Source organism: Malaya genurostris, chromosome 2 (genome assembly GCF_030247185.1).
Source record: "Malaya genurostris strain Urasoe2022 chromosome 2, Malgen_1.1, whole genome shotgun sequence".
Classification (NCBI taxonomy): domain Eukaryota; kingdom Metazoa; phylum Arthropoda; class Insecta; order Diptera; family Culicidae; genus Malaya; species Malaya genurostris.
In genome coordinates, this window is record NC_080571.1 from 201,220,357 (window position 1) to 201,322,945 (window position 102,589).

The 102,589-nt window shown below is 36.9% G+C and overlaps 1 protein-coding gene across 7 annotated transcripts; it reads left to right on the forward strand.

The window, feature by feature from the left end:
• Positions 1–830: 830 nt before the first annotated feature.
• LOC131427047 (dual oxidase maturation factor 1) lies at positions 831–96,235 on the forward strand. 7 transcript variants are annotated; one of them, XM_058589932.1, is made up of 11 exons: positions 831–941; positions 2,263–2,543; positions 72,049–72,079; positions 83,544–83,743; positions 84,451–84,508; positions 84,758–85,112; positions 85,189–85,400; positions 94,967–95,046; positions 95,106–95,227; positions 95,283–95,513; positions 95,577–96,235. In XM_058589932.1, exons 4-11 carry the CDS (start codon positions 83,579–83,581, stop codon positions 95,617–95,619), a joined length of 1,266 nt encoding a protein of 421 aa, XP_058445915.1. In that variant the 5' UTR covers positions 831–941; positions 2,263–2,543; positions 72,049–72,079; positions 83,544–83,578; the 3' UTR covers positions 95,620–96,235. The 7 variants fall into 7 exon arrangements, with proteins under 7 accessions (XP_058445915.1, XP_058445914.1, XP_058445917.1 ...); XM_058589931.1 differs by having other exon boundaries at positions 833–1,022; XM_058589934.1 differs by having other exon boundaries at positions 833–1,022; positions 2,389–2,543.
• Positions 96,236–102,589: the final 6,354 nt, after the last annotated feature.

Sequence of the window (102,589 nt, forward strand, 5' to 3'; positions counted from 1 at the left end):
GCGCACAAAACAAATTCATGAATGGTTCAGCCGCTGATGTGTGATATCGAAAAACTATTCAAATTGGTAGAACTGTAAATACTCAGAACCTGATCACTGTGTCTAAGGTTATATTTTCTGTATTTTAAATTCGCACACGTAAAAAAATCTACGATACTGATAAGTTTTGTCCAAAAGTTGAATATTTATGTTTTCAATTTAAAATACAGTTCTTATTGGACCATCATTATCCTCCAATTGTCAGTATCCAACTTTCGATTTATTCGAAATTTAATCGATTAAACGATAACCTTGATTAGCATTCGTGCCACTAATCGATTACAGGTGCTCGAATATTTTTATCAATCAATCAATTATTCCGACATCAGCATCATAGAATTGATGATCACGTTTGTTTTTTTTACAATTATGTTTAACCACGACGAACCACCCTCGAATCACTGTGGACCATCAAGACGATCATCGTGCAATGGGAATCCGCGTGCTTCGAGTTCATCTTAGGCTCAGTCTACTAGCAATATTTGCTCATACCGAACATCGTATCTTATAGTAGTAGTAAAATTGGTGGCTTACTCTCTGTTTCCGCAAACAGCACTCACTACACTCAGCGCTACTCTGACGTCGTTGTTGTTCATCGCGGTTGTGGTTTCGTCTCGCAACTTCCCCCTTGCCTATCTTGGTGCCAATCTTGGTCGCAGCACGCTACGCCTTGGATTGGAAGCAGCGCGAGTGAGTGCGGTGAGGAGGATTACACGATATGCGGCCTGTGCCTGTGCTTTGAGACGGTCTTCGAGGAACTCACGGGGCCGCACAAAACAGCTTTTGTATGACCGATCAGTTTACAAAGAACATTCGTACGTGTCGGTAGCGATTTTTTGTGCTTTTCCGCATTCAAATTTGTCCGTAGCTGTCGTATTGGATCGAATCAGGGATCGTCTAAGGTATTGTGTTTGAAGATAATAGGATGTTTTGTGATCATTATTCGTGTCAAAGCTGTGTGCATTGTGTTTATTGCTAAGAATGTAAGTCTGTTCGTCGTGTACATTAATTGTCTAGAAACCGTAGATTTAGCCTACTCAAGAATCTCTATATGGGTTAGCGCGATGTCCATGCATTTGTGGAAATTAATCAGCGTGGTCATTTAGTATAAAAAGGAAATCAGCGACCGTTGCAAAATATGTTCACCGTATGAAACCATCAAGGTGTTATAATTGGACGTTGTGTGGTAGAAATACCATTAAGTATCTCGCCTAGGCCCCAAAAACCCTAAATCTACTGCCCCAGTGACGAACCGCACGCGATGTAATATTGTGAAGTAATAAACTTCATCGCTATTACCTAACTCTTATTTATTTTTCTTTCCTGCGCCTTACACTCTCTTCTTCCAAACAAAAAAAAAAAACACGAGCTGCAAAAACAAGCACTAAGTTAAGCGATGGGAAAAAGCGTATGATCGAAGCTCGCGCGTTGCGATAGAAAGTGAAAACAAAACCCCTGCACCGCGGGAGCCATTTTCCTCCGCCACAAACCGCATCTATTTGTCATTTGTACGGCTGTTAAAGTTAAAGCACCTTAGCATGGCGGCCGTGTAGTGAAGTGATCTAGCTGCAGCGAAGCAAAATAGCAAGAAATGCCGGTTTGTAGCGCGGGTAGAGTGAAAGAGCAACTGAATCTCGCGTGGAGTGTGGGAAAAGTGGGCGCAACGACTGAAAGAAAGTGAAAAGAGATGTGATATTTAGTGAAGAGCGGGAGTGAGCGAAGTAGGCTGGCTGTAAATGCAATCGTTTGCTGTACTTATGCAAAATATTTGTGTTGCACATTAGAGTGTGACCGGAGAATTGGTGCATGAAGAGTATTGCGTAAAAGTGTACTATCAGAAAAAAACGATTTCGGCGATTATGAACTCAAGGATGAGACGCGACCGAGTAGTGCGTAGAAGAGTTGTAGAAATGCATGCCCCCTTGTACTAACGATCAATCGTCATAGTGACTAACACTTGTCATTAATTATTTCGAGTTTCCTTTCTGAGTCAAGGCAAATAACTGATCATGCGTTTGTAAGCTTTTAAATACGAAAATCAAAATTATTATTTGATTGCTAATCAACTAACTCACGTTGTATCTCATTGAAATAAATTGCCTAGATTTTTCAATTACACAAATTGAGTTATGCAAAACTGCACTAAGATTGTGCATAGCAAATTAACACTACATCACTAACATATACCTACTGACTGGACGACTGTCGGTGATGATCTTGCAGATTCCAACCAACTGAGCTCCACGGATACGCCGAACGCGACATTTGTAAAACCACCAATAACAATAACAACAACAACCTAAGCTAAGAAGTTGATTAAATAATAAGCTTACTTTTGTGGTGTGACAGTGAAGTAACCAATCGAGCCGGCTTGCGTTGTGTGGGGGAGAGACAGAGAGCCAGAGCGGATCTCAGAGCTGTTGGAAAAATACTTCAGAGTAGCATAAATCGGTCGAAGTGAGATCAGGAAGAAGCATCGGTTGTGGAAAACTCCACCCAACCTGGTAAGTGTGCGGTTTGTTCTTTCATTTATTTCGTTGCATAGAGTTTACATTCAATAAACTAGTCATACGTAGAGAGGCAAATGTAATCCCGATCCGAATTATGGATTCGGGTTTTAGAAAAATATTGCCAAATAACATCAGTTTATCAGAATTGTTTAAACGTTTATATAGTGATTCCAAACCTTCATTTTAAATGGCTTTGCTGAAAAGGTAAAACCCTTTTAAACATCGGAATTTCAAATCACCCTATAATACCGGAACCAGATGGATAAAATTAGAACCATTAAGACTGCAGGAACTTTCATTTGATATCAAGTTTATAAAATGCTCTATTCAGAGCTAATAAAAGCGATTCTCATTGACTCAAATTAGACGAAAATGACGAGAAATCAATGTCACTCTCAGCTTCACTTGCAAACTATGAGAACGAAATCCCTGTCCAGTCAATGACATAAATAATTCACAATTCAGTCATTTGCGGTTTTCAGTTAAAACCCCATAGTGTGCAGTGTCGGTATTCAACTGAAACTTTGAGAATCGAAAATGACAGAAAAAGGTTTCACAATAACTTTTACCTGTTGGTGCTCGAATTTGTAGTAGTTTTGGTTTCCAAAGAGGTTTTGGGAGACAATTACTTCGATTTGTCATATCTTAGTCACTCTTTATAGCCAAGCGTCACAGATTTTCAATACATCGATGAAAGAATGAGAATTTGAAATTCTGCTGATGCTCCCTGCAGACGTTAGTTTGGTTTTCATCTTGAGGAAAGAGTGACGTTAGCAATCATAATCTCTCTTTTTTCAATGAGAAACGAAAATGCTTCGTCTCTCTTCATTTGTTCTGGTGTCGGTCGTTTACGAATGTGACAGTAAAATATTGAAAATGACGCTGTTGAATTGGATTCTTTCACTGAGAATGCGTGACAATTTTAAGCTCTGGCTCTATTCATACCGGAAAAATCGAATTTAGTTTCGTTTTGAAATTTTTGATCACTAATTCTTCTACTTTCGCAACTGGAAACTGGGTATAGAAACTGGGTCCGGTATAGTATGGCTAAAGCTGGTTCTTTTGGTCACCAACTGTTTGAACAACTTTTGAAGAGCTTTTACGATATTTGCATAGTCACATAAAATAATATCTGCATAATAATCGAAAGATTCTCTTTGTTCATTTTCTTTATCGATTATTGCGAAATATTCCTGCATTTTTCGTTAATTTCTTCAGTGCAGATTAAAAGATGATAGCTTTGGTTATTATTATCGGTAAATAATCGGAGAAAAGGATTGTTAAGAATAACGACTGCGAAGTCTGTTGAAACAGAAATGTTTGTTTATCTGTTCGATTTTGAACACTATTCTCGCTACTTCCGGAAGCGAAATTCGAGATCGGTATAGACGAAGTATGTTCGTTTTATCACCTCCTAGCATTAGTTACATATTGGAACAGATTTAAGCCTAATCCTTCGTAAACGGAGGAGTTCTATTTTGCACACAAATATCATTTCTTTCTGAACGAAAAACATACTTTCCAGAACATCGAAATATTTTTCGGAGAGAAGCCAATCGCAAACATATTTTTTTGCCTTTCTCATAAAGAACGGCAATGCAATCACTGTGAAAACCGACTTTTTATGTTTTATTTTTTATTATCTATGCGCGTTTTCTTGAATATATTTGTGTAAAATGATATTACAATATTGGTTGTAGTTGAAGACAGTTACAATGGATTCAGTTATGAAAACATATGGATTATCACCACAATTTCAAAGTTTTTTTCCAGCATTTCTAAAATATATTTATCATGCCTAGTCGTGTTTTGGAGCTGTGTCTATCACAAGGCTTAGGGTGGCGAAATGGTAGCGCGTATGCACGGAATGCATAAAAACGCAGGTTCGAGTCCTGTCTCTGAGCGTATCTTTTTCCAAAAAATCATCTTTTCTGGAAGTTTTTTTTTTTCATTTGGCTTCGACAATACATGTTTCCACTCAGTCATTGCAAAAACTGAACTTAGTTATGGCGACTTTATAATAAAAAAAAAACTAAAAATAATAAATCATCTAAAATATAGTTTTGAAACACGTCGCAGTCGAATAATTATGTTGCCAAAAAAAATGCGTGCTGAAAACGAATCTAGCGAAAATACTATGCTGAAGAGTACTGTATTCAATCTTTCAATTAATCAGATACGCTTGTATTGAAAATTATGTCTGATTTTGATGCCAAGCGATAGTTCAACGTGCTTTATTCAAAATCCCTACTACATATTGGGATATGGTGGAAAAATCGCCTATACAAAAATATCGATATCTCCGTTAACACTTGACAGATTCTTACAATCTATGGTTTGCTTGAATGGTATTACGATAAAGTATCCAAATTTGGAAACATATTCAATTTACAAGGTCGATTGCGACAGATATTGTCAATAAGTCGTGTGACTAACTCTATCTTATTCATGAATGTAATCTCCTTCAAGAGCAATATAAGCAATATAAGGATTTGTTCTTTGCCTCAAAATATAATTGACTATCAGAAATTGCTTCTTCATTTGAGTTGAATTCCTTACCCGCGAGCATTTTTTTGAGATCAACGAATAGCCAGTAGTCACTTGGGGTCAAAACTAGACTGTACGGAGGGTGAGGAAGCAATTTGAAGTGTAATTCGTACAATTTAACCATCGTTTCCATCGACTTGTGAATCGGTATATTGTCTTGCCGAAACAGTGTTTTATCTTCGACATATGAAGTCGTTTTTCCTATGTAGTATTCGCTATTGATAATCTTACAAGTTAATCAACAACGATTATACCATATGCAACCCATAATACTGAAGCCATAATCTCCCCAACTGACTGTTTTGCCTTTGGACACTGCGGACGTAGTTCTTCGGCTGCAGTCCACTCAGATGATGATCGTTGTGATTACGAAGTGAAGTGATAGATCCATGTTTCATTCATTGTCACATATCGACTCAAAAAATTTAATTTATTACTCATAAAAATGGCAAACCCTGCTCTGAAACATCAACACGTTATTGTTTGTGACCGACTGTTAGTAAACGCGGCACCCACTTTGAATAGAGCAATTTCAATTTACGATTAGATATAATAAATTTGTGAACCTTTTTGATTTTTATAAACGACCAGAACGTTCACCATCATCGGTATCTGAAGGACCGCGTTTGAAATAAACAAACTATTAACAAAAGGTTCTTTTCGATGGAGCAGGGTCCGTAGAACACTTTTGAAGCCACTTTGCTAAGCTTGTACAGTATTTTTTTTAATCAAGAAGCAATGATAAAACGAAATCGTTTTGAATCGATTGTTTTGAAAATGACAAAAGTGGCTGCATTTAAATGACTGTTAGTTTTTCCTGCCGAAATCGAAATCGAAATGACATGAAATTTCACGCATAGTCTTTTGAAAGTTGACGCTTCCTAAACGTCATTTAGATTTGATAATAATAGCGACATCTGCGTGTCAGTCATACGACTTAATGAGTGATGTGCTATTTAAGTTTTACGTTCCTGATAAACAGAACAAATTAATGTGGAACCAACTACGTTGGACTAGTCAAGATTTTTGTGCTTTGAACAAACAAATTTGATTATTGAAATAAAAGTATTTGCTAGACAAACATTTATTTCAATTTATCATTTTATTTTATTTCAGTGTAGTACTTTTTTTATCAAAGCAATTTTTTGTTAAAAAAAATAAAATAGATTTCTGTTCAATCAATTTCAACGGTTATTTTAAATGATTAACTAAATCGATAATTTAAATAGTCGACAGTTCATTTTCAAAGTTCACAAAATTTCAAAAAATCCAGTCGTAGCCGTCAGCAGAAACGATAAACCGCGGATTAACGACACTTGAACTATTCAAAACCCATACACATTCAAATTGCTTTGATTCGTTGGGTAAAATTAGTTAAAATGATGCGCAGACTTAATTTAATGTGTATTGTTTACACTCGGTAAGTTGATTTCATCATGTGACTGCCAAGGATAAGTGTGATGGTCCCGAGAACCTCCGGACGCAGAAGACGTTGAAGTTCGCCTAGAAGTTTCTAAATTTGGCAAGCGATTTGTACTTGCGGATGTGGATTACACCTTTCGTTACCGTAAGCATCCTAAATGGAAATGCAGTAAGTTTAAGAGGCAGAAGGTTTTCACCACCTAATTAATGCTAGATGCACATAACCATTTTTACTCAAATTTACGTTTTGTATTAGCCTCATTATGTTGAACCGTCAAGTCGGAAGTAGCAATTCCACAAAAACTGCTATGTTATGGACAAGTGTTTTTGAAAGAATGCCTCCAAAACCGGCTTCTTCCTCTCCTGAAGGCTCCGACGATATTCTGGCTGGATTTGGCATCTTGCCACTGCACGAAGGACAAGCTAGAGTGGTGCAAGGCGAATGATCTCGATTTCGTGCTGAAAGAGCTAAAACCTCCAAACACTCCGGATCTATGTCAATTATAAAAATACTGGGTCATTATGAAGGAGCTCTTTCTCAAACAACCAAAAAGAAGTGAATAAAGCAGAATAAATGAAGATTGCACGGGTTGATATGCAGAAAACTGTCGATTCAGTGGTCGTGCAAAAATGAAATAAATTAAATGATGCCAAGACTAATTTTAAATTAAAATCTCTGAAACTTTGTGTCATAATCGGATGAAAATTCGAATTTTGAAAATGAATTTTGTGTGTACGGAATTTAGACGGTGCAGCCTTTAACTGTTTTTAGCATCTATTGGTTCGGTGCTTTACCAGTCTAGTCGCGATAGAAATATTCATTATATGTACTCCAATCTCGATGATCTTATTTAGGAATAAATAATTTAAAGATCTCTTTTTTAGGTCTCAGTATGGCAAAAATTCTTTTCACACGAAAGGAAGTACCTTCTTATGTGATTTATGGTCAACACATAGATTATCCAGTTAACCCTCTAACTGACAAGGGCTGCTTCAGTCATTCTAATCATAAACGGAAACATTCGAGCTATCCCAACTCATTTGTATACCATCTAATACTAATACAATAATTTTGCTGCATTACCTAACGCAAACTGTCGTTTCGTTCTTTTCTGTGAGAAACTGTGAGGATTAATTCGTTGGTCACAATTAAGATGACATCTTGAATGTTTTCATTAGAACAATATATCAATAATATTACTTTTCTCTCTTAAAATTACATTAAATTGAAGTTTCGTATTTATTGGTCTCCGAACGTCTGTATTCGTTTAAACATACCAAATTATAACGATTCACATGTTTATAACGATTGTTTATTGTCTCTCTTGATGTGACATTTATAAATGAGTGCGTTTAATGACATCAGCAGTGTTGCTTACTGCGACTTTTGACAATTCGCAAAGGTATTGTTCATGATATCCCGGATATCTTTCCGAAAGAGTGATATCCGCTGACATCAAATTGTATGGATTGTATTGTATCACTTGATATCAGCGCTAACGTTAACATACTATAAAGGTAAGCCATGTGAGAAACTGAGCAAAACGAAGTCTACACCCAAGAACACCCAAGCTTCTAGATTGATATAATCATCGATCAAGGTTAATCCTTTAATAAAAGTTTTATTGTCTTAGACTAGCTTCATATTTTTGCGTATAGCTCGAATCAAACGCGAATCATCTAATGTGAATCAGTTGAATTTTTGAAACAATTCTACTTCGGATTCTAGTTTAAAACAACAAAAATGTAGTTTGATAAGCAAATAATCGTCTGTTATTTTAAATATTTTGGATTTTCTCGTGTGTGAAAAACAATTGAATTAAACAAATTAGTTGAAAAATTTCAATTCTGTACAAGTTATATAACATTCCACCAGTGTTTTATTTTCGCAAGCTAACGTGCAGACAAGTTCGAACGACGTGGCCAAAAACCAAAACCTACTTCTTCGAAATGTTTGCGCCTCCCAGTTCGCTATTTTTTCCGCATCCGGGTTCAAAACGTTGGTGACTGTCATGTTTTTCGTCTGGCCGGAGTCGTTGTACTGATTCTCTTGAGTTCGCTTTCAAGTGTTGCCTCGTTGAACCGATCCACACTGTTGTGGGGTGTTTCGATGATGTATAAAAATAGAACCTGATTATGATTCAACTCTGCCCTTGCGAAAAAAAATTAGTTATAAAGCGAGGAGGCTTACACGTGTAACTGAAATCCACTCCTATCTGATATTGAAACATTTGCAAATCACGATACTAAATTTGACTCAGCCATTTCCGTGATTAGATCCGTAACTCGAAAACCTTAGGCACTCGTGCGTGAAAATGATTTTTAATACAACATGGAATGATGGATGAGTAATATGTGTAGACTTTTGCGTTTATTCATGTAGACATTGCGATATGCTCGAGCTCATCTCGACGAATAAGGAATAATATCAGCAAGGCATCGAAAAATGTCGAAGAGTTTCCATACACCAAACAGAGAGATTGTATGTTTAGATCTCCTCACACATAAAACGATGCAGTGAATGTAACAAATGTGTATCTCCCAAAATAAGACGAATTTGTTAGAGAAGGAGAGAATGATGATGATGATGATGATGATTCCGATGTCGAAAATTGCAGCCCAATGTGAAAGATGCGCGGGATGTTGTTGCATAATTCGAATAAAACTATCGATCAGGGGAATGAATTTATGTTTCTTGAAGCCACGCAAGATTGGTTTAATATTATTTTTCTTCGTCGTACCTGTACTTGGTAATTCATTTCATAATTTGCTTGGTAGAATTATAAGCTCACTTTTTGTAACGTCTGATCGCTTTTTATCAGTTATATTGAATATGCTCATGAAGTAGTGTCTTTTATCGCTTCGTTTTCTTTTCGATTTATTTTATATTCTTTTTTATTTTATAATTTATTTCTGTTTTATGTCATTTACTTAACCCCGGCTTTAACCTAAAGGATCATTGACACAGTCTCATTAAAATATTTTTTTCCTTTTGTACTACGACAACTCCTCACACAAATTTGGTATCATTTTTGGTACAAATTCATTGATTCAGATTGATTCGAGTAGTTCACAAAAGCATGCTTCAGTGCTTACGTTACAAATTCGGCAACATTCCTCAAAGCATATGCATTAGTTATAATGGATTTATTTAGATGATTAGTCACTTTCTGAAATAATTGTGCGAAAGGAAAAAAAAACAATTTCTCAGTTAATTTTTTTTATTTAAAAGATATTTTTGTTCAGGCCTATATGCGTACAAGCTTTACGTGGCCGATTGAGCCGATTTTGTAAATTTTTTTTTGAGTTGGATCTCGTTGTCGCCCTTTTTCTAGGGGGAGAGGAGCCTCCATTTCCCTCTTGCGAGGATTTAGGGGCACTTCGTTCGTGGTTCGTCTCGTCATCCATTGCCGTGGTATTGTTGTTGATTTCGTTGCTAGTTGCCGTAGATGCGCCTTGTTGTACATTGTTTGCAGTTGCTGGTTGGTTGGATGGTATGTTGTTAACTGCAGCTGGTGTACTTTGTTCTATAGGGGATACGTTGGATGGTTTCGTTGAAGGGGATGCTTCACTGTTGTTGGTGACTGTCACAGGCGTACTGGGGTTGCTTAGGGTTTGTGTGAAGGAAGCACCGTTGTCCTTTGGTGTAGTTGTCTCCTTGTTCAGTTTATCACATGGCTTACCATAGTGAACAGCTTTTTGTCAATATTGACATGTGGCCATCTGATTGTCATAGGTAACAAGTGATTTGCACGGAATTCTTGTATCTTGACCGAAAATCACATAAAAAGGTATAGGCCTCTTCAAGCGCATACGTAATAAACGTACGCCATTTAGAATACAGGGGAAAAAATTCTTCCACTTTTCTTTTTCGATAGAGAGAATCGCTCCATATTGGAACATAGTTTTGCGAATATATGAATCGGTGACGCATGAGGGAAGATCATGCACACGCACTTCTGTAGCACTATCTTTCATATATACTGGAATGTTGTACTTGATATTTTCATGCTCCACATAGTGCACATTATTATTGTCTTTAGCGAATTGAATTGCATCCAACTCTTTATAAAACTTTATGTAAACAACATTATTTGTCTTATTGCATTGAAGTAAATGCACACGTTTAATGTCAAGATGCATTTGCTCCTTAAGCAAACCTTCAAGTTCTCGTATCGAAGGTCGAATTTTGCACTGCCTGAAGTCAACAACAATTGTATTCTTTCGTGTCGGCGGTAGCTTTTGTTCGTTTGGTTCACTCATTTTGAGGTCGTTCTATTGTTCACTACACAATACTGTACTTGGTTTCTTCTGTCCCGAACGTAAGCGGTTTTGTTTTATCGACTGACTTGGATGAGATGTGAAAGCGAACTGTTTTTCTCAGTTATGTCACTTGTACTATTAAATCTCCGAAATTTAAGGTGTCAGCCATATGAACTTCAAACATGATTCACAACCCAATATTAATCTCGAACAAGTCTAAAATGATCGAAAACGGCTCGTCGCTATCCGAGAAAATGAAGCGGTAATGCGGTTTTGTCGTTTACGTTATTTATACCGCTAAATTATCGGAACCATTAGTGGCAGCCATTCTAATTTCAAACCTGTTCAGTGAATCAATAGTAGCTTACAAACGAGCCTGAGCTTGTGGGAATCGACTAAGCCATCTCTGAGAAAATTGAACGGTAAGAAATATACGAGGTCTGTTCAAAAAGTTCCCGGAATTGTTTAATTGCGCGCGTCTGGAGAGTCCGGTGGTCAAATTTTTTTTTATTGTGTTGGTACATATGTCCCTAATGTATGGTGAAATTTTCAGCTGTATTCATTGTTTACATTCTGTCTTGTAGCCGCTGGTGTAGACGTGTTTTTTTGAGCTCGGCGATTTTTGTCTTGGTGACGTTGGGTGCTTCCACGTGGACGATTGTGCTTTTGTTTCGACATCATAACCGTACACCGATGTTTCATCACCTGTTATGACCCTTTCAAGTAAATTTGAATCGTCGTTGATGTCGTTTAACAGCTCCTGAGCGATAGTAATGCGTTTGTTTTTTTGATCAAAATTCAGCAGTTTTGGAACGAATTTTGCTGCCACTCGTTTCATGCCCAAAACATTAAAAAAAATATGATGGCATGAGCTAACTAATATTCCAACTTCATCAGCAACTTCTCTAATAGTCATTCGGCGATCATCCATATTCATTTTTTCCACTTTTCCCACATTTTCATCGATTATTGACGTGCTGGGTCGACCGGAGCGTTCGTCGTCTTCAACGTCTTCGCGGCCATCTTGGAAACGCTTATACCACTCGTAAACACTTGTTTTTTTTCATAGCAGACTCACCGTAGGCCCTCTGTAACATTTCGCACACTTAGTTACACTTTATTTCATTTTTCACGCAAAATTTAATACAAATTCTTCAATTATTCCATTGTTTAAACTAACAAAAATCGCCGAGCTCAAAAAACACGTCTACACCAGCCGCTACAAGACAGAATGTAAACAATGAATACAGCTGAAAATTTCACCATACATTAGGGACATATGTACCAACACAATAAAAAAAAATGTTGACCACCGGACTCCCAGACGCGCGCAATTAAAAAATTCCGGGAACTTTTTGAACAGACCTCGTACATACATACATACATATATACATAAATACACTCAGACAGAGACATTTTCCAATCTCGTCGAGCTGAGACGAATAGTGTATAACGCTAGAGATCTCCAAAGCTGCGATCGAAAATCGATTTTTTCATTAATTCTGTTACAGATTTCTGATCACAAAATTTCTATGTGTGTATTAGAGATGGTCGGGTCTCGGGTATTTTACCCTAAACCCGACCCGTACCCGTACTCGGCGGGTTTTTGGTCGGGTACGGGTAATTTTTTAAATTTTTAATCGGGTACGGGTAAAAATTTTACTGCTCACTCGGGTACGAGTAAAATTTGTACTGCTCATTCGGGTTCGGGTCGGGTACGGGTAATTATTTTTTATTTTTTTATCGGGTAATTTATTTAAAATTTTAATCGGGTACGGGTAAAAAATGTTACTGCTCACTCGGGTACGGGTCGGGTTCGGGTATAAGAATCTCTATACCCGACCATCTCTAGTGTGTATGTTTGTATGTATGTTTGCATGTATGTTTGTATGTGTGTATGTGACAAATAATGTCACTTGATTTTCTCAGAAATGGCTGAACCGATTTTCACAAACTCAGATTCAAATGAAAGGTCTTAAGGTCCCATAGACTGCTGTTAAATTTTATCCCGATCCGGCTTCCGGTTCCGGAATTACAGGGTGAAATGCACCAAAACAATGAAAAAAAATTGCACTCACTTTTCTCAAAGATGACGTGACCGATTTTCATAAACTTTCTAGATCCGTACGATTATCGATGTCTCGGACTGGTTTGAAACTTGCCCTTCTCGCACCGTATAATATTGTGATCCCGGCAAGGATTTGTAATCGAGTTTCACGTAGGTTTCGTCGTCCAACAAGAATCGTATTGTACAGCTTTCGAACTCTCGGCCTGATCGATGCTTCTTGTTTCGGACTACGTTTTGGTTGTTTCTGCTTCCTATAGGTTCGAAGATTCAAACGTTCGTTAGCACGAAGAACATTTCACTTCAAAGTGCCCACTTTTTTGGCCACATCCCGAACTGAAACCTCCTTCTTTTGCTCGAACGCCTTCAGTATACGTTTATCCAACTGAGGGTTAGCAGGACATTCTTTTCGACCCGTTTTCGGTTTATCCTCAAAGGTGTTATCCTCACCGAATTTCCTGATTGCATTTCGCACGGTTTTTTCACTTACTTCTTCCATTTTTGCTATCTTTCTCAGTGACAGTCCGCGTTCTGTGCACCATGTGTACACAATTTTTCGACGTTGTTCTGCTGAAAGTCCACGCATTTCGGAACAAACAAATGAAAACGAATAAACAACTGCACAAGTGGTTAGAGAAGAGTGTAAACAGCAGGACGCAGCCATAAAAATTGACAGATTGCGAAATAGCAGCGGTTTTTGGTTGCGTCCATACTTTCTGGGACAGTCTTTAAATGTGCTGATTCGGACAAAAAACCTAACAAAATCAGTAAAAAAATAAACGTTAAGTGAGTGTATTGCGTCAAGTGTAGAAACCAATTTCGCTTGAAATAATTATTTTGTTCGTTTTTACTTGGGAACGTGCCATTTGAGCCAATTTGTTCTGTTCTGAAGGTGGTATACTAAAATGCTAAAGTGTGGAATTTTTAGATACCTTTCATTTCAGTTATAAAAAAAATGTCAAGTGAAACATGGCCCAAGGCTTCCGACTCTTCCCTATCCATCTCTGGCCATCTTCGTTATGCTAATAATGCTCCTTCTCTAATGAACTTTTGGTACTGAAATGTGTAGTAATACTTTAAATAGTATAAACAATAAGGAACAGTTTACCTTCGTTGGGCATGGTCTTTCGTAGACACTTCACAGCACTACAGGCTCTATTGACTGCTGACGATGAGGAAGTGGGAGTTTCTATAAATGCCGAAAACCGTGAAGTGTCCCAAAGATGCTTTTAAATGCAGCAGAAATGTGATGCCAAACACGTATTTACGGCAACAAAAGGTTACGTGCCACAGTCGGTTTGTGTCAGGTTTCCTGTTTCTCTGTGCCTTGTCGTTGTTTGTTAGCAGCAGTCGTTTGACTCTCGATTCGCACCCGACTGTTCAAGCGACGAACTCGAGTCGCTCAGAGATGCCAGCGTCGAAGTTTGGCAAGTGAGGCAACGGCGACGCCAAAAGGAGGTAGCAATAAAATGTATTATGCATACACCGTGAGCTGTATGTTGTTTTACGGGGCAACATAAGACCTCTTGAAGTTATCCGCAAAGTTATGCAGAGTTTAAGTGGATTTCAGTGTTGCAATTGGAGTTCGCTCGCACTCCGCTCTACAGTTTTGACGGCAATCAATCGATGAAAATGTTCGACGTTTCAAATTTTAGTTTTAGCCAAATATTAGTGATTGCGGTTAAAATTCAAGTTATTTTCATGACTCCTTGAATATCCACACCTGTGAATCAAACGGAATAGGGTAATAAATGAATGTTTACGAAAAGAACACCATTGTAAAGACTCTCGTTTTTCTGCTGTAATAAACCGTCAAGGTTTACAAAGATTTAACAGAGCATTTCAATGTTCAACCGGAAAAACAGACAGCCTATGGCTAACTTATGGTGCCGACTACTGGCAATAACGTAATGAACATAAAATGGTCAACGACCCAGTGACGAACCTGTTCGAATCGACAGAGCTTAATTGGGCAGATCTACTCGCACCGGTCCCATCAATTAGCCACACTACCTTATAAGTCGAGGAAGTAGGCAGAACCGGTGGACCAGGCAAACATGATTAAAAACGTGCACGCCAGTGAATACAATAGGTACAGACCCGCAGTACACGAGCGACACGATCCGGTTCGACTATTCATTCCGATGCCTACCGGCGGATGCGCGTTAATTCAAAAATTTATGACTAATATAATGCAAACAAAGGAAACATCTTTACCGACGGCACCTTCCGATGACAATGGTAGATATGAAGAACATTTGCGACGCGAGAAAAATCATCACCCATACTAACTGACCCTTAATTTTGATTGCCCTCGTGAAGTGGCGGGTGGTGGGTGAGGGGAGATACCATGTAGTGTTTTACTTATCACGAAACATTGAGGTTATGTGTAGATGCGATATAGTTCTATTCATTTTGCGATAAAACCGTTGATGATGTCAAGTGGTAAGATACATGTGTATGCAGAAATGGTTACGATGACACCTTTGGAAGATTCTCAGGGGATGGTGTTTTAAGACATAATCATATATTAAAATAATGCTATTCTAGCTTCGCTTGAGTTTTTATATTTATGCCAAACTTGTAACGATGCGATCAGATTTTGTTTTTGATCCAATTTCACCACAATTCCAGTTCGTCCGGGAACGGAAACTGGGTATCGGTATGACGTAAGTCGGTTCTTTGGGCTACCTGCTAATAAGACTTACTAATCGGAACAATTTTTTTTCACACTAACGTTCATAGCATCGTCAATTTAAATGCAATTTTATATAAGTAATACCAGAACCAGAAGTCGGATCCATATAAAACTTAAAATTTACTTATAGTAATCCGTTTAAATGAATTTTAGTTTATGGAGATCGGATGACCCATACTCGAAAAATCGAAAAAATTTCTCTTTTAGAGATATTAATCATCACTTCCGGGACTATCGAAACCAGAAACTGGAAACCGGTTTGACTATATTCAATAAGAATTTTGAGGAACTAGTTCAATGTGTGATGTTTACATTGTGTACGTCACAGTAGTAGTTTCGCAACCGTTGTGAAGATGAAGTCGGAAGCGAAGGCGTGAAATAATTTTGCGCGTGCATCCTAAAAATCCGGTTCTCTCTCATCGTGTCATCGGTAGAAAGCAGGGAATTACAGAATCTACGGTCTCTCGTGTTTTGAATCTTTACGACGAACGATCAACTGTTGATAGGAAGGAATAGAGTGGCCGTAAAAAATTTCTGTATAGTGAAAAGGATCACAAGTGGATTGTTCAAAGTTTCCAAACAGTTCCTTGAAAGATGTGGCGAAGAAACTGCATTTGAGAGAGAGTTTCAAGTAAGGAGCGAAAAACGTGAAAGACACACGTACAAAGTTAAAAGAAAAGTTAAGTTAAGAAAAGAAGCTCTTGGTTTATGAAGAAAGATAATTAATTGCGTTTTTGCTGCATTTGGTTTAATTTTCCATTTTGACAGATATTCACTGAAAATATTTAAACTTCTTTGTAGGCGACTGCAGATCACTCTTAGATTTCTACCTGTGGCTAACAGACTTGTGTCGTCACAGAATAGCGATTTCTGACAACCAACGGGTAGATTTGGAAGATCAGAAGTGAAAATATTATACAATATTGGAGCTACGCTCGAACCCTGCGGAACACCGGCTCGTACGGGTAGCAATTCAGATTAATTCTGATTCTGATAACTAACCTGAAGACTACGATCAGTTGAATAATTTTGAATCATTTTGATCAAATAAATAGGAAACTGGAAATCAGACATTTTTGCTATTAATCCTTTGTGCCAAACACTGTCGAATGCTTTTTCTATGTCTAGAAGAGCAACTCCAGTGGATAACCCAGAAGATTTATTTACAGGGTCCGGCACTCGAAGTGTAACCAATTAAAAAGGCCATAAATTCAGTTTGGAAAATTACTTTTACTTAATTCAAAGTACAAAATGTTTAAAAATAATACAAAATTCAGAATCAATTCATTTTTGCTCGATATGACCACCTTTTGCCTTGACTTGATGACTTGAGAGAGCGAAGGAGTTGCTTCGTTTGGCCGAAAGCGGTCAATTTCCGAACATTGTATTTTCTGACGAGAAAATTTTTCCAATTGAGCAATTCGTAAACTCTCAAAACGATAGGGTTTACTTGACCGACCGTTCATACGAGAATTTGAGTCATCGATTGGCCACCAGGAGGCAGCACCCGCAACAGATAATGGTTTGGGCCGCTGTAACCGCAGATGGGCGCTCTCCAATCGTTTTCATCGAGCCTGGCGTCAAGGTAAATGCGACATATTATCGGGAAAGTATTCTGGAGGTTGCTTTGAAGCCGTGGGCAGACAAACATTTCGGTGGCAGACCATGGACGTTTCAGCAGGACTCGGCACCGTCTCACAAAGCTCGAGTGAACCAAGAATGGCTGAAAAACAACGTTCCGAACTTCATCACGTCCACACAATGGCTCTCGAATTCACCAGATGCAAATCCAATGGATTATTCTCCTTGGGCCATTTTTGAGAGCAAAGTCCGAACTAAAAGACACACCAGTCTCGAGGCGCTGAAAAAAGTTATTGTCTGCGAGTGGACCAAAATACCTGCAAGTCACATTCGGCCAAACGAAGCAACTCCTTCGCTCTCTCAAGTCATCAAGTCAAGGCAAAAGGTGGTCATATCGAGCAAAAGTGAATTGATTCTGAATTTTGTATTATTTTTACAAATTTTGTACTTTGAATTAAGTAAAAGTAATTTTCCAAACTGAATTTATGGCCTTTTTAATTGGTTACACTTCGAGTGCCGGACCCTGTACTTTTATCATGTTCGTTACTCTGACAAGTTGATAAGTAGTTTAATGTTCATGACGAAATCCAAACTGCTCTGGTAGAAAAATTGAATTCTCATTTATATGAGACATCATTCTCAACAAGATAATTTTTTCAAAAAGTTTACTGATAGAAGAAAGTAAGCTAATTGGTCGATAACTTGATGTTTCTGCTGGATTTTTATCAGGTTTCAGGATAGGAATTACTTTAGCGTTTTTCCATCTTTTTGGGAAGTAAGCTAATGAAAAACACTTGTTGAAAATTTTAACCAGGAGTATCAAGGCAACATCGGGAAGATTTTTAAAAAGAATATTAAAAATTTCATCATTACCAGAAGCCTTCCTTGTTTTTAAGTTTCCTAATAATTGATTTAATTTCATCAAAATTCGTCTCAATAATGTCATCTTGTGATAACACTTGGGTTGAAATATGATGATATTTCAGTGAGACTTCATTTTCAATAGGACTCACAAATCTATGTTTAATTTCTTTTTGTAAATCCTTAACTGTGTTTTTCATAGCAGGATCGCGAGAACGTTGATATTGTCGTCGACGAACATTCTTCAATCGAATGAGCAGTTGAAGATTGTCATCGATGATAGGAGAATTTAATTTAGTTTGAGCTTTGGGAACTGAAAGATTTCTAGCTTCAATAATATAATGATTCAAATTATCAATTGCTGCGTCGATGTCCGCAGAATTTTCTAAAATAGTTTCATGATCCACATGATTTTCAATGTGAGATCTGTAATCCAACCAATTAGCTCTATGATAGTTGAATATAGAACTAATTGGATTAATTAAAGCTTCGTTGGAAAGTCTGAATGTTACAGGAAGATGATCCGACTCAAAGTAAAGCATGTGTAACTGGTTCACTACAAATGTGACTTTGATCTGTTAGAACCAGATTAATTGTAGAGGAGTTTCTCACGGAAGAGAAACAAGTCGGATTACTGGGATGAAGAACTGTGAAGTAACCAGCTGAGAGTTGATTATGAAGTATTTTACCATTACTGTTATTTTGTCTGCGGTGCGAACGACTGTTCAACACCGACTGAGAACGGAAACAGACATTTCTCGCATCTCAGCGGTGGTGATTTTAAAAGTTTGCTTAGAGAAGAGGATGCCGAACGTGTCCCTAACGAGAAAATGACCAACACTGTGTGATAAACTAAGACGGAGAACAAAATTTCATTATATATATGAGCTCCATTTTAAAGTTTCGACGATAACTACCGGTACTTTTAAAACCAAAAGTTAAACAATTACATTTAAAATTTGATGAAAACACCCCACATAATAACACATGGAGACGGAGACATCCCACATAATAACACATGATCCCGAGACTAAAGCAGAGATGGCGCTCGTAGTAAACCAGTAACCACGTCTTTCTAGAGTACTAACCTTTCCTTCAAACGGGTCAAAATTTTAAGTCGATCCGACCAGAAACAGCTGAGTTATAGAGGTTGGAGTAAAGTCGTTTTGTAGTTCGTTAAAAAAATGGAAAAAACCGAGTTTCGTGTTTTGATAAAACATTGTTTTTTAATGGGTAAAAACACCGTGCAAGGCGAAACAATGAACAGTGGTCCGAAACGGGAAATTAGCGTGACAAAAATATGTTCACTATTAAATATTAGTTTTTTGTAGTTGGTGTCTTCACAAAAGTTGTTTGTAATCAAATTGCGCTCCTTTTTATGAAAAATGTTACTAGAGTGGTCCTCATTTAGATTGAAATCTGAAATCTAACTTTCTTAATTGAACTCAAAAATGATTTTGTTGTACAATAAAGTTGCAGGAAATTTTTATTTTGAGTAACTTTGTTGAAAAAACACCTCTCTAGCTTTTCATTTGATCGAGTTGCATCAATTTTCCCGAATAAGAGTAGGATGGCTCCTGAAAATTCACTTTTTTGTTCTAACTTTTTTGTGAAACGTTCTACGGAAAAATTGTCTTCAGAAGAGTTGTTGTACTAATCATTGCGCACAATTTTGATCAACCAAGCTTTCTCATATGAGCTATTAGTAAAAAGTAATGATTAGTTTTTCATCGAAAACTAGTCAAGCTTCAAATATCAATATTCATTAGATGCCAGATCGATAAAAATGTATCCTATGCGGTTCTTGAAAGGTCATAATATAAGTAAAAATTTGAGAGAAAATTGAGAGGGTGTTATTTTTCTAACTTATTTAAATTAGTTTTAAAAATACCTTAATAAAAATTCAAAAACATTGCATAACTCTTAAACGCCTTAACGTATTAACATACTTTCTTCAGCAGAATAATATTATCAAATTAGTTCTACAAGTGTTCCATACATTGTCCTTCCGAGAAATGAGACACACAAAAACTACAGCCGAAAATAGATTGCAGAACAATTTTAATTATTTATTACCAAAATAACTACTTCAATTGAGTTTGAGCAACTGAGGATTAGAGATACTGTGTAATATGATTATTTCGATTATGATTCGGCCATGATAAATCTATGAACAGAAATTTTCATAATCTTTCCAACAAGTTGGTGCAAGTTAGTAAAATGCAAATATTTTTATCCACATCGTGCCGAGACGCCTATGACACTGGCCCTTCTTTTTCATTCATTTGTGTACCGAATAGCCTGTAAAAGCCGGAAAACGACTCATTTCACAAAAAAGTTAGAACAAAAAAAGTGAATTTTCAGAAGCCACCCTACTTTTATTCGGAAAAATTGATGTAACTCGATCGAATGAAAAGCTAGAGAGGTGCATTTTTCAGCAAAGTTGCTCAAAATAAAATCTCCTACAACTTTATTGTACAACAAAATCATTTTTGAGTTCAATTAAGAAAGTTAGATTTCAGATTTCAATCTAAATGAGGACCACTCTAGTAGCATTTTTCATAAAAAGGAGCGCCATTTGATTACAAACAACTTTTGTGAAGACACCAACTACAAAAAACTAATATTTAATAGTGAACATATTTTTGTCACGCTAATTTCCCGTTTCGGACCATAGTGCAATTGATTGAAAAATGTTATCCGGACTCTTGTCCATCGAAAGTAACGATTTGTCGGTGGTTCGCCGAGTTTAAACGTGGTCGTACCGACACAAATGACGCGGAACGCTCGGGTAAACCTGTGGAAGCCGTTACACCGGAAAATGTGAGTGAAGTGACAAAAATTATACTGAAAGATCGTAAAGTGAAGATCCGTGAGATTGCTGAGATGACACAGATACCATATGGAAGTGTATTTACTATCCTTCATGAAAAATTGAGCATGAAAAAGGTTTTTTTCAAGTGGGTGCCTCGATTACTTTCGATGGAAAAAAATGCATCCTGCCACAAGTCGATGAAAACAATGGCGAAATTGAACGAATTGGGCTTTGATCTGCTTCCCCACCCCCCATACTCGCCAGATTTAGCCTCCAGTGACTACTGGCTCTTTGTTGATCTTAAAAAATGCTCCAGGGAAAAAGATTTGGCTCAAATGATGAGGTCATCGCTGAAACTGAAGCTTATTTTGAAGCGAAAGATAAATTTTTTTATAAACATGGTATTGAAAAATTGGAAAAACGTTGGAACCATTGTATCACCCTAAAAAGTGATTATGTTGATGAATAAAAAAAATTTGGCAAAAAAAATGTTGTTTCTATTGTTAGTCTCGGGACTTATTGATCCATGTGTTAAACACGTTTAAGTTTATCGATTATTCACATTTTTTTGCAGAAGTGGCACTAAAATTTTGGAAAAGTAGAGGAAAAATGCTCTAAAATTAAAAACTAGTGAACAGTCAAAGCCGTTTCCTACCTATTTGAAACCCTAGTCGCAAAACATCGGTTTTGTGCCATACATTTTCTATGGAAGGAATAAAATGTATCTCAAAGCACCCTATCTTTAAATAATTTTCAAGAGTTTAACTGATTTTCAAAATTTTCAAAATTCGGCAAACGAGAACCAGTATAACTGAATTGAGTTCCAAACTCTTTAAAAAGTGTATTTTTGCCGTTGTTAGTTTTTATTAACGCTATATATATATAGGTTGAGCTATTGTATATTACTTATGCAAAAAATAGGAAGGAGGACTGCAGAATAGGAGAAATCATAAGTTGCATGGTATAAGACAATGGAGTGATGAGGGTTAGTGAAGTACGTACGCTAGAAGGGAGGATTTTTTGAATGAGCTTTTTCTATCCACGAAACCAAAATTATCGGCATCGCTTCATTCGTATATGCCTCTACTTGAATATGTGATAACTTCACTTCAAAGAGTATCAAATTGCTAGTTCTACACGCAAGATAAATAATTGTATTGTTCAGTAACATTAAAATATCATTTGAATTTTTCTCGCTTACTATGTTTAAATATTTTACTCACACAAAAAGTTTTAATTACATTTCCGTATTTTTCACTCCCACGAAAACACTAACGTAAACGCTCTCGTGCGGTATAGTTCTACCCCAGGCCAACTTCAAACGGTCATAGATCAACTGGTTAAGTGAATAAACATAATGCACCAAAGTAAACAACAGACTAAATATCTGATTGAATTATCCTAAAGGATGAAGGTAACGTTTGAAGTATCGCTGGGGTAGATATCTACTCCGCGAGATCGTTCTAGGTTGAAGATCATTCATTTGAATTTACGTTTGAGAAAATAGAAAAAAATTAAATGCCTATGTTTTCGTTTATTTTGCCCAGTTACCCAGTGATTCGGGAGCCTGAAGTCAGAAGGAAGTGTTCTTTTTGGATCCCATAGGTACTATGCAAATTTTTAGCTCGATCTGTGGAACCGTGTTTTTGCGCCCGAGGTTTGAATATTGTATGGGAAACTATAGACTCTAAAAATCAGGATATGTGTTACTTTCGAAGACCACAAAACAATTCGACGATTGCAGAAAAGTTATTAAAGAAAAACCGACATAACGTCCAATTGACTTATTCTTTAATAAATCTAGCACCACCGTTGCTAGGCCCGAGTTGGTGGTTCAATGCAATGCTGGTCTTACAAGCCAGTTGTCGTACCCGTTCGAGCCCTGACCTGGAAGGATTCTTAGTGTCAGTAGGATTATAGTACTAGCTATGCAATGATCTCGTACGCTATGAATCGGCTGCGAAGTCTGTTGAAACAGAAAGCTCAAATTCCAGAAAAAAAATGTAATGCTCTTGCTTTTTGCCTTTCTCTATAGAAAGGTATTAGAATTGCTGAAAAACCCGACTTTCGAACGGAGCCTCGGAGACCCATAGTGTTATATACCATTCTACTCAGTTCGACGAGATCGGAAAATGACTGTGTGTGTATGTGTGTGCACTTTTCGAAGCTATTTTAAACACTCAATTCTCTCAGAGATGGCTAAACCGATTTTAACAAACTTAGGCTCGTTTGAAAGCTACTGTCGGGCCATTGATCAAGTTCAAAGATCAAATAGCTGGGACTTTTGGTTCCGGAGATATGAAGGTATAAGTGACGTAACTGACAAAACGCGTTGTGTTTTTACCGCGCAAGATTCTCGGAGATGGCTCAACCGATTTTAACAAACTTAGGCTCGTTTGAAAGCTACTATCGGAGTATTGATCAAGTTCGAAGACCAAATGGCTGTGACTTTTGGTTCCGAAGATATGATTGTATAAGTGACGTAACCGACAAAACACGTTGATTTTTGCCGCTCTTATATATATAAGGGTGCCAATATTTTGGGATCACCTCTAATTTCGTAAAGCGCTAGTGCTCAAAAGTTTAAGCACCTCGAAAAATGTTCTCTTGTAAAATTTGAGCTAAATCAGACAGCACCCCTTAGCTGCCCGACGGTTAAGGTTTAAAAATTTTCGATCTTGAAAAAGCACCATACTCCCCGTACATGAAATTTCCAAAATAGAATTTTTTTTTGATGCCGAAACTCTTAAAACTGCATGGAACATCGGAATTTAGTGTCATCTCAAAAAAAATTTTTTTTTTCTAAATATCAACTTTCTGGGACTTGAAGTCCCAAAAAGTCGATTTAAAAAAAAAATTTTTTTTGAAATAACACTAAATCTCGATGTTTCATGCAATTCTAAGCCTTTTGGCATCAAAATTTTTTTTTCGATTTCGAAAATTTCATGTACTCCCCCCTATGGTGGTATAGATATATGAAAATTCCACTAAGTGGACTGAGAAGGCTTTTTTAGATTAGCATCACTGTTCTCATAGAAATAGGAAACGCAAATGTCAAGCACTAGTTCGAAAAAATGATGCTGACTGTGTGACATAAACACTGAAGCATGCTTTTGTGAACTACTCGAATCAATCTGAATCAATTGGTGTCAAAATTAGTATCCGAAATTATTTATTAAAAGTAATATAATATTGTGATATAGTAATAGTAATAAAATATAATAAAGGTTATAAAAATAGTAATAAAAATTGATAAAAGAAATATATTTTCATGAGACTGTTATGAATGAAGAGAAAGGCATTATCACACCACTAGGTGGATGAGGAAGGGTTTTTTACCACTGCTACTAGTTGGTTGTAATATAATTTGACTTTTTTTTCTTGTGCTAAAACGGTTGATCTGAGTTGTTCGATGTCCTTACGATAGTTACTCTGCATAGTATATATAGATTACTTTTGAGTTAAAAGTAAATTGACAAAATAGGTTTTTGGTCTTTCACGATGTTTTAGATAAGTTCAAACCCGATAGCTTTGTAAAATGCATAACATTTCTATTTGATATAGTTCAGAAGGACAGCCTATTCTATGCTACTAAAAACAATTCACAGTAGTATTTTATTATAGAAGAAAATAAACCAAAAGAAGTATATAAAACAAAAATTTAAAATACGGTAAATAAAAAAAATCGAGCCTCCGGATCTATTGGAATAATTAAATCCAAATAGACGTAAGGTAGACGTTGATAATTAAACAATTCTCTTGCTAAAAAATCCTTCAGCACAAATCCTTCTATAAGACGCAGAAGTCGTTTCATGCTTAGCAAGTCATTCAATATTGAGAAGTAAGAAGTTAAATTTATTCAATAAATTCTTTGTCTGCGGCCGTACCCCACCTCTTAATTTATGCCGAAGTTTAGATAGGTATCATTTGCTCAACATAAATATTATTGAATAGAGGGGTTTCGCTGATAACTTTGATTTCGATCGCTATACATAATTAAAATTGATGGTATTTACAGACAAATATTCCTATAACTAGTAACTGGCAATCGGCAGGGGTCTGCTAAAAATTCCATGCCTTGAGGGTAATTTATGACCAAATGATAAATGGTCTAACCGTCAGTAGTAACCATGCAGTAAACACAAGCGCACGCGATCGAAAGGCTCCTCTTACTGGCACGGAACGCACGATCGATCCGGTAGAGTTTAAATTTGGTTGAACGGCGCCAATCAATTAGCATGCATACCTTCAAAATCCAGTGTTCAATATACCCCGACTGTAAATGGCCTATTTTATTCAGGTGTTTCAATTTTGAAGATGTTTTTTTTTTCTATTTTAACTATATCTAGCAAATAAATTCTTGTTAGTGTTTTGTATATCTAAGCTTTCAACGGACAAATTTTGTGAGGTACTGTAATATCTGAAATGTAAAAGAAAAAAAAATTATTTCAAAAACTGTCTTGATATTTTATTAGTTTTGAGGAATTCTATCATTTATTTTCAACAGATTACGCAGCCGACTTTTGAAATACAGAATTATTGCAAGACTAGTGCTAGTGATCATATTGACACTAAGAATCATTCCAAGTCAGAGTTAAAATATACGATAGCTGAGTTGCAAGATGGTAACGGTCACCATGTAAATTATGCTTCTCAATCGTCACGAATAGATGATATGTCTCACGAGAACTTTGGCAGCTTTACGTGTTTGGAAATCTCTGCCTCGTGTTTACTTCCAGTTTCCGTACAATATTTCTGTCTAAGATGCTGCCAAAAAGCTTGCCACGACGAAAGTTTCATCATCCTGTACCACGTAATCAAACTTTGTCAACATCCTTATGTACCGCTGACATCCCTGTCCGACTTGTTTTGATCATCGTCACGGGTTGCAACTCTTTCACCTTATTGTGAGGCAAAAGTAAGGGCTAAATTTTAAGCATCGCCGTAGATGACACTCTAAGTTTCCTTGCAACATCTGTGGCGGAGAGGCATTTTTTTAAACAATGCATTTACTTACAGAGTATGGGACTCTCCATAGCACTACCACTGTATAATTGGAATCGCCCACTAAAACACCTTGGATCTCCAACCCTACCTTCCCGGAACTACCGTTAGGTATTACTTCGGGGTGGAAGGCTATCGGTGCTCACACCACCCTTCCCGGACTTATGTATCATCATGGACGTCTGCGTCGTTCACTCCTAAATTTGGGGCATTTATCTCGATTTTGAGCCACTCATTTCGCTACAGGGGTTCGACCAGGAGGATGTCGAGGTCGATTCCGGTTGGAGCTCAGCTTCCGGTTCGCTGGCGCCTCGACGACCAGGGCTGGTCTACGTCACGAATTACTCGGTTAATCCCCGACGATGGATCTAGCCTACACCGACGGAAAAGTTTCCCGACGATGGAAGTTTCCGAAGGACCGACACTCCCGAAATTCGTAAACGGTTCGATACCGGAGTTACGTCGCCATCTACTCATCTAATCCTCGTTGAAGGATCTAGACTACGCCGACGGAGAGCTCCCCGACGAAAGAGTTTCTCCCGACACCGAATCTCGTGTTTTGCCACACGGGATACTCGAATGAGTGCCGAGGTTGATCCTGTGATTCCGGTTGGAGCGTGGCTTCCGGTTCACTGGCGCCCTAACGACTCAACTTCGATGCTGTGGCTTCTACTCGGCTAGTCCCCGTCGAAGGATCTAGCCTACACCGACAGAGAGTTCCCCGGCGAAGAAAGTTTCCTCGACACCGGGGAAACTTTCTTCGCCGCATTTTATGCAACCGGGACAATCGAAGGAGTGTCGAGGTCGATCCGGTGATTCCGGTTGGAGCATAGCTTCCGGTTCACTGGCGCCCCAACGACTCGACTTCGGTGCTGTGGCTTCTACTCGGTTAGTCCCCGACGAAGGATCTAGCCTATACCGGCGAAGAATTCCTCGGCGATGGAAGTTCTCCCGTAACCGTCGCTTCCGATACCCGTGAACGGATCGATCGGTAGGATGCCTGGATCGCTCCAATGATTCCGGTTGGAGGATGGCTTCCAATTCACTGGCGCCCAGACGATCCATGGCGGAGGTACGTTGCAATCTACTCATATAATCCCCAGCGAACGATTTAGACTACACCGACGGAGAGTACCCCGACAACGGAAAAAATCCCCAACCGACGCTTGTTCGCTGATCCCTCTTTAGCGGCCGGTGGTCGCGGCTGCCTGTTGTTCTGCGCTCCAATTCCTCTGCAAGATGCCCGCGATCTGGGAGGTCGCGGTCGAAACTGCGTTCCATTTCTCCTCACTGTTTCACATCCTCTGGACTAGGTCCTCTGGTGTAGTTTCTCTGCCATATACATCCAGTAGACCATTCCTTTTGTATTGCGAACCGGGGACAGGCAAACAGGACATGTTCTGCCGTCTCAAGCTCATTTGGGCAGCCAGGGCAAGCTGGAGATGATGCGTGGCCGAACCTGTGGAGGTACCACCTAAAACAACCGTGACCTGTGAGGAACTACGTCAGGCCAAAGTTTACTTCACCGTGGGGTCTGTGGATCCATCCGGAGACTCTTGGAATGAGCCGATGTGTCCGCCTGCCCTTGGTTGAGCTGTCCCGTTTCCTTTGCCACTCGCGTAGGGAGGCTGCGTTGGCAGTCCTGCGCTCGTTCCTGTCCCTTCGCAGAGGGACGGAAACGTTCTTCGAATACTGTTATCACGTTGCTTTCAGTTGTTTAGACTACATTCAGCAATTCTGTCAACTAACTCACCCGGTCAAAAAAATCGTTTAACAGAAGTCCTCCGTTGGTCCAATACGTTTCACAGTTGGTCCCCTGTGGATAAGTTTGTGTTTGTGTTTGGTTAAGGCATCTCTGAGGAAAATGAGTAATTCGGTATTGAAATTTTAACATTAATCACCCTGTAATTTCTGAACCGAAAGTCGGATCAATATGAAATTCGGAATTGTTTTCTGGATTTTTAAGATCTTTAATTTGAAACTAAGTTTGCCACCTTTCAGCCATCTCCGAGAAAAGTTAATGTTTTCTTTTTAATCTTACTTTATAAAAACCACCTCCGAGAAAAGTGAGCACCCAAAAATGTTTCTTATCCGCATACACCCATACACGCTGCGTACTCGACGAACTGATTCAAATGGTATATGACACTCGACCTTCTGGACCTCAGTTCAAAAGGCTGTTTTCACTGTTTTATAAGATCCACCCTGATACCAACTATATTCAAAGATCCTGAAGACATCACAGTTCTGAACAATAAGGCTAAAAGAAGACAATTGTGTCCCCTTAAAGTATGGATCCGGACCACTGTGCTTTGGTAATCATTATTTTTTCGATACGCATCAGTATAACCTATAATCTCACGTTGTTTGAACTCTGCTATTACATCACAGTAATGTTTATCCCAAAACATTTTTCAAACCTAACACAAAATCACTGTTGTTTCGCTCCACTCGTTGATTATTACCGGAATTGCAGATAGCACGAGCACGCGAGCAGGTGGAAATTACACTTTGCTGTGTTTTTATGTTTAGCTGTATGGTAATCGTAGCTTATTCATCACAACATATAATTTTTTCTTCGAAATCTATTCAAAAAAATTGACAATATAAATACGTCTAGTTCGAGTTTTCACTTCGCTTCGACTTGAATGAGTTTTCACCACTTTTTAGATAGCTTGACGAACTAAGTCTATCCTTACTACGCGTTCTGGAATTGCAATAATAATTGTGGGTTTGTTCAGTAAAATGAAGGAAAAATATCAACTCTTTTCTGTTTAGCATATGACTCCTATATATGAGACTTTACAACAGTAGCAAGATTTTGTATTTAGTACCACAGAAAAATGCAAATAATTTTTTTTCTCAGGATTTTCTGTATGAGACTAATATGCAAGTAGTAGGTATACAATCTGTTGATAAATTACAAAAGAATTTACCATTTAAATTATTCTGTTGTTCTCCAAGCAACCAGAAGTTCCACAATTATTTAAAATATCCATTTTCTTGCTGCTCAAAAGTACACGCGGAACTTTTGAGAACTTGATAGTACAGAACAAGTTCCGCGTGAGCTTTTTAGCTGCTTAAGGAAACACCTGGCAATTTTTGACAGTTCGAAGTACAAAACAAGAACTTTTGGTTAGTTAGGTCTACTTCATATCTTTTCAGGTTTATTTTTATATACATGCCAAATAATTTATTAGAGTATTTATTTGTTAGTCGCATAACGTGAATATTCCGGAATTGACTTTTATTTAAAGTACTATCCATTCACACAATTCAATATGTTTTGTGCTCGGTTGACTTTCGAATTGGTTGTAATAACCAAACTGCCGATCGATAGGTTAGAAAAATAGAAAGGTCGTACCATCGTGAAGCAACCCATTCTGTCATCTCGAGATCTAGTATACTAGTTAGCAGCTAGCGAGCATAAGGCGCATGAGAACCGAATCAATATTGTCTTTTTGCTCACCGGTTGACGGCTTGATAGGATCGACAGATGTGTGATAGAACTCAGAAAAAAATTTACTTTAGAAGGGGTGTCCGTCGCAAAGTCACTCAACCATCGTTCCGTGATGTTCCTTTGTCCAATTAGTTTCGGTGAATTGGCTTCTTTCGGTTCGGTACGGTTAATGAATTATGCACCGAACGTGGATACCATATCCCACATGGATAAAAAAAGTGACGGGTTGTCTGTTCAACGGTCCATTGAAGTTACTTCTTGGTGTCGAACATCCGACACATCGGAACGGTTGATTGAATTGTTTACTGTGCACATCACCTTTGATGAACTGAATTCTATTTTCAATTGTATCGCTTTTTTCAGTGATGTCAGGCTCGGAAATCATCTGAACATAATTTAACATTTAATTTAAAAGGAAAATAACAGACTCATCGCAACGCATCATTACTGAGTTTTGAGAGGCTAAAATTAGAAAATCTTCATTCTATGAAAAACCAAATATTTAATTGTAGTGAAGATATTGCGGTTGAAAAAGTAAATTTAGAGTACACTACACATTCGGATGAGGAACTTGACCTTCTCTTCAACAGACTTCGCAGATCACTCATGAGTGTGCAGGACTGTTGCATGACCAGTGTTACGATTCGACGGATACTAAAATCTGTCCAAATCAGGACTCGAACATACTACATATAGCTTGTCAAACCAGCACCTGATACTCTGAACCGCCGACCCGGGCTATTGGGGTTACTTCACGCAATATTTATTTATCATCATATCATATTAATTGTAAAGGGATGCATCAAATGGGGTGTGCTCTCGGGTTTAATGGGTAAAAATGATTCAATTTAGGATTTAGGATTCTCGACTGTAAAACTATGCAATCTCGCAAAACTCTGTTCATTATTTCTTTGTATCGTCGTGAATGATTCAATTCTGTGATTCGTTTCAATTTTTGCTTAATGTTAAATGAACCAATTTGGCTCTCATTTCTTATCTGAAGTTTATAGATTCCAGCCTCATTTGTTAATTATACAATTTCCAGAGTAGAATTTGTAATTGTGTTGGTGATTTTAGCAGGAAGGATGTTAAAATCTGTAGCAAAAATTACAGTTCTAAAGATTTTAACACCCGATAAATCCATACTTAAACCATAATAATATGTACAACTATTAAAACCTAACTTTATGCAGAGAAAAGCATTGTAAAAATAGTAGGCGGCTAGAATTTAGACCATGTTCGATGTAGGGAAAAGTAATATAAAGCGCCCCTGCTAACCAAAACACCTTCCTTTTTCCTTTTTTTTAAGTATTCAAGACTTTTTTAAACAAAAGTTTTATCACTAACACTATCTTTTCGTAAGATCTTTCTCCTATGCAAGTTTGACAGTTATCGTTTGCTGGAAAATATGAAAAAACTGAAAATATCCTTGGGCTGCTTTTCGGTGTAAAGTTTTGCTTCGACTAAACAAGCACTTTAACCGTACAAAACGGCTAATGGTCGGTTGTTACATAGTAAATAACTTTTAGCTGCGCTAATGTCTCTATTTAAAGATTAAAAATCCAGAGAAACAAAGTCATTTCTTTGATATACGAATTTCCTCATAACAGTCACTCTACGAACATTATGTCCCACCTTCGTTTAACGGTATGCTTTGAGTTAAAATATTATTTCAAAGATTTATAACGATCATTAAAACAAAATGTAGCATTGGGAGGGTTGAAAATGTTGGTTTCCAATTGTAATTAATTGATTATGCAATTTGATTTCTGATGCGAAGAATATCTTCTTTATCTGATTCTCTTCTATATCGACATTTCAAGGGGCATATTGCATCATTGTTGTGGGACATACCACTGATTTGTTGTGAGGCATATTATAAGATTGCTGGGGAATTATGCCTACGGCAAGCGAAAAAAACTAGAATGTGGTCGTTTGGAAAATGTGTTTGTATCAATCAGTTCTTATCAATTATACCGAAATCATTGAAAATTATGTTCCTCATGCGTATTGCAAAAAAATATCTACATTCTCGAAGAAAATAAATCAGTACATTTAGAAAAATCTCAATATTTTTTAAAGGGGGGCATATTATAACATTTTACCCTACGCTAACCAGACCCAGTCGTGTGCTAGAGCCGTGTCTATTACAGCTTAGGGTTGCGAAATGGTAACGCGTATGCACGGATTGCATAAGAACACTGGTTCGAGTCCTGTCTCTGAGTGTATCTTTTTCCATAAATTCATATTTTCTGTGTGTTTCTCATTCATTTGGCTTCTCTAATATATGTTTCCCCTCAGTCATTACAAAAACTGAAATTCGTTATGGCGACTTTACGCCAAACCAACTAAAATAATAAATCATTGTAAAAATAACTTAATTTGGATTTCATGCAAGGGATTTTTGTATTGAAATAGTGACAAAAGAAAGCAAATATTGCTGCTTGAAACTACAAAATATGATAATTAATTTTTCTCAGTGGATTAGTTTGTTTTAATCAATGTTTTGAGAAAAATAAAAAATGTTTTACTGGTGTGTTCCTGTCAATTTCTTGACAAACAATTTTACAGTAAATTTAATTTGAAAATTGTGTTTTAAATTAACTAACTATGGATCAAGTTAACAATAATAGTGCTTTCAATTTACAAACATTTTAGTTGAAATAACTGAACTGAACTGAAAATGAACTGAAACCAATTTAGTTATTTTATCTAACGCTTTTGCTTGTTTGTTTGCAGAATGTGTTTTGTAATGTTTTTAAAAAATTATCATTTTAATGATATGATTAAGTATCAATACATACACTTGAATTGTTGAAATTTCTATGAGGAGTGTATCGAAAATAAGCTATTCACATACATTTGTGTTATACGCATGTATTTGTGATGGATTTTTAGGCTCAGATCACAGCATGCTGTGAGTTTGGTTAACAGCTTTCGTTTGTTCACTTGTTTGCTCAGTTGAAATTTTGCGTTTTCAAAATGTCGCGTATTGAAAAGGAAGTGAAAATCAAGGTTCTGGACACATGGCTAAGTGAGAAGGGTATTACTATGCGAAAATTGGCGAAGCGGTTTGGAATTCATCATGCCAGTGTTAAAGCGATCATTAATAGGTTTGGGAAACACTATTCTTTGGATGAGCTACCAGGAAGAGACAGAAAACCCGGTTCTTCCAACACAAAACTGTACCAGAAAGTGGTATCTCTAATCATGAAAAACAAATCAATGTCAATACGAGATTTGGCCAAAAAAGCAGAGACGAGTGTCGGAATGATCCAGCGTATCAAGAGGGGAAATCATCTGAAGACCTAAAAAAAAGCAGAAAATCTCGAAAGAAAATGTAGAACAGAAGAAGAGTGCAGCAACAAGGACCCGCAAATTGTATTCGCGTCTTTTGCAGTGTCCGGATGCATGCGTTTTGATGGACTTATGTAAAGGAGGACTCAAAAATCATTCCAGGTCCACAATACTTTACTGTCGTCGTTGGGGAGGATGTGATCGATTTTTCACACTACCGGAACTATGAATGCAAAAATCTATCGATCTGAGTGTCTCCAGAAGAGATTGCTGCCTTTATATAAGAAGCATAGTACACCTTCACTGTTTTGGTGGGATTTAGCGTCGGCTCACTATGCCAAAACAACTCTCAATTGGCTTGCGGAAAAGGGTATAAATTTCTTTGAGAAAAATATCAATCCACCAAATTGACCTCAGCTTCGATCCATCGAACGTCACTGGGTAATCGTGAAGAGGGTCTTCAAGATGACTGGTAAGGCAGCTGGTAACATGCAGGAGTTCAAACAAATTTGGACTCAAGCGTCCAAAAAATGCGATGCAACACTTGTCCGGAACTTGATGAAGAGCGTTCGATCAAAAGTACGAAAATTCGTGAAGGAATAACTTAAATTCCATCCGGTTATTATTATGCTTAAGTTTAACCTCGTACAATAAAGGATCAATTTTTAATTTGAATAAAGTATCGTTTTTTATCATAATTTGAAAGAAAAAAATGTGGATAGCTTTTTTTCGATACACTCCTTGGGAAATGTAAGAACTTATACTAAGAAAACGCGCACAAAGTTTATCCGAGGGAGAAAAAAATGCTCTAGATTATTCGCGCGTGAAAAAATTGCTCTGGTTCATATGAAATAAAATTAATATTATTTATTTAAGCAGTAAACTTAGTTGTATCATTACACTATACCCTCAATTTACGCGAACTTAATTAACGCAAATTTAAGTTACGTCTTTTTTACGCGTTTTATTTGAAATAACGCGATTTTTTATTTAATTTACGCGATGGTCGCGTTATTGCATGATGAAGGAAATTTTTATTTATACGTATATATACAACAATTCAACATGCTTCAATAAATTGAATTGAATAAAATGTACACTAGGGAATTGTTTTGGTTTCATAGAATCTATTGAAGATCGGGGGCATCCAAGAATTCTCTGGAAAAAAAAAATCACTATATGAACTCGGGACTGGTGGCTTTTGCATAATTTTTGAGTACGGTTTGATCGTGTAGTATTATATTCAGCAAAGTGACATACTGTGGTAATGTCAGTGGAAGCTCTTGTCCATCCAAAATCTCTTTGGAATATAGGTATTGAGGTCTATCAACGAAACCGATGATATTAGTGAGTTTATTTTTTGTTCTCCATATTCGTTGCATCACATTCAATTAGTAAGATCATTGTGATGAGTTATGAGGTAGTGCTTTTTCGTCCAAAAACTACTTGGAGTATAGGCCTTAAGATCTGCCAGCACAACGAAATGCGTAAATGAACTTTTTGTCCTCGGTTCATACTCGTGATACCACATGTCATTAATAAGCCTATTGTGAATGAATTACACCATCCAAAACCTATCTGCAGTTAAGATCGTAAGATCAACCAAAATATCAAAGTGCCTTGAAAAACTTAATCTTCACACTCCATACTCGCGATTTAAATCCTAGATCCAGTTAACGTTTTCATATTCCTCTCATGTCCCATTGAAATTATTCAAAATTTGAGCTCGATTTGTGAAAATAAGTTTTGCGATACCGTTACCGTTATGCGGTGTTAGCAGTTTAATATAAACTGCTTAGCACTGACACGACGAAGATAATATGTAAAAATTAGAAAATAGTCATGCTGTACTAAAATCCCTAAGTGACAAAAATATAGCTTCACAGATCGAGCCTAAATTTTGCAGAGTTCATATAGAACCTAAATAGAACACGAAAAGTTAACTGGAGTTTGAAAATAAACCTTTTTCTTTTTGCCTAGACACCATCCTTGTCCAATTGTTTGATATGCTATATTTGAAATCAGTTTTCTCCAGAGTGGTTAAAATAACAAGGCATGATGGTAGTACTACCAAGACCCGAGTGTCCATCAGCCATGACAGAACCTGGTCTAGCCGAATCGACTGCAACATCACACTGACACGGCAGTTACCTCATCTGTGGCAGAGAGCAAAGCGCAGACCATGATGTCTCAATTGCAGCAGCCAAGATGACAAGTTTTCGCAAACATCTCGTACGGTGCGTCAGTTTTTGCTCGACTGATTCATGCGCTTAGTCAAAAGACGGTTGTAAGACCGACTAATTTTGCTACCAGCAACTGACTACAAGAACGATACATTAACGTATTTTAAACTGCATAAAGTTTAATGACTTAATAACATTGCGTAAAACAAAATAAATAATGACCCTTGATGGCAAGTTAATTTTTCTTATAAGTAAGTAAAGTAGATAACATTATTTTATTTCCTTATTTTGACAATTTACACGAAGCGTTAGCTCTGAACTCTGCAATTTTTATTCTAATGTTACTGAAAATTGCTTTAATTACTTATGTTTTATCACTATAACAAGAGTTTATAATCGCAATAAACGTAATTATGATTGTATACTAATATTCACTGAGAGCTGGAAGCACTTCACAAATAAATTTAAACCAATTAAGTTTACAGCATTTTTACATATCGGTCAGTTAGAAATTTAAATATCACATATAAAAAAGTCAAAACAATTAGCAAGCAATTTCAACAAGACTCTCCTGTTTTGTTTTTTGTGTGTTGGTTTGACACTTCTCGTAAGTTTTTAACTTTTTCAGCCTAATTAGACTTGCTAATCTTTGTGCTGTTGATTTTTACCACAAAATTAGTTACCAACTAGAATTTCGTGTGTGATTGACATTTTGCTGGTTTGTGTCCAGGATTTTATAGAAAGGTTATGCAATCACTGTGAAAACCGACTTTGGAACCGAGGCCCGAAGAGTCGAGCGTCATATACTATTCGACTCAGTTCGTCGAGTACGGAATATGTTTGTGTGTGTATGAAACTTTTTTATTCATTAATTTTTCTCGCAGATGGCTGAATCGATTTTCTCAAACTAGGATTCAAAAGAAAAGTCTTGTGGTCTCATACAAAAATCGTGAATATTGTTTGGATGTGACTTCCAGTTCCGGACTTATGGTTACCCCAAACACAAAAAATATGAAAGTAAGATCACCATTTTTTCTCGAAGATGATTGAACCGATTTTCACAGAATTTTATTCAAATGAAAGAATTAATGGTTCCATTAAAAATTCTTCAATTTCATCTTGATTCGACAATCTCATCCGGTTCCGAAATTACAGGGTGATTAGTGTAAAAATTGCAATTTCTAATTACTTACTCACTTTTCTCAGAGATGGTGTGACCAATAATTACTAATTTAGATTCACATGAATGTTCTTATGGCCCCATACAAAAATTCAGAATTTTATCTGGGTCCGACTTCCGGTTTCGGAATTACAGGATTGAGATTGTTGAACATTTCAAGCAGTTATACAGAGCAGTGATGAAAAACACGGAAAAATGGGTATCCATTCCGGCTGCACCAGTCTCCAGTTTCCGGTTCCGGAAACATCGGACATAGTGCTCACAAACTCTTAATGGAGCTAACTCACTTTTCTTAGCGGTGGCTTGACCGATTTTTACAAACTTATGTTCAACTGAAAGGTTGAACCAAACAAAATAAATATATGAATATTTATTTCCATGAGAATACGGTTGCAGTAGGTAAATGCCAAGGTGAAAGAAACGAATAGTATTAATGATAAAATATTGAACACTCTTAATCTGCTGAAAAAGTTTTTGAATTTTTCATTGTTTGTAAGATTTTGATTTTTTGTTCAATAGATTTCTAAGTCATTTTTGAGTTTGGTTACAAGTAACCGGTTTGTACTAAGCACAACGCATATTGAACTGCTACGCCACATAAACCGCTAAACAAACGTGAAGAGAAACATAAAAAATAGTTATGCGTAAGCTTAGCATAAACCAATAACTGGAAACCAAAAACCCTAGACGATTACTAGCTAAAAACGACAAGTAAACGTGTTTACGATCGGGACACCATCCGAAAGGACACTGTACTTTGGTACAACTTGAAGAGTAGAGAGATCTGATAAGCGAATTATGTAGAAATACTAAGTGCCGTATGGTTTCTTAACAACTTTAATATATTATCCTCAACACAGTTCTTCAAACGAATGAGAAGTTGAAGATTCAAATGTTTTGAGTTTAAGCGGTTAGTAGAATGAAACTAAACCGTTTTCGAAACAAGAAAGTCTGTTTTCGAAAAAGTAAAGTCTGTTTTCTAAACTGAAACACTGAAGATGAATGTATTCTAACGAAATAGTTAAAATGATGAGCTGTCTGGAAGGTAAAGAATAGTAATGATCAGAAAGTTGATTTTGACGTAAACAATCATTCCAAATATACATTCCGATTTTACCTTGCTTAGCTTACAGAGATGGCATTTCACCAGAGTGATACACGCTGGCGTCAGATTCTTGTCCACACCGAGGATGCAAAAAACGAAGCATCGCACAAAGAGGAAAGCGCACTTCTTCTCAGTGTCGAATAGACAGCATTTGAGTGTGTGCTTGTGGTTAAAGCAGCTGGCGCGAGTGAAACACATTCTCTTCGCATGAATCGCTCACACCCGCTCTCGTCTAAATACACCCAAGTGATCACTGGCGCGTGATGGTGAGCGAACACTTCTGTGAACTTTAATTAATAGAGAGTAGATCTGGCCTTGCTATGAAAAATTTGCAAGGAAAACCGAAAATTTTACGATAAATTGTTTTATTTTGCTGATTTTGCGTGTCCACGCTTCTTCTACGCAAACCATACAGCAGAGTGCTCACCGGCGTGTACACCTCTGTGAAAGTATCTGCATCCACCTCAGGGAATTTATTAGCTAATGCTCTAGCCAGTGCGGTAAAATTTCATTTTCAATCGAATAATATAAGATGAAAATTAAATTTATGGCCGCTGACAGTCAGCATATCCCTACTAATTCATTTGACTTTTGCTGCCATTTTCAAGTGAAGCTCCCGAAATTCATCGTCAGTTGATTAATCGTACCTAGTCATTTGAAGTTTTGTTTGCTCAGCTTCGAGTGCCAAGTAGTCTACCTGCTTCAATGCCTTCGCTCTTGGTAGTAAGCAAATTCGAACGAATAGAATTATAAATGGATTAAAGTACTAAAAATGAAAACTGAAGGAGGAAACAATTCATTTATGTGTATTCTGTGATTGATATTTCAGCTATCTGGTTTGTCTTTCATCTATTATCTTGAACCAATTCGAATGTTTACATGAACCTCATTTGAAGGCCGCTCCCACACTATTGAAAAAGATATTTTGACATTTCAAGAGATCAACTGATGGTGGTTAAACTGAGCCTCGATTGAAGAGAAACGAGTGATGAATTGAATGCTGCCGTTCGGGCCGTCAGCTAACATTGTGTGTGTCAGAGAGTGAAATTTACTGCATTAGAGAGATCGTCAATGTGTTCCACATTCAGTTTCAATTGAATTGAATGAAGTTTTACAGCACTGGCTCTAGCACTTTGGTGCGATTCAGTGGAAGAGGTTAAAGGAAATAAACAAACGCACTCATGATGCGTGCACACTTTATACAACAGTGGTGTATATATGTGAAAGAGAAGAGCTCTCGTTGAAGTTGTCAGTGTGAGGGGAGAAATTTTGCTTGCTCTTCGTCACACAGAGGAGATGGACATGACTGCTTAGCTACTTCGATAACGATAAAAGATCGATTGTTAAATACGTTGAATAAAAACTACAACCCAACATATTCCAGAAAAAGTGTGAAATCAATGAACCACATGAGTTGGGTTGCTTTCGAAGAAGAAATTGTTCTGTTAAAACCGGGGGTAAATAAACGATAAAAAAATAATAAAGGAAATTGTCCATTTTTAGTACGAGCGAAACGTTTTATTCGTAGTCGGTTGGTTTGGCCAGTACATGACATTAACTACAAATTGTAATAGTTCTGAACAAAATTTAGAAATTTAATTACATATTTGACTCGCTTTGAAATTTTAAAAACGTGTCACTCTGTGATTCTGTCATCGGTAGTTGGATGCGGATAAAATTCTACATCAACTTATGAGATTATAATACCTTTTATTTTAACTTTGTGATAATTAGTCTTTCATTTCTGAGAAAATAGAAGGATTTTTGTTTTGGATTATGCTACAGATGGTTTCCCGGGTTGGCGGTTCAATGCATAGAGCGCTGGTCTTACAAACCAGTTGTCGTATGTTCGAGCCTCGACCTGGAAGGATTCGTAGTGTCAGTAGAATCGTAGCACTAGCCATGCAATGGTTCTGTACACTCTGAATTGGCTACGAAGTCTGTTGAAACAGAAGGTCAAATTCCACCACAGGAATGTAATGTCAAGGCTTTGCTTTTACAGATGGTTTCTTGTACTTCCCGAACCGGCGGCTGAGATTCGGTACAGCCAAAATTAATGTATTTCATCATAAAATCACGAGACCTGCCCATCGGAATTATATGGCTAGTTGTAAGTGTTTTGCTTGATTTTCTGTGTCAGTTTATCCCGTTACTCTTGAACCGGAAGTTCGATCCGTATAAAAATCAGACAATGGGACCACGAAACCTTTCGTTTGAGTCTATGTTAGTGGAGATCAGTCCAGATTCATCCGAGAAAATCACACGTGCAAATCCTCAAAGGCATTTTCTGATTCCGACAAACTGGGTCGAGTGGTATATGACAGTTGGCCCTCCGGTGCTCGCTTTCTTTAAGAGAAAGGCGAAAAGGGCTATTGTACCACGGGGGGATGTTCCAACCAAATTTAAATTTGTTTTTGCCGACAAATTTGCAAGAAAGTTTATGATTTGGCAGGGCATTTGCAGTTGTGGCAAAAAAAACGAAAGTTTTCGTTACAAATAAGACAATGACATCCGAACTATACCAAAAAAAGTGTCTCCAAAAATCATCCCATAATGTTTTGGCCTGCTGTCATTACAGCGAAGTCGTTCGGTGAAATTTTGTTATTTTCCACCAAGTTTGTAATCTGAAAAAGTTAAAGCATCCATATCATTACAGTACAATTAAATGTCATACTATTCGAGGAGATCTATAAAATAATACAGTACAGCTTACAAGATTTGCAAGAATTGCTGCCCCCATTGTTAATTTAGTAAGTGAAAAATAGTTGAACTCCATCGATAGGGCGAAAAAAAACAGGTTCCAAGGATTGATTAACATTAAACACAGTAGCCACTGATAATTTACTGCATTATTTTACAAAACTTCGTTTAATAGGTATTTTATGTACGTCATTAATTGATGTGATATTATTTACTCAGGTAAACTATAAAAATTAAACCAACACTAAGAATCCTTTCTAGTTATACCTCAAACATACCGCTAGCTTGTAAACCAATTGCCTTATCTCCTAAACTGGAAAACGATGAAAATTTTCCAATCTTCATATTATTGATATCATTGCCCAATATTATGTTTCACACCCTTTCGATTGACTCATTCCAAATATAAATTATCAGTTATTTGCCCATTACAAATCAGGACCATGTTAATGAAATCCTCAAATCGATTATTCAAAGTATTCGAAGCGCAGCGAGACGAAATTGTGCCGACTCGATTTTTCATAATAGAATGAGAAAAGAAAATGCGAATGATTCAATTGATGCGGATTCGAATTGGTCGACGATGCTCAATTTAAACTGACACCTATTGCGAGAGAAAAAAAAGTAAAAGTTTGTTGCCACATGCCAAGATTCCAGCGCCATGCTAATAACCTGCGTAAATGGCCGAAAATGAACAGTAATGATGAATAATGATGCTGGCTATAGAAGCTGCCGCGTGGTTTCATTTGATGCACAGTGTAAACAAAATTACTGTTTTGAAACGAGCTTGAAGTTACACAATTGCTTGTTGAATAGTGAAACATTGCTTCCGTCACTTATCTGCTGTTTGTTGATCTTTTTTCGTCAAACAGAATTTTGCTGTGCCGTCATTGCTGAACATAAATCAAAAATAATGTTGATATTATTATCCGATTTGCCGGAATCAAAAGACGAGCTGATGCTTGCTGTTGTACCACCATTCAATGCAAATACCCAAAGTGCTACTTTTATTGTACGACGGACCAGCCTCTATGGGCGCGATTGCCACCAGTTTGTTGGCGTAATGTCGAAACCAGCGCGCTGGACCTAAGATTAATTAACGCAATCATTTAAATGCACACAGTTGGGACGACGTACACACACAAAAAAATGACTTAACGTTGCTAAACATTGCGTTCTGTTAGGAAACAAGATGTTTCACGCCAAGAAGTCAACAGACTGTTCGGAGGCATTCAATTTAGAAGTTGTTGGCCAGTGGGCTTTCATTTGCGAATTAGTCACACGCCACACGGTCGGTTATAGTGTGAAACTCACTGCTTGCTTACAGCTAGCTTGAAATATGTCCGAATAACCTTGAGAAAGATGAGTTTCTACTCAGTAGTTTGATGACTTTTGCAGCTTTGGTGCCTTGATAAACCGTCAGCTAGTAAACAGAAGCACCTGTTTCCATTGCATAAATTGTGTACAGGCGTAATTTTCACTTCAACCGGTTATCTTAATTCAAATTCTGTGTTGTCCGAATTTACGTTTCGTTTGCATTTGAAATTGCTGACAGTTTGATGCATTTTACATGCATAGGTTTCATTTGGCATTAAGTGAGTAAAAAATCCTGAGCTGCAGTCAGACCCGGGCGCAATGTTTTTAAGAAGGAGGCAAACTAATCCTTGGGCCCTATTTTTTGCTCACTAAACCAACGAGGGGGCGCAAATCTCTGATTTTGGCCTGGGCGCCAAATTTCCTCGGTACTCTATTGCCTCTAACGGACCAAACTCCAGAAGAACCTACGTCCAAAAGGTAACCTTATCGAAGAAAATAACTCTATTACAACCGCGATCTTTGTTATCTCCAGTGAACGACCTAAAAATTTAATTCCGGGGCAAAATCATTGCATGTAATTGACTTATTTCTCCAGCCCAGGCCTTGATTTTTTAGACGTAACTTTCAGACAGCAGCGGTTGCGGTCCGATATTCCACTTCCTTTTCCTGTACCCTGTTGTTTTGCGGTTACTCGTGTTGAGCCCCGCAACACCAGCACTTATGAGACAAAATGGACAACAATCAAATAGGGATGGTACTCGGAAGGCAAAGTATCGATATCTAGGGTATCGGGATACCGAAATTTTGGGAATCGATACAAGGTATCAAAAGGCAATAAAGTATCGATACCAGTAAGTATCAATTGATACTTGCACAGTAATCATTTCAAAATTAAATAAATGAATGAATTCGCGACTTTTGGTCTACGTCAAAGATTATCCGCACGTCACTTTGTGTTGGAGCCATGATGATTTCACATTTCACATATTTTCTCAAAAATTTTCATGTCATAACATTTATGTCGGTACATGAATACTACACAAAAAGCCCTTACGACGGTACCGAGTACGGACTGAACGGAAGCACCAGGCTCGTGCATGTACTGGTATGACGTGGACTAGCCGTCGTTGAAATTAGTTCTTGACAATCTCGCGTCATCCCACAGGCGCACTTAAAGAGAGTGCAAGTATGGCCTTTAGGTGCGTGTTTTCTCTCATTGCACTCTCTTTCAGTGCACCTGTGGGACAACGCGAGATTGTCGAGAACGAATTTCAACGACGGCTAGTCCACGTCATACCAATACATGCGCGAGCCTGGCGCTTCATCGAAGTCGAAGAAAAAAAAGAGAGGTGGGTTATGTTAGAAACATAACCGGATGGCATGAATATGAATAAAATAAATTCTGGACCTAAACTCTGAAACTCAATTTTGATGCTAGACTTTGGGACTGAATTCTGAAACTAAGTTCAAGAATTGAATTATGAATCTAGATTGTCGAACTGGTCACTGAAGCTGAGATTTGTAACTGAATTCGAGACAATTTTCAAAATCGGATCCAGAATTTAGCTTCAAAACTGAGTTGTATAATCCAGATCCGGAATATAGTTAAGAAATCTTCAGAATATAGTCTCTGAATTCAGTTACACTTCTAGAATTGTAATAGTGAGTTTTGGATCCTAATTCTAGACCAGCATTCTCTAACTGAAACCTGGTTCTGGAAATAAAGCTGAGTTTTAAATCTGAATTTGATCCATATTTTCGGGCTGCAGTTCCGGAATTTAAGGTTCAGAACTCAATTTCCGAATTCGGAACTTGAATTATAAGTCTGAATTCTGGATAGGAGTTTTGCAATTGTATTCTGGTCTGAGCCTCAATTCCAAGATCCTGATCTATGTTCCAGATTTTGGGTCCATAAACCAGGCTTAGAATAAAATTCTTAAATTTGGTCCAAGTTACAGAATTCTGGATTTCAATTCTGGCCCTGGATTCCGAACGAGGAACTGAATATTAGATCTGGATTATGAAAATGAAAAATAAAATCTGGTCTTGGGTTTTGAAACCAAATTTCAGAACTGAACTCTAGAATTGGATTCTTGACCTGGATTTCGATCTGAACTGAATGAAAGAACTACGCAGGCTAGCATAAAAGAAGCATCAAATTTTTACCATTTTCACTTACCAAATATGAAATTTTAATTTCGAGTTATTTATGGTTATATTACTGAAAATTTGATCACAAATTGCTAATCATATCTCCGATGACGTGTAAAAAAATTATGATGATACGTTGAATAAAACACGGAAATATTCACGATAAAAACCACTCTTCCAGAGGGTAAATTTTGAAAAGGCGCCCCATAGTAAAGTAAGACGTATTCACGTCAAAAAATGTTCCATCGGTAACGGGTATAGCTTGATGGGTTAGTCGATGCCTTTTACTCAGCCCACCTGGGTTCGATTCTCAACCCAGAACATAGGGTTAGAAAGTTTTTCTGACCCGAAGTGGCGAATGACCTTAAGGTTAAAGCCTTTATAATTGAAACAAAAAAATATTCCGTAGTCATGGAAATTAATTTCAATCTGTTGCGAAACTGTAAGTATCGAGACCTGAAGTATCGATACTAACAGTATCGCTCTGATGTAAAATCGATACTAAAAATACCCGATTCTCGAATGAAAGTATCGATACTTCAAAGTATCGACTCGGTATCGGACATCCCTACAATCAAATATTGCAATAAGGCACGTTTGTTACGGCTTTTAACGACACCTACAATCTGAAATATAATCCGGACTTATAATTTTGCATCCAACATCAACCATAATGCCAATAATAACGAAAGCAGCAACATCGACGACCAATGGACGAAGGCGTGGTTAGTAAATCAATGCACATCCACTCCCATTCTGCACAATCTTTCATGAACCACGCAGACTCACCTTTTGATGGGAGGGGATTGGTTCACAAAACTGTACGTTTTTCTAATGGCGTTTTCGTTTTTAATTTGCACTACACCGGTGCAGTGCTACACTGAGGCATGAATAAACGAACAAAAATGACGAAAACATAAACAGTAACCATTGACTACAATACACGATTCCATTGCACAGAGCTACACCAAACTTTTGATGAGTGCTACACCAGTGGTATCGGTGCAGAAAAAGTGTAGCACTGGTGTAGTGCAATTGGTAAAAACGAACGGTTTCAGTGCAGCTTTCGCTACACCAGTGTAGTGCAATTTAAAAACGAAAACGACATAAGGATGTAGGTGTTTTATCTAAAGTCTACGTAGTTTTATTATTATTGTCTGAATATTTGCTGAAATTTGGCTTAACTTAGCTAATCTCCATTGATAACAAAAAGTTGAAATTACATATTGAACCAAATTCACGATGCTTGCGAGTAATACATGCTTATCGTATCCCCTAAACTGACTGGAAACATGAAAAGATCAATAACGTAGATGGCTACGCCTATGCAGGTTCGATAAACTCACATACGATTATAAATGATCATGATTCAGATATCGGAAGTCATCTTGTAATCAAATTGATTGTGCTATTTTTAGAGGTAAAATATGCAATATAAGTTTAGCAAAACCTGTTCTAATACACCTAATTGTGTAATGAAGCCTTTCTCATATTATTTCATTTTATCCTATATATTACAGCAGATAATCCCCGTAGTGAACTGAGCTCCATTTTATCACATTTCATTACATTACTACGGTACTTCCGGAACCGAAAGCTAGATATCGGCATAGTGACAATCGGATCATTCAACCATGCACTAATATGACTGAATTTTTTTTTTCGATTTTGTATGACGATTTGAATTTTGGAAAAAAATGTGCTTGTAATCGGACTTCAGGACTAAAATTCAGCAAATCATTTATGGGACTATTAATGTTTTTTTTTGGTGATAGACTTTCATGGTTTGCAAACTAGAGCAATCCACCAGCCAATATAAATAAGTAGCTGATGAAAAAATATTCGAGAAAAGTGAGTGACAATATTTGCCACACACATATTTTTTCGACTAACACGCTATACCCGTCCCATTATGAATATTGATTTCAGCAGGTAAATTTAGTCTCAGGCACTATTTCGACTAAAACCAATAAAATACTATTTAGCATGAATTTGTTTCATACAAGCAACAGGAGCGCAGGATTTTCCTTGTCTCGATCAAAGGGAAGAAGTAGTGTTTGAATGGCGCGTTTGAATTGGCACAGCGAAATCCTGCACTCCTGTCTCTTCTGTGTATGATATTCAAGCTATGGGGTAACATTTTTCAATCAGATGCATGAACCATGCTTTGTGATTGAATTTTTACTATTGCTTTTATTGTCTGTATAATTGTTATTAGTCGCAGTATGTAAGGAAATATTACTTGCTATTTTTATTGACGCTATTTCAGCACCAAAAATCGCTGCATGGCTGATAATCGTGAAAATGATTTTGAATGATGTGAGTTTATGGAACATCACTATAATCGATGCTGAAAATCGGACATGATTTTTTTCAGCGGTGATATTTGATTGTTCGATATTTTCCCAGCACTGCACTAAACAAGACATCAACATTGCTCCAAAAGAGCTTTTTAGAGCGGTTAGTGGAATCGCAAAAAATATTTGCATGATTATAAACTTCACGCGCGCGTCTTAAATTTAGCGTTTAACCTGAAGAAAATTGATCAAGCGTTTAATCTGAAGAAAATTGATTTTTGCAAGGAGAAATATAATAAGACATTAAAAGATAAGGAAACTCTGAAATATCTCTAAGGAACGATCTCACCAGAATTCTGCTTTTCCTATTCGCATCGCTGTAAAAATCGCGTGATGACGCACCAGTACCAGATCGGTTAAAATAGTTTAATATTGGGCGGTTACAGTATCCGTCGCTTGAACGATATTTAGTTTCGCGAATCAGCAATATTCAATAAATAACACTTTTCACCAGGCATATACCCAAAGGGCCCTGGCCCCTCCCGAAACCGGACACCTTTATAGATTGTAAAAAACATACTATTTATTTATTTATTTATTTATTTCTTATGCACAATACAAACTTAAAACAATAAAAAAAGCGAAGAAAGCCAAACAAAAGATATAATACGAGAGTTTATGAGTCTAGTGCTCCTTTGGATTGCTCCGTGAAATTGTGATTTCGAGAGTTTTGTGGTGATCGAGCCCGCAGCGGTAGGGGCTCCGATGCGCTTACAAGGGACAGTGTCAACATTACATGAAAATGGTGCTGGATGACTGGCAAGAAAAGGTGCGCAATCTAACAGATGCATACTCTAGACTAAAAAGACGAACGCGAACGCACTTCGGAAGCATGTTTGGCTATGCTGATGCAGATTCGGTTAGATTTTTGGTGTAGGTTGGTAATTGTTGACGAAACCTTGTTCTCAATCGGACAGGTTGGACGTCAGTTTTCTTGGATTGTCATGGCAAACTTTTCATGAACTATCTTAAATAATGAATATACTATCATAGTATTAGTGTGAATTATTGGAGCGGTTGAATACCGAGTATCGCTACCACGGCTACATAAGAGCAACGCTACCATCTACGATTTACTGTTCCAATTACTTCACTATTCACCTTATTCAGCCAATTTGGCATCCCTGAACTATCACGATCTGCGCTTGTTTGTTCCAAAATATTAAAAAATCGATGTGAGTTTTATTTGGAAGGTTTCCGGAACCTGGAGCCGCTACTTCAGGAACCTGAAATCGGGAACCACCGAAGTAAGTTTGTATGGCTATCAACTAATATGACTTATAAATTGGAGTAAATAGTTCAGAAGACTTTCTGTTCCTCACGAGTCCAAACCTTGGACCACTGATTTTCATGCTATTCACGAATCAATTTTGCAGTGAATTCTGAAACTATATCGCATCATTGCAAATCTTTATGGATTGTGGTGGTCTTCAAACGGAGAGGGTACCAGACCCTCCGTCTGTCTACCATCTCTATAGAATCTAACAAGATCTATTTGCTGTCACTAACCTTCTCGCTTCTCCTTTCCTCGTCTCTTCAGCATCTCGGTGTCAACTAACTAGATCTTTTGTCTTCTTAGTCATTTCGTTCCCATACTCCGTTTTCCACAAAATTTACTTCTTTATGCTTCTTCCACTCTCTTCGGCAATATCACCATCATCGTCTACGAAAAGCCGCCTCAGTCGATGACCAACATGCGGGCCACACGCCGGGTCTTCGTAGCCAGGGGGTGTTTTCCGCAGACCCATAAATACGTATCAACGTTGCCTGGAGAACTCTCGTGTTATATTCAATCCAACGGCCACTGCCGATCGCCATCTGCAGACTGAATCTGCCATAATCGACCATTGCGACCGGAATACGACATTACCTAATGATACTATCCTAGTTTTAAGTTAGTCGTTAATTAAAATTAGAAAATGCCCTTGGCATCTTAGAGCTCAAGCAGTGCGCCTTTAAAAAAAAATATAATCTATAATAAAAATGGAGAGGGTTTTATACAAGTGTAACCGAAACGGCATACAGACTGTTTTTGTTGCTGCGAAAGCTTAAACAGTTTTGATACTCATCAAGACTTCAATGATGTGTATTTTCTCTGAAATTTTTATATTGCACTAGTACGCAGTATTCTGCACAGAAAGAAAAGATGAAACTTACACGACATGTAAACCGATAGTACTATTAAATAGACATCAGTTGAAACGAAAATCTGATTGAAAACCATGATTGATGTAAAATTACATTAAAATTCATTTAGTTTTTCATTGAACAAGACTGTATATTTACAAACCGCTTCGTTTTGTAATGTAAATTTCCATTCAATTTCCTGCTCCAAATATGTGCATGAAAATAAATGTAAATTCACAAAATATTTTTATCTGTGTGGTTGAATCACTACGTTACGAGAATCGTTGCACTGTAAAACAGATAAATATTTTTTCAATGATTCTTCATTTTCGATTCACTCGAAATGTCGCATCCCTACAAATATATTATAATTTACTTTAAGTGGTAATAATTTTCTATCTAATTTCTTTTTAGTTCATTAATTACTTTTCAATCTGCATTTATGCTTTTAAGAAACAAAAGGTACCAAATACACACCAATAATTAGTTACATAAAAAAGTTAGATGTTTTATGTTCGATCAGGGCCCTAAACAACACACACTTGCCACAGCTGCACTATCACTCGAAACAACTGCTTCAACCAATTACTTTGCCATAAGTTGTATGATACACATTAAAATTAGACTTTTTTGAGAGCAACACTTAGACAGCGCATCGTACGCTCGGTGATGCCAACTATCCTTCCCAAAAACTGACAAAATCAAAAGTCTTACAAACAGTCCAAAATTATAATGTTGTTTAAAGTGACGATGCAGAAAACAGAATCAGTCTTCTACAATTAGCTAAAAACTATTTCAATTCATAAATCATGTTAGTAATAATTCACTTTGGCTTTATCGGTTCCCAGATTCTTGTTACGGAAATGCCGGAAATAGAGAGTTCATACTCCAGAATGAAACTGATTCATTTTTCTGGTTTTATTTATTTTTTGTATTTGTCGATTATAGCAATAAAAAGATATATTTGCATAGAGTGCATTAATTAATACAGGAAATTATAGCCGAAAGCCGTTCATACCCACACTGATAGTTTACTCATGGGTCGTATTTTCAAATATTTCCAGATATTGAATTATTGAAGACTGGGATGAAAAACTTGTTGGATCACTTCCTTCTATGTATATCCAACTTGAACCCGGATAGTCTGGATAAAGACCAACATTAAAACGAGCTATTTAAAGGAATTTTGATTATTTTGGCAATATCTGATTTAGTGATTTAGTTATATCAATTTGCATCCTCCTAGTCGTAGCCGTTCTATTAATCAAATGTCATCTGAGACACACGGGCAGAAATGAGATGGGAACTTTTGTGCACTTGATTATCTCATCGCAAGCTGGATTAGTTTTAGTGTAATAAATTCGTTCGAATGTTGTCTAGAAATATAAAATTGTCTGCAAACTTTCACGACGAAGGTTCAAAGTGGGCACTAGAAACTCTGATTTATTGTAGAAACTTTTATTTCTCGACTAATCATCAATAGTCCAATGACGCAGAATGAAACAATGATCTCCTAACTAGCTGAAAACAAGATCAGCTGAAACAGCAGTAGATGAGGTCGTCTTCGATAATGAACGTTTTTTTCGTTTCCACTAATATTTCAATTAGCAATCATTATCATTAGAAGCATTAAACTTAAAGTATTGGTTAGAATTTTTACTCGCAAATTCATTCAATTGATTTCTGCCACCACCCACGCCTAATGAAAATAAATATGTACAACGCTTTAAAAAAACTTGTAGTACCAGCCTTTCCCATAATCAACAGCATCGCGTGTGGATAAATCAACAATAGAATTCAAATCTCGTTCCGCACCGGCCGTCGTCACTGGTTGGTAAATTTTCATTCCACCTACAATCGACTGTGGTTCACAACATAAGGGCAGTAGCATGAGCATGAACTTAGCGAGGCACCTCTCACCGATGATAACGCAAATAGGTGAATAATTTGTTGCTAATTTGTTGCTAATTAGTTACGGTAATTTTGAATTTGTTGCTCAATTTTTTTTAAATTTTTTTGAGTACTTCGCTAAGTTCATATAAAGTTAGCGAAGCCCCCCTTCAATATATGCATCAAAACAAATCCAAGCCCAGTGAATAATTTGTTGCTAATTTGTTGCTAATTAGTTACGGTAATTTTGAATTTGTTGCTCAATTTTTTTTAAATTTTTTCGAGTACTTCGCTAAGTTCATATGAAGTTAACGAAGCCCCCCTCCCATATATGCTTCAAAACAAATCGAAGCCCAGTGAATAATTTGTTGCTAATTTGTTGCTAATTAGTTACGGTAATTTTGAATTTGTTGCTCAATTTTTTTTAAATTTTTTCGAGTACTTCGCTAAGTTCATATGAAGTTAACGAAGCCCCCCTCCCATATATGCTTCAAAACAAATCGAAGCCCAGTGAATAATTTGTTGCTAATTTGTTGCTAATTAGTTACGATAATTTTGAATTTATTGCTCAATTTTTTTTAAATTTTTTTGAGTACTTCGCTAAGTTTATATGAAGTTAGCGAAGCCCCCCTTCAATATATGCATCAAAACAAATCCAAGCCCAGTGAATAATTTGTTGCTAATTTGTTGCTAATTAGTTACGGTGATTTTGAATTTGTTGCTCAATTTTTTTTTAAATTTTTTTAGTACTTCGCTAAGTTCATATGAAGTTAGCGAAGCCTCCCTCCAATATATGCTTCAAAACAAATCGAAGCCTAGTGAATAATTTGTTGCTAATTAGTTACGGTAATTTTGAATTTGTTGCTCAATTTTTTTTAATTTTTTTTTTAGTACTTCGCTAAGTTCATATGAAGTTAACGAAGCCCCCCTCCCATATATGCTTCAAAACAAATCGAAGCCCAGTGAATAATTTGTTGCTAATTTGTTGCTAATTAGTTACGGTAATTTTGAATTTGTTGCTTAATTTTTTTTAAATTTTTTCGAGTACTTCGCTAAGTTCATATGAAGTTAACGAAGCCCCCCTCCCATATATGCTTCAAAACAAATCGAAGCCCAGTGAATAATTTGTTGCTAATTAGTTACGATAATTTTGAATTTATTGCTCAATTTTTTTTAAATTTTTTTGAGTACTTCGCTAAGTTTATATGAAGTTAGCGAAGCCCCCCTTCAATATATGCATCAAAACAAATCCAAGCCCAGTGAATAATTTGTTGCTAATTTGTTGCTAATTAGTTACGGTGATTTTGAATTTGTTGCTCAATTTTTTTTTTAAATTTTTTTAGTACTTCGCTAAGTTCATATGAAGTTAGCGAAGCCTCCCTCCAATATATGCTTCAAAACAAATCGAAGCCTAGTGAATAATTTGTTGCTAATTAGTTACGGTAATTTTGAATTTGTTGCTCAATTTTTTTTAATTTTTTTTTTAGTACTTCGCTAAGTTCATATGAAGTTAACGAAGCCCCCCTCTCATATATGCATCAAAACAAATCGAAGCCCAGTGACCTTGGACGGAATGAAAAACTGAACGATTAACTGAACTGAGCGTGTATGGTGACTATTCAGTGTTGCGGTTTGTTTCATGTCAGTTTCATCCGTTTTTTTTCATGGAGGCCCATTATTCTGATCAAAAGAAAACTGACGAACTGAACGACAAAAGTGACAAAAGAAAATCTGCTTTTATCTAGCAAATATTGCGCTTGAAGAATCTACAAAACATGACAAAAAATATTTCTCAGTGGATTAGTTAATTTCAATCAATATTTTGATAAAAAGAACAAATATTTTACTTGTGCGTTTCTGACAATTTCTTGGCAAACGATTTCACAGTACATTCAATTTGAAAAACCTGTTTTAATCCACCCAGTGGTATAATGATGCCTTTCTAATATTACTAATATTTTCAACAATATCACCAGAAGATTTTGTGAAGATATTTTTTTTCCAATCTTGAATAAAATTAGAAACTTTCTTTGGGTATAAACTAACATAACCTTTTCAAATTGTAAACAGTTATGTCAAGTTGATAAGAATTTTTCTTTATTTTGCATCGTCGCACTAAATGATTAAACACACTTTATCCTATAGATCTGGAACCAGAAATCGGACCCGGATGAAATTAAACAGCAACCTATAAGGCTGTAGGAACTTTTATTGGAGCCTGTTTGTGGAAATCGATCAAATTATCTCTGTGAAAATTGAGTGAGTCTCGTTTTAAACTTTTTGACTGCTACTTCTGGTACTTCTGGAACCAGGAACTTGGAACCAGTATAACCAAAGTCGGTTCGTTTAGTAAGTAACTAATATAGCCTACAAATTGAATCAGTTTAAAGCCAAATCTAGAAGAATTTTACCCTTCGACGCTCTAAATGACGGTGTGAAATTTAATAGCAACCTACAGGGCTACGAGATTTTTTTATGAGTGACATTATTTGACACATACCCACACACCCACATACATTGCTCAGCTCGATGAGCTGTGTCGAATTGTATAGAACACTTAGCCTTTCGGGTCAATTTCCACTGGTTCAAGTGATTGTATAAACTTTCTTTATGAGAAAGGCAATAAGTGCACTTTTATTGAAAAGCATCTTTATCATGATCTTGTAATAATACTAAGAAGTAGGTACAAATTGAATAAAAGGATAAAAAATTTACATATTTTTCACCTGTAAAATATAAATTTTTATGTGGCAACCCTGCACGCTATACGAAATTGAACAAAGCACGCTGTGAATGGAGCAAAGCCGCACGTACCGTCGCGTACCAGTTTTGGATCGTCATTTTTTTCAATTATAGAGGTTTTAACATTGCTGTCGTTCACCTCTTCGGACCAGAAAAGTTTTCTGGCCCTATGTGCGGGGTTGGGAATCGAACCCAGGTGAACAGCGTGGAAAGTATCGACTCATCACGCTATACCCGTTCCCCTGCATCATCATTTTGAATTTGAATGTTTTGACACTTATCGCCCTATAATTTCGGAACCGGAAGTCGGATCAGGATGAAATGGCACAGTATATTTAAAGACAATGAGAGCTTTAGTTTGAATCATGAATCGTGAAAAACGGCTTAACCTTTGCTGAGAAATCGACGGGAGTTTCGTTTTTAGAGATTTTCTTCACTATTACCGGTGCTTTCGGAATCGGAAACCGGGGACTAGTAGTCCCAAAGTAGTTTTATATAATCACTAACTAATAAGATCCGTCAACTAGATGAATTTAGCAGTAAGTTTTATAAAAATGTGCACCTCGTTTCGCCATCGCTTGTGAAAAAATACCCATGAAATTGAAAATTTTCACCAATTGCACTGTAATACCGGAACCGGAAGTCGGATCTGGATCAACTTTCAATTTCAAGGCCTTTTATTTCCTTCTTAGTTTGTGAAAATTGGTCAAGAAATTTCCGAGAAAATTGATTGCATATTTTTTCATAAATATTCACATATTTCCTTGTAATTCCGGAACCGGAATTCAGCCATCTCTGAATCACACAAACACACACACACACACACACACACACAGACATTTTGTGATCACGACGAACTGAATCGAATGGTATATGACACTCGACCCTCCGGGCCTCGGTTCAAAAGTCGGTTTTCACAGTGATTGCATAACCTTTCTATAAGAGAAAGGCAAACATAGTTTCAAATGAACGAGGTATAGATAAAATTGACTAACTTTTTAGATAAACTAAATTAACCTAAATTTAGTTGTTTCAACTAAGGCTTTTGTTTAATATATTCATTAATTTGCTTGTATTTAGGAATAAAACGATTTCTTTCACACTAATTTGCAAGATAAACGAAGGTTTTGATTAATTAATTTGCCAAATTTGAAGATTTTTTTGTCCCGAGGCCATCTAATTACATACACACCACAACCAAGCCCTGGTATTTTAATTAGTATTCAAGGATTTAGTACTTCATCAGTCCGGTCAATCTCTACATCAAACAATCTTTAAAAAAAATCTGTTTTAATCCACCTAGTGGTGTAATGATGCCTTTCTCATGTACATATAATATTGTGGTATTCAATTCAAAAATTGTCTCTTCGATTTTTGAAAGAAACCAAGAGATTGTTTGTGTATAACATACAGAATAAAACAGTGCTTTGATTGCCTAAGTCATCCTCAAGAAAACGAGGTCGGTTCACTATTATATGCACTTCCGGCACCGGAACCCGAGAACCGGTATAATCAAAGTCGGTTCGTACGGCCACCAACTAACATGACACACAAACTCTACTAGTATGCACTCTAAATTACGATTTAAATGTTTGTTGCATCCGAAAATATTTTAAGTTACGGTGTACATTATTGAACACACTTTACCCTATAACTCCGGAAACGGAAGTCGGATCTGGATGAAATTCAGGAATTCCGTATGGGACCACGAGATCTTTCATTTGAATCTAAATTTGTCAAAATCGGTTCAGCCATCTCCGAGAAAACTTCGCGAGATTATTTCACACACACACACACACACACACACACACACACACACACACACACACACACACACACACACACACACACACACACACACACACACACACACACACACACACACACACACACACACACACACACACACACACACACACACACATAGACATTGCTCAGCTCGATGAACTGAATCGAATGTTATGACCCTTGGCGGGCCAATTTTCACTAGTCGGTTTTTCAAGTCATTGCCTAACCTTTCTATATGAGAAAGGCAAAAATATTATTAGTTAACAATACATATACTTGAATTGTTGAAAACCCTCTGGAAAATGAAAGAAGCAGAGAAAATTGTACTTCAAAAACACGCACAAACTTTATTCGCGGAAGAAGAATAGTTCATATGAACTTAGAGAAGTACTCAAAAAAATCATAAAAACTTAGCAACGAATTCAAAATTACCGCAACAAATTGGCAACAAATTATTCACTGGGCTTCGATTTGTTTTGAAGCATATATGGGAGGGAGGCTTCGTTAACTTCATATGAACTTAGCGAAGTACTTAAAAAAATTTAAAAAAAATGAGCAATAAATTCAAAATCACCGTAACTAGTTAGCAACAAATTATTCACTAGGTTTCGATTTGTTTTGAAGCATATATTGGAGGGAGGCTTCGCTAACTTCATATGAACTTAGCGAAGTACTAAAAAAAATTTAAAAAAGATTGAGCAACAAATTCAAAATTACCGTAACTAATTAGCAACAAATTAGCAACAAATTATTCACTGGGCTTCGATTTGTTTTGAAGCATATATGGGAGGAGGGCTTCGTTAACTTCATATGAACTTAGCGAAGTACTTGAAAAAATTTAAAAAAAATTGAGCAACAAATTCAAAATTACCGTAACTAATTAGCAACAAATTAGCAACAAATTATTCACTGGGCTTCGATTTGTTTTGAAGCATATATTGGAGGGGGGCTTCGCTAACTTTATATTAACTTAGCGAAGTACTCGAAAAAATTTAAAAAAAATTGAGCAACAAATTCAAAATTACCGTAACTAATTAGCAACAAATTAGCAACAAATTATTCACTGGGCTTCGATTTGTTTTGAAGCATATATGGGAGGGTGGCTTCGTTAACTTCATATGAACTTAGCGAAGTACTCAAAAAAAATTTAAAAAAATTGAGCAACAAATTCAAAATTACCGTAACTAATTAGCAACAAATTAGCAACAAATTATTCACTGGGCTTCGATTTGTTTTGAAGCATATATGGGAGGAGGGCTTCGTTAACTTCATATGAACTTAGCGAAGTACTTGAAAAAATTTAAAAAAAATTGAGCAACAAATTCAAAATTACCGTAACTAATTAGCAACAAATTAGCAACAAATTATTCACTGGGCTTCGATTTGTTTTGAAGCATATATTGGAGGGGGGCTTCGCTAACTTTATATTAACTTAGCGAAGTACTCGAAAAAATTTAAAAAAAATTGAGCAACAAATTCAAAATTACCGTAACTAATTAGCAACAAATTATTCACTGGGTTTCGATTCGTTTTGAAGCATATATGGGAGGGTGGCATCGCTAACTTCATATGAACTTAGCGAAGTACTCGAAAAAATTTAAAAAAAATTGAGCAACAAATTCAAAATTACCGTAATTAATTAGCAACAAATTAGCAACAAATTATTCACTGGGCTTCGATTTGTTTTGAAGCATATATGGGAGGGTGGCTTCGTTAACTTCATATGAACTTAGCGAAGTACTCAAAAAAAATTTAAAAAAATTGAGCAACAAATTCAAAATTACCGTAACTAATTAGCAACAAATTAGCAACAAATTATTCACTGGGCTTCGATTTGTTTTGAAGCATATATGGGAGGAGGGCTTCGTTAACTTCATATGAACTTAGCGAAGTACTTGAAAAAATTTAAAAAAAATTGAGCAACAAATTCAAAATTACCGTAACTAATTAGCAACAAATTAGCAACAAATTATTCACTGGGCTTCGATTTGTTTTGAAGCATATATGGGAGGGTGGCTTCGTTAACTTCATATGAACTTAGCGAAGTACTCAAAAAAAATTTAAAAAAATTGAGCAACAAATTCAAAATTACCGTAACTAATTAGCAACAAATTAGCAACAAATTATTCACTGGGCTTCGATTTGTTTTGAAGCATATATGGGAGGAGGGCTTCGTTAACTTCATATGAACTTAGCGAAGTACTTGAAAAAATTTAAAAAAAATTGAGCAACAAATTCAAAATTACCGTAACTAATTAGCAACAAATTAGCAACAAATTATTCACTGGGCTTCGATTTGTTTTGAAGCATATATTGGAGGGGGGCTTCGCTAACTTTATATGAACTTAGCGAAGTACTCAAAAAAATTTAAAAAAAATTGAGCAACAAATTCAAAATTACCGTAACTAATTAGCAACAAATTAGCAACAAATTATTCACCTATTTGCGTTATCATCGGTGAGGGGTGCCTCGCTAAGTTCATGCTCATGGCAGTAGCGGTACACGTCACTAGTCTCGTATATCAAACATCCACTCCATTTGCTTCCTCGTTCGGTTAGTTCTTATAGTAAATATAGTAAACAGTATGTACGCGATCACCGCGGTGCCCGTACGGTCCGGCAGCAACAACAATAACAACACCGGGTGAACGGTGGAACAACCAACCAGCATTGTAGGGCATTATTGAGATCTCCGTTTCTCGACCGTCGGCGTCGGGCCATTGTGAAAGAGGTTCGTGCTTCATTGAACGCGCCTCGCATTGAAGTCTACCGTTTTGCTCACAGCTTAATAATCGGGGTGTTTCCGCATTTTTCGAGGGTGATTTATGTTGTATTGCGGTCTCACTTTTAGACATTTTTTATGTTCTATAAATCTTTGTTTCTGCGGCCGGCTAGACGAAATGAGAGGCATGAAACTTGATGATATTGGTTTTCCACTACTAATTAACTGTTAGTGTTACCATTTTCCAGTTATGTATTGGGGACCTTTATTGATACGCAGGACGATTCCGCTTACCACGTAATTCACGCTAATCGCATTACGTATCTTGTCAAAATGTCATATCGCTGATAGATGACTCCGAGATCTTCTACATCGAACGCTATGTAACCCCAACTGTTTTGTAATGCTTCTTTCCTTCATTTCACGATCGTGTTCAGCTTTTTTTTCCCTTGTAATAAAGCTAAACGCGCAGTTACTCTACATGCCGGCTACCGCAAACATAAGAGGTTCGTTGATTAACATGCGTTTCAATCGCTCGACAAACGGCTTAACCATGAAATAATAACTAATAGTCAACCGACTACACGAACGTAACGAACCACTGCCATTGGCCGCCATATCCGCATATTCGAACGACAGCCGGCATCGCTGTCTCACCTACGTACTACCGTGTTGCTCTAGTATAGTTCAAGTCGTTAGGAAAAGTGGCTGCCTCAGCTAATGACATTTGTCTACGTCGTTCTCATAATCGCAAAAATGTCTCAGCTGTCGAAAGGCAACACGCTTCAATGTAATTTGGGTGAGTCTATTTTACGGTTTTCTATTAACAATTTTTTTGTATAAACTGCGTCTAATTCATTTAGACTAATTTCTGAATATTATATAAAACATGATTTATTGCAATAGTTACCACTTTTCAATATATTTATAGGTAAATATAAATGTACAAAATTCGAAAACTTTATTTGTATAATACGTATAAAACGTATAAGAATCCGAACCATGAAATTACAGTACTCGGTTGATCATTGGCCGACAGTTTAATAACGTGGTAGCAGAAGTTGTAATTTGTAACTAATTCAAACTTCGTCTCCACGTTTTGTCGTGCATCTGAACTCCACCGTAGCTGATTCTCAATACTTTCCTATTTAAGTTATTAAGCTCTTGATGATATCACACCTCTACGGCTCTAGAACCGGTCTCGATGACTTCATAACCACAGAAAACAATCGGTCTAATTAGTGTTTGTGACAATGCGCGGAATCTTCTGACTAATCTTTCACGGATCGATATCGATTAAAGTTTCTTAAAAAGAAACGACCAACAAATGATTCCACCTGGGACTAGCGAATCATCTTTCAATCGTTAAGCTGATGCTGGTGAGAACTTAAGTGTATGTTGCTAGAGTAAGCTAAACTAAACTGTATAGCCTAATAGGTACACATTCGGACGCTAGTATTGAAGCAGTACCTGGTTTCTTAGTTTGCTGTCAGAGTGAAAGCGTAACGCGGACCGAAGCGAAGCGATTCAATGCGATGAAATTCAACTGAAAATCTAGTCTGTTTCGAAGCGGGTTTGCTCACTGCCCCCTTGCGAACTAAACACAGTTTCTTGAAAAGTGTTTGTTTAATGAAACAACACCCCAATTTTCGTTTACGAACACTTTTTTTAACGTTACCTCGTTTTACGAACCAAATTCCAAATAACGTAATCTTTGTTTCGAACCAAATCCCAAATAACGTAATCTTTTTTACGAATTAAATCCCATATAACGTAAACTTTTTTTACGAGCCTACTTCGTAAAAAGAGGTTTTAGCCTACAATGAAAATTTTGCTTACAATGAAAATGATTTTTCTTTTATATTCCATGGAAACTACTACAATATGCATATTTTTGGAACGGGTTCAAAGAGTAGATTCTGGAAGATGATGTTTGAGGTATTTTGGAAATCCAAGATACATTATTGGTATTATCAGAACGGGTTTGATGAGTAGATGTTGGAAAACGATGTTTGAGGTGGTTCTAAAATCCAAAATGACGACTTCCGTTTTATTTGCAATCCTTGAATACCTTTGCAATATGGGTGTTTTCGGATCGGATTTGATAATTAGATACCGGAAAATGATGCTTAAGCGCGTTTCAAAAGGTGGGCTTAGGTGCACAGAAAAAAATATGAATTTTACTGGTGACATATTTCTACAAACGATACAATTCACTACTATTTAGTTTTTCAAATGACGCAATATTCCGCTCGCACAGAATTTTAGACATTCCGAGCGTAATTTGCACTTGGATACCAAGTGCAGGTGTATGGATTTATATGTACCTTATGATAAAAAAGAACTGTAATTTTCATTTTAAAACTCCCGCGCTTGTCCAATCGGTAAACTTTTATTCTCTCAACGTTGGTAACACTTTTATACACATTCTGTCAAATTTTGACGCATATCGTACGATTAGTTTTTGTTTGGCGTCTATACAAAGAAGTCGAAAATTTTTCGTGTGGCGATTTTTGTAACGGATGAAAATTTAGAACAACGGCTCGCCTTCGAAGCGCCATTCGGGCGATTTTTGTGCGGTTTCGACGTCATATTCATAGATCCACACCTCATCACCAGTAGTTATGATGCATTCGATGAATGTGGGGTCACTATCTGCGTTGGAAGTCATTTCTTTGGCCACATCAACACGACGCTATTTTTGAATGAAATTCAGCTTTTTTGGAACCAGCCGAGAAGCGACGCGTTTCAAACCCAAAACATCAGTTAAAATGTGTTCGGCTGATCCATAAGAGATGCCCAATAACACAGCAACCTCTCTAATCGGTACAAAACGATTTTGCAACACGATTTGCTTCGCCGATTCAATGTTTTCTTCAGTAACAGATGTTGTTGGGCGACCAGGGATCTCATCATGATCCAAGCTTGTACGACCACCGATTCACCAAAGGCCTTTTCTAACATTTTCAACGTTTCGGAACACTTAAATCCATTTGCAACACAAAATTTGATGCACGCACGTTGTTCTAAATTTTCATCCATTATAAAAATCGCCACACGAAAATTTTTCAACTTCTTTATATAGAAAACCAAACAAAAACTAATCGTACGATATGCGTCAAAATTTGACAAAATGTGTATAGAAGTGTTGCCAACATTGGGAGAATAAAAAATTACCGATTAGACAAGCGCGGGAATTTTAAAATGAAAATCCCGGTTCTTTTTTGATCATAAGGTATCAGTTATTCAACGAACAGATGTGCTTGTGATCTAATGTTTCTCGGTTCAAGTCGCGCTGTTGTTGTCGATCTTTTGTTTTTATTTCATTCGAATTCAAGCCATGTAATTTTCATATCACACAATTTTAGTTGTTCTTGTATATAAATTTGTGAGAAATACGACGCTCTATTTATGTGCATCTTATAAGCTGTAAAATCACAAGGTTTTTTCGAACTGTGTGTATCGATATACCATTAAGACCATTACGATTTGATTGAAGCTAATTGAAAAGTAGATGTTTTTCAGAAAACGGTTTTTGCAATATGTTTTTACTCTAGATCTTTACTCCAGTTCATCGTTTTTTTTAAATATTGTGCTATATGAATTATTTCGAAACAACCAAAACAAGCAGACGTCTAAAAAGCTTGTTCGAGCGCCTTGCATTATGGTTTTATATTGTTATAGTTGTATTGAATGATTTCAATATTAAACAATTGAACAATTGAAAGTCTTAATCTAATATAAAGAAGCAACCTCAAACATAAATCTTTTGCTTCAAGTCAATGACCGTGTTCTTAAGATATTTTTATTTTCAGAATTACACAAATAATATCAGTCTTTTTAGTGTACGTGATAAAATCTAGAAAAGTACTGTTACTTTCATAACGACATATTTGTTATCGCCTTCAGATTTTCAGCAACTATTCAAATCCGTTCCGAAAATACCCCAATTGTAAAGGTTTTTAAGGAATACCATTAAACCGGAAGTCGCCATCTTGGAATTCAGAGACCTCGTTTTCCGACATCTACTCATCGAACCCATTCCAAAAATATCCTTATTGCAAGGGTTTTTGAGGAACCGGTAGGAACCGGTCGTTTTTCCGAAATGTGAAATAGTGGGAAAAAGCGAAGAAAAATGAGATTTTTTTATTTAATTTAGACTATTTTCAGTCTTATCTGAATTACTTATAATGTGTTGTGATTTTCTGCGCTATGTTTGGTTTATATTAATCAATTAATCAATAATCTTAAAATGAAATATGAATTTCGGAGAATTGAAATTGGGTATTATTTACACATCTGAAAACTCTTAGTTTTAATGGTTGGATTTAAAGATTAATTGATAAATTTTGATCGAAATTGATCACATTTATCAGCTTGCACAGGTAGTCTCATTCAAATAAAATTTGTATGTGTACAAACAATATAAAATTTGATCCGAAATTTTCAAATATATTAGGCTTACGAAACGTGAATAATGTTTTTTATTTGTTAAGTTTCATAGCTAGTAATCGTTTAAACTCAAGGAAACTAATTTTTTCAGACACCTTCAAAGTATATGGAATATGTCAAAAGTTGCAATCTCATGACAAGCACGTAAATTCGACTCTTCAATAAATGTTAATTAATTCAGAATCACTGTTTCTGTTGGACACTTCGCTGTTGGTTTTGTTTGGCATTGTTTTCGTCTTTATCAATGTAAAGGATTAGAAGCGTAGATAGTAGTAGTACACATGCCATATTGTGTGGAATGTTTCATCATTTTTAGAGTGTTTTATTGTAGAAACTTTTTCAATTCCGGTCAGATGTGGAGACGGTTCAGAAGAATTTCTTTTTTCCAAACAAATCAAATAAAAAATACTACATTCCGAAGCGGAGATTGACGTTCTGTTTCAGTAGACTTTAAAGTCGATTTATCAGTGTGCAAGGCAATTGCATGGTTAGTACCATTGTCAACATTCCATTGTACCAGTTCGCTTTCACATCTCATCCAAGTCAGTCGATAAAACAAAACCGCTTACGTTCGGGACAGAAGAAACCAAGTGCAGTATTGTGTAGTGAACAATAGAACGACTTCGAAATGAGTGAACCAAACGAACAAAAGCTACCGCCGACACGAAAAATACAATTATTGTTGACTTCAAGCAGTGCAAAATTCGACCTTCGATACGAGAACTTGAAGGTATGCTTAAGGAGCAAATGCATCTTGGCATTAAACGTGTGCATTTACTTCAATGCAATAAGACCAATAATGTTGTTTATATCCAGTTCTATAAAGAGTTGGATGCAATTCAATTCGCTAAAGACAATAATAATGTGCACTATGTGGAGCATGAAAATATCAAGTACAACATTCCAGTATATATGGAAGATAGTGCTATAGAAGTGCGTGTGCATGATCATCCCTCAAGCGTCATCGGTTCTTATATTCGCCATACCATGTCCCAATACGGAGAGATTTTCTCTATCGAAAAAGAAAAGTGGAAGAATTTTTTCAGTATTGTGAGCTTTCCTACAAGTCTAAGTCTAAGTGCGGTTACGTAACCTCTACCATTGTATCTCCGGAACCAGAAATGACAGCTAATTTATTTTCAAACTTGATTCACAATTCAATAGTAGCTTTCAAATGAACCAAGGCGTGATAATATCGGCTCATCCGTCTCTGAGAAAATTGAGCGGTAAATAAACAACGCGTTTTGTCGGTTACGTCACTCAGTCCATTATATCTCAGCAACCAGAAGTTTTAAGAGGTTAGACATCTGTCATAAATATTCAGTTTATATTGATTCAAGTTTATTTTTTTTAACTTGTTTCTCACTGTGTTAATTATGAGCAACTTTGTGTTACCTAAGTTGAAAGTGATTCAACAAACAGTTTCTGCACGATTAAAATCTATGGAAATGATGTGAAACGAAGGCAATTGAGTGCCTTATGAACTGAAACCGAGAAACAATAAAATGTGGCTTGCGAGCAGCTCATTCACTTGCTATGAGCTGAGTACTATGAGCTGCTACAACTTGGGGATACGATCGGTGTAGGCTGCAATTGATGCGTTTGAGCCATGAATCATGAGAAGAAAGGTCGGAATACAAGAAAAGACATGATAATGTTGTTTCCTTACATAGCAAAGCTCGGCCTTATGTCGCAAAAGTCATGAAAAAATATTTGGAAACGCGGCAACGGGTCATTTTGCCGTACCCGCCGAATTCTTCTGACATTGCTCCTTCTGATTACTGGTTGTTCCACCGGATGCAGCTCGATCTGGCTTCTTTCACAGAAATCGAAAACTAGCTTCAATCTTGGATCACCTCGAAAGACGAAACATTTTTTTCGAGATGGAATTCGAAAATTGTTTAACATGTGGGAAAAGATAATATTTAGCGATGGACGATAGTTTGAATAATCTTTGAATTCTAATATTTAAAAATTAAATGTTTTTTTGTTACCCCTAGTAATTCACAAAATAACAAAACGACTCTACCAATGAAATGACTGTTGGTGCAATAACAACCGTTATGACATATATTTAGTGTGTCTTCATCGAAATGTACTGTAATAAATGTACTTTTCATTACGTTTCGTGTTAGACTCGTCAGTGCAGAGCAGCTCTAATTGAACAGCTTAGTGCAAACTTAAACAGTTCAACTTGAATCGCTAAGCAAACGTAAAGTTAATGCTTTTTGCAAATTTTTTTTTTCACCGAAATGCCATGTCTTTACTAACGTGTTGAACGAAAATGCTGCTTTCGGCGAGTCTAAGACGCACTGTTTCTAAGTTGCAATGACGAGCCTAAGACGAAATGTAAAGAAAAGTATAAACGGTTATGTGCCCTAATCATAAACATAGGATAACCCATAGATGGTAATAAATGTCATTTTATTTTACTTCATCTGACGTTCTTTTATGACATATTTAAATGATACATGTTTGATTCATTCATATGAAAACTTTTTTTGTTATGGGTACAATTGACTCTTCTCAAATATTTTTATCTGTTCTCGTACAATTATAGAAAACAAAACCAACATCACAAAATATTTTAGATGATCAGAAAGCTCTACCCAATAACCTTAAGATTTAGTATATTTATTGATATTATTTCCATAAATTGCATATGGGACATTCATGAACTTAACTGTTCGAATATGCAATATTTCCGCGTGACCGCAGGTTGCAAAACGTTTCTAACTGACATTTACTGCAATGGGATGTGTTTTACTAGTTGACCTTCTGAATCATACAAGTAGAATAATAGTCATTAACTGTGGTGACATCAACAACAAAATCGAATAATTCACATCTTCGTGCGATGCTTTCGATCAGAAATCAGTTTTACATTAATAATAGCCAAGGTCCAAATTTTCAACATACAAAAGGCGAATCGTATATGTCATTAAGTTAGACGATTGCCAAAGTGTGCCATTTTCGAGTGTAACACATCTAAAATCCAATCAAGATCCTTGATAGTAACTTTTCACCAATTCATCAAGACAAAATACCGACCTATAACATCCTATCCATGAACCAACGCCGACTGATCATGTGCGGACCATAAAAACTAACGGAAACCACATTTCAAGTGACGCAATTATTCATGTCCACCGTCCGCGACAGGGGCGCAGGGAATTGAACTACCGCAGACTGGGTTCGAAGCAGTACCGAAACGCATATTTAAAACCATTACAATCGATAATCGAAAGTGATTCCGGTGCGAATAAACGATGCAAAAGGCGACTTAAAAATCAAGACTTCACGTGGTAGAACTGTGGACTGTGCGGTGCGAGCAATCAACAGTGACTTGAAACGTAGATCCGCAAAACGGCAAAAAGACGTCATCGAGCAGCCAGTCGATCCGGTCCGTGTAGCGGCAGCGTGAACTACCTACGTAGAAAACAACAGGAAACCTTGACAAATGTCGCTGCCACCGAAAGGCACTTGAACGCGGTTATTCTACAGCAAGCTAGTTTTACACCTTCGTTAGGCCAGCTGATTGAACGCGCCGGAATGCACACACTCGCGCTTCAATTCGGAAGTGCGTATTGGAATGTGAGCAAAAAAATGAATGTCGGTATTAGGACTGTCGCCGGTGTTTTTTATAGATTGAGCAGAGTTGCAAGATATCGGTACATTAAAATGAACAAAAGTTCAGTATTTTCATTGTTTCGTGAAGGGAAAAATGTTTAACCACATATTTTGAAAAGAGAAGATGATTTGTTTTACAAATATCACTATTCATCACGATTCATTTAGGTTTATTTTATCTAAGTGTGTTTTTTTTTTTCATTTTGTAGACTATCTTTGCTTTCATTTAAGGAAAACATGGTACTGCTTGCTTTTCTCAAAAGTTGCTGAAATTTAACAAAGAAATACCGATGAAACTAAAGTTTGCTCCTTATACATACACTCGACAGTAATTATACTTAAAAAGAAAAGAACCAGTTATTGATTAGAGCTGCTTTTTCAGCTTTTCAGCTTATCATATCATTAAATAACTGTGATGTAACAACTGATGCTGGAGACGTACTACCCAAGTAGCACTTGTAACTTGTTGAATTTTCACATGTTGTACAATTGTTACAGAATTGTTACTTATGTCAGATATGTTGAGAAAGAATATATCATTATTGATTGTGTAACTATTCACTGTTCACTTTCACAATAGTATCGAAATCTAGTTGCCGTATGTTCGATCCCGACCTGGAAGGATTCTTAGTGTCAGTAGAATCGTAACAACACTCATTCAATGGTTCTATACACTATGAGTCGGTTGCGAAATCTTTTGAAATAGAAGGTCAAATTTCACAAAAGGAATATAATATCAAAACTTTGCTTTTTGCAAAATTTAGTTGAAAAGACACAAAACTGGCAGAAATAAGAATATCACCACAAAACATGCAAAAACTCTACAGTAAATATGCGTCGAAAACGGAACTCAAACAGGAGTTCTTATTGAAAAATGCCTCTTGCTAAAATACAGTGGGTTCTCTTACAACGCGGATTCGCTTTCGAGGGCGACCCAGAGCATATGAGATTAGGTCTGATTGGGGCTGTAAATGCTTATCTCGCTTCTGTCAAAATGATGGCACCATAGAGGTTTCGGCAAACTTGTTGTAGTTACTTAGACCCACAATTTAGAGTAATTTGGCAGACAATTAGTTAAGAACTGCTCCTCCAAGAGCGCTTCGAAAAATGCATGAATAGTTAATTTGCTTACAAAAGACAAAACGAGTTGAGCTTCAAGTATCTTGCAAATTATGATATTTTGAAGAATGTGGGAATTCAAGGTTTGTCAAACGGCAAATGTTTTACCTCGGAATTACTCCATTAATTATACTTAAAAAGTATAATGAATACAAATTTGAAAAACAAATTGTGTGTTTGAATACAAATTTTAATTATCAAAATTAAGCTCTTACAAAAAAAAGATGTAGAACGGTTCTATTTGTTGGAAACTTGTTATTAATTTCAGTGTATACATTGTGAAAACCTTGTTAGCTAAGGACTTGCCCACCAAATGGCGCTAGTGGGTTCCCAATTTAGACGATAGTGAATTTATCATGTGACGCTTTTTGTTAAACCCTTTTTATACTGAATTTCAGTGTTTTCGGACAGAATGTTTTGGAGTTCAAAACAGATTAAATAGTGTAAACAGTAATAAAAATGTATTTCACTTGGCGGCGCTAGTGTGTAATTATATGTTGAATATTTCTGTTAATCAAGATCGTGTTGATGTTGATGTTGATCGTTTCTTCGAGAAAGGGTTTAAAACTTGTTAGATGATTGAAAAACCCGCTGCCACTTTTTCACTTCGTTCCTAAAATATAATATCCCAGAGAATATAAAACGAAAAATACGCGATACTTCAGCTATAGTGACGCGAATGTTTGAAGCGATCGCATCTATTTCTATCTTCTTATTCGAGTCAATGCATTGAATGGAGATGACAGATCTCTCTCTCTCTCTCTCTCTCTTTCTCTATCTAACTGGTGTTTTTGTCTTTCTCACTGTGAAAACCGACTTTTGAACCGAGGCCCGGAGGGCCGAGTGTCATATACCATTCGACTCAGTTCGTGGAGTACGCAAAATGTCTGTATGTGTGTATGTATGTATGTAACATTTTTCTGCACTCGGAGATGATTGAACCGATTTTCAAGAACTTAGATGAAAATGGAAGGTCTTATAACCCCACACAAAGTTCCTGAATTTTATTCGAATCCGACATCCGGTTCCGGAATTACAGGATGATATGCACAAAAAAATAAAAATAAGTGCACTTACTTTTTTCAGAGACGGCTGACTCGATTTTTACAAACTTAGATTCAAATGAAAGATACAATTGTTCTTCACAAAGTTCCTGAGTTTTATTTTGATCCGACTTCCGGTTCCGTAGTTACAGTGTGATTAGCGAAAAAATTCTTATTTCTTATTACTTCCTCACTTTTCTTAGTGATGACGTGTCCGATTTCAGCAAACTTCTTAGAGATGGCGTGTCCGATTTCAGCAAACTTAGACTCAAATGAAAGGTCTCATAAGAAACTTTCCAATTTTATCCGGATCCAACTTTCGGTTCCGGAATTATAGGGTGAAGTGGAATAAAAATATCGTCACTTGAAGCGGCGAAACAAAACAAGTGAAAAATTTCTAAACTGGCCTCGAAACCCGGTTCCGGCTATGCTGGTTCTCGGTTTCTGATTCCGGAAGCACCGGAAAAAACCTGTTTTAATCCACCTAGTGGATGCCTTTCTTATATCAATCATACTATCATATATAATACTGTGGTATTCTTCAAAATAATTTTCTTCGATTCTTAAAAGAATAACCGAAATCGGTTATCGGTCTACTGATAAAAACTATCAATTTGAAAAGATTTGAGGTCGATTTAGAGAACTTTTTAAGGTTTTTCCCCATTTTCAGTGATGGTATACAATTTTTAACCCACTTTTCCCTATGTTGCGGATCCGGAAGTCGGATCCGCATGAAATTCAGGAATTACGTATGGGACCGCAGGACCTTTCATTTGAATCTAAGTTTGTGAAAATCGGTTCAGCCATCTCTGTGAAAAGTTAGTGCACTTATTTTCACAATTTTTTGCACATTTTACCCCATAGTTCCGGAACCGAAAGTCGGATCCGAATAATATTCACGAATATTGTATGGGGCCACAAAACCTATCATTTGAATCTAAGTTTGTGAAGATCGGTTAAGCCATCTCCAAGAAAAGTTAGTGCAAAAAAACGTTACATACACACATACGCACATACACATACTGACATTTTGCGTACTCGACGAACTGAGTCGAATGGTCGGTTTTCACAGTGATTGCATAACTTTTCTATATGAGAAAGGCAAAAAAAGTAAAATAATTTCTAAACTAGTCTCAAAACTATTCCAATCAGTAGTTATGGTCAGTAGACGGCCAAACATTAATTTGGCTTTCCTTGTTCCTAGGTTTTTGATGAATGACCGAAGATCGTAGCCATAAATTCAAAAATGGATCTCAGACACTTTTCTCGAACCAACTTCGATTATACCGGTTCCCGGATACCGGTTTCGGAAGTACCTCTTTTCGTTTCCTCAGAGATGACCTAACCGACCTGAGTTCTTTTTCACTTTTGTTTTTCAAGAATCAAAGAAAATTATTTTGAAGAATACGTGAGATATTAGAAAGGCATCATTACACCACTAGGTGGATTAAAACAATTTTTGTATATGGGATGAGTCTGAGATGATTAAGGTTGCAGTCACCCTAAATAGTTGGATATTATATTGTATTTGTTTTCTGAACGGGTTTGACAAATAGATTATGTTTGCAATCGATCCAAAAAGTTAGATAGCGTCGCAGAGTACAGACATCTAAGTAGATATTTCAATGTGTGTAAGAAATTTAACGGTGGTTTAAAAATTCACCAAGTAGCAATTCTCTTGTAAAGACGCCTCGAGCATCCCAGTAATGCCTTATGGGTTCTTGCATTCGATCTTTCATACAATGGTAATCAATGCGTGCAAAGCCGTGCGCAACGGTGATTTTTCATCAGATTTTTACTTGTATGCTTTACACAGCTTTTTGAAAAAAAATGTACTAGCTTGGATGTCTGTTCTCTGTGATAGCGTCTTACGATTTATCAATATTTCTTGAAAAATCTGATGAATTGAGTGTAGTATAGACCCGTTTTGTCTTGAGAGTTGAGTAGTTGAGAACTGTCACACCAAAAGCACATTAGTAAGGATTGGGTAAATTGTATCGCTTTTAATACCACAAAGTTGGATTACGCGTAAAGATAATATTGATTATTCGGAAAGGTGGCGATCCTGAACCAGTTTCTGTGCAAAATATAAATTATTGGCAAAACATAAATGTATTTAAAAGAAATCACTCTAACAGGTTGAACTTGTGTACCGTATTGTTTACATAATCTATCAGAATTATCTGTTTAGAAGATATTGTTAGATGATTGAAAAACCCGCCACCGTTGTGGCCATCTGATTGTCATAGGTAACAATGGATTTCCACGGAATTCTTGTATCTTGACCGAAAATCACATAAGAAGGTATAGCCTTCTTCAAGTGTATGCGTAATAAACGTACGCCATTTAGAATACCTGGGAAAAAATTCTTCCACTTTTCTTTTTCGATAGAGAGAATCTCTCCGTATTGGGACATAGTTCTGCGAATATATGCGAATCGGTGACGCTTGAGGGAAGATCATGCACACGCACTTCTATAGTATAAAATTTGTACTCTCCGCATCGCAAATGCGCTAGTTCTCAATACAACGTAGATCACGCCATATCTCAAATGTGTGATAATTTAGGAGCTATATATTGTAAATTAATTTAAACAATTCTTAAAAAATGATGCTGTCGTCTGGACTTCTTATTGTTAACTCGACATCCAATGCGTCGAAGTCATTCAGTATAACCTTCTTCGGTATACTCTTCGCATACTTATTTGGAGGGGTCCCTACAATCTTCCCAGCCATCAGAAGCGTTATAAATTTATCGATTTGCACTTTTTATCTGTTCGCCGAAATGTCTCTTTGGCCGTTTACGTAGCAGTTTTTTTTTTGAAAAGTCAATCAGCATTATCTGATCACGGCCTTTTTCAGAATGTATCGTCTATTGATTCTATCATAATTGCTTTTTTGTATCGGTTGAACTATCGTAATCCGTTGACATAAAGGATGAAGAGATTTATTGCCTGATGAAGACCGAAACTATGAAATTTTCGCTTCATTTCCAGGTTCAATAAAAAATTAAAATAAAAAATAAAATCAAATAAGCAAAATACATGTCACGTTTTATGTACCTAACAATATATCTAAGTATATAAATAATCAAAACTTTAAAATGAAGTTCGAATTTCAGTCTATCAAGCTCCTCAGATTTCAGATGTCGATGTCGTTCAGTAGCTTACAACAGTTCTCAATTTTATTTGAAAAATATTTTTATTCAGGCCTATTTGCGGACAAGCTTTGCGTGGCCGATTGAGCCGATTTTGTAAATAATAAATTTAAATAAATAATAATAACATGCACACGCACTTCTATAGTACTATCTTCCATATATACTGGAATGTTGTACTTAATGTTCTCGAGCTCCACATAGTGCACATTGTTATTGTCTTTTGCGAATTGAATTGCATCCAACTCTTTATAAAACTGGATGTAAACAACATTATTTGTCTTATTGCATTGAAGTAAATGTACACGTTTAATGTCAAAATGCTTTTGCTCCTTAAGCAAATCTTCAAGTTGTCGTATCGAAGGTCAAATTTCGTACTGCTTGAAGTCAACAATAATTGTATTCTTTCGTACCGGCGGTAGCTTTTGTTCGTATGGTTCACTCATTTCGAGATTATTTCATTGTTCACTACACAATACTGTTCTTGGTTTCTTCCGTCCCGAACGTAAGCGGTTTTGTTTTATCGACTGACTTGGATGATATGTGAAAGCGAACTGTACAGTTCTCAATTTGTCGATCCTCCACCAACTCATTGTCAAATCGATCGATAACATAACTCTCGTAAACAATTCTGATTTTCAGTTACTGAACCACCTTGTAGATACAATAAGAACTGTTCCGTCAATTATTTAATGGATATTGATAGAATGATTCCGAAATCTATTTTTTACTAAACTTAAAGTCTCTCGAAAAGTTGTTCGAAGATTCTAGACACTAAATTATTCGCGATATTTCATGTTCAAATTATTTTCTTTATTGTAAACATATGAATTATTGCATGCTCTTTTCAAAACGCCTGATAGAGTAGTTCTCTACTAATTGTCCTGATTGATCTGATGTTGATGGAGTAGTTCTCAACTAATTACCTGCCAAATGACTTTGAATGGTGGGTTTAAGTACCTACTACAAGTTTTTCGAGGACATTGCTTCAATCAGTCGAAACCCGTCTCATATATCGTGGATTCGTTGTTCACGCCTTCGGTGAACCGCGTTTTACGAGACCCCACTGTAATAAGTAGACCTGACATCATTTTTGGATGATATTAAACGAAAGTTAAATCAATCACAGTAGGTTTCGTAGGTATATATTACCGCTTGAGCAACTAATTTGTAAGATAAGATTGACAATAGAACTCCATCGTCCATACGAAAAGTAACGAGTTCAATTGGATTGTCATCTTAGATGTGTTTTAGCATATCTCAGGATTGTTAAATTGGAAAAACAGTTCTAGAAAGTTAGCAAGATTAGCGTTTTCCAAATAAAACATTCCGTATTGATTAAAAGTTGATCCAAGTTGATGAAAACTTTACATCATAGCGAATGAAATAATATAATTCTATAGAAATCTTCGCTTGTTCTGTGGCCCGGCATAATTTTTGTAAGTCCAGCAGTCGCTTCTTCCACGACAGACTGTCGGGTGAGGTCTGTGCAAGTGACAACCATAAAAGAAGTTTATAATAAGATTATAATATCAAGATGTAACTATAAAATTCTGGTTCAGAAAAATCAACGAGAAATACAATTACGATGCTATCATATGTGATTCCGGATACTAATTTCATGAGAATTTTCTCGTGACAATTTTGCAATATTTGTTTCCAAACCTTTGCCTTTCGTGCCATTTACCCTTCGACATTTGCCTCTATGATAGCTTTTTCAATGTGTCAAATTTCTTAAACTGTAAAATATTGAAGCCTAAACCGTCTGCTGATAAATTTTAATTGTATTCAGTTTCACTAACCAATTGTTTTTTGTTGTTTTCAGATCAAGCGGTTTAGTCCGCCGCAGTAAAACTGTAAGTATTAATTGTTGGTAAGCTGGCATGAACTATTTTGAAACACGAACAAATTGTAGCAGTTGAGACTTTATTTTTGCATAAAAAACCGTTTACAATTTTGTTCAGTCATATCAGCGCATCGGCTTAAGGTCTTGTATCCTTGAGTTGTCAGTTTTCCCATGAGAGCAAGATTGTGATTTTTCGAAAATGATTGTCACTTCAACCATCATTCAGTTAATTAGTTAATTAAATCCCTAAGATTTCTTCATTTTGTACGCGAAAAGCTTTACGCCACTAACTAGGACCGACAACACCTCCATTAAGCCGTCATTACCATCATCATTATCATGCGTCCTCATAATAGCACATTTCACAGCAGTCTTCGCAGTAGTATTAACACTTAACACCAACAATAAAGCTAACCACCAACCCAAAACAAAAGTTGCATAGTTGAACCCGCGCTGGTGGGTCAACTGTGCCACTCATGCAGCGATAATTAAGATCCTATTAACGATCAATGGAATATGACGCGGAAAGTATGTTTTGGACAAATGTTTTGAGGGACAAACATTTCTCATATTTCGCAAGTTTCCGAATATATTGGCTCAAATTATGCGTTGTTTTATTGCCGGCAGAACATTGCCGATTGCGAACAAAATGGTAATGTAAATCATATTGTTTCGGTAAATCCAATAAATTTTACCGATTATAGAATTTAGAGTGGGGGGTTGGTAATTGATGTAAAAAGTTTAACCAAAAGTTACAACCAGTCGCTAAATGGTGACAACCAGCAGTCGTAGTAGTCTTTTCCACTAGTCATTCAGTTACCGTTAGAGTGCCTATAACCAGAGTGACGACATCTCATCCGTAATATTGGTAACAATTCAAAACATTTAATTCGAAATGTTGGCAGCTTCGTTTGCTTTACATTGTATTTGACAGGTCATTTGCTGCTATTCCAAAAGAACAGCTGTCGTCACTCTGATTAGAGGCACTCTAGTTACCGTGTACTCCAAATATCGGCTTCTATGTCTGACAAAACAGAAGGCCAGCTTCCGCATGGGAATGTGGGGCTAGGGTTTTGCTTTGCTTTGAAACAAAATGAACACAATCCAATCATGTTGAATGTGGTCGGGAAGGTGATTGTATTAAATTGTAAAAGTCAGAACTTTGCCCTGTAAAGTGGAAGGTGAACTTGTGTCGCAGTATTTTATGTTTAGACCTTTTGTAGTTTAGTTCTTGCTAACGCAATAATGTGCATAGTTTTGATTTTATATTCAGTTACAAATTTATTTATGAATATGACGAAACAGTCTAGATTGACTCACTGTCACTATAATTGAGAATACCTTGACGTGACAACCCAATTTAGTTTTCCCAATATTACTATGCAGCTGCGGAACGATGGACTTCAAATCATCAAATGATCAAATTCAATCTGTATTGATTTTACACACTTATTGTTTTTCGTTGCCAAACGCATTAGAGCAAATTTAGCAGCTGCCAGCTTCATATGGGATGTTCTATAATATAATTGAAACTGAAACAAACGTATCCCCAGTAAGCCAGTAGTTTCATTTATTCGAATAGTTCTACTGTCAAATTTGAAACTGGTATACGCTGCCGTTCTATTTTTTCTATATTTGAAACACAGATACAACGCTGCTAGGGCTGGCAGTTTATTTTATTATAAATTCTAGATTTAAATTTTAAAACTGACATAAATTATGCATCTAAAACTAGAACACTCCTGAACATGGCCTTATCGAGTATTCGGTAATCATCTCGGCAAAAGCTAAAAGTGCTGAGTCTCGGTTATCTCAAATTTGACAAACGCCAGTTATTGCCGAAATTGTCAACAAAAAGTTTTCTGTCTGTTCGGCTTACCCTTTACTGAATGTTCGGCAAAAGCAACGAAACGTAATTTATGAATTATTGAGTTTTCAGTAGTGTGTGTGTGTGCGTATGTGTGTAAGTAACGTTTTTTGCACTGAACCGATTTTCCCAAACTTAGATTCAAATCAAAGGTCCTTTGGTCCCATATGTAATTCCTGAATTTCATCCGGATCCGGAAATATAGGTTAAAATGTGTTAAATATTTTATACCATCACTGAAAAAGGCGAAAAACCGTAAAAAAATTTCTAAATCGACCTCAAAACTTCTCCAATTGATAGTTTTTATCAGTAAACGGTCAAACAAACCGATTTCGGTTATTCTTTTAAGAATCAAAAAAAATTATTTTGAAGAATACCACAGTATTATACATGATAGTATTATACATGATAGTATTATACATCATTGCACCACTAGGTGGATTAAAACAGGTTTTTATTGTAAGCATTCATACTTACGTTTCGAGGACGTACAATTGCAAAGTTGCCAATTGTCGAATATATTTGTTGAAATGTCGTTGAAGTTCTTTGACATATCTTATAATGACTTCCCGACGGTAAAAGCAGGATCTGGAAGGAGCTAATCATCTACAATTTGTAGTGGACTTACTGGATACTTAAGTGTCGCTCTTTGGGCTAATTCCATTTTTTTTAATGGCTACCGGAAATTTTTTCCGAAATATTACGTCAGAAAATAATTGCGTAATGCCAAGCGAAAATGTAAAACGTAAATGACAGTTGTCTTACCGAATATCGGTAAATAATTGTTAATCACCGATATTGAGAAAAAGATGCACTTTGCCGAGAATCAGTAAATCGGAAAACATAACATCGATTACTGAGCAGTCAACAAAATTGTATGTCACCGATCTGTCTCGGCATTTTTCTTCACCGAGCTCTAGAATTGGGTCTAAGTGTGTAAGCTCTGATAAGTTGGACTAACAACAAACGACATTGAAATCGTAGTACGGTGTATAACATGTTCAGTCGTGAACAATATGCGATTAACATCGAGGTGCTCAGTATCGAGTATGATAACGTTAAATACAAAATCCGAGTGTACGTGGTTGACAGTGCCTTAGAAATGCGTGTACATGACCCTTCCTCCGCAGGTCAATGAATATTACCTTTGAGGGTACATGTTGCAGTACGAAGAAACGATTTCCGTTGAAAAGGAAATGTGGCAGAATTTTCCCCGGTATGGCATGCATGTGTTACGTGTGCAATAAGGTGTTTCCATCTTGCGTCATATTCGGTTAGGGCGAAAGGTGTCCTTGTAAATCGCTGGTTATAAGTCAATTCTGTTCACAGCTTGCTCGTTACGGTAACAACTAACAGCGATTGCAACTTCTCAAGCTGTATTAACGCTCCCAAAACGATGATTTTGACTGCACTAAAATTGACAACAGCAACGAAATCTTAACCATTTAAATTTAATTCAATATGCAAAAAATAATGCAATTGCAAAAAAACCGTTGCTGTAGTCGACGAGAAAATTAACGAACATGCGAGCTAACGCCACATGTCACATGCTCTGTACTTAAATAATGAGTTCCGAATGAAATTCAAATACTGAAAAAGATATTTAATATTCAACATAAATAAATGAAGATCACTATTATTGTTGTTTATGTTGTATTTTTATTTTATATTTATTTGGATTTGAACCAGTAAACCGTGACTATCTGGTTTCGTAATTGTTTTCGAATGTTTCCATGTAAGTAAAGGGCAAATTTTCCTCGGAATCCATTTTACTTCTGTACCACCGACACATAATAGTAAATAAAGATAAACTTAGACTAGCTTTAAATCACAGAACTACTCCACTTTTTATCAATACCATTACATTGATTTAATGCAGCTACTCAATTTCCTTACACTGTTATTATTAAAGTTTCGTTGCTTCAAAATATTGCATTGAATTTCGATATATAGCACGGTGGAAGGTTGTTGTAAGATAATACTTAGTTGCATTTTGAATGCAAATTTAATGCACATTGCTTTAAAGTATGTAGGATTAGTGTAATGATACATCAACAATGTAAAAATAGAGTTGTAAATGTCGGTGATATAATGCATATGCGGTTACTTGGGAAGTCATTATCAAGGTAACAGTAAATAGTCCTTTAGACCGCTAGATGATGATTATAACTGTTGCTATACCCACCACGCAATCCGTAACTAAGTTACTGGACGGTGATAAGTCACTATTTGTTTATTTAAGCAGGTTGATGAATGATACTATCATCATTGATTTGAGTGAGTCTCTGTTATCTTAATCAACATATCGCTTCCCAATTTTTCTTCTTTGAATACTTGTTAGAAAACTTTGATATTTTAACTACTAACGAGACCAGACCAACACTTGCTACGAAAACAGCATTTTGTTATAAACTTGTTACAGCTTGATGATCGAGATAGCATCATGACGTTATAGCTCTATATTCTCCGTTTCTTTGCAAAAAAAATTTACACTCATTAAACAGTGACACTTACGTCGTAGAAACCGAAATCGCTTCGACACATCAGAACAATTGCTAGAGAAAAAGTGTCTGAACTGTTTTTGTTTTTCTTTTCAACAGCTATTGCACTCCTTAAGACAACCCCGCTTCAAGACGATTCGGCCTTGAAGCAAAAAGTACCGCACTCTATCGGTTGCTACTGTGCTGCGTTGATGACAATGCGAAATCCACATTTGCTGTCAGTCATCGTGGGGTACGGGAAAGGTTGGGGTTGGAGGTGATGGGTGTAAATGTTAATGTGAGAATCATTTGCGAGAATTTCACGCGAAACATCGTGCTTAGGGACAAGGCAGCATCGTGCGTCTAAGTGGTCAAATTGGGCTCCGAACGCCTTTGCCAAAGTTGAGGTGTGCAATTTGAACCCATGTGTATCTGCGAATTTTATCGCTATATAAGCAAGTTCGAATAATTTATAGACGGCAATTTGGCATTAATTATAGTTGTTCGAATATGATTCGCTGGTAGAAATTACGCATTCAATGAGCGGAACATAGTTGAAGCAGTGACTTGACATTTTGTTCATACTTGTAAATATGTCTGAATTAATCAAACAGTAAAATACAGCTTGTGGTACGAGATAGAGTGTCTAGAATAATTTTTCATTATAATAGCTGTAAAAAAATTGAAGATTCAAAACGATTTTACACAAACCTTGATTGATTATTCTAGAAATTTAAATCTTCGAACTCTATAACTTCGTAAAGTGGTAGTGCTCAAAAGTTTAAGCATCTATGCACATCCGCCATCTAACATTTTTTTTGAACTAGCGGTTATTTCGACATTGGTAACCTTAATGTGACATTAAGGTTACCAATGTCGAAATAACCGCTAGTTCAAAAAAAAAATGTTAGATGGCGGATGTGCATAGATGGATAAAACTAAGTTTCTGTCAAATCAGAAATGACTTCTGATTTGACAGAAACTTAGTTTTATCCTTCCGCTGAACGAAAATGGTTGTGTATACGCTTGAGGAACGCGTGAAAATAGTTTTACTTTGAAACTGGGTTGGCGATTAGCTTGAAGAAGACGTCGATTTTTGCCAAAAAATCATCTTCTCGGATGAGGCACATTTTCATCTCGGCGGGTATGTTAATAAGCAAAATTGTCGCATCGGGGGACGGAAAACTCGCACGTTATCATGGAGAAGCCGATGCATTCTCAGAGAGTCACGGTTTGGTGCGGATTTTGGTCTGGCGGCATCATTGTGCCATTTTTCTTTGAAAATGAGGCAGGAGCCGCCGCCACGGTCAATGGCGAGCGTTACCGCGCCATGATTAGCGATTGGTTCTTCCCGTTAATTGAAGAGGAAGACTTGGACACCATTTGGTTCCAACAAGACGGCGCTCCGTGCCACACAGCCAACGCTACAATCGATCTTCTGCGCACAGTCTTCGAAGATCGAATTATCAGTCGAAATTCGGATGTCGTTTGGCCGCCTCGGAGCTGTGATTTGACGCCGTTAAACTATTATCTTTGGGGGGCTGTCAAAGATAAGTGTTATGTGGACAAGCCAGAGACAATTCAAGCCTTGAAGGACAACATTCGTGCAGCCATAGCTGAAATAAAGCTGATACAATCGAAAATGTACTGAAAAACTGGACCGACCGTATGGGGTACTGCAAGGCCAGCCGAGGCAGCCATTTGATGAAATTATATTCCACAATTACCCGGAAGAATTGTACTTTAATATGAAAAAATAAATTTTGAAATCGGATGAACCGTTTGTGTTTTATTGAATGTTTAAAAAAAGTTACATGCGGACCCTGTACTTGATGTTTTCTTGCTCCACATAATGGAGGCTACCACGTTTGGCATAAAGCCGTTTGGCAGAATACGTTTGGCATAACGACATTTGGCATAATATTTATTTGGCATAATGGTTATTTGGCATAATGGTCATTTGGCATAACAGTCATTTGGCATAACAGATGCTGCTTAATAGAATTTGTACTAATTTACTGCAATCTTGAAAGGTCTAATGCGGCTAGCGTTATGCCATCGTTTCCAATGATCTGCTGTCCGACTTCGCTGCCGCTCGTTCGTACTTAACTAAGGGATAAAGACTGTCCCAGAAAATAGGGACGCAACCAAAAACCGCTGCCATTTCGCAATGGTTCAGAATCTGTCAATTTTTATGGCTGCGTCCTCTTGTTTACACTCTTCTCTAACCACTTATGCAGTTGTTTATTCGTTTTCATTAGTTTGTTTCGAAATGCGTTGACTTTCATCAGAACAACGTCGAAAAATTGTGTACAAATGGTGCACAGAGCGCGGACTGTCACTGAGAAAGATAGCAAAAATGGAAGGAGTAAATGAAAAAGCCGTGCGAAATGCAATCAGGAAGTTCGGTGAGGATAACAGCTTCGAGGATAAACCGAAAACGGGTCGAAAAAAGGTCCTGCTAACCCTCAGTTGGATAAACGTATACTGAAGGCGTTCGAGCAAAAGAAGGAGGTTTTAGTTCGGGATGTGGCCAAAAAAGTGGGCACTTCGAAGACAAATGTTCTTCGTGCTAAAGAACGTTTGAATCTTCGAGTCTATAAGAAGCAGAAACAACCAAAACGTAGTCCGAAACAAGAAGCATCGATCAGGCCGAGGGTTCGAAAGCTGTACAATGCGATTCTTGCTGGAAATTTGAACTGCATAATCATGGACGATGAAACCTACGTGAAACTCGATTACAAATCCTTGCCGAGACCACGATATTATACGGATGACAAATGGCATTATGCCAAATGATCATTATGCCAAAAGACTATTATGCCAAATAACCGTTATGCCAAATAACCGTTATGCCAACTAACCGTTATGCCAAAAAACCATTATGCCAAATAGCGTTATGCCAAACGGTATAATGCCAAAAGATGTTATGCCAAACGGGCGGCACTCCACATAATGTGTGTTATTTTTGTCACTAGCATATCCAATTACTTTGCTCTCCTTATAGAACTGAATGTAGACTACGTTATTCGTGTTATTTAACTGCAGCAAATGCACCTGTTTTATTTCGAGGTGCATTTGTTCTACGAGCGAGGTTTCAATTTATTGCATCCCGTTCGAAGTCAGAAACGACATTATATTTTCGTATTGGTGGCGATCCTTTTTGTTCGTTTGGTTTAATTATTTCTAAACCGTATTAATATGATCATATGCGAGAATTAAAGACTGTATTTATGCATGCAACATGCAACAATTCCGTCTGTGTATAGTTGGCCTTGATATGAAAATCGCGGAAAGGAAAAACGATATTTTAACGACAAATTTTTTTTTTGCTGAATATGCGTGCCCCAAGCTTCTCTTTTGCGAACCGTACACCAGAGTGTTCACCGACATGTACATTCCGGTGAAAATATCTGTGTTCACCTCAGAGAATTCGAGCGCTCTACTCTAGCACTTCGATGTGATCCAGTGCTAGGAGAGAAAAAAAATAAAAACGCGATGTCATGATGCGTGTACATTTTGTGGAACAGTTGTGCAAGGCCGATTGATGGCATTTAATTCAAAAAATGTTGGAATCGTCTTTTACATCAACAATTTCCTACATTTGATTAATTTATTCTCGTATTTTTATTTGTTAATCATTTTAGTTTATTGTTATTACTTACATCTCATGTAGGGGAGACCAGGGCTAGTTGGCCGAACGGCCGATTGGCAGAGTAGCTTTTCTGAAAAGGCCATTATGCGCAGTAGCGACTTCTATAATGAGTTTGTTGGATCATTAGATCACCCACGTACCGACGTGTTTCAGTGTTGTCGTCAAGGATGGCTTTTATCGTATCAAAGAACGTTCACTAGCAACTCTTCAATGATTGAATCAGTGCCATCAAAGAGAAACGGAAATTATCGCAACAACAAAAACCTGGCATGGCTCATTTAACATAGAATCGACACCAGTGCGAGAGCGAATTTCTCTCGATGACATTTCTGAGAATCAAAGGTTAGCACGCTGCTGTGGGGATCCTCTCTGAAGCAACAAACGGTCGCTTATTCTCGTCTCGCGATCCGATTCTATACAGGCAGTTGACAATTGCGATAGAATCATTTTACTATTGCCGCTTACTCTAACTATGTGCATATAACCTTTGTATAAGTTGTGTCTATGAAAATGTCTGTGAATGCTCCACACAAGGGTTTTGAAATATTGCAACCTAGTATGAGAATCATCAAGTTGAATCATCGATTCGATTTTCTGCGATAATTGTCAACTTGCGATTCTCTCTTGGGAAATTCCACACAGCAACGATCATTATCTGACTGTAAATTTCTTTCAAGGGCGTGAAATACTCAGAGTATGAAGTGGAGCGAAAAAATGTAGCAAAATTCTCTCAAGGTTCATGCATTGAGAGACTCGAGTTCTTGTAGCGTATTCTACCGGATTGAAAATGTTGTATACAATATAGATAGCAATATAGCAGCTTCTGTCAAATTTTCGGCAATCACCAACACTGGTTGTCGTTTGTGCAGGAGTACGTTTTTCTAAAGTAATACGTGTAACGTGGATCAATTTATATTTGATTTCCAAAAACGTGGTATTATTGGAAAGGGTATTCAAAACTTTATGAAATAGCATATCGGTTTTCAGTATAACCTTACATTTATTTTTGTTAATAGTGATTGTTCTCAAAAACATTCATTGGGTCAGGATGGCCGAGTTTTGTGCGGGGTTGGTCGGCCGAGTTGTAATTTTAGCTTGTAAGTAAAGTAAAGTGCACTTGGAAATATTACTCTTTTTTTGGACGGAATTGGTTAGTATGTTTATATTGATGATTATAAGGAAAAACATACATGAGAAATAAGTAATGGAAATAAATCAAAATCATTGATAAATAGAAATAAGATATCAGAATCATTAAAAGTTGGAATTTATCGATATAAAAGATTATTCCAGTATTTTATTAATCAAATCCCATCAAAACTTTTAGCATTTAGAGTTCTTGACAGGATTTCTCGAAGATTAACTCAACTTCGAACAATCAGTAAGAATCTGCTGCAGATGTAAGCCATCCTGAAAATAACAGACCTCTCTTCAAGGCAAGTATGCGAACTGATTCGGAGGAGCTTCAAGGTGAATCGCGAATTGATCCAAAATTTTACCAATTCTCAAAAAAAGTAGCATTGGTGGAGTAAAAAATGAAACCAAGCGTAAGCGCGAACGCTGGAAAAGGTAGAAAGGAAGCTGAAAAAGTTCACTCATGCTGCCGAAACTAATTCCAGGATAGTTAAAAAGACTCAAAACCTAAAAAGGGGAGTTTTTTCACGTACTTACATAATAAATTGATGAATACTAACTTTTGTCCATTTTTTATATATATAAAAAATAGGTATAGAATTCGCTCAAACTTTAGAAAATTTTTCCGAGGCCCGGAGGGCCGAGTGTCATATACCAATCTATACAGCTCGACGAATTGAGCAAATGTCCGTGTGTGTGTATGTGTGTGTGTATGTATGTGTGTTGTCAACTAAGAGGTCGAGATCTCAGATATGGCTGGACCGATTTTGATCAAACTAGTCGCAAATGAAAGATATCCCCATCACCCAGAACGCTATTGAATGGTTTTGAGATCGGATGTTTACTTTTCGAGTTATACGAAGCTTTATGTCAAAATTTTCAGTTTTTTGACAGTATCTGTCACATTTGACCTTGAAAACAGAATATGTCTCCAGACCTAGATTTCGCACGATAATAGCTATCCAACAAGCTATTATCCTGAGGTGGATTTAACTGACTTCGGCTACACCGATTTTCGAATTCCGGTTCCAGTATCGAATCGATTCTCAAAGCTCAATCTTTTTCTCAAAGAAGACCAAATCGAATTTCAAAAACAAAAATTCAAATTAAAGGATTTATGGTTCCATATCAAATTAATGAATCTTATCCGATTCTGGAATGAGGGTGATGAGTTTTTAAAATTCATTTGGATATAAAATATGAAGATCAAAAACAGCTTCAAAGTTGGACTCTAAACTATTGCAATGCATTCGTCATATTAATTTATGGCCATACGAATCGTTTTAGGTTATCGGCACTAGAAGTACCGCAAATAATGACGAAAAGCTCTAAACTGGAACTTACTTCGATATCTCATGGAATGTTCAATCGATTTGCACACGTTTAGATTCAAATTCGATCAGATTTGCAGTTTCGACATTAGGGTAATGAGTAAATAGAACATTAAATTGTCGCATGAAACGACGGTCATTAAAATAATGTCATGAGAACTAAAACACCGAAAAATATTCATGCAAAAAAACACATGCGGAAGTTAAAAAATGGTATCATCTCACTGCTAGGTGGATTAAGCACGTTTTTAACTAATGAAAATGTTTATTGATACAATTGATGTGTTTCACATATTTTTTAAAACTCGGCCGGGGTAGGCTCTGGGGTTGGTTGGCCGATTTTTTTCTCAGCACTTGATTGTTAATAACTACTTTTCTGATTTTTATTCAGGAATGAAAAAAATCACATATGTGCTCGAAAGATGTATCTTCATGACAGAGCAAAGCATTTATCAAAACGTCTAACCAGAAAGAGTACAGAAACTCCGAAAGCGAAACTCGGCCAACTAGTCCCGGTCTTTTATTATGTAGCAAACTGCCACTTTCAACGGTATCACATTTCTGGAAATCGGATGTAAATTGATTCGCATTACACACATTACTATACAAACATTGAAATTTACTCTCCAGCACAGAAAAAATAACACAAAAAACCCGATATTAGGCCGGTACATGAGTGATCCAATACCCCTTCAAAATCACTGTAGATGTCACCCTTCGGTCAACCAACAACGGTCTCCCCTACAGTCCTTAATGCGTGAAAATATTGCCTTTGAGGTAGGACCCTCAATGGTTTTTTTTATAATTTAATTTTTACATGATATCTGTAAAGATGTTGATAAAGAATCGTACTCTAACACTGATCGAATAATTTATTTCCTTGAATGCTTTTCAGTTTTCAATCTATCGCTTATCACATCATAACCAAGAAGTTTCTCAACATTGACACACCCTGATGTAAAATTAGTTCTATACCTTTGCTAATCATTCGCTTTTATAAATTGCAGGTTTCCACCAGCGTGACGAGCGACCTTCCCTTACGATGAAGGGTTGGTTCGATGCCTTTCGAGACGATGGAGCGCCCACGCTGTACTCGTTTTCGAACCGAACCCCCGTCACCGGCGATGTTTCGATTGTGGCCGTTTGCGTCATGTTTGCCACTATCTATTTGGCATTTCTGGTCATCTTCCCCGGTGTGCGAAAACAGGTAACAGCTCCCCTTCAATATCGATCGAATTGCATAAGACAAAACGGCCTCACATGAGTCTGGCGGTTTACTATTATTGGTCTGCCTCGTGAACAACATACCGAAGAGCCTCGTGTGAGCTTGGATTTAAATATCATTGCATCAATCCTCGATTGAGCTGGAAGCTAGTCGAAACACGGTCAACCACCCAGCGAACCATGCACAAATGCGCCACTCCACCAAACAAATACAGCTTGCATTTTGGTGCTGAATCCATACTCATACGATCGTCGGTACACCAATCGCTGCCTGCGAATCCACTGGACGATTATACACCTAATAAATCCTTATACAGAACCAATAAGTATCCAGTCAAACGATCGTAATTATAGCTATTACATGTTTCTCTTTCGAAGATAAATAGCGGCGTAATAAAAGTGTGCGCCAGCGTTGAGATAGGTCAAGAAAATCGTCGGAATCTATGTGTGTAACTTTGCACAATTTCCAACGGTTCAACATTATGACTGAATAAATTGTCCCCAAAGTGCAGGCTCGGAATCATCTGTGACCAAAAAAAAACGATGTAAACATAAAATTCCACCGCACAGCACCTTTATGCAATTCGGAGAATGTCTATGCTGATTTCTTTTTTTATTTACTTTGAACAACATGAATCTTGTTAGTTTTAGGAACAAAAAATCAACATGATCATTTTTTTATTCTTTCAGAGATTCACAACTTTTACGTCAGTTACGCTTAGTTTATTCGTAGGACTAGTCATTTTAGGTAAGTAATACCACTTTCCATATTGCTCTGAATTACTTTATGTAGGTCGCGTCCGTTTAATATTTTGAACACGACTTAATTCCGTGAGCTAACAATCGTTCATGTTTGCTACATAGTAAAAGAACCAAAAGCTTGTAAAGCCATTAAGCTTAGTATAAATAGTTGAAATAAATCCAACTGAGAAAAAATACTACCCAGTGAGATGGCCATTCTCGTTCCTCATTCTTCCTATTCTCTTATTGATTGCAGTTACACGCCTTGGTTCAGCCTGGCACGTGGCCCATTCGACCATCGTCGCCCCCTACAAAGCATTCTCCCGAGAGAAACTGCCTGCCAAACTCGGAGCTCACATCGGATTGATGCATATAAATATAACACTGGTGGCGCTTCCGGTCGGAAACTGGACACCTCCGGATATCGACTTCAACGAACAGTTCAGCTGGAATCAAGCAAATGACATGGGGAATTCCTATCGCAACGCACTTCAGCGTGGTTTGCCATATCCCATTCTGACCGTGGCAGAGTATTTCAGTCTGGGACAGGAAGGGTTCGCCTGGGGTGGCCAATATCGGGCAGCCGGTTATTACGCCAGTATCCTACTGTGGCAAGTCTTGCCGATGATTATCGACTGCTGTCTGGTCCAACGATGAATCACTCAATTCAGATTTTATTGTTTGCAGGGCTTCGTTCGCGTCATGGCTACTGATGAATCTACTCCTGGTGGCCGTTCCCCGTTACGGGGCCTACACGATGACACTGACGGGGATCCTGCTGATCGGGGCTAGCATCGGTTACAGCATGATGCTACCGAAGCGACCATTGACTATCTACATCGAGGGAGGCCACATCAGTTTCCAGCTGGGTTGGTGCTTCTGGCTTGTACTGGTCGCAGGTTAAGTATCGTTGGTTTGTTGTCTTAAGTATGGATTTTGTTTGTCTTTCCTTTTTGGTTATTCATATTATTGAACCAAATTTATTTTTTATTCTTTGCTTTGAGGTAGAAAAACTAATTTCAGAGGTTTTTCCTTCTCTCCTGTGAAACCATCTTTTGAGAATCCTTGGAAATGAACTAGAAAGTTATGGGTCTACTTGGTAGATCCGAAATTGTGCGAATCTACTTCACCAAGTTTTCATTCGATATAGATTACTCAAAAAATATATGTATTACCTTTCAATGTCAGATACGTAACCGGATGACGTGAATATGAGTAATGTACGATTCAAATAGTCCGTCTCCTTCCATCACTGTCACCGGAACGTCAGCGTTTCTTTACCGGAACGTTTAATACTTTCGGGGTTTTCACACGTTCCGTTCGTCAAGACGTTCCGTGACGGTGACATTGTATCTCCATAAAAACGCATTCTACTAATTTTGACAGGGACGGTGATGGATGTTGACTGCTGCGGAAGGTGACGGATCATACTTAAAGACTGTCTCAGAAAGTATGAACGCACTTTAATTTCGTTGTAAATAATTCACAAGTGTTAGATATTCAAATTTTATTCTATATACTGATAATATTAGACTACAACAACAGAATATTATTCTAAACATTTGCTACTTAGCCATTGTAGACTAGCTGGTGCACCTTCTTGCTAACGTTCCTCATTAAATTCCGTACAGACTCTTGGCGACAAGTTTTGACACTTTTTTCCAATCTTTTTCGAGCTGTTGAATGGTTTCGGCTGCCGAGACATGTTTCCTAAGATGTGCCTTCGTTAATGCCCAAAATTCCTCAATTGGTCGAAGTTGTGGGCAATTTGGTGGATTCATGTCTTTTGGGACGAAAGTGATATTTTTGTAGTATACCATTCTACCGTTGATTTCGAATAGTGGCAAGAAGCAAGATCTAGCCAGAAGACAACAGGATCCTTGTGGCTTCGAATCGTGGGTAGAAGTCGTTTTTCTAAGCATTCCTTGATGTTTATTTCGCTGTTCATTGAAGCAGTGGGATTGTGGGTTTCGAAATCTTACCGCAGCTACAAATTGCTTGCCAGACCATAGCTTTCTTACCAAATTTTTCGACTTCAATCGATGTCTCGGACTGGTTTAACACTTGCCCTTCTCGCACCGTATAATATTGTGGTCCCGGCAAGGATTTGTAATCGAGTTTCACGTAGGTTTCGTCGTCCATGATTATGCAGTTTAAATTTCCAGCAAGAATCGTATTGTATAGCTTTTGAACCCTCGGCCAGATCGATGCTTCTTGTTTCGGACTACGTTTTGGTTGTTTCTGCTTCTTATAGGTTCGAGGATTCAAACGTTCTTTAGCACGAAGAACATTTGACTTCGAAGTGCCCACTTTTTTGGCCACATCCCGAACTAAAACCTTCTTCTTTTGCTCGAACGCCTTCAGTATACGTTTATCCAACTGAGGGATAGCAGGACCTTTTTTTCGACCCGTTTTCGGTTTATCCTCAAAGGTATTATCCTCACCGAACTTCCTGGTTGCATTTCGCACGGCTTTTTCACTTACTCCTTTCACTTACTCCTTTCATTTTTGCTATCTTTCTCAGTTACAATCAGCGTTTTGTGCACCATTTGTACACAATTTTTTGACGTTGTTCTGATGAAAGTCAACGCATTTCGAAACAAACTAATGAAAACGAATAAACAACTGCACAAGTGGTTAGAGAAGAGTGTAAACAACAGGACGCAGCCATAAAAATTGACAGATTCTAAACTATTGCGAAGTGGCAGCGGTTTTTGGTTGCGTCCATACTTTCTGGGACAGTCTTTAAAAAGGATTGTTCAAGTTATGTTATGTAAAACACTATTGAGGGCTCTTTTTACATGCAAAAGAGCAGTAGGAACTTGTTATATTACTGGTCCAAGTCCAGACCTTGGAACTGGACCTGGTCTGACTATATTACTAGATCAGGACACGTAATATGGTAAGTCCTGATTCTTGTTCTGGAAGTTTCAGGTCCTTTATCTGGATCAGTATGTGGCAGACCAAACCCTAGGTTTGGGTTCAGAAACTGAATTCTGAAACTTGATTCTGAGTTTTAAAACAAAATTCTGAAACTGAATTTAAAAACTGAATCTGAATTCTCGAACTAAATCTTTGACTCCAAAAATTCTTACCTGATCCTAAATTTTAGTGTCAGAATCCATAATTCAGTTGCAAGATCCAGGTCCAGAATTAAGTTTCAGATCTCAGTTTCTGAGTCTAGATATTACTGATCCATTACAGCATACTGTTTCCAGAACTCAGCACAACAATGTTGGGCCGCCATTCCGGGAACTGAATCCTGAACCGGGATTCTGAACACAGAATCGAAACTCTCAAACTGAACTTCTGACCTGAATTTTGGTCTCAATCTGAACCTGTAATTTATCTTCAGTTTAATTCTCTCGCAGAACTTGAATGTTAGTTCTACAGTTTATGTTAGGAATAAAGTTCCAGAAACCAGGTCCGGAATTTAGAGTCAGAAATCCGAATCTGGATCTGAATTCTAAACCTGAATTTTTACGTGAGTACGTCTTACTTTACTATGGAGCACCTTTTCGCTCTTTGTAGAATGTCTCGAGTTACTCTGAACACAATCACATATTTTTTGTCATCAGGAATATGATCAACAGTTTATGTTTAAGTTTTCAACAGTGTGAGATAACCAGAAATAATTCAATTAAGTTTCTTCGGAATTTTGGAAACAATAAGAACAGTGGCATAACAGTTCAACGTAAACTGTTATGCACTGACGAGTCTAAGACGAAACGTAATGATAATGAACAAGAACAACGCTTCCTAACCTTTTTCGAAGAAAACAGGTTTAGAATATAAAACTGCTTTCACCGAACCCTAATTCTGGAATTACTGTTTTGGAACTGAACCTATTGCCTTATATTATTTTCTCGAATCTAGAATTCTGATTTAGGAATTCAACTTCAGAATTCTAGAACAAAACTTTAGATATGAATTTAGGATCTGAATTCTATAACTAAATTTCAGCTCTGATCTCCGAGACTGAATTTTGAAACTTACTTCTGAACCAGAGTTCAATTCATTAATTCAGTTTCATAATTTAGTTCCTGAACTCAGTTTCAGACATTAATTTCTTTTTTTTATATCGTTTATTTATACCCGGATTCAACCTAATTTTGGTCGTTCGCCGGGTTTGTATCCAAAAGTGAAGGGGTGTGAAATCATGTGGAGAGGGGGAGGGAAGGTATTTGTAAATTATAATGTGTTATTTTACAATTAATATTTATCAGAGGTTCTAGAGTTTTGATGGCCGCGGAGTAACATCCTCATGGGGTTCAGCCCCCGGTGGATGGCCGCAGACTAAGTCAGTCCGGATCTAGTCTCTAAGGATCTAGATCTAGATAATTTTTTTTGAGAATGGATGTATCTGGGGGTGTTAGTTCTGCTTCATAGATGGTGGAGTCGTACTTTAAAATCCGGGCGAATGTTAGAAGTCGAGCGGAAAATATTAGATACGGAGGCGCTGTCCGTTGGGGGCCGAATTTAGAACGGGAGTCATTGTTTGGTGTTTTGATGGTGAGGGAGAGATTGTTTGGGGTGTGGTAATGACGGGTTTGGTTAGGTGGTTGGAGTAAGGTTTTGGTTTATTGCAGTGGGTGTGTGGGACGAGAAGTAATGCGTGTTAGGGGGAGATCTGTCGGGTGGGAGTTCAAGCTGCTATCTTGTTGAGCTGGTGTGTGTGGGCATCGTGGGAGGGTTATGGAAGAGGTTTGTATGAATGGTTATATGGAGTCAAAAATTTTTCCATCTTTGAGGAGGAGGATTAAAGTTATCTCTGCTACGGGTTCATTTGAAAGGATGTTTCTGATGGAGGTGCCTATGTTGTAATGTTCTCGGAGGTTATGAAGCTCCGGACAGTTGGCTGAAATGTGCTCCACAGACTAACAGACATGACAGTATGAGTAAATTCTTATAAAAAAAATTTTTCGTGATGCACTAGCTCCACCTATATTGTACTGCGCGAACTATTTACTATCTGTACACCCCTTGTGTTATGTAAAAGTTTTCTTACTAGTTGGTTTCCCCTCGTTTGTCAACACCGATCAGCTGGTTGCAGGGATGCCTGATTTCAACAAAATATTTGAAAATGAATCGTCACAATAAATTATTGGATTACGTTGATAATATATTTAACTTTTTCGCGATGTTGGAAGGTAACCATTTATTTGACTCAACGTTGTTCATCTAGACTATTTTTTATTGTGTTGGTAGTTTTCACCAGAAATTAGGTGGCGGCAGACCAGAAGCAAGTAAATATTGTAACAAAACGGGTTCGATTTTGTCTTGCGTTGGAGGATGAGAAATAGGCACAATTATGTATATAGTTTTGGCAATATGTATTAAATCTGTTTCCTGCATGACATTCGCATGGACGTATACAAATCAATACATTACAGGTAATTCTGTATGAATGGCAACTCTGTTGGTAAATAAAAAAATAAACACAGTCTAGATGACAGACATGATGTTTTTGATAGGGTAACGTGGCGCCATCATGACACATGTGAGTACTGTCCCAAATAAAGGAATATTCGAAATGACCGTTAAAATGATTGAAGAATCTAATTTGAGTGTCCTGTCTGTTAGTCTGTGTGTGCTCCACTGTAATCGGGATATTACAGCAAACTGTGGCATTCCTGCCACAGTATGTTTCAATTGCCTGGACAAAGAGGTGTCTAAATCCTCCCGTCTCCAGAGCGGTAATTACCGCTAGGGAGTCCGAGAAGATCACGGCATCGGACCCCGGGGTTATGATCTTTATACACGCTAGAATGACGGCAGCTTTCGCCGAGAACACCGAGCAAAGGGGGTTTAGGCTACGGCGAATGGAGGTGTCAGGTCCCTAAACACCGAGCCCGGTGCCAGATTTTGTCCGTGAGCCGTCAGTATAGAACAAGGTTGAACCTTTGAACTTGTCGGAGGTGATTTGGTTGAAGCATCGTATTGCAACTGCTGGTATCGGCCTGGCTCCTAGGGAGGGTGCCAGTGAAATGTCGATTCTGAGGAGATCCTGTTGATACCAGGGTTTCTTCCAGACTCGGTTTAGGCGGGCCAGTTTAGGAAGTCTGTGTCCGGTGAATCCTTGGTACAAAGATTTCGCTATTTCCGGTAATGTGCAGTTGTTTCCCGATGTTCTCTCCAGGTAACTCAAAGACCTGCGTACGAATTTAATTTCTAAATTCAGTTCCAGAATTCAGTTTCAGAATTCAAAACCTACGAACTTAATTCTGGAACAAGATTTTTGAACTGAATTCAGTTCCAGAATCAAACTCTAATGGGATTCGATAGCCGGAACGAGAAAAAAAAACTTGTAGAACTTGACTAAGGTTTAATGGATCACATCTGGATCATAGGGCTTACAAGTTTGGAATAAATTTTAAAATTTTCCTAACAACTTGGTCGTTGCTATTAGAAACTATTGTTGCCAATAGCGATCCGAATAGCCGATTGCTACTTAAATAAAACCCCCTCTCAATCTGATATTCCTAGACGTTTTACCAGTTTTTGCAAGCGACATACCGCCATTGGTTTGGTGAAAAGATCAGCCAGCTGTTCAGCAGTCCTCAAGTACTCAATGTTCAACTTTTCACTTCAAACATGTTCTCGAACAAAATGATGCTTCACATCGATGTGCTTTCACAGTTTTGATTCGCAATGTCTGGCCATTCCAATACAACCCTGATTATCTTCGTAGATAGTAACTGGGTTACTGGAACTCAGGTTTAAATCACAGACTAATCTATGCTTAAATCACCTAGGATTCAAGATATCCAAATTGTTTCTGAAACGTCTGAGCTAAGAGCAATATATTCAGCTTCACTTGACAACGTCGCAACTGTATTTTGTTTCTTGTTCAACCAGCTGACAGGATTGCCGAATACGAAGAATACGTATCAGATGCCCAATCTGCATCAACATAACATATCAATGGTTCTCCTGTATTCTCCTGTATTCTAAGTATTTCGATTTTGTGCCCTTGATATAACGAACCACACGCTTTAGGCATTGCCAATGTTGAGTTGTTGGATTTTGTAGAAAACGTCCTAGAAATCCAATCGTATATCCATTCTAGTAGACAGCATCAAGTACATCAAACACCCAAGAAATTCTCTGAATGGATCAGTTGTTGGTTCTCCCTCCTTTGTTAGCTGTATTCCTTTTTCCGTTGGGCACTTTACTGGATTACACTCTACCATCTCGAAGCGCTTCAGAATTTAATCTATATTCGCCGTCTGCGATAGCCGCATGTATCCTTGTTTAGTGTTGTAATCTACATCACTTCCCAAGAAATGGGCAACTGCTCCACAGTCTGACATCGCGAAAATACTCGTCAATTTTTGTTTTAGTTCCAGGATGTTTTCAATTTTCTTCCGCATATCAATATATCATCCACATATACGACTAAATATATTTCGTCTCCAGACTGTAGTCGTGTGTGAAGACAATAATCATGTCTGGTACGTTTAAAGCCCAAGTTCAATAGTTTCCCATTTAGCCTTACATTCCAGCATCTTGGTGAAAGTTTAAATCCATAGCGTGATTTCAGCAGTTTACATACAGTATTCGGTGGTGCTTGAACTCCATCAGGTATCTCCTAGTAAATTTGTTGTTTAAGTTCACCGTACAGGAACGCTTTCTTCACATCCATATTGTGAAACAGAAACAGTGGTGAATAATCCTTATTGTGGCTAGCTTTGCCACTGGAACAAATGTTGCTTCATAGTCCGGACCGGCTTTTTTAAGGAACGCTTTTGACACTAATAGCGCCTTATATCTCATCATCTTTCTATTGCCACCAGAGATGCCAGATATTTTCAGAGAAAATCTGTATCTCCTTATATTAAAAATCTGTATTTATCTGTATTCACAACTAAAACGAAATTTTCGCAATAATAACACCATTTCACGATTGAAGATGAATATTAGTAGATATCTGCAATCTTTTTGAATATTTTCTCCTTCAATTCATACTATCAGCAATCCCTCCCTCCAAGTCTTTGAACAGTATAATTAGCTTTGCTAAACTTTTTGAATATGCGCAAAGCTCTTTGAGTTATTCAGTCGACATGGCATTTCAGTGCCTAATCTGCAAAATCAAGTCAGGTCATAGTTTCTCAGTTTGATATTTACATCGATTTGTTGTTCAATTAAGTAAAAAAGGTACCGAGTTCTTGTTGAGACTTATGGGGATCTTGTTGCAACTGTCAAAGCTTGTGAGCTTTAGTTTCAACGTCTCAAAACAGGTTATTTTTATGTTATTGACAAAGAACTTTAAAATCGACCACAAATGTATGTAGATGACGAACTACAATTATCATTGGACGAAAATGATACACAAATAAAATAAATTATGGCCTAGCATTTCAATTTCATCCTCAAGCTATTTCTAATAGTCTGAGAGCCTTGGAAAAAATTTAAAATGATTTGTGAATGGGTTCCACACAAACAGAATGAACATGCAAAAACCCAGTGCGAAATGCTCCTTTCACGCTTCTAAAGAAAACTGCATTGGATTGTAACTGTCGACGAAAGATAAGTATATTTGAGAACCCGAAACGCAGAAATCAGAGTTAAAGATCGTATAGTTTTGGGAAAAAGACAATGTTAAGTGTCTGATGGGTTTAGGAATAGTGAATTACGAACTTTTTGAACCTAGCGAAACAATTAATACCGTCCGCTCCAGGTAAAATGCTAATACTTCAAACAAAAAACAATTCGCCATCGTTTTTGAAAAACTAGATTTTTTTTCTTCAACTTAGTTATTAAATCAAATTTTGTTCTTTGGTTACGAAACTTTTATCTCATCTCTAGTACTAAATCCTAAATTATGGCTTAGGCCAAATAAAGAAAAAAAATCGTACTTTTTATAAAATCTGTATAAATCTCTATTAAACATACGAAATCTGTAAAAAATCTGTATTCTGTATAAAATCTGTATGAGCATGTAAAAATCTGTATAATACAGATAAATCTGTAGAAATGGCATCTCTGATTGCCACCAACCTTTATTTGAAATACCCACTTAGCCTTGAGGGTTTGACATCATTTGAACACTTTACGAAGCACCAAACATTATTAGATCTTATTGATTCTCGTTCTTCTTGCACTGCACTCAGCCAATTATGTTGGTCTCCACGTCGTAGAATGTCGTAATAGTTCATCGGGACATCTGAGAAAGTAGAGCCCAGTAGTTGCTCCATAATTTACGAAATAATCGAACAACTTACCAGGATGTCTGTGCTCCCATTCGCTATGCTTAGACAAAGACTCATCCGGGCTCATTTGTCCTTCTATTTGCAAAGGGAACGCTCTGCTGCCTCCACAAACGAATTTTCGTGGTTTTCATCATCAGCATCTGTTAAAGTAACATCTTCATCTTCCATATACGATTGTCAGAATCGTTTCCGAGAAAAACAGGATAAATTTCTATCTTATTTTCCATAACCTTTTGGGATTCGATAGTCGGAACGAGAAAGAAACTTGTAGAACTTGACTAAGGTTTATTGAATCAAATCTGGATCATACGGCTTACAAGTTTGGAATGAATTTTTAAATTTTCCTTACCACTAGAATTAAATACATGACACCGTTACAATTCTGGAAGCGACACAGTAAAAGTTGCAGAATTCACGCAATAAATCAACGTGTGTGAAATAAACATGTCAGTTTTATTCGTATTCAAGTTCTCTGGTTATGTATGTAACATTACCCACACCCACACCTTTGTCACCTGGAGTTCAGAACTGAATTTGGAAATGAATTGAGAATCTGAATTCTAGAACCTTATCTTAAATCTGGATTCTAGGCTGAGCCTGAGTTCTAGTTCCAGAATTCAGTTCTAGAGTGCACTCACAGAATTCAAGTTCCTTTTTGGAACCCAGGTCGCTGTATCAAGTTCCAGAGTTCAGTTCAAGGTTCAGAATACTGCATACGTATTCTGTTCCTGAATTCTTTTCTGAACCTAAATTTCAGTTCCAGAACTCAGATTCAGAATACAATTCCAGAATTCAACTCTAGTTGCAGGCCTGGATCTGGAATTCTGGAACAGAACTTTGAATTTGAATTTAGAAACATCATTCTGAACAAGAACTAAATTCTGAAACTGGATTATTGACCCGAATTCTGCACCTCGATTATGGTACTGAATTTCAGAACCGATTTTCAGTTCCAAACGTGAGTTTTAGCTCTATATTGCTGATTCAAAGTACAATTCCAAAAATTATTTCTTGTTCTTTTGACTTTTCCCAAGTAGAAGATGAGTGAAGCGTTGTATAAGCATATATTTATCACAATGTGCTGTATTAGATTCCTGGATTAATTTTAATCAAAAAATCAGAGGGAAGTCTTGATATTGCGAAACTAAGCCTAATAAGGTTCAGATTCGTTGTTGAATTAGTTTTCTTAAAGTTAAAGTTAAAGCCACGGGAGAGATCACATACTCAGAAACAAAGATTTTTTTTCGTTTTAGGCGTCTTGTGTTTAACGATAGGACTGGTAATATCCGTCATCGATTTGGTTTGGCCTCATCGCTTCTCAACGATTCTAGAAGTAATTCTTGTTCAACTGGAATCGGTTTAGTCATGAATCACAATTTGTCTGTATTTTAGGTGTATTACGATACTCCCTACGACAGACACGTGATATTGGAAGAATCTCACGATGTCCGATATCGAAAACGTAATAGCAAAGGTCTAGAAGATCCACCGGGCTTGGGATCAAGAATTTTACGGTAAATCCTGAAGTTCAGTATTGTAAATCACTCACGACAAACTTCCATTTCACAGCCGCTTATCGTCGAAAACACGGGACCAGTCCAATGACAAGACTGGCATCGAAAACCGTGGCTTCCAGCACGATGTACCCAAATCTCCTTGGCGTTATCCGTTCCGGCGTCTACAGCAGACTCCGCCGCAAGGAATTCAGCGAACGATTTCGCAGGATTCAAATTCCAGCATCGCATCCGCAGCGGCCATGTCCCCATCACTGCACAAAGTTGCACTCTCCAGAATGCTACCGTAATTGAGAGCTTCATTCATTAGGCTTCATCTTTTTTCGACAAAAATTGTTTTTTTTTACAGGAAACCGCCACTAGAACGTACTCGTGAAATTTCAAATTGGTAGGACAAAGAAGAGTATCTAATCAATCGACTCCTAATGGGACGTTAATCTTAATACACGAACTAATAAGAAAAGATAACATGCAGTTGCACAACTTTACGTGATGAATCTCTTGTGATATTAAATCGTAAAAGCAGAATTGATGAATGAGAATAATTTAAACGAGAGGAAACAAACGCGGATATAACGAACCATATTCAACGACTTATCTTATAATTAGAGCAACAATTTTATTTAGTTATCAGACATTGATTAAGACTACTGTAAATGGCTTCGTATGGAGCAGATTTTAACTAGGACTGTAGTAGTATTCTATGAATTATTTTTCAGAATTCCAATTGGCCAATATACTTGTGCATGCCTAAATGGATTTAACAGTTATCATACAATACAGCGATAAAGACTACCGTGTAACGTCTTCTTTTAAACTATTTATTGTTAAAGTCAGTGTGCAGGGAACATTTAGGAAAACATTTTAGAAACAAACCCAGTGACGTGAATGTATTCCTTGCAGCATTTAGTATTATGGTAATTATGTATAAAAAAAGAAAGCAATCCAAGAATGGGCAGAAGGAATAAAGTTTAAATTTGATTGTCCGGTCATTTGTTAGAGCGTAAATATGTTTTTCTTCTGATAATCCTGATGAATGTAATTAACTAAAATACTCGTTCTGTATTACGCCTTTAAGCCTTCGATACTGGTAAAATCTGCGATTGTGCTGTAAATAGAAGCGAAAGTAATCCTACCATAGAAAACAGATGTGCAAGTTGGGATTGCGTAAAATTGCAGTGCCTTTCATAACTAGGTGCTGGATCATTTGAAATCAAATCATCAAAATTGATTAGTTGGTTAATAGTTTTCCCCAGGTAACGCTGAGAGGGTTCTTCGAAATTTCAAATTTTCTTCTTTTAATTCTTTGAAATGAAAAACGCGATTTTTAGGCCATAAAAATTGGTAAATTTGTTATTGTAAAATAAAAATTATTAAAATTTTTTTTTTTAAATCATCTGTTTTTACTCGTAATTTTTTAACAAAATAGTGTTCAGAATTTTAAAAAGATCGGCACAATACTTATGAAGTTGTGAGACCGACTTTAAAATGTGAGTTGTGGGGAAAATGCAATGAAATTAAAAGATAACTTACGATGAACGAATTGTTTACGAACGATAAACGAGCTTCATAATCCGCTGGTTTCAACTGCTGGAAGAACAATGAGAAATTTGAAGAGCAGCAGCATGTATTTCACGCGAACGCACGGGACTCGTTCAACATTCTCTGATGTCCGGACAGTCCGGACGTGACCCGGAGGTTTTATTCTGGTCATAGAAAAAAAAACGTTTTAAACATCGAAGTCCAGCTGTTTTTACTTCACGTCGTATATTGCAACATCGTATAGCGATAACTTTTTGCATTTAAGTAGACAGATTGAAAAATTGCACTTTGAGCAAACTAATTTGAATTAGAGATTTGTTCTATTGATAGCGAGAGTGATGTGTAATCTCTGTTTGAAATTGGACCATTATATACATTATATATACAAATAAAAAGCAGACATACGACTTGGTGGTCTTATATCTGTCTCGCGTGCATCCTCGTATATATATATATATATATATATATATATATATATATATATATATATATATATATATATATATATATATATATATATATATATATATATATATATATATATATATATATATATATATATATATATATATATATATATATATATATATATATATATATATATATATATATATATATATATATATATATATATATATATATATATATATATATATATATATATATATATATATATATATATATATATATATATATATATATATATATATATATATATAAGTTAAACGCGATACTCCCCAACCAAACTTAACCGGACAACCGATAGAAGCTCCAAGCAATACAGCGAAGTCAGCAACACCGAAGTGGAACGCCAACGAACTCAACCCAACACCGTACGTGACCGGAGGACCATCGTTGCTAGCCGTCAAATCAGCAGTTTAGGGACAAAGACAGGGCTCTTCGATGTATCGAACATTTCATAAAATAAATCAGTTCTAATTTAGACTTCGATCAATACGTTTGGCTTTTTAAAAACCCTCTTAACGAATTCGAAAACTTAATTGGCGCAGTCGTGCGGATTTTACCGAATAGTTTTTAAACCGCAATCGAGCATTCACGAGTGAATATTGTGAATTTGTGTTTTAAAAACCGGGAAAATTCGTGAACCAAGAAATCCCATCCGCGAGTGAATATCGCAATCCAGAACTCATCTAAGATCGCGAACGAACATCGTGAAATCAAAGGTAAGTCTGCATTTTTATATCTTTAAATAATTTAAAAAGTGAATAATTGAAGAAACAAAAGTGAATAATTTAAGAAACAAAAAGTGCATAATTTAATAAATTTTACAATGGAATACCAAAACCAAATTGGCGAGCTGCGTCGTCTGTTAAACGAAAAAGACGAGCAAATTGCACAGCTTCAAGTGGAAGCAATCGGCGCTGCAGAAGCAGTACTCGCTGCTCAAGCGAGCGCTGCTGCGCAAAACCAAGTACCGCGTGTAGAGGAAATATTAAAATCCCTCCAAACGCCTCAAATTATCAAAGATTTGCCATCGTTTGATGGCAACCCCATAAAATTACATACATTTTTAAAGTCAATAGATCAATTGCTACCGATCATTGACAACGCTAGAGGAACTGCAATCTACAATGTCTGGTTGCAGGCTATTCGAAGTAAAATCCAAGGCGAGGCCGATAGCGTGCTAGAGCTATACGGAACAAACCTCGATTGGAACGAAATTAAAAATAATTTAATCACGCATTATAGCGATAGGCGCGACGAAGTATGTTTGAGCCGAGACCTATATCGCCTCGAACAAACAACGACAGTAGAAGACTTTTACGGAAAAGTCTCCCACATTATTTCACTACTAATCAATTTACTTAACCTGAACACGGTAAACGAACAGGTAAAGTTAGCAAAAATCAAACTATATCAGGATATGGGCCTTAAAGTTTTCTTAGGAGGATTAAAAGAGCCCCTAGGACCGATAATACGAGCACAAACACCGTCAACACTAAAAGACGCTCTAAGACTTTGTTTAGAAGAAGCAAACTATCACCACGCAAGAAATCCAAACAGACAACTCATAAAAACTATAGAGTTCAAATACCGAATCGGATTCATATCATTCGGCACCGTCATCATTCTCACGCTCATACTTTTGGCCATCGGCATCATCAAATACTGGAAATTTACAAAAACAGGAAATTGCTCGGGACGAGCAATACTTATGGGGGAAGCAGTTAAACGCGATACTCCCCAACCAAACTTAACCGGACAACCGATAGAAGCTCCAAGCAATACAGCGAAGTCAGCAACACCGAAGTGGAACGCCAACGAACTCAACCCAACACCGTACGTGACCGGAGGACCATCGTTGCTAGCCGTCAAATCAGCAGTTTAGGGACAAAGACAGGGCTCTTCGATGTATCGAACATTTCATAAAATAAATCAGTTCTAATTTAGACTTCGATCAATACGTTTGGCTTTTTAAAAACCCTCTTAACGAATTCGAAAACTTAATTTATATATATATATATATATATATATATATATATATATATATATATATATATATATATATATATATATATATATATATATATATATATATATATATATATATATATATATATATATATATATATATATAAGATTTGAATGTTATTTGGAATGCAATGATTACAGTCGTATGATTGCCCATTTCTACTGTATATTCACTTTATAAACGTTCTAATTGTTTTATAGCATTTGTGGAGAGAGTCGCACTGAATTTATGTAAAGTAGAGTTAATGTAATGTAATTGTAACTGCAAAAAAAAATTTGATATGATTATCAATTGATGTGCAAAAAATTTAGACGTACTGAACATCGAATGCAATGATTGTCTGATTTCGAGTAATATTGCAGATAAATCACACGTTATTACATCGAAAAAACGTATTGAGTACATTATATAACCTTAACTGAATACTGTATATGATTCTGATATGAAATTATGCATCTTTTCGTGTAATATTACAACCTTTAGAACGACATCGAGATTGTTGTGATATTATTTCGTAAACGCTGCACATCAGTAGTGATTAGTGATGTGCAGCAATTAATGTAACATCACAAATGTGTTTTTGTCGTTCTGAAGGTTTTAATATTACACGAAAAGATGCATAAATTCTTATCAGAATCATAAACAGTATTCAGTCAAGCTGATATATTCTACTATACGTTGTTTCCATGTAATAAGGTGTGATTTATTTGCAATATTTCTCGAAAACAGAAAAATATTGCATTTGATGTTCAGTGGGTCTAATTTTTTTTACATCGATTGATAATCACATTGAGATTGTTACAATTCTTTTTTGCTGTGTAGGTATATAATGCGGGGCAGTTCTACATATTCGAACACATTGAAAATTTAAATTTATATGCTCAGTTACATGTAATTTTAATTTCCAATATAACTAAAAATCAGCATGAAAGCTTCTGAGAAGAAGAAAAATATAATGTATACATTTCAGATTGCATGTTCTCATTCGATTCCGACAGATATCCGATTAATATAGCATTCATTCCGATTTCATACGTCATTCCACATGGAATTCTGAATGAGAATTATTTGCCCACTCGGATTCAATTCGGTATTTATTCCGAACAGATAATGTGGGTATTGTGGTTTTCAGCGGGGCATAGAATGCGACGGAATCGCCGCAGAATAGCGAAATAACGAGCGTCAGAATCACAGGTCCAAGGTTGCAGATTTGCATGTAAATTTGCCAATTTCTTTTGTAAGCAGACTGTGCAATTTTGCATACTTTTTACAGGTTTTTGAAACGTCGTCCAATTTACAGACTTTTAAAATTGTGTCGGGCTTCTTGTTTGTTTTTCCGGGCTTCTTGTTTTGGATTCCTAGTATGCCGACTTGATAGTTTTACCTGGCATCTCTGGCAGGAGTTGGACAGTTCTCGGTTGATTTTTCATTAGGGCGTATAAGCAAGTGACAGTTTCTCTTTAATCACTCTCTCTTTCGATTATTGTGATGTGATTAAAAAGATTTTGTTTGATATCACTATTCTGTTTGAAAGTCGTAAGTTTCGGGTATCATTTCATGCAAAGAGTTGAGTGATAAACGTGGAAATTGCTTGGTAATCAATAGAAAAGAAAGTAAACAAAGAGAAACTGTCACTTGCTTATACGCCCTTTTGAAAAATTAACCGAGAGTTGTTTTAACCCCTTCGCGGCATGTTGTACTAAAGTTCACAGCATTTTTATATCAAGCATTAGAGTGAATTTGGTTTTCACCGTCACTGCTAACCTCAATCGGATGAACACATTTTGACAGAAGAAACCAGAACAGAAGTTCGGGACAGAAGAAACCAAGTACAGTATTGTGTAGTGAACAATAGAACGACCTCGAAATGAGTGAACCATACGAACAAAAGCTACCGCCGACACGAAAGAATACAATTGTTGTTGACTTCAGGCAGTGCAAAATTCGACATTCGATACGAGAACTTGAAGGTTTGCTTAAGGAGCAAATGCATCTTGACATTAAACGTGTGCATTTACTTCAATGCAATAAGACAAATAATGTTGTTTACATCCAGTTTTATAAAGAGTTGGATGCAATTCAGTTCGCAAAAGACAATAATAATGTGCATTATGTGGAGCACGAGAACATTAAGTACAACATTCCAGTATATATGGAAGATAGTGCTATAGAAGTGCGTGTGTATGATCTTCCCTCAAGCGTCACCGATTCATATATTCGCAAAACTATGTCCCAATACGGAGGGATTCTCTCTATCGAAAAATAAAAGTGGAAGAATTTTTTCTCCGGTATTCTAAATGGCGTACGTTTATTACGCATGCGTTTGAAGAGGCCTTTACCTTCTTATGTGATTTTCGGTCAAGATACGAGAATTCCGTGCAAATCACTTGTTACCTACGACAATCAGATGGCCACATGTCAATATTGCCAAAAAGCTGTTCACTACGGTAAGCCATGTGATAAACTGAACAAGGAGACAACTACACCAAAGGACAACGGTGCTTCCTTCACACCAACCCCAAGCAACCCCAGTACACTTGTGACAACCATCAACAACAATGAAGCATCCCCTTCAACGAAACCATCAGTATCCCCTATAGAACAAAGTACACCAGCTGTAGTTAACAATTTACCCTCAAACCAACCAGCAATTGCAACCAATGTACAACAAGGTGCATCTACAGCAACTAGCAACGAAAAGAAGACGGAAATCAACAAGAATACCACCGATGCGGCAATGGATGACGAGACGAACCACGAACGAAGTGCCCCTCAATCCTCGCAGGAGGGAAATGGAAGCTCCTCTCTCCCTAGAAAAAGGATCCATCTAAAAAAAAATTATTTAAAAAATCGGCTCAATCGGCCACGTAAAGCTTGTACGCAAATAGGCCTGAATAAAAAAAAATCTATAGAGAAATAAATCGTCTGGTGGAATAAAGGCAATTATTGATTTAAAAGATAATATTCTCTAGCAACAAGAATTATTTTTTGGTTCACTAAAAGCATAAACAAGTATGTATCTGTCAAAGACGACTGAATTTTTAAAGTATATGTTTCACAATTTTTAATAGCAGTTTATTTTAATAGTTAATATTGATAATGGTTCGAGTGAAGCACGAAATTTTGATGACAAAGACGTCGATTCATATAAAGTATCATTGGCATATTGTCGCAAAACTGAAATGTAGAGACGCTGCTTGTTTAGAGATGATACTTTCAGCAATAGCTGTCAAATCGGTAGGAAACCTTTTCAACGATTTCTTTTGAAAACGGGCAAATTCATTTGAAAAATCATAGTAGAAGTTGAAGAAAAAGTTTTTACTTTG

What these genes read in the sequence shown, in the direction of transcription:
- LOC131427047 (XM_058589932.1), top strand. Translation starts at nt 83,579, where the DNA reads ATGAAGGGTTGGTTCGATGCCTTTCGAGACGATGGAGCGCCCACGCTG. An exon ending in CGTAGGACTAGTCATTTTAG is followed by an intron (nt 84,509 to 84,757) that starts GTAAGTAATACC and finishes TATTGATTGCAG; the next exon opens with TTACACGCCTTGGTTCAGCC. An exon ending in GCACTCTCCAGAATGCTACC is followed by an intron (nt 95,514 to 95,576) that starts GTAATTGAGAGC and finishes TTTTTTTTACAG; the next exon opens with GAAACCGCCACTAGAACGTA.